At 34.3% G+C, this 144,179-nt stretch overlaps 6 protein-coding genes and 1 long non-coding RNA gene across 8 annotated transcripts in view; all 7 read left to right on the top strand.

The window, feature by feature from the left end:
* The window catches only part of LOC117322822 (sodium-coupled monocarboxylate transporter 2-like), an 11,672-nt gene extending 6,507 nt beyond the window's left edge, over positions 1-5,165 (top strand). The window contains exons 8-16 of the mRNA XM_033877766.1: positions 184-319; positions 796-884; positions 997-1,109; positions 1,357-1,427; positions 2,301-2,387; positions 2,858-3,087; positions 3,921-4,024; positions 4,418-4,518; positions 4,989-5,165. Of these exons, the coding sequence (XP_033733657.1) occupies positions 184-319; positions 796-884; positions 997-1,109; positions 1,357-1,427; positions 2,301-2,387; positions 2,858-3,087; positions 3,921-4,024; positions 4,418-4,518; positions 4,989-5,078 (1,021 nt within the window). The 3' untranslated portion in view covers positions 5,079-5,165. The remainder of the gene's footprint in view (positions 1-183; positions 320-795; positions 885-996; positions 1,110-1,356; positions 1,428-2,300; positions 2,388-2,857; positions 3,088-3,920; positions 4,025-4,417; positions 4,519-4,988) is intronic.
* A 21,521-nt stretch (positions 5,166-26,686) lies between these two features.
* Positions 26,687-29,847, top strand: LOC117324572 (sodium-coupled monocarboxylate transporter 1-like). Its single transcript, XM_033880492.1, has 6 exons — positions 26,687-26,732; positions 26,835-26,905; positions 27,305-27,391; positions 28,659-28,897; positions 29,302-29,402; positions 29,837-29,847. The coding sequence occupies exons 1-6, from the start codon at positions 26,687-26,689 to the stop codon at positions 29,845-29,847; spliced, it is 555 nt and encodes a 184-aa protein (XP_033736383.1).
* A 4,398-nt stretch (positions 29,848-34,245) lies between these two features.
* Positions 34,246-64,782, top strand: LOC117322981 (sodium-coupled monocarboxylate transporter 2-like). 2 transcript variants are annotated; one of them, XM_033877953.1, is made up of 16 exons: positions 34,246-34,788; positions 35,104-35,172; positions 35,445-35,496; positions 36,893-36,960; positions 37,562-37,642; positions 40,084-40,157; positions 40,530-40,667; positions 41,386-41,521; positions 59,147-59,235; positions 59,411-59,523; positions 60,816-60,886; positions 61,371-61,457; positions 61,924-62,159; positions 62,444-62,547; positions 62,924-63,033; positions 64,371-64,782. In XM_033877953.1, the coding sequence occupies exons 1-16, from the start codon at positions 34,435-34,437 to the stop codon at positions 64,449-64,451; spliced, it is 1,863 nt and encodes a 620-aa protein (XP_033733844.1). In that variant the 5' UTR covers positions 34,246-34,434; the 3' UTR covers positions 64,452-64,782. The 2 variants fall into 2 exon arrangements, with proteins under 2 accessions (XP_033733844.1, XP_033733845.1); XM_033877954.1 differs by lacking the exons at positions 59,147-59,235; positions 59,411-59,523; positions 60,816-60,886; ... (3 more) ...; positions 62,924-63,033; positions 64,371-64,782 and adding exons at positions 42,091-42,179; positions 42,774-42,886; positions 43,820-43,890; ... (3 more) ...; positions 47,163-47,272; positions 47,505-48,154 and having other exon boundaries at positions 34,256-34,788.
* LOC117322982 lies at positions 48,633-55,290 on the top strand. The gene is made up of 4 exons (XR_004531628.1): positions 48,633-50,692; positions 51,972-52,023; positions 53,844-53,911; positions 55,209-55,290. It is a non-coding gene; the product is annotated as an uncharacterized LOC117322982 (long non-coding RNA).
* A 1,741-nt stretch (positions 64,783-66,523) lies between the features above and the next one.
* On the top strand, positions 66,524-77,435 carry LOC117322980 (golgin IMH1-like). The gene is made up of 9 exons (XM_033877952.1): positions 66,524-66,606; positions 68,761-68,914; positions 69,424-69,544; positions 69,726-69,780; positions 71,153-71,201; positions 72,324-72,367; positions 72,820-72,890; positions 74,245-74,319; positions 75,940-77,435. Exons 2-9 carry the CDS (start codon positions 68,778-68,780, stop codon positions 76,000-76,002), a joined length of 615 nt encoding a protein of 204 aa, XP_033733843.1. The 5' UTR covers positions 66,524-66,606; positions 68,761-68,777; the 3' UTR covers positions 76,003-77,435.
* A 1,958-nt stretch (positions 77,436-79,393) lies between these two features.
* On the top strand, positions 79,394-94,837 carry LOC117322979 (protein kintoun-like). Its single transcript, XM_033877951.1, has 3 exons — positions 79,394-81,069; positions 89,059-89,217; positions 90,570-94,837. The coding sequence occupies exons 1-3, from the start codon at positions 79,420-79,422 to the stop codon at positions 91,767-91,769; spliced, it is 3,009 nt and encodes a 1,002-aa protein (XP_033733842.1). The 5' UTR covers positions 79,394-79,419; the 3' UTR covers positions 91,770-94,837.
* A 34,188-nt stretch (positions 94,838-129,025) lies between these two features.
* Positions 129,026-133,396, top strand: LOC117322821. Its single transcript, XM_033877765.1, is given in 4 exon segments — positions 129,026-129,115; positions 131,656-131,735; positions 131,737-131,816; positions 132,928-133,396. Coding segments are annotated over 4 exon segments (504 nt in total). The 5' UTR covers positions 129,026-129,081; the 3' UTR covers positions 133,238-133,396.
* The last annotated feature ends 10,783 nt before the right edge of the window (positions 133,397-144,179 follow it).

Here is a 144,179-nt window from a genome sequence, read left to right as displayed (position 1 = left end):
CAGAATTTTGTCAATATCAAATATATTTATAATAGGGATCGTATAAATAGTTTCGAAAAAAGGTTCATATTTCATAAAATAACATCATAATATATAAATTCGTATACATTTATACCAGGTCTGACCTCTTACGGCCATTTTGGTTTTTGTCACTGTGATGACACATACATGTTGTTTGCCCAGGACAATCTTGTTGGTGATCCCAATTGTTGCCATCAGCTACGGAATGGTAGGGTATCTTGGTATCCTTGTTTACTCGTACTACAACGCAGTGAAATGTGATCCTATCCAGGCTGGATTCATCTCAAACTTCAATCAGGTAGAGTATCCTAAGTATAGTTAATCGATTTATACTAAGGTGTTACAGTCAAACATAATGATAAAACTACTTTTGATGTTTGATAGCTGTTGACACAAGATAATCATTATAAAACACTCATACGGTCACTACAAAATATTTTTTTATAATTGTATAATTACACGTATTACAAAATAAGCTATATGTAATATTTCTGTTCACTCCAGTCAGATCTAAGCTATTGGTGTCATACTACTGTTGAAGTACCAAAAGAAAACCTGCTTGGTCATGCGGTTTAATCTCAACGCCCTACTCCATCCGATTGATCGCCAACCGACCATTGTCTAATTGCAAGCGTAGATGTCCTTACTTGGATGTTCACGACACTGTCTATATCATATGTATTTATTGTTTTTTTTATCTGATGTCAAGGTTTTTGTTCTGGTGAAACATTATAATGATATTATATTATATTATTTTCTTATTTTATTTTGTAGTTGACTCCATATTTTGTGATGGATGTGCTAAGATCATTACCCGGTTTTTCTGGTCTGTTCATCAGCTGTGTTTTTAGCGGAGCACTCAGGTAATGTGATACGATACGATAAAAAGATCTTCTATCATTGTGCAGCTAATTTTCGTTTTATTGTTTATTCGTTTATATACAGTGAATCATGAGCATCTGTGTAATATTTCAGCTCATTTTCATCCGGAATCAACGCTTTATCAGCCAACACCATGGAGGACATAATCGGCGATTTCGTTAAAAATTCAAAAATAATTTCACAATCACTGACTGCGAAATTGCTCGGTGAGTGATACAGCTGTCCGTTGAATCGTGTGTTAGGTATGGTGATCTGTTTTTTTTTTTTTTTTTTTAACGATTTTATTATCATAAATTTTTAATGTATAAACTTCCACATTTCTTATTGCCGAGTTAAACTGGTTTGTAAAAGTAACGTAGAATCTTACAGATGTGATTTATGTGTAAAACATTTTCTGACGTTTACATATTGCGTTTCAGTGTATAAATGCTACTATCGAATGTGCTGTTGTAGTTTTTCTGTACGGCATGGCGGCCACAGGTCTGGCGTACGGCATCAGTTTCATGCCAGGTTCCATAGTACAGGTAAAACCATTGATTGTTGCTTCATATATTTTATTGATACCCAATTCATATTAAAGTTGGTATCCACGTTTTTTTCTTTCATAGAATATCATTCGATAACAATATGAAAAAGTATCATTGAAGCAGAAACCTTGCAGCTTCATATTCTACATACATATATTATATATGGACAACGAATTATCTTCAAATAAAAAAAAAAAAAAAATTGGCCATGTCGATCCCAGGTTATAAACCCTGTTTTGTGAAATCAAAGACTATAACTACACTGTAATTAGCATCAGCCGTTTTGATTCGATCTTTTACTCACACAGAACCCAACAGGGGTAGCTTGAAGAATTAAACATCCCAACTGTTTTTCCATTTCCAGTAAGCAATATCTTTGCATCCCTTACCTAAGGTGATACATGTGCTTGTTGATCGGATATTGAAAAGGCTTGTTACCAATTTCATAATTTTCATGGCAAATGTCTTATGCTGGCGTGGAAATATTAACAACATAAGGTTTAGGGAGACTTAGGTTGATGAAGTCCATGATAAATGTCTATTCTCGACATCGTAATCTAATGTAGGTCAGACGTGTTTGATGTTTGTTGAAATGCCTAAAGGTTCAATTATCATTATAACTCTTATTTTAAATTGAGACTTAACCCGATTTGACCTAGATTCATATGGCAGATATCGTCAGTATCTGAAATATGCGATTTTTATAATCGTTACATCAAGAAAAATTCATTTATTATATTTTTGCAAGATATTTAATCATTAAAGAGCAAGGCTCTTCATGAAAAAGAGGGTATTGATCATTTATCAAACTGGATAGATTAATGAAAACATAATTGAATATAGGCCTACAGTTGTAATGTTTTTCTTTAGATCGTTGCTGTTGCGTTCGGGGCTTGCGGAGGACCATTGGTGGGACTTTTCTTTTTGGGCGGAATGATACCGAAGGCGAACTGGAAGGTTAGTAAGCGATAATGAAACTTTTTTCTGCAGGCATATGAACGTGTGTGTTTGAATTAACTTCAATTTATTACAATCAGTGCTGGATATATTGGTTACTGTGAATACAATCTGCTACCTTTATCAGAGTTTTATGAGTTGGTGAAAGTCTGTAAGTGTCTATAAGCTACTCTATTTATAAACCTGACATGTGCGAAAGTCTATAGACCCCCTCGTCCCGATTCATAACAGGCACTCTACGGCGTATCTAGATGGTATCCAAATGCTTCTCTCAGGGATTCCAGACATGATTTTTTTGTGCGAAATGATCTATGTAGGTAGTATATACAATTCATAATAATAATGTGTAAGAAAGCAAACAAACCTAAATGATCTGTTTAGTGTGTTATAACCCTTTAACATAAATCGCATGTATTATGTGTATTATAGAATATAAGCAAATACATAGCGTAATATCGTGTCTATTCTAGGGAGCCCTTGTGGGCAGTGTGATGGCTATGATGCTTAACATTTGGATAGCAGTAGGAGGCATATTTTACGGGAAGCGACCGGTAAAGTTAGCCCAGAATCCGACGAGTGGCTGTTTCCCTGGCAACCTCACAGTTACAATGAACGGATCATCGATGTACAGTTATGATACGACAACTTCCCTGTACGATATAACGGGAAACTTGACCATGTCACAAAGTGACCCAACAACGTAAGACGTGATGTAATTCTGCAGTCACTTTAGTCATTTAAACATAGCTTTAATTGATCTGGCCGTAGTGATAAACTGTCTCACCTTACCCAAGCCGTCTTTAACACGGTGTACTGCTACTCTTTGATTAAAAATATTCCTTGATTTAGTTAAAAGTTCTTACTGAGATATGCAAAAAAAAAATATTGGAAACTTATTCGGCACTCTGCGGAATACCAACAAAACCATCACTAAACGCTGTATACGATATACCCCTATCAATTGTCCTTACTGTACTAATTACTGAAGGGGGATATGTTTACAGGGCCTATTATTATTCGCTCAGATATAACCTAAAGCTCCGTCTCCCTGGCATTCCAAGGTGTCGTTAATTTTAGCTGAGCTCAGTAAGAAGGATTTAAGTCGAACTAAAAATTAATTGTTTCAGCTATGCGTCTATGTATGCATCCACCAGTATCTAAATATGAAAAAGGTGTTAAAGATATGTCATGATTTTCGAGATAGATTACGTTTATATTTCCAGTCGCAGTATTATCAGATCAGGTTCTATAACCGATTTTGCTATTGATATCGTCTGACATTGAAAGGTCAAAGGTCAAACTTTATCACTTTTTGCTATTTATATATTACTGATACTTTCAATACATGGTCGGGTACATAAGCATTGTAGGGGGTACAAGTATGATGTTTTCAGAAGGAAAAAATGTCCGAATAAATTTCAAAATGAACTCTTTAGTAGGAATGTTCCAAATATATTCAAATAGGACCATGCTATTTATACCCTATTTAAAATATGGCAAACATGCATGAATCAGTTTTTCCATAACCCCTAGGTCAAGTAAAGGGTTTTTCCTGTACGATATATCCTACACCTGGTACGGTTTAATCGGGTTCCTTCTGACAATGATTATCGGTACTGTCGTCAGTTTAAGTACAGGTATGTATGGCATTTCATTCACTGGAATACCGTCTAGTACAGTTAGGATATCTATAACATGAAAACGAATATAAGGTTTCTGAATATTTTGTTGAAAGCCAGTAATAAATGATAAAATTGCATTGAATTGATTTCAATTCCTTGTCAATCTCGTTCACAACAAGACAGAGTTACCGTAAAATATATATTCTTAGGTTTATCCAAAATAATATATACCATGGATAATGCACAGAACCTAATATGGAGTTATATATATATTTATTTTTCTATTTATTTATTCATTTTTCATTTGATGTCACAAACTAGTAGCACGATCGACAAAACATCAATTCTAGTCACGTGTGCTATAGAAAATGCTTTGCAAATCACTAAATATCTTTCTTTAAATTTCAGGTGGTGACCGCGACGAGTCTGTTAAAGTCCATCTTATATTCCCTGTCTGTAGGAAGTTGTTCGGTCTGAAATCTAATTCCACAAATGAGAGTGAGGATAAGGTATGCGTATGTACATATAAACAGGTGTTATCGAATTAGAGTTGCCGAATATAACTCCAACTCGATCGAGTCATTCAATCGTATTCCACATAAGTGAATACATTTACATATGTTAGAAATTAAAAACAATCTAAAAAAATGTACACCGTGTAGTTTATTCATTTAAATATTACTTCATAAATAGGAGATTAATAATATGTTAAGTTTTACTATATCTATCTTATGTATAGTAAATCCAAGGTATACATCTATGTTCAAGCGGTATACATGATTTAACTTACAGTAAGACATCATATGTCTACGACACCAGAACTATTAATTGCTATTTTGAAGCCAGGTTTAGTTTAAAATGTCGTTATATTATTACTAAAAAAAGTTAAAGAAGTTAAAGCCTTATCTTATGTTTTTTTCGCGTAATTTTGTTTATCAAAATAATAACATCCCAATAATACTTCATTATGATTTTTCAGACTCTATCACTGATGCCACCCAACGCTACCAACGGAGATTCACTCATTTCATATTCGGAAGGTGAAGAACCGAATGTACCTACATTATAGGATCATTTTGATTAATACATCGTAATATGGTAATCTAAACGGTCATGTGTACATTCCTTTTATGATATTATTTTATTCATTTACTGGTTTGGGAATAAAGTATTCAATTACTCAATTCACTTGTTGATCACGAAGCGTAATGTCAAATGAAAGAAGTGACATGCCCTTGGGAGCAAGAAATCGAACATCCTTAAAGGGATCATGATGTGAACAATACGATTAATTGCAATTCTTAATCAAAATACCGTGCTCAAAGTATATTCATGCACATGGAATGTCGACATCACTAGTCTAATTCGGAGCAAATCATAGCTGTCGATTATATAACGAGATGTACAGAAAGGCTTGAATGTTACTATAAAGAAATAGAAATTCACAACTGAATCATGATATCTACATATGTACCAAACAGGTTGGAAATAAAAGTAGTACCTATTGTCAAGTTGCCAGTTAAATAGTGATATAAAACTCATACGGCGTCTTTGTTTAATTGTAAATATCTTGTTGATATCTCATTAAACATAAGCAATTAAGTTTGAAAATTGGAATGTTAACTGACATATGCTTAAAATGATTGTTATCTGTAGGATACAAAAATGCATTCATAGAAAGCTTTGATTTAATTGGTTTTATCTAAGAAAGGAGAATCAATTTCAAAGTTCAAGATTCTTAGGAAAAAGTTTTTTCTTCAGTGATATAAACATGACTTCCTCAGCTATAGAAGATATTCGGAAAATCAAGCGAACAACTTTAATGGAATAAGCAACATGCAAAAAAGGAAAACAAGGTGAGAATTTAGTATTTCAATGAAGATTAAGGAATGTTAATAGTTTTCTGCGGGTAGCCAATCCGTTGCAAGAAACATCTAAACACACTAAAACACATAGTCCCTAAGTGGACCCTAATATAAAAATAACAACGCTTTTCTTTATTCAGTAATAACATCTTAATTTCCTCGCCATGTGTAATATGTCTGTTAATAGTTTAGTAAGTCTCACAAGAAATTGAAAAAAAAAAAAAAAAAAATCCTAGAAAAATGGCGTAGGCATTTTGAGAGAAAATGCTACATATGTTGCTCCTGTATGGTTATATGGTGCTGAATTCATTTCTGCCTTACACCATCCTGTAAGATGCATTGTTTACTAATAAATCATCAATCACAATGGCGGCCAAGTGAGTTTCAATATTTTATTATTCTTCAGCCTCGCAACGAATAAAAATAATACAAAACCGCATTTGTCCTACCGATACCCACTACATATTCCTGATGAAGTATTATCATGAGTGCAAAGCATAATCCACCGAAATATTTTGACAATAGCAGGTACTCTTAAAGATACCTCACCTTTTGAAACCTATACAATACTATAATACATAGTAAACTTCAAAATTCTAAGTAGTTAGTTCAAATTTGAACGACGAAATTCACATTCAGCGTTCAGTCACTGATTCATGCATCACTGGACATTGTATATTTTATTTCAAAGCATTGTTGGTAAAACATGTTCCTTAAATAAAAAGAATGTATAGACCGTGTACGATCACTTCAGCCAAGCCTTTATCTTGTGAATATAAATTTTATTTTAATCTGAGTCGGGTTCATTAGTTTGTATGATCTCAAGGAAGGTTTGAATAGGTTCATGAACGTCATGTTGGTTTTGTAAATTTTCGGGTGAATCCGTTGGGTACGGTAAGCTATTATCACTTAAGTTAGGTGTAGCTACTGGTATTCTCTCTCCAAAGTGTCATGTATCAATTATGATCGTCACCATTAATGTTGAATAAATATTGGAAACCGTATAAAAGTTATCTATTGCATCATTTTGCACGGATCTATTGGATCTAAACTAAAACGGGAAAATACACCCCCCCCCCCCCCCCCCCCCCCGAAAAAAAAAAAGATTTAATAATTGAATAAGATAGACTAAGAAAATAAAGATGCATGAACTAAGTTTTTGAAATATTCCGATGAAACTTAAATACCTTAACGTCACAAATGCAGGCGATTTTACTCACAAACTGATAGTTCATAATAAAATAAATCAAACAACCATTTAAATCAATTCATTCACCTGAAAATATGCACCTCTGAAACAACATAACAAGATAAAGTGTTGCATTAATCAACAGTAGAACAAAACACTTTATTTTCAGCTTGATCATACCCTGTCCTCAAGTTCAGCGACCTCGTAAGTGGCATCATTTCGCAAACCATATATCCTCCTAAATATGGGGAAGATCAGGCGGGCTTTTACAGGTTCACCACGATCACAGTAAAACAATAGACCATATGAATTTCTACTATAAACGAAAGACATTTAGTTTCATAGCTTTTATATTAGTCCGTCATAAGCATGACCTAATTTCATATTCTGGTCCTGTAGAAATTCCATAATATGTTGTGCTCCCTAACTATTGTTGGATTCAGGGTTACTCCCCTTTATACGAGGATTATTATGGGATAGGCATGAAAGCAGATGTTGTGATGTAGAGTGAGTGATGTTAGCGGAATAAAGACAGTCACCGATCACTGGTCTTACAGTTATTACAAGTCCTTTTTGTAATACAAATATTCTAAAGTGGGTCCAGTCTATTTTATTTTGATAATTGGTCAAACTAATTACTCTACTTTATAATCAAGTATGAAATTCTTCGTGTTCATTGTATATCAGTGTAGTTAGTTGGGGACAATATCGTTGGAATATACCTTTCCTTTATCGATTTATCAAATGATCTCCATTAAATATTCTCATTCATGACGTCTACATATGTATACGTACCGGTAGAATAGCTGACGACGGTGCCAATAATTAGAGTCAGGAAGAATCCGATAAAACCGTACCAGACATAGGACACATTGTACAGGAAGAACCCGTCATCCGGACTACAAGTTTGATTAAGGAAATATGTACTATACTTTTATCTAAATTGGCATCAATCCGGGGGAAAACAAAACAACAAACCTGGGTTATTCCTAATCGATATGGACATATGTGTAAGACGCATTAGAAAATGGTAAGAAGAGTTTATCAAAGGAACACAACTCTATGATAAATAGAAAAACTAAATAAAAGAATTATTCGATTAATATGTATTGGATGTTAGATGTTTGGGTGTGCCAACACATTAAAGATATCATATTTCATACAACAACAATAAAATACGAAAGTTATCAAATTGATTTTTAAAGTTTAATTTTGATGTTCATATCTGATACTAAAAGTATCTGCGTTGAGTTGTTTCGTGATTTGGTTTATTTAAGCAATGAACAGTGGTTTTAATGTTGTTATAGTCGATATGGCAGCAAGATGTATGGTGGACAAATGGCATGGGAACCCGTTAGGGACCAACACAAAAAAAAAAATCTCGCCTTTTTGAATGTCACATGACCCACTGGGTGTTATAGCCTGAGGGACTGGGTGTTATATGCATATGGTGGCAACTGTCTCTTAGCATTGTGTCAATGGGGGAAATTCGGAGCAAATGTAAATATTCATCGTTCACAAAACCATATATTGACAGACATCATGGCTACAATAGTGCAAACATAGGTTATAAATTGTCAAAGATTCTGTCGCGACTTGGAAGAGACTTACATGGCGGCTCCATTGCTTGGAGAAATACTGGAGTGTCCGGATGTATCGTATGGAGTGGTAGTGTTATACATATATATTGATGATTCATTTGTTGTATTCGATATGTTTTTGACAAAACATCCACTTGTTGGGTTCTGGGTTAGTCTTTCCGGCCTCTTCCCATATATTTGGGCCCCTAATGCTATCCAAATGTTGCAGACAAGAGCCGTCATACTCCCTACAATTGCTCCCTATAATATAAAAATTCTGATGATTCAGAAGGAATTTAACGGATACGTTGGGTACCACGAATGGCCTACGAATTCTTTAATGTTCAGCAGGTAGTTTTTTTCTGAGGTACATAATTACGATGGCCGATATTGGCCGACAAAACACTCCTATAAGTAAACAGTGAACTGTCATGACACTTTGCCAATTCATGCGGGCAGTTTACATTTTTACTTTCACAAAATAAACAGAGGAGAGGAGGTAGTTACAGTTAAGGTGGGCTGGGTGGGGGTATAGGATTATATTACGAGACTCGAGAGCTGAGAACAATGCCTTACGTGCGATAAGTGATAAAGGCAAACATAGCCGCCAAATAGAGAAGTTATGGAAAATTCCGTATGAAAGAATTATAGTTATTTGAAGACAATGATATTATCATTAAAACATAATTAAAAAGATTTTACTTTCTTTCACAAAATAATCACCTGGGACAGTTAGGGTGGGCGGGGCGCGGAGGAAGGGGTGGGGGTGGTGGTGGTGGTGGTGGGAGTTGTAAGATTATATTACGAGGAAAATACACCGCTAGGTGTGTTGTTCTCATGCACTCTGTTGACCTTTGCGTATCTTAGCTTTTTACGTTATTGACTCGTGGATAACTATATCTTAAACCTATTTAACTGTTTATAGACATCTTTACGGTATAAACTCGTGCACAGCTATATCTTAAACCAATATCACTGTTTATAAGAAGAACTCGCCGTTAATGAGTATGATATCTACAGTTATTGGCGATTTAAAGTATATATACCAAACTTGCAGAAATGCTTCTCAATAATTACGGATGACAATGATATGGTATGGCATACACCCCCAATTGCATGGAGTTATAGCATATAATATACTCTTAAGCTGATTTACGATTCGTTATATATAACCTATTCAACAGTTATTATGATAACTAAGGATACCATGTAAACAAATGGTGTAGGAAAAATCCGTCAACTGTTTATTCGGATACATTAAAATAGATCCAAATTGCAATAGGGTCTTAAATGAGTTTTTCCTTCTTGTGAAATTTTTTGAAACTGGTCTTAGACATTTTTTTTTAATTTTTTTTTTAGTTTGTGAGCAATGGAGAGCAAATACTTAGAGGCGGGTTTTAAAGTCAAAATGCGGAGGTCAATATCAAACAGACCACCTCTTTGTTTCGATTGTCAATTCATGGCGTCACAACATTGTCCATATTATGACGTCAAAATCGATTTATGAAATTTTTTTTTTGATTATGAAAAACTCCAATGTTTATCACACTAGTGACATATGTAAAAACATTACATGAGCGATTTCACCGGAAAATAGACCGATTACGTGATGAGTAATATAGATAAACTAATACGGAAATGTTACAGTTTATAATACGAGTATAACTGATATACAATACCTGTAATACACCAATAATAGATTCAGGGGCAAATCTTTTTAATCATGTTTTAATGATAATATCATTGTTTTCAAATAACTATAATTTTTTCATATGGAATTTTCCGTATCTTCTCTATTTGGCGGCTATGTCGAATGTTTATATTTGCCTTTATCACTTATCGCACGTAAGGCATTGTTCTCAGCTCTCGAGTCTCGTAATATAATCCTATACCCCCACCCAGCCCACCTTAACTGTAACTACCTCCTCTCCTCCCCAGATGTTTATTTTGTGAAAGTAAAAATGTAAACTGCCCGCATGAATTGACAAAGTGTCATGACAGTTCACTTTTTTTACAAAATGTGTAAACTGTCTCCTAGTGAATTGACAAAATATCAGACAGAACACTTTTTACTTATAGGAGTGTTTTGTCGGCCGCTATCGGCCATCGTACATAATGGACATGTCTTTTGTATATGTTTTGCTATTTATCCAATATTTATACATTGTTTTTTTATCATTATTTTAGAATTTCATGTTTCCCATAATGCAATGTACACTTTCTCCTTTCCAACAAGAATTTTTTTTCATGGTATACAAATGTAAGTTCGCAAAAAATCGATACACGATCCGTATATGGTTATCCTATCTCGCTGACTGACGATTTTGTTTTCCTCTATATTTGTTTACATTTATTGCATATTTCATATTCAGTTTGAAAGTATCTATATTGCCAAGGCAACATGTACAATTCATAACTCAAGCCCGAAGGTGTAATTGAAGTCAGCACGTCTATTAGAGCTACATACTGCAGATAATTGATTTGTGATATTAACTACTGACTATCCAGTTAGCTTTTGGTATCATCCCACCAAGGAAGAAAAGCCCTGCCAGAGGCCCTACTCCACACGCCCCAGACATTACCGCAAATATCTTAATTATAATATAAAACGTTTATTGATTTTTTTAAATTGATAATACCGGACTCTATTTAATTCATACTTTCACTTTATAATTCAATGTATGCTATTTCTATATATTCAAGTGTAAAGTTCTAAAGAGATATTTGGCACAAGTTTGAACATTCTGTTTGCTTCGTTCCCTAGCATAACTTATTCTGATGAAATTAAAAACTATTGTTCGTGTCAAAATATATTTCCTACGATTATTTTGGACAAGCGAAATAGGTGTAAACCCTGCCCAATGTTAATAGGTCGTCTCAATACGGCACATTGGAGAATCCTGAACTTAATTGTCAATGGAACAAGGATTTTCTGCTAGGTTTTTTGGTAAATACAAGCTTTTCACTAATATTTTCAAATTTATTGATTTGTTAGGTTTACTTCTTGACGAACTTAAAATATGCATAGACATTTCACCCAGCAAATCTGTTGTGAGGCTATCAGAGCCGCACGAACGTTCGTGAATCGACCTAGCCATATATAAAAAAAAAATATATCAAAATTAACATATGGTATGTTTATTTAAGGACAATCAAGACTCAATAATAACATAAATGGATATTTTTGTGCAATTTCAATGAAGAGAACGTCATAGCATATTATGAAATCATAACTCGTGCAGAAAATCCCTCGAAATCCGGAAATTACCCACAAGTTCATAATTTTGATTTCATTTAATCGGAACAGAAAATGGATAATGGTAATTTACCTGGATTAGTGATCCGGTCATGGAGTTTATACCATACGCCAAACCAATGACAATTAGCCCATACAACATCACTACAATAGATATATCGAAGGCACACAAATTCCAAAGGGCTTTTTAGAGTTATGATTTTGAAACCATTACGTCTTAAATTAGTCATGCTGCTGTTATCGTATCGAACTTTGTGTAGTATGCTTTAATCTTTGAGGTAATGTGAAAATGCACACACGTGAGAATTTTTAATCATAAAGTCAATGAGTGAGAATGTGTACGCTAGATAGCTATTAAAAACAACATATATTGTATGTTTACACGGATCTGATTGAAAATTGCCCGGTTTTCTACGGGAAATAAAATAATCATAACAAAATCAATAGCAACAACAACAACAAACAAACTCCGTTTTTTTTCTTCTAAAATTGTCTAATAGTGTTTCTCTCTCCTTTCAGAATATAATGTCCCCTTCAAACTAAATACAAGAGATTATGTTTATTGGAAAATACAAAATTACACGGGCTATTCAATGAAATCAGCCTGGCAATAACAGAAACAAGCTGCAAAGAGAGAAAGACAGAGTTTGTTCCTATGAGTACAGTAAACAGCCTTTCGGAGGATTTTGTTAAAATACTCAAAAAAGATATTCGATCTTTCTAATGACTTTATGTTATTCTAGGTAGAAAGTCTAATGATAAAACCACACAGTAGAAATTGTACTCTATCTGATAAAACCCGAATAACGTTGTTATGGTTACCATGTATATACACATTGCTATCCATATTGTGCGTATATACAAATTGACGATTTTTCACTTTAGTAATGCCACGATATCATTGTGACATCGGATCATTTTTTCTTTGAGAATTGTCTGCTTGGCGCAGTAGTATTACTGCGGGATATTTTGGCGATAAAGTGTAGAAGTCACAGCAAAGGTACGATATACAATGTTTTTCTTTGTTGTGTATCTTACAAGAAAACATCAGTATCAGTATCCACATCATCTAATAGACGATTTGCCACTACGATCATGTACGGGTAAAGCACCGACCATCTCTGTGGTATTGAAACAATCTTTTTCAAGAACATAGATTTGGCGTAGTGTTGAAATCTGAAGGTATACCTAGCTAGGCGATTAGGTGTCGTAGCTCGTGAGTTTCAGGCTCCGTCAATAGACTTCCGTAGTCATTTATGTCCATATGCCATGTAATTATAAAACATATTGTATCCTAAATATATTAAGTGTTGCTATTGGAAATGTCAAAGAAATGAATTCCATGCTATAATTTTACTCTCTACATAATTGTAATAATACTAATTATAATTTGCAGTTTTATAAAATCCGATATTTCACAAGAACATAGACGTTTCAAAGCGGTTCACCGATTATTAACCGTGGTTATTGGTTTAATTTATCATTAATAGCATAAGGTAGTTTATTATCATCAGAACATATGTTGGCTCTCAAGAATATGGATATAATTTCACTAAATCTTAACAAGATTGTTACTAGGTTATCAAGCGTCATTTGACACGGACCTATTGATATCAAGGACGTCCAATTCATTTCAGCAGACGCCTATATGTTTTGGCAATCAAAGACGAAACATCACCTTTGGTGCTCACTCTATCCAAAAACATTTTCTGGCTTCAAAATTGGATGTTGGTAGATGAAATGGGCTTTGAATGAAAGACAATATCAATTTCCCCTGCACAAACACGCAAAGTCTTCATTGTTATATACGTGTATGTCATTTTTTGTAAGAAATGATTTGAATTATACATAGAAATAATACACAAGCAAAGGATACCAGACTTTATATTTCGATATAACTAGTAGGCCACAAACAGCTTGACCCTTTGATTGATTGATTGATGGGGCTTAACGTCCTTGTTCCGGTTATAACCGAGCCTAGGACACTAACAGCTTGACCCGGTTTTGCGTTTAAATATTTATACACTTGCCCGAATTCCAGCGTCAATACACAACACAATATGGATAAACATGTTCTCTTAATTTAGGCATACGATTGAACACGTAACAATGCAAAAACTATGTATTCAGAAACCATAAGGTTTAAGGTTGCACGCCATCCATTTCCTTAGTGTATTATATAAATTTTATATTTTTGTACATTGTTGCAACTTGTACATTCCGATGACGTGTTATCATTGACATGGAGACACTACATGACACCATTGACACGACTGATCCTAATATGAGGCAATACTGACCGTAGTATTTATGAGTGACGTGCCGTTTGAATCGGTGAAGATCAGACCAATGATTGCTTACACTTTTAGGGGAAATGCCAGCCGATCATTTGTATGATTCATAAAGAGAGTCGCCTACCGTGGATATAAACTTAAATCAATCCCACGAAACATTTATTTCTATGATAACGCAATCACATAATCTGTGCGACCAAGTGACCCTCGATCAGAATTGTGGGGTAAACTTGTTTTCAGTTTGACAGAATTGGTTACTTTTGTCATTGATATTTTTATACAATGTATATAGTCTTCATTATTGAATTAACAATTAAGCACTTGTTATTTTGTATTTAGTGTCACTATAAATGCAGTATAAGTGACAGAATAATAGAATGGCTCTCGTTAGTAGGGCGCCATTTTATTTATCTGTCATCCTTTCTTCAATAACTTATTTTCACCCATTTCCTTATACAAATGTATCTTCATTTGAAAAAATGGCATCTTTAAATCAAATTCTAATCCGACACACAGTACCCTGACGATTTACGCTTTAATATGCGTCCTTGACCTTTTTGATCAAGCGATGAATCTAAGGTAATTTCAGTCTTTGTTTTATTACGACAAACTTTGCTTAATTTGGTCATAATCTGCCAATAACTGCTTGTTATGATTATAAAAGCTTATATAGAATTGTGTAAACTGGAACAATAGCTATTATCAGATAGAAGACACTCTGAACAAAGAACAAAGATAACAATTTCTTTACTACTTATGTATTTTAATTGTTCCTAAACTAACAAGTAAATGGCGAATGATGGCCAAAAACTTCAACCACGTGACAGCTAAAGAGTTGGAGGAAACTGGGAACAGGATATTCCTCCAGACTCAAAAGCTGATACTTTAATATGATGTAAAATGATATAGACTTTCCAAAAAAGCAGAGCAATCTGTTGTCTACCAGAAAAATACCGCCAGCACCTCTGCATGTCGTGGTCGAAGTCTTGACGAATTGGAGAACGTGCCTGCAATATAAAACAGAATAGCCCAAAGCAGAAAAGGTGTGAAAATGGGGAGGGAGTGTGGGGATTTGCCTTTCTCAGTAGCTTTTCTAAATATGCCTACCGGATATACTGTGCAAAGGGGGGATAACTCCAAGATTATGGGAGGTAACTTGGTACACTACACAAAGCAATGAAGAGAAATACTGCATGTAGTCGTATAATTCATGTGCATACTAGAAAAAGGAATTTTATAAATGCATATCAAATTAGCCATACAATTAATAAGGCGGTCTTCATATGATAAATTAAATTATATTTTAGAAATAATTTTTATTATGTCCATGACGTATAATGTGATTATATTGTAATCCAGTTCTGTTCAATTGATATTGATTTACCTCCCTTTCACTTTTGTGTTTATGATAACTAATTGTTTCAAAATCGATGTGTGAACTTAAAATCAAATTCACAACTATATCATCCATTAATTAGTCACATTTGTGAAGAACGAAGAAGAAAGAATATATAGAGCCTTTACATTTGACTCTGATTTTTGACCTCAGCAAGTAATTTTTTGAACTTAATTTGATATGATGTCCCTTGACCTCTTTGTCATTTTAACGAACTGGGTAATCCTTCATCCCAGCACACTGCTGACCAAGCATCCTGACCGGAGTATCTTAGTTATTGAGCAAAATTCGTTTCAAGTAGGTCAAGGTCACTTATGTGAACAAACTTGGTATTGCATCGTTCCAGCAATCAGCTGTTTAGTATTATGCTTCTTTGCTCGTTGGTTATTGAGAAGAAGTCGACAACGTCAATTATTTATGAACACACGCCTGACGAAACATGATGATGGACAAAATGTGATCCGATAGCCCACCTGAGACTCGGATGACCTTATAACAAATTCAAAATTACTTACCCCATATTTAATTGGTTGTAGCTTACTGTGTGTAAGGGTGGCACAAAGTCATGCTTGTACAAATTTAAAAAATGCAAAATCACGTTACAGTATGTCTGTATATCCATTGTCCTCGCCAGCATACCTTAAGCATTGTTACAATAACTGAGTCAGCAGACTATCATATAATACCTAGTATTTTTTTTCTACAATGAAGTTCCAGCCGATTCCCAGTCCTCATGTTGCAGACTATATTGTTCTTGGAGTGTTCTTGCTTGTCTGTATGGGCATTGGAATTTTCTATGGCTACCGGAGCGATAAGCAGAAAACACTTGAAAACTATTTGTTTGGTAACCGCAAGCTGTTTCTGGTACCTGTTTCAATGTCTCTATTCGTTACTTTTGCGTCAGCCATTTCTTTGATGGGAATCCCTGCCGAAATCTACGTCTATGGAACCATGTATATGTACACGACGTTTGGCTTCCTCTTTTCTGTATGGTTAGCAGGGGTTACTGTTGTTCCAATGCTGTACCCGTTGAAACTTACCAGCACTTATGAGGTACGATACTTACTGCATTTATTCACTGCACTTATGCAATGTATTTTGTGACGCAATTTTTCATATAGAGGTCACAAAACGAGTGATTGTTGGATATAGAATGTATTTCACACGAGTAAGTTAGTTAAATAACTTACGAGTGTGAAATAAATTCCATATCCAACAGTCACGAGTCGTGTGACCTGTTTCTACCACAATAATATCGGCTTGAATCAAAGGGAAACGTGGCCAAGTATAATTTAGCGTATGCAAGTAAAATATACCGGTGACGTCCGGGACCCGGTGATGTGACGTCATTTGCTTATTGATGACGTCAATAACAATTGCAACTTGAGTCAAAGTTCGAATTCTTGACCAATCAAAAGACCGGAAGGTCATATACCACTAGTGGTACATAACATATACTTATCCAACAGTCGGCATATTTATACAATGGCTTGAGAGTGGAATAACACAGGGTATTGTGGTAGAAATAGAGGTTACACAACGAGTGGTTGTTGGATATGGAATTTATTTCACACGAGTAAGTTATTTTTTAAAAGTTACAAAAGACACGAGCTTTAGCAAGTGTTTTTTGCAACTTTAAAAAAAATAACTTACGAGTGTGAAATAAATTCCATATCCAACAATTTCGAGTCGTGTGACCTGTTTCTACCACAATAATATCGGCTTGAATAAAAGGGAAACGTGGCCAAGTATCATTTCGCGTATGCAAATAAAGTGTACCGGTGACGTCCGGGACCCGGTGATGTGACGTCATTAGATTATTGATGACGTCAATAACAATTGCAGCTTGGGTCAACGTTCACCGTGTTAGCCAATCAAAATGCGTACAGAGTTTATACCACGTGTGATATAAACAGATTGTTAATCAACAGCTGTAATGATTAACTGATGGTCTGAGAGTGGAATAACACAGGGTATTGTGGTAGAAATAGAGGTTACACAACGAGTGGTTGTTGGATATGGAATTTATTTCACACGAGTAAGTTATTTTTTAAAAGTTACAAAAGACACGAGCTATAGCGAGTGTTTTTTGCAACTTTTAAAAAATAACTTACGAGTGTGAAATAAATTCCATATCCAACAATTTCGAGTCGTGTGACCTGTTTCTACCACAACATTATCGGTTTGAATCAAAGGGAAACGTGGCCAAGTATAATTTCGCGTATGCAAATAAAGTGTACCGGTGACGTCCGGGACCCGGTGATGTCGATATAGGATATTGTCAAGTGATGTCTACAAAATAAATACATAATTAAACTAATAAATAATTTTAACAAAATAGTTAGTATATTTATATTATATTATAGTATATTTTGGCCTAGTATATAAAACTACATCATAAGCTGGTCAGCTGTTTCGTCTTCCTAGGAGTTGGGATGAACAATTTAAAAGGGCCGAAATGTTTAAATAAAGAAGCAGATGTGAACCAAACGTGTAACTGAATCGATTGTTGAATTTTATGTTTGTAAGCATTAAGCAAATTAAGATACACTTATATAACTATGTCGATAAAGCTTATCGGTGGAAATAAATCAGGGACCTTGACATATTAAAATTGAAAATGTCTGATAGGCATATAATGGTACTACTGACCATGCAAACAATACCGAATACAAAAAAAACCGTTTTATTCATAAGTGAAGGATTTATTCCGAGCACGTTTTAAAATCAAAGTGAATGAATGGAGTTCATGTACATTTGACCTACTTTTATAACACTTATACTTGTTCACGAATATTTTAAATGTGATTGTTTTAGATTGTAGGTAAATCAGAGAGCCAGTATACTAAATGTTATTGTAATGTATTCAATGAAGGGAGCTTGAATGTCTGATCATATCTTAGAGTGCAAATGAATGAAATTGCCCGATGTGTACTTCACTATTTTAAAGGCTGGGGTTACATTTCATTACGTTAGTGGGAGCTACATTAGGCTATTAGGTCCTAGCTTCTTCCCCTAGGATACACAGTGTTAACTTTTCATGACTCAGACTTAGTATCAATTGATAATCATCTTTTTGTCCTATAGTTTGCGTGTGATAATGCTAGTCTTCAGCTAACACTGCATGTCAAAAGGACTTTCAATACCTATAAAGCAGGTGTTATCTGTGTTTTTCATAAACGATAGTGTTACGAAATATTTACATTGCTTTAATAAGAAATTAATTTTAGGTGCTCACATTCGACAAAAGTATAAAATAGAAATAAATCCAAAATCTGATTTCCTGTTTATACACTTGTATGTCTATATATATACAGTTTGTTCTTCAAAATTGAAATGCAAACACAGAGGCCGCGGTGGCTGAGTGGTTAAGGTGTCCCGTCACGTTATAACTAGCCCTCCACCTCTGGGTTACGAGTTCGAAACCTACGTGGGGCAGTTGCCAGGCACTGGCCGTAGGCCGGTGGTATTTCTCCGGGTACTCCGACTTTCCTCCACCTCCAAACCTGGCACGTCCTTAAATGACCCTGGCTGTTAATAGGACGTTAAGCAAAATAAATCAATCTAAACCATCAAAAAACATCAATATGGCAAAATAGGCTTATATGCCAAATAGTTTTCATATCACCTATATTCAAGTCCCGTTGCATTCATTTTTGAAATTATATATTTATATCATGATATTAAATTATTTCACAAAGAACGTATCTTAAATACTACACTACTACGCAACACAGATCTGTAGCCAAATGACATTAACGAAAAAATGAAATGGTCGTTGAAATTGTTAACTGAACAGTTATAATTCCATTTGCTAATACCCATTTTCTAAAACCCTGTTCTTATACCAATTCTCTAGTCCTCATTTTCTAATGCCAATTTTATGATACCCATATTGTAATACCCATTTTCTTATACACATGTTCTAAATACCATTTAGTATTATTCATTTTCTAATACCCATCCTATGATAACCATTATTATATATAATAATAATAAATATAATATATATACATATTAATATATAATTTGATTTTAGAATCACTAACCAATAGCATACGTTTAAGGTTCAAGGGTTTTATCCATTTTTCTGTCGTCGTTGTTAGGTTGTTGTGCATTTGTGCTTATTTCGTTGTGAACAAAGTATTTCACACTCATTGCTATATATATATTAAAACAATTTATTTGGGCCGATTTCCCATAGCATCACTGATGCTAGAAATTATATGAAGTATTTGTCCCTCCTTACTTTGGTGTAAAAGGATGGAAACATAGAATATTGATCAGTTCACGTTTAATGTCTTTAAAATAATGTTCACGATATGGTTCCGTTTAAAATCATTATTTCTCAAGATAAACCACCCAAAAAGAACGTTATATTATATTTCATCAAATAATAAGGTATAAACCCTTCCGGATGCCAGCGTTGCACATGAGAATTTTTTTGTTCAGACAAAGTCTAAATGAAAATTTTACGTATAAGTTCATGTGTGGTGAGAGAGTCGCGATATGCTTTTTTATTTTCATTAACTATGGTACATGTATATTAATAAGTATCGAAACATTCAGTATTTACAGCTTCGTTTCCGCTCAAGAGGTGTACGACTTCTCGGTACATTGATTGGAATGCTACAGACGGTAAGAAACGATCATGCTATAAATATCATTAAAAAAGCTGTGATATAAATAGAATACACGAATATATAACAATCATAATATGCAAATAACAAGAAAATACTGATACGTAAACGGGAAACATAACATTCTGCTTAAAAAAAACTACGAGTGCAATTTTTTAAAACAAAAACACAAATAGTCTTTGGTGCATTTGCTGCAACGTTCAAGGTGATATCTTAAATGTTTTGCTAAAACATTTTATTTTCGAGTAAAACAATTCTATCTCTTATTATTGAATCCAGTACCATTACTATTAGCTTAATTGAAATTGACGAATGGAAAGGGTACACAAAAAACTCAAACAGGCTTGAATTATTGTATTTCTTGATAAACTCTATGGGTTTTAATTTAGAGAAATGTGGTATGTCGCTCTAGTCTGAACTTATATGAAGTATTTTCAATAGATTTGGGAATATGCTTTAACTGATTATTATTTTCCAGATCGCCTACATGGGAGTGACTTTATACGCCCCCGCATTGGCTCTTCAGACAGGTAATCATATTTACATTAATACATAATAGAGTTTAACACTAACTATTATTTACATAAAATATTTAGTTGCTTTTATTGCATTATTCACCTAAATAGGTAATCATCAATATGTTATAATCTAACATCAAATCACAAAGCACAAGAAACGGTATTTGAGACGGGCGATAATAATCGTGATAATATTTGATGTTAATTTCATTTGCAGGAGAAATAGTATTGCGCAATAGACAATAGTTTTGTTACTTATCTTACACAATATATATTGATTGACCATCCAGTTGCCATGACTACAAATACCTTAACATATTGGTGCTAATCACAGTCCCTTATATAACACATTTGTCTAGGCAATTAATATTGTAGTATTGATGTCAAATTAAGTATGTGTAAATAAATCCACTTGTCGAATATGGTAATCTGAAATCAACTTTAGGTTGAACTTCAGCTTTGACAAAGATAATTCAGGCTGTCAGATATAATATTGTACTAGTGTGTTCCTGGCTTGTCAATCATAGCTTATTTTTTTAACGAAAGGGATTCCATATATATCCTTTCCTGGAAAAAGTCTATAAAGTTCTATAATATATGAACATATATTTCTTAGAGATAACTTTATTTTTAATATGCAAATGCGCAATGTATTGTAGATTTTTATTATACCTACCACTAAAATAACAACTAAAAAGAATTAGGTTTTCAAATATAATGTTATCCTACTTGTAATCGGCTATCATTTAACTTCATATAAACAAGCAGGGTATGGATAGGTGTCCACTAATCAAAATGACTGACAAGCATGTCAATATAAATTTCCATTTTCTTTTTATTTTAGTTGCCGGGATTCCCTTGTGGATGTCAATCATTGTTATAGGAGCAATAGGAACCTTTTATACATCAATTGTAAGCTATATATAGCTATTCCACATGCTTGAATTAGTTATATACTTCCTCATGACATAGTAATCCTACTTTTGATCAACAAATCACAAATAATGACTTCGGTGTTGGAAATAAAACAGGAGACGCTCACTATTCCGTAACATTTTGATTTATTTTCCTTTATTTTTTGTTTTTGTTTGTTTTTTGTTTTTTGTTTTTTTGCAAATCTATCTTTTGTTCATATTTTGCCCCTATTTGATTGAATTCTGAGTGATAATAATGATGAAAAATCGACGAGGTCGGGCAGGAGGCCCAAAATCTTTTCACGTCCGATCCAGAAATCAAACCCCGACCGCCTAGGCGAAATGCTAGTTTATTGCCATTGTGCCACCCGACCGTCTGAATATAGAACTAATTATTAAAAATATCAATATGTATCGGCCTCCCCCCCAAGGGCGAAATATCATCCAAAAGCCAAACCTGGGGCATTGTCAAGGGTGACATCTTGCAGAAAATAAAGCAATACAGTAAGCATTATAACATTAGTGTGCTTACATATAAAGGGACGTGATGAATATTCCCTTTTATTTTTTATGTGTTTTGAGAAAGAAGTAATTTAAACGTGGTGTTAAAGTGATTTGTGTCTGAATAAAGAGTCAGACAAATTTTCTTGTCCATAGGGTTGTTAATATTCGACTGATCGTATCGCTTATAACTACAGTTCATATATATTATCTTTAATCAAATTAAGATATCAATTGAAACTAATATTGTTTAAGTAATGAATATGCACTAACCAGTGTTATTTATTTTTGACAGGGCGGAATAAAAAGTGTCGTGTGGACTGACGTTTTCCAGTTTATAATGCTATTCACCGGTATAGTGTCTGTATTAGTCAAGGTATACAGTATATTGATATTTATTTTACCAGTTGTTATATACATCAATGTTTATATATAGGGATTTGATTTCACTTTTATGTTAACCATGCTTTTATGGAGCAATTCCTCTAAGAATATATCATATGGGGCGCGCCAGCGCCCCATATAATTTATATATCATAACATAATGCTTTATTATATTTTATGTATACATGTATTCATCAATATTGTGGTCTCTCTCGGCCAAATGCAAGAATAGTGTAATACTTCATCGCTAATATTGCAACGATATGATGATCTTTTATCAGTACTATCAACATGATTTGTTTATTTATTTTAAAAATAGTTATTTGATTTTCATAAGACTCTTCCACATGTGCGTATGTAGGAAAGGAGTATTCAACACGAGGGTCACAAATCATGGTAAAGCCCCAGACTTGCCGACACTCGGATTGAATATCCCTGGCCGTTCATGAATTCTCCCTCGGGCTGAGATTTCTTTGTCACATCCCCAAGACGGGGGAAGCTTCTTTTAATCTACGAAATACATATGTATATCATTTGAGTATAGTTAAGTCCAACTGTTTAAACCTGACACCAGCGATAACGGCTGAAAGATGTTAACATACGCAGACGACGTTGTACGAGTTGTCCCCCTTGAACACAGATTACTCCGCGCGCATGAAATTGTATGTTCATGAACAAACTCTATTCAACATCGCGAGATATGAGAGAACAAGATTTAATCAGAGAATTATGATATTTTGTAACGTCTATCACACATATGCTATAATTTATCAGGGCGTTATGTTGGTCGGAACAAAGGGTGAATTGAAAACCCAATTAGAGGCAGGAAACCGCCTGCAGTTTGATGAGTAAGTCAACAAAATAGTTTTTTTATCATCTAAATTCTCACAAGAAACTTTAACACTGATTACGAAAATGTGCAATAATATTACAGAGGACAATGTTTCCGGATGTTAGAGGTTTTTGTTTTTTTGCAATAGGCTCACAATCAAGCGGAACCATTTTTTTATTTGTATGTATATATTGTATGTGTTAAAGCAATGTAATTCTGTAATTGCCTCCTTTTTTAGATTTTAAATGTTGCATATAAGTCGATTAATAAATATGCAAGAAATAATCAAGATGTATATAAATTATTTGGTCAAATCATTTCATTTCATTTCATTTCATTTCATTTACACACATATATATAATAAATAATATTGTGTTCTTCCTATGAAATTTCCTTATTGTAATCTCATTATCAACAGTATCAATCCAGACCCCCGGATCCGACACACTGTGTGGGGATGTATGTTCGGGCTGATTTTTAGTTGGCTTCCCAGTTGGTGCAGCCAAGCAAGCATACAAAGGATATCCTCACTGAGATCTATAACCGCCGCTCAAAAGTAATCATTGTACAGTCCAACCCACTTAATACAAACTCTGATAATACAAAAACTCGCTTTATACGAATGAAAATCAAATCCCCTGCAAACCGTGCACAATGTGCTTATATTGTTTACCCACTTAATACGAATCGGTTACGACGAAAACCCGAGTAATACACAGACATGCCAGGGTCCCTTGACCACTGTTTGTGTTGTTTTAAACCCACATAATACGAAGTGTCAAAGTCAGAGTCAGCCAAGTGTGACACAGGTAAGTTTCCATGACCTTTGTCTCGGACCGATCCACGCGCTCTATAGAAAGTGTATACAACTGTAGGACCCGGATGACAACATCCTGTACTTGTCCTGCTTAAGTTATCGCGGCTGTATAAAACGACCTCAAGTGATCACATGATGGCATGGATGTAATAATTTATAGTATTTCTTTACAATAGCTACAGAAAATACCCTCATATAAATCGAGTTGTGTGTTTAACTCTAAATGTATAAAAGACAGGAGCACAATATTGACAAAGTATAGGCTTCCATGGAAAATTACAGGGCCATAAATTCCGGAAGGATACATGGAAATAGTAGCAAACAGCTATGTTAACGTTAACGTATTCATCTCATTTTATAACTGAAATATTGGGGGTAAAATAGATACTATTTTATTTTTTATATGACATGTGTTTTCTCTCAGGAAATACACATTCCTTATTTTTTGTAATATTTGATTTTGTTCACTTCCTTTTTCCTTTCTGTTGCAGTGCATTTTTTCTGCTGCTGCCAATAATCCTTGTTTATAACGTAGTGTTAACTTTTATGGGTACATTGATGTACACATACTACAGAATGTCGAACTGTGGACCATTTGAAGCTGGATTTGTCTCTTCTATGAATCAGGTAAGAGATATATATATATAACGACAGGCCTTACCAAGACAAAGATAATTGTTCTTGAATATCAGTACCTGAGAACGCCACAAGGCTTTCACATTCAATTCTGAGTGGAAGAGGTAATTATCTTCCCATAGCTTTATTTCTACTGATATGCAAACAGACAGAAATATAGGAATAGCGGTTTGGTATCACTTAGTGAAAGTCGATGTATATCTGTGATAATGTGAAGCAGAACGCAAATCTAAAATTTAAACATTTATTCATTTATTTATTTATTTATTTAAAACTAGCCATTCATGGTTGGAGAGGACAATATTAAAATTTGAAAATACTTAATTTGTATTGCTTTAGTTTCACCTATATCAATCTTATATTCTATAATAATCAGAAAAAAATGCGAACGTCTGCAAAAAGACATTTAAATAGGATTTAGATTTAGGTAATGCTTATAAATCAAAGATCGAAACTGGAATGAATCGGGTAAAAATGGCATATCCTCCAATTCAGTATGATGCCGTAGCAACTATGTACATGGATGTCAATGAAGTTATTATGTGTGGGAAAACAAAGATTATTATGACCTTTCTATAATTCTATAGAATATGCATTTTGTTTTTCTTTTTCAGATTTTTAGCAAACATATTTGATATGTCGTTGTTAATTACTTATCTAAAATCCAGCTGACGCCATTTTGTGTTTGTTATGCCGTTGTTAATTACTGATCTAATATTCAACTGACGCCAAAATATTTTGTGTTGAATATGCCAATGTTAATTTCTTGTCTAATATTCAGCTGTCGCTATATTTTGTATTTGATATGTCAGTGTTAATTTCTATCTAATATTCAGCTGACGCCATATTTTGTGTTTGATGTACTGAGAAATCTACCGGGTATGTCTGGTGTCTATGTGGCTTGCTTGTTCAGTGGTTCACTAAGGTAAACTTATTTCCTCACATTCTTAAACGCTCTACATCTGTAGTTTACTGTTCATTCATTTAAGCGTTGATGTCATTTTTTTTTAGTTTCATCGGGGTATGAAACAAATTTTGACGCTTATGATTAATTTTTAAAAATGATTTTCTGATTTAAAACATGTTTTATGTACAATTTTACTGGTTTTATATGGGATTCTTTTTCTCAAATCAATACGCAACGTCAATTGTCGTATTGTGACGTCACATTTTTCGCGCCATTCTTGGAATTTCTTTCATAGAAGAATGAAAAGAATTTTTCGACCAATCACATTTGAGTATTTACCATGAAAACAAAGAAAAAAATAATTATTACCGTTTATGGTTGGCGATAACAATAAAGGGTACCAAATTAATGATTTTGATTGGTGATATCTGAGTTTTGCAAAACATTTGGAGCGGCATGTTGAATAAGTTTTTTTTTTGTTCTTTAAAAATCCTGTCTTTTTTCGTTACAGAAGTATATTGAACTTGTCTTCCATTCACTAAATCAATTTGCAACTATACACTTCTAAAAGATGAATTTGTGGGAAAGATTATGCTTATCTCAATGTTTATTTTGATGAAGCACATTGTCATCGGGATTGAACGCACTAGCAGCAAACACAGTGGAGGATATCCTTCCGCGCTCATTCCGGCCATCGAGAATATCTATGACAATGGTAGCTAAACTGACAGGTATAAGTACCTTTAATTATTCTATTGTTTCTACGCACTTTGCCACATTTATATTATAGGCAAATGTATCTAATGAGGAAATTTTAACATTGATGACGTTTATAAATCAATCAAGTTCATTTTTTTGTTAACACTTCGTTTTTGTCTTTGATGGTTTTGATGAATATGCTTTTGTTATTTATCAGACACTGTTTCCATTATAACAAATGAATAAACAATGCATCACTACCAATATACAATACTCAATTCCTCTATTCTTTTCAGTAAAGTTATTGTATTATATATTATGATATATTCAGTATTTTGTATTCTTATATCAACAAGTGTGTACACTATTATAATTATTATATTTTCCCCTGTTTTAGTCGTTGTTTTTGGTGTTATTGCTGTTGGTATCGCCTATACATTACAATACATGCCCGGTCCTATCACTCAGGTAATTGACTTAATTATAATATAATACGCTAACATCACGAAAACAGAAAACTGTGTTATAGAAACAAAAAGGAAAATCTATACTGCCAAACAAACGCTTTTGCGGAACTAACCCCTTAATCGTAATCCGACCATCGACTACTGGAATCTTTGGTTGATATGCTGTAGAAGGAAGAGTGGCCATACGATAACTTGTGTAAAATTTACTAACGATGAATCACGAATATCTAAAAGAAAGAAAAAAAAAAGATAAAAAAAACAATAGCGAATTTTGACAAATTCAGATCAAGCTCATGTTTTTTTCTGGATATTATTGAAAACGATTATCTATAGCGTTTCATTAAATCACTGAAATTGTCTTTTAGCAACATAATTTCAAGAAAGCAGGTTTTGTTTTCAGATAACGCTTGCCATTTTTGGTGCCTGTGGAGGGCCAATGGCCGGTTTATTCTTCCTTGGAGGACTATTTCCCAATGCTAATTGGATTGTAAGTATTTAATCCTTGATAACGCATATGATATCAAATGAAATTGAAAAGACAAAAATCTACGAAGCTACCACACTCGATATCAATTAGAACCGAAATTCGAAAAAGAGTTCCACCACAAAACAGGCAAACATGGAAGACACCATCTTCGCTAGCCAAGGCTTCTGATTACGTTACACTCCACGAACCCTTGGCGGATATAGTCGTCAGTTCTGGCCCTCTAGCGGAGATTCGAAATTACCACCCTTTATTCATGAAATTTTCGACCAATCAAACTGAGCGTTACCAATGTACTTCATCGGTGATGTTTACAGACACACATGAAGGCTTGTGTCAATTTCGATGAGATATGTGTTCAATGACTTATATAAATTGATCAAACACTGTGAATGTTTCCCCAATGATTGTACGTCTCTGTATATAGGTAAAATTGCAATGACATAGTCGACAATGTAGCTCTGTACTGGGTGCCGCAGTTTTTGTTTAATGCGAAACCAAGCCTGAATGTAAAATGCGATTTGATTGGTTGCCCTGGGATTCCAGGGCGCGACGTTTTGAACACGACTATATCCGCCAAGGGTTCGTGGAGTGTAACGTAATCAGAAGCCTTGGCTAGCGAAGATGGGAAGACACCAACTTAAGAAATGTATCGCCCATCAGATAAGCGAGGCAAAGTCATGCCCATTCAAGGGGAAATTGGTGAAGGCTATCCATTTTTAATAAGACCAATCATCATATCTGGTAGAGTTGTGTGCAATGATAAGCAACATATGAAACATTAACATTTTATTGCATGATACGGCCAATGAAGAAGTTGATTATTTGCTATTGTTATTCTGATAGCGTATATATTAATATATGTATAACAACAATATCAACATTTGTAAACGTGTAGTTTAATCCTTTTTTATCGCTCATGTTTATGTTTCTGTAAATAATTCCATTCTTGTTCTTAACATCTTATTTATACTGAACAATAAATCGGTTTCGTTTCGAATAAGTTTGACAAATGTAAAGAGTACCCATCAAGAGAAAATCCAATCTGATCTCGGTTCTGAGCACAGATTATTGAATAAGCCAATGAAACTGCAACTTTTAATCACAAAAATGTCAAAATTTACGTTATGATAGTATCATACATACAAAACGTATTCATTCATAAAACCGAGGTTTCACTTGAATGGGCATTCTGACTGTATTATAAGTATGATAACCACTTTAGTTTGTAATCTAAAACCTGCAAATCCTTTGATATGATTTTCCACAGGGTGCTTTAGTAGGGAGCATCACGGCTATAACATTAAATATGTGGATAGCAGTTGGTGGTCGACTATTCGGAAGTGCTGCAATTCGACTAGAACCGATTACCACCAGAGGGTGTTTTCTAAACGACTCCTCAATTTATCCAATGTTGAACAGCACCAGTGTGTCGTCCACCATGTTGAACAGCACAATTGCAACCATGGACATTTCGAACTCGGTAACAGACATGGTTGAAACATCGCTGTAAGTCATTATGTTGTATATCTAAGTATATCTAATCATTTAATTTAATTAACTGTGTCAATGTTGAACAAAGATGTTTACCATGAAAAATACAATGACATTTATTTATTTTCGATTATTTTCTCTAACACTAATATTCACTTGGAAATTGCATTTTTTCTCCACGGTTAGCAACTTTCAGCTTAACGTTCATTCCATTGAAAGCCTAGAAAGAATATCTTTACATTTTGAAGGAAAAGTGATTATGCATGTATTTTTAAAATTACGTAACTCTGGCACCTTTAGTTTTGTAAAACAATATTCACGTGTTTTTTTGTTTTTGTTTTTGTTTTTGTTTTTTGTTTTGTTTTTACTTTTATAACAATAGAAATATTTGATTATAATATTTCATTATTTTATTTTAGCGACAATGTTTTTCCAATCTACAATATATCTTACATGTGGTATGGACTCATCGGCTTTATAGTGACTATTTTACTTGGTTTAGTGGTCAGCTGTGCTACAGGTAATAGCATTTTAACAGAAATAGTCAGTAGTAACATATATGCAAAAGTCATTTGCAATTTCCTTTCAACATCGTATTATAATGTATTGTCATGATCACAAATGCCATCTTTATAGCATACGTTTTACGTGTTTATTTTGATAAATTTTATACATTGTTGTCTTTTGCATCAAAATGATATTTGATATTTTTTCCTTATATGGCTATAACACATTGAGTTTCCATAGCGACAGAAATACACTTACCTGTGTTGAATGTGAATTTTACTTATGTCGCGGTTTGTGAATGTAAATATTACTTTTGTCGCGGTTTTATGAATATAAATTGTACTTATGTCGCGCTTTGTGAATGTAAATTGTACTTATGTCGCGGTGTGTGAATGTTACTTTTACGTATTCCGCAGTTTGTGAATGTGAATTGTACTTATGTCGCAGTTTGTTTATGAATTGCATTGATTTCACGCTGTATAAATGTGAATCCGTTGATCATCCTGTATGTACAGGTACACTGTACATAAATACTGTACATCTTTTTTTTCTCTCAGATTTTTTGTCAGGCACTAAACAGCTTATGTTTTAAGTTTTTGATAAACTTTTTGTAATGATAGGTTTAGACAGAGGACACGTTGTTGATAGCAGCTTAATATTTCCTTGTTGTCGAAGATTCTGGGGTTTGGAAGTCGACAGGCTTTCTATGATAGAAACTTATCAGGTTTCTTTGATTCCTAAAAAGGTTGGTTATCTCCTTTTTGTCATTAACACGTAAAAGATGATCCATAAAATTACACGTAACTAAAAAACAGTTGTGTCTCACAGGCTAGCAATGGCTACCAATATCAGGAACTGTAAAGGGCGATAACTCTAATTGTACATATGAAAAAAACTACCAAACCAAAGGAAGTAATCATACAGGATAAATCAAACTATGTTGCTACCTAACATCAACTTACTAATACAAAAACTAACAAGTAGTCTTCATTATGACAAATAATATTCCAGAAATAATTTTTATTATTTTATAAAATTATTACGATTGTTTAAACAGATCTTATCATCATTCAGTTATGTTACTAATATGAATGTTTTCTTTCTTTCCTTTTTAAAATTTAATATCTATTTTTAGAATTATCCTGTTATTCAAAGGGCGATAAACCAAATAACCATCCTTTTACCACTTTGATGAAGATTGAGTAACGAATTTGTCGATGTTGTTGATCATATATCTAAAATGGTATTATATACATTAGAATCTTGCTTTATGATGATGATTTCAATGTTTTGATTCATCTTTCAGTTTCTGCATTATTTTTTTTCCATTTTTTTTTTATTTCAGATATCGGAGAAGCAACACGTACCAAAAGAATCCATTGTCTCTGGGCCGCCTATATAACACCAATGACGAACCATAATGAGACATTTTATTTACTTATGATTTATATTAATAAATCAAAGACTCTCGGAGATTGTGAATTCCTATATTCCACTAGCAGTACCCTACCTGGATTATATTTATGTATATTTTAATCAAATACACTACAAAATACGAAAATATTTCATTTTCCCAGAAAAAAAGATAGGATGCGAGAGTTCACAAGTCCTGCGATTAGCCCCGATGATCAGGTGTCATCAGGCAGTAATGCATTCTTCTTTGCAATTAATACCATCCATACCAAATACTACTTCCATTCTATTATGAAGTATTTATAATGAAATAAAAATAATCTTTATTTACTATTTCCATCTTAAGGTTATTATTCTTACTTCAATTGCTATTTTGCATAAAGGATAAAAAGAAGAAGGAAAGAGAGATGAGAGAAAGAACACAACACAACATGTTGTTCATTTCTTGGATAAATTCCGATGGGCTCAGGATGTAACCAAAAATTATTCTTTCCAAAAAACTAACAACACACTATCTTCTTTAGTGATTTTTTTTTTTTTTTTTTTTTGTAATTCAGAGATATTATCTACGCATTTATATGTTTGAAGACGTAAGTTTAAGATAAATAAATCATACAAAAACGTTAAGTTATAGACAATGACCTGCTTTATCATGGAGCAATTACGCTTGCTGCCTGGTTTGTGCAAGGGGAGGTTACTCGTTCACACTCTATTGCGACATCGGAAAATTGAATACAGTTTTTTGTCTCAGATTTTCTAATTGGCAATCGATAGGCGAAATCTTCGATTGTTTCGATTGTTTCTACAGTGGATACTTAAAATGAAATTAAAATACTTCTGATAAGATCTGGCATCATTTCCAAGAAATAGATCTACAAAAAATCGGCGTACTGGTTGAGCTGGTTGAATTGAATATGAGCTGAATCCCAGCTTGATTCCGCAACAGAAAATTCCGATAACAATAAAGAGGTTGCATGGTTCAAATCAAACGATAGTGAAATGCTTGTACCATGTATATAACATGAACGTGCGACTTAATAAATCACGGATAAGATTTCCATCCATCGGTAACAAACAATAAATTTCCCAGACAAGTCTCTTCTAACGAATGTCTAATCAATTGATGGACGACCATATGTGTATTGACGTCGTGGTTAGCGATTTTCTGACTCTTGCGTAACTTAAAGCGACAGATATCAGGATCAGGTCTTCCTCTTATCCATTAATGTAACCTTACGTTGTAGCAGGACAAGGCGAGGCCCCATGTTGCTAGGGTTTGTCGTGACTTTTTGGCTTAAAACAACGTATCAGTTCTTGTTTGACCAACATAAAGTACAGATATGTCCACAGTCGAGCATTTGTAGGACGGACTAGGCAAAAAGTGTTAGGAAGCACCTGAACATATAACGTCGCTCAACTCATGCATATAATTGAGCATTATGAGTGGTTGTGTATTTGTGTGTAACAAGTGTGTTTATATTTCCACAGCAGTAATGTGGACAGGACAGAGGTGAAGCCGGATGGTCAGAACCACCTGAGTCGTGTTACAGGACCAGATGCTGCCATAGTGGACTTAAGTAAATGATAACACATGATGAAGACATGTCGCAGTTTGCCGAGTTTGTGGGGACCCAGATGGAGGGTTTTCTGACGACGGGATAGCATACGTCGGTGATTATTAAGATATATCCTTCATACGATGATGTCAACCGTCCATGCAGGGGGCTGTGCAGACAGACAAAAGGTATTTTGTCTGTGATTTCATGGTAGGATATTTCAACGTGTTACACTGAGTCTACATCAGACAGACAGACTGGTTTCCTATATCTATGACAAGAATATGCAGCTGATCTCCACCTTGTGTGTTGTCTTGGAGCATAAGGGACGTGTGCAGAGACTTTCTTAATTATGTGTAAGATGTGAGAGTGTGATATGAACATTTGTAGTTATCTTGCTGTATTTTATGTTGTGTTGTGTATATAAATTTGCCCTAATTGGTACCAAGGCCTTATTGAGTTTTCTTTTCCCCAACTTGAGAACAACCTCGCTTGTCCCACGTTACAATATTGAATGCGTTTTTTTATCTCTATTATATATCCAATTTGTATTCAATATGTTTGAATTTGTATTTTATTGTATATTTTAATTATCATTAATTATCCATTTGTATTATTAATATTGAACATGTATTCTTTAATTTTATATTCTATATTTCAGCAGTTATGTCATAATAATATCCGCATAGTATTCAATATTTTGTGTTTGTTCACATTTGTATTATAAACTTGATACTTTAATCCGCTGGACACACAACCGTCCATGGTCATGTAAGGGGATGAGGTGTGCAGTGGGCTATGGCAGCAAGTGATTTATTATACACATATTTCTTTAGGACGTAGAGCGTTCACATTCGTAGGTTTCTTTAACAAAGTGACAATGACAATATTACGGTCTCCGTTACCGATATAGGATCACAGGCCTCTTATATCTCTTCGTTCGCGAATTTAAATAGATTTCTAGATCAGCTGTGAAATTTCAACTACCTATTTGTTGTTTAATGTAATGCTGTTTTCCGATCTTGGCCAGTTCTCACCATTGTTGATTAAGTTGTATGCAGTCTTTGAATGACAAGATACAGGGACAATTATATCATGCACTAATACAGAAGGTGCTACTTCATCTCATGTAGCACACTACAGTAGGACAGGCTGGCATGGGCGATTTTTTTGTGAAGCAAATAACTCCTGTATTATGATATGCATAAAAAAATGAAAAAAATAAATGTACACTATAATTGGTATATTCAGTATGAAGTAGTACATACAGGCTTCACATTTGTTAAAACAAAAAAATAATAAATTGGTTTCGGATTTTAAATTTCCGGATTTTCCGAAAGTGTGTTTACACAGGAAATTTAGTTTTGCCTACAGCGAAAAATGGAAGCACACCGAAAAGGTAGATAGCAGGAAAATTTGATTTACAACATATGTCAAAACAAGATAAATTCTGTCTTTGGGATAGAGATGTTTAATTTCAAATAGGTTTCATAAAAAAATGTGTAGAGAATTGTGTCATTTTGGGTCAAATATCATAATATTTTGCAATTTTGTTAGCATTTTGTAAGCTGTTACCATGGTATTCACAGCTCTAAAAATCACAGAAAATATCAGTTTACTTATATATATACTTTATTAGAGGTAATATGTAGGGTTAACTGGATGTTTACATATCTAAAACATGTGCCCAGAATTGGGCATTTTTACTGTACACTGCTACCATTGCTCTAACATTTTGATAGTGTAATTATTTATATAACTCATCGCCCCTACAAAATGAAACAGTCGCAGACAGTAGTTTTCATTGTTAGTTTTTTTTTCTTTCTTTCTTTTTTTTCTTTCATTCATATTTCCCACATATATGAATTAGTCACAGATGAATATTATTAATATCAATACATGTTTGCTGGGCTGGTACTTAAACTAGATTATAAGGTAATCTTGGCGAGGGACGTATTAAGTGCTGATAACAGATCATAAGTTATTCGTGTGGCATAACCTACTCGTGTCAGTATCTGACTTCATTTATATCAACTGACGTGACGATACAGCTTGGTCATTTCATAGTCAGAAAATATGGATCTAGCTTTTTCTCCCGTTCCTGATCCGCACATCGCCGACTATATCGTTATAGCTATTTTCCTCTGTGTCTGTATGGGAATTGGAGTTTACTATGGTTACCAGACAAACAAAAAACCAACATTGGAGAATTATTTTCTTGGAAACCGCCGCCTTTTGCTTTTACCGGTTACACTGTCACTTTTTGTGACGTTTGCATCAGCGATTTCTCTAATGGGCGTTCCGGCCGAGGTGTACGTCTACGGAATTCGCGGAGTGTACATCGGTCTTGCTTACTTTATATCTGTGATTATAGCTAGTGTTACTGTAGTTCCCCTTTTATACCCTCTACATCTTACCAGTACATATGAGGTAAGTAAAAACACACTTTCCCCTAATTCATCTTGTAGTTATTACTAGTATTGTTATTCCCTATGAGGTTCAAACATTGTTGTTCCCGCGATAACTATTTCAGCTCGAATAGTGTTACTATTAATCTTCAGATCATAGTAAAACTTAACAGAACGATGCGTAAATTTCGGTAATTGGGTAAAAAAACAATAATTGCGAATAGCGCATGGTCAAACGAGACAAAAAATGAATAGACAGTTTAAAGCATTTATTCAGCACACATTATCGTATCAGAATCAAATGATTAGTAACATTATTTAAATTGTGTTTTAACAGTATCTTCAACTCCGATTTCGGTCGAAAGGCGTGCGAACTTTGGGAACTATGATTGGAATGCTGCAGACGGTACGTATTGCAATTTTTTAAAATTTTATTTGTGTTCCTATTTTGGTCCAGTTCTATACACTTCGATTTGTAAGTATGTCGGTACACACAGAGGATATCAACATTACAACGAAACCATAATGGCAATTTAAAACTAAAAAAGGAAAAAATCTAGGCCAGAGACAATTTGCAAATACAAAGAAAGCAATTTGTGAGATAGGTGGAAAGGATATGGGCATAAGGAAATCCGAAACCCACAAGTATTTATTTCTTATCATAATCTGTCTTTCCAGGTTGCCTATATGGGAGTAACATTGTATGCACCAGCCTTGGCGCTTCAAATTGGTACGTATTATTATCCTGACACATAGTAAACCGTACAAAATATGTCACTTTCACCATTTACTCTAAATTATACCATCATTTTAACAGTATCGTCTATTTACTAACCCTACCGCCCTTGTGACTGTGTCCATTGTGTTATCATTTGTTTATTTTTTTAATTTTATTTATTTAAGTATGTATTTATTTATTTATTTATCTATTACAATCATTTCTCCTATTTACACCTTTTATTTATTGTTTCTTCTTTTGCTCCTGTCTTGTCTTACCAAATCTTTCAGATTTCAGATCAAATAGTAAGCGGTAATCTTCGTTTCGGAAGCATATAATGTCGAAGAAGACCTTTCCACCTTAATCGGTTATGGGCATACATCTACCACATTATACGCTTATGCATGCACATGCAAGTTTTATATTAGCATCCAGAAAGTTAACAGACGAGGCTTATGTGCCTAGTTTCGTAAGAAAGGTCATACGTGGATGAATGTTCCTTTTCTTATGTGGGGACCATGATTGTGTTGTTAATATAATCGTGCCAAATAGGGAAAAAAGGCAAAAAGAAAAAAAAATGCTTTTCGAATAAAAAAGAATGACCTAACCTATATTGAATCATAATTTTATATCCGTTGATTATATTCATGTTAACTTACAAAATGTAACGAGATATTTTAAGTGTGAAATTGACTTAAATGACGTTTTCTCGCTCAAATTCAAAATTCAATATTTTATACGGGCTAATAGATATGTGGCTTAATCTATTTCTATCTGTGTTAAAGACTTGAGCAAGTCTAGATGTCAAACAGCATCTGCTTCTGTGATATTGACTTGGGCAAGTCTAACATCATATTTTACATTGACACGGTTGTGAGCGTTCAGCAAGCAGAGGCAGTGTTCTACTGATTTTCCCCTCCTATACCTAAATGTATCTCGGACCCAATGATATATTGTATTATGACCAATTCATATAGTTTATGCAGGTTATTATCATCCACTTCTTGACCAGTTTATAAAACGTATGCTTATTAATATAATTATCGTTCTCTCCGAGACAAATCTATATAGTTTATGCTACATATGATTATCCTCTCCTATACCAATTTATATATAGTTTATGCTGATTATTATCCTTATCATTCTCTCAAAGACCAATTCAAAAAGTTTGAGATATTTATCATCCTTATTATCCACCCCTAGACCAATTTATATAGTTTGTGCTAATTTATATTATCTTTTCCTAGACCAATGTATATAGTTTCTGCTGATTTTTGGTTATCTTTTCCTTGGCCAATTTATAAAGTTTGTGCTAATATCTATTAGTCTTATTCTGCACCAATTCATATAGTTTGTGCTGATTTTTATTTATCTTCTCATTTTCGAAAATGACTGTTTTCTGTTGTAGTTGCTGGGATACCTCTGTGGCTTTCTATAGTTGTGATTGGACTTGTTGGCACCATTTACACAGCTATCGTAAGCTTCATAACGGAATACGCACAATTATCAAATATGTAATATTAGTTATTGAGATTTTACACAACTGGTATTTTATATATTATATTTCCCAATCCGAGTACTTGGGTCTCGATTTCATATTACTCAATCCGGGGACTTGGGTCTGGCTTTCATATTTCACAATCCGGGGACCCGGGTCTCGTTTTCATATTTCTCGATCCGAGGACTTGGGTCTGGCTTTCATATTTCACAATCCGGGGACTAGGGTCTCGTTTTCATATTGCTCGATCCGGGGACTTGGGTCCGGTTTCCATATTTGCCGACCCGGGGACTCGGGTCTCGATTTTATATTTCATAATATAGCCTGCCTGAAACCAAATAATGAATATTTCATATTGCCAAAAAATATTTTGAATGAAAAAAGTGAAAATCACGGCCAAAATAATATTTCTTTCGACAAAACGTTTATTAAACTTACCTTTTCCAATCTGTTACCTATGTGGCAGTTCCTTTCGTCACACTTTTTTTTATTAAAAGCGTAATGTCTTTATGAAATATATCAGTCTTGTATATGTACATGGACATGTTACAGTTTGCAATGAAATATTTGCTGTTTCAGGGAGGAATAAAGAGCGTAGTATGGACGGACGCCTTCCAATTTGTCATGATTTTCATTGGATTAATAGCGGTTTCCATTAAGGTGAAATACATTTAACCCATCTTCCTATAACTTTAAGCATTGAAAAAAGATAATAACAGTTATCCATTATCGTTTTGTTACACAGGTTTTCATAATGTGCCTTCAATTTAGCAGAAAACATTTTCCTTTTCAGAACACCCGGCTTTCTGAAGTGATCACAGTGTATATATTTATTTGTGTTTTACTCTTGGCTTTACACATGATAGAATTTAATTAGTAAAAACGGAACTATTATTAAACACTTAGCCAATAAGAATTTTATACACGGGCAAAATGTCTTTAGGTTAATTTCATGTCAAATTCATGTCAATTTCCTGAGAAAATTTTCTGCTCAATTTGACCTAAAAAGAGCAGGATAGTCATTTCATGCCGAGAAATTGACCTGAAATCCACCTGAAAAAAAATTCATGTCAAATTCAGGTTAGTTTCAGGTCAGTATTTTTTCAGGTCAAATTTGCCTCAAGAAATTTTACCTGTGTATGCCTTAAAAGATTGTAATATTAAACTAAATAATTGTCTGTCTTCATGTTTCTTTGAACTGTGTCAGTTAAGCAACCATTTACTGTTTTTTTTATATCATTCTGAGCATACGCGAAATCATTGATATATTGATGCTTACTGAAGAAGTAATCTTAAACATCTTCCATATGGGAATATTGAAAGGACATTAGTAGCAATTTCCAATACAATTTGAGAGGTAGTTACAGTACAGCTAAATATGAATATCATCACACTGCTGTTTTGTCCTCCATGGATTCGCCAGTAATGCTTTTAATTATGGCCAAAAGTGTTGAGGCTTAAGAACTAGTACAAAAGGTCAAAGGAAATGTCAAAATCTAGGTTGGGAGATGCAATTTTCCAATAATTCAATAACTACATAGTTGTAAAGAGAACAAGCGTAGTATTCAAATGAATTGAAACGGGACATGCATTTTATACGGTAAAATATGTATTTGTACACTCTGGGACCGACACATGTTTATGTTACATGGGGTAATGCATTCTGCTCACGGACCTCAGCTCATTTGAATGCGGATTTCGACTTTCTATTACAATAAGAAGCTTGACCAAGTAATATCAAGAAGCTTGAGGAAGTTTTAATATACCTGCACTATGTAGCATGATGCATGTACATTCATATTTCGATAATTTATAACAACTTGCTTACAAGTTCTCACCCTCCCTAATTAAGAATTGGCAGTCACGTTTAAACACGTGCTATCAGCAAGCAAAGGAATTTTGATCATGTTATGAATAACGAAATATGTAGCTGCAATTAATTTACCCCGTTTAATTCTGATATACATATACGGATTACCATTGTCTGTCAAGGAAACGAACAATCTGTAGACTAACAATAAATGAAGCGCTATTTTGAAAACTCATTTTCATTAGAATTTGACCAAGCATTATCTTTGGAAATGCATAATATACATTTCCACGCTAAATCTGCGGAAGATATGTATGGTCTGTTTTACTGACAAGATATATAATTTATATATCATATACACAAGAAACATATTCAGTTTATATTCGTTTTGAAATCAATAGTTTGATTCGATATATAAGCAAAACCACCCATATGTGTTGATCTGTCGAGTCGGATCGCCCGAGTTTCTTGCGCGGAGGAAAATATCACGAGTTATTTTCATGGAAAAGGGAATTCCCCTTAAAAGTAGTTCCGGCTAGTATGGTGATACAACATCTTGTATCACACATGTGTGATACAAACCGACAGAAAACATCCATCGAAATTTGTTGTATCACTATTGTAAGATTACATAGGTATGTGATAAATTCATTTATATATATATTAATTATCTGCGAATTTGCCTACCAGTACATTGTTGAACACCGCGATTAGACAAATAGATTGCGAAAAGAGAAATAGAAGGTACATAGCAGAAATAAAAGCATATGTATCTAAACGAAACTCATCCCGAACTAGTGGTTTGTAATCAGAAATCTAAAAAGTAATTTGGAAATAGCAATCGACATGATTATCGACATTGAACACTACACAACAATTAAGAATGATGCGTTGTATTTTAACGTAACCGTCCCTAGATCCCTGAACTTGAAATCGAGACCTCTATGTGTTCTTACAACTGATATTTAGGAGAATATCTAATTGCTGCTGGTTATGGCAATGAACAGTCGATGTCGACACGTAATCGAAATAATTGTGCTAACAACATCAATGAAATAACGGCAAAATGTAGCAAACTATAGATTTACTTGTAGATGTAAGAGAAGCTTAGAAGACCAGGCGTTCAAGACGCTTCATCGACGACATCCGCCTGAAAATAGAACACTTTCAAACCAATGTCACGGGAGACTCCTTCAGAAAGCACATTTGTATCTCTGAATATGTAGTTATTAACAAGAAATCTACATAGATATATTACATTTTGATAATATTTCTTTTCTTTCTTTAACAGGGCAGCATTCTCATGGGGACACGTTACTCAGTTATAGGCATCGCGACGGAAGGAAGAAGGCTTGAATTTTTTAAGTAAGTTTTTATGTCTATTACTATTTCTCGACGGAAAATCTAAAGCGACCCACCCACTAAAATATTACTATCTCTTCGTTGCAGTTATCCTAAGATCGATTATAGAAGGTGATGACATAGACTTATACGTTTAGGCAGCCTTTTCGCAAAAAAAAATATCTCGTCTTAGTTTGATTTTAACTTTAAGAAACTCCTTAAGTTTTAATTACCAAAGGGAAAGCATCACTAAGGAGAACAAATCGTTTTCCTTTAATTCAATAATGCTTTCCTATGGAACATATCAAGTTAATCAGTTTAGTTTCCTTAAACAATAATTTTTTTGTGTTGTATTCAAATGTGATAGTTATTCACACGTTTTTGTCGTTTTTGCAGTTTTGACCCGGATCCTCGATCCCGACACACGGTCTGGGGAATGCTGATAGGTCTAACGTTCGCTTTTGTCCCAAACTGGTGTAACCAGTCTAGTGTACAGAGAGTCTCGTCTCTCAGAAGTCTGAAGGCTGCTAAAAGGTGAGTTGGATGACATGAGTTGGAAAAAGACAAAAAGATAAATACAGATAGAGTGATCGAGTTGATGTCGATTTAAAAAAAAATGAATCTACGGTGTAGCTGTTTGATGTCATTTATTTCATTTCATTGAATGTACAGTATATAACTCTCATTTTTATTGAAAGGTATTCTAATCTTATGTACCTTTTGTAAAATACTTCCCTTAATGTTTAACATATAAGGTTCTCACAAACAACTGTTAAAATGATAAAATGTATTCAATGATTGATAATTGAAATAAAAATATAGATATAACCCAAACAACAAAGATATGAATCATCCACAATTTCTATTGATAAAATATATGTCCGAACGATGATTATATGTTGAGTGTTTGTGCCTACAAGTACTAACATTAATGCCGAAATGCACAAGAAAAAGAAGTATCGTATACAAATACCTTGTGTCTTTGTGGTAATAAGTGATACTTCGGGTCGCATTAAGAATTTTCAGGACTTAATACTCGAAGAACTTTGGTTTATCTTGAGAGTGAAACTGCCGTATTAATGTTAAGATTATAATTTTTACTACTTGGAAAAAATACATATTTTCTAGTAAGTTTAATTTTGACGATCTAAATTATACTCAATCGAAGGAATGTCCCTTTAAGCAATGCCTCACAGATAAATATACTGACGAAAATGTATGCTGATTCCATGCATTTTGTTTCCTAACTTAGAGCGTTTTGGCTCCTTGGACCTATTGTGATAGCATATTTTGCATTTCTTGGATATTTGGGAATTCTTCTTTACTCGTATTACTACACGTTGGAATGTGATCCAGTCCAAGCCGGATTCCTTAGCAACTTCAATCAAGTAATGGTTACATTAACATTGTGAAATGCGTTAAATTATAACAGTCATTTAGTTTCGCATTCCCAAGAACTTTCGGACATAGACATGTCAGGATATATACAGTAGCAAGCAATGTATTTTATATACTAATAACGAATATAAAAAAATTGTGTTAATTTGAAAGCTAATGTTTGATATTCAGTGGTTTCTATATAGCTAAATTTAGGATACCAATGTGATGTTGTAATATTGTATGTGGTGCTCCGTTTTGTATTCTGATAGTGTCTTCAATTGCATTTTCAGTTGTTGCAGTTTTTGTGTTTGGTGTTGATGCCAGCTATTTCAAACAAGCCGATGTTGCATTTTATACTTACAGTTAATGTCGTGTTTTGAATTTGAAACTGGTTCTTTATCTAGTATTTAAAACATATGCCATGCTCTGTATTTGAAGTTGGTGTGATGTCGGGTTTTATATTTAAAACTGATGTCGTGTTTTGTATTTGGAGATGATGTGTTGTCGGGTTTATATTTAAATCTGATACCGTGTTTTGTATTTGGAGTTAATGCAGTGTCGTGTTTTATATTTGAAGTTGATGCCGTATTTCGTGCTCGATGTGTTGCGGTCACTCCCAGGTCTATCTGGTATTTACATCAGCTGTTTGTTTAGCGGCGCTCTCAGGTAACACTTTTGACAGCGATAGTGACAATACAGTTTACACAGGTTGTAATCATCTAAAAAACTGTGAAGGTGACAATTCATACATGTGACGTAGATCAACATAATGATTGCCAGACCTTTCAATATCACTTATATGATTCTTTTGTATACTTCTATAAAAAGTTATGATTTAATAATATCATACAATTAATGCCATTGCCTTGTGGAATTTTGGCAATAATCGAAATAAAAATAAGATGACACAGATTATCGACACTGTATATTAATCAAACTCAAAAATCGATAAAAGGATGAAAATTAAAAAAAAAAAAAAAAAAAATGGAGATAACTGAAAAAGTAAAAGAAGAATTAGATCATGTGTTCAGGTAGGGTAGCGCCTTCTGCCGCATCGAGAACTTCCGGTATAGATAACCAGGTCAAATCCGTGTTTGTCATTTTATCAAAATAAAAGGTTATGATATATTTTCATTATTTTTTGCAACGTGATTCGTCTGATGAAACATCAATTTCATATACTATATACATAATGGTTAAATGCACCAACCTTCTATCAGAAAAAGTTTGAAAAATGAAGTACAATTTCATTCTTTTCAGCACACTTTCTTCTGGAATCAACTCGTTAGCTGCTAACACCGTAGAAGATATTCTGGGAGACTGCGTAAAGAAATCGGAAGTTATTTCGCAGACAACTGCAGCAAAGTTATTCGGTGAGTCATATATAATCATTATGTGTCAGAGGTGTGGCAAGTTAAAAGTCAATGAGAAATGGAATTTTACTTTCAAATTTGTTTATAAAAAAAGCAAAAAAATGTTTTTGTGTAAGCATGTTACCATTTGAGGCATATTTATGCTTATTTCATGTATCATTTTCGAATTTGCATACCATCTATACCAGGAAATAATTCAAGATATCACTTCAAGTCTTTCATTATCTGCCGCATGACAAAAATAGTATCACCAACACATATGCTATGACAAGCGAACACATTCGTTGTATGACAACTCCAGATATCTACCACAAATAAAAGTATATGCATCATCTCACATACAACCATTTATTCTCTTTCGAAGATCAATTAAAATCCAGATTTCAATACGCAAGCGCCTTTTAGTAAGCAATGTTCCTACTAGAACATGTTCAAGCAACACGCAGTCGTAATATGAATTTCAAACATCAGCTTTTTACCACAAATAAGCATTTGCATTGATTGCGACTGAACGGTTCCTTTAGATCATCTGTATAGGGTTAGGTATAGGACCCACTGACACCATTTTATTTTTCGGTGTACTAATGGACTGCGCGATTTTATGTCTTCTCGGCTTCTTACATTGTTATTTCCGTTTCCTGTAAGGAGTGTTCATATGACAATGATATCATTTTCTGTTGTTCAAAACAGTGGCATGAACAATTAAAGATATACGTTGTTGGAATAACGTACGCCTACCACCACACTACAGAAAATCAGAACTAAAGCATTATTACATTGTTGTTGTGGGTTTGGTTTTTTTTCATTAATTCTGATTGACAGGTGAAATACCAAAATGACATACGATATATAATTGTAATTAGATACATAAAAAAATTATCGGGAAATATCCTTCGGAAATTCTTCGACTTTAATATCCCATTACTGTTGCAGTAATGCTGTACGGACTGGTAGTCGTTGGACTGGCGTACGCTATCAACTCCATGTCTGGGTCGATCACTCAGGTAAATATAGAGCATCCCCTGTAGAATATATGACAACAAAGTATAGGTTGTACTTGTAAGGGTCAAACAAGGTAGTATTTCCGTACTCTCAGACCAAATGTTCGTTGGTGTGCACAGTCGCTACACAATTGCCAAAATTGCAATCCGTATAATTTCCTTTCCTTGTATTTCACTTTTATAGTGTCTTTTAATTACCTTTGTATCATTTACGTTGTAAGTATTTTATTTTCGTAATAGAACCTATGACGTGTTGTGATGAAATTGTACACATACCACATATTCGGCTGTATCTCGTAATGGCATTTGAGGGTAGTCATTTATATTCCCTGTAGTGTTATTGCAACACAGGGCATAACGCTTACTTTCAGAAAGTTTTTATTTTTATTTTGTATATTTTTTTTATTGGTAATTGATACGTATCTGTAAAACTGTAATCCAGAGAAGGCAATGTTTCGTAAAAATTAGCATATCCTGTATATATCGACCCAAATAGAAAGAAATTTAGCAGTTACAATTTTCCGGCAGATGGCACTGTCAGTATTTGGAGCTTGTGGAGGACCGTTGGCTGGGCTCTTCTTTCTCGGTGGAATGATACCAAAAGCAAATTGGAAGGTGGGTATAATCGTATTACTTAAGTGGACATATTCCTGATTTAAGAAAACAAATCTTCACTAAATTATACTATTTATAACTTGTTTTGATGCAAAATACAGTGAATACTTATTAAAAAAGACTGATAGCATGCATGCAACCCTAATTGTAAACAAAAGCATAGTGTTTGATAGTTTTTTTTTTCTTTCAATGAATTCTAAATATATTTCTAAAAATAAAATCGTTTTTATCTTTTGAGCTGTAGTTTCTCTAATGAGACTTTAATGTGTAGGATATACGATGAAAATCATTTCGATTGCATCAACATACTTAAATTCAAAAGGGCGTTTACTAAATTGTATTGCTGCCTCTTTTCCATGTCAGTTTGTACTTCGATACTTGACTATAGTGAGATAAATGACCAATCTGGATTCAGTGTCGTCCAAGGCGTGTACCTGTACAAGTATTGTGTTCATTTTTGACTAATCATTTTTTGAGGTTCTGGTATATTGTACCATAACGTGACAGATTAACATATTTTAATCAAAATGATTTGCATATCATGTGCTTTGTACTTCATAGTATATTCAGACAGGAAACCAGATTATGCAGTTTTCCTCAAAAAAATATTGTCCTTAAATATTAATATGGATACACTTCACCTGTGGTAGTCTACAGAAAATGATATAATATTTGTGTAATATTTGCAACGCATCTTGTTTTCTTTCTAACAATATAATTACCATTCCAGGGAGCCATTAGTGGCAGTCTTATGACTCTTGCGTTCAACATATGGATGGCAGTTTCTTCTCAAATGTATGGCGCGAAGCCGGTAAAATTACTGCAGAATCCTACGAGTGGGTGTTTCCCTGGCAACCTCACAGTCACAATGAACGAGTCAACGATGCATACTTATAACACTACAATGAAACTCACAGTCTATAATGTAACGGGACACTCAAGCTTCATACAAACCAGTCCGGTCACGTAAGAAAAATAGTTGTATTGATAACATCAACATATCCGTTCAAAGAACATGATTTCCTCCCGTCGTAATTTGATTTATCATAGAGTTGTCTCTCTTTGATAAACTCTTCATGCCATTGTCTAATGCTTCTAATGCAGATGTCTATATCGATAGGAGATAACCAAGTTGTGTTCCTTTCCCCCCCCCCCCCCCCCCCCCCCCCCCCGGATTGATGCCAATTTAAATAAAAGTATAGTACATATTTCCTTGATCAAACTTGTAGTCCGGATGACGGATTCTTCCTGTACAATGTGTCCTATGTCTGGTACGGTTTTATCGGATTCTCCCTGACTCTGATCATTGGCACCGTCGTCAGCTTGTGTACGGGTACGTATAGTACACTATATTTTCTGAAATGAGAATGAATATCATTTTGCCGTCACTTCAATGTTATGGTTTCTGTTTATTTGGTCTACTATATATATACAGGGCTGATTAATAAATTGTGAGCCCCATAATGGTGGATTTGAATTTTGCCGGACAGATTGCATTATTTTTCAACACAATCCCCTTCTGTATCTATACACTTTTGCAAGCGGTGTTTAAGGGCCTCAATGCCACTTTTATAGAACTCTTTTCTTGACTGTTCAGAAAGTCATCCACTGCATGTTAGGGTTAGTGTAAGGATGCCTGAAAGAGCTGTTTTCAGTTCTATAATAGATGAAAGTCTGATCGAGCGAGATCAGGTGAATAAGGCTGATGCTCAATCACTCTAAAGCTACAATCGTGAATGTCAGCAATGGCAATGACACATTCCTTCTCCATAACCCTAACCGATTGCTTTGTCCATTTTGCAAAAGCAGCTCGTCTTGTTTACTTTAGAATGCTACCTCGTCGATATAAACTGACCAAATGAGACCAGTCCTTGGGTACACAGCCCTATATAGTCGGAGAATAGTAGGACTTAAAAAGAACATCCTTGAGTACCTCCTCCAATACGAGGCTCACAACTTATAAATCAGCCGTCGTAACTCTCATTCGTATTGGAATATGTTAATATATTTTCTCTTGTACACTTCTTACATCTGTAGATACAACACGAGCTGGTTTCATTAATTTTGAGTCAAACATATCTTTAATAACAAATATCCTTTGGCATTTCATGGAATATCATTTGAATCATATTTCAATCGTGTTTTAAAAGTTGTATTCACTTGCTTGTGTTCTACTTTCCGAAAGCATATTAGTGTCAATAAGACCAAATATAGTTGATTGATACACGTTATAACGCGGAAAAAACGTTAATACGCAAATTGGTTTTCGTAATACTTAATCCTTTGCTGTATTGCTTGTCTTTCTTTGGTGTTATCTGTTCAGATTATATGGTGTTTTACACCTTAAATATTTTGTCTGATATTGCTTATGTTGTAAATATGATTCAATCTTTGTATGTTTGTAAAAATAACAAAATTCAATGTATCAATATAAAAATAGAATTAATTATTTGAAAATATCTGGAAGTACATCAACTATCTACCAGAAAATGTCCCTGTGTATGTAAATTCAGGTAGGCATATTATGTACAACCCATATCAATTACTCTCGGCTGTATAAAAGAGCGAGTAGTATTTAGTGGATTTTTTCTTTTCAAAAAGTTCTCATTTATGAATTGTCAGTGTTTTTTAGGAACACGAATATTACCACTTACTTACAGGCGGTGATGGCGGTGAGCCTGTAGAAGATCGCCTCATCTTTCCTATCTTAAGAAAGATATGTGATGTGAAATCTAAATATCAATATGATGTAGCTGAGATGGAAGAGAAGGTAGGGTTTCATCCTTTTTTTAGGTTTTTCTATTTTCTTTTCTTTGTTTTATTTTGTTTTTCATTTTTTTATCAGTATCATACTGTCATATATAATAACATATCTTATATATTGCATGTAGATATACAAAATAATTAAAATGCACGATATTGTATGGAAATCAACAATGGATATATACATGGAATTGCAATCCTGATATTCAGTCTGACGATTTCTTTGTTGTGATTTGTAGACAAGGAATGGAAGTACGACTGAAAGCATGGGACAAATCATATATTTCCGCCGAGACGACGAGGACGATGCATGAAAGAGAATCACCGATTATTATGAACTGGATAATATATCTCATCAGAATTTCAGTTTACCGGCCTCGTTTATGCTTCTTCCTGTGTCATTTTTCAAGCACATCACTTCCAAAAACATGCGAAACAATCCTTTCCTCATCATCACTTGCACTGGAGAGAAAACACCGAGAGTTATTTTATTGTTACATTATCCAATTACATTGAATGAATTTCTCCATGTGTTTTTGTTTTCTACATGATGTTGGAGGACATCAATATTTCTCAGAACTAAATTATTAGTGCAATAGTCTGGTCTTTAATATGGACGATCCTTGCCTTCAATATGTATAACGCTTCCTTTTTCTATCTATGTTCTGTAAAAATAATGGTTATATTATATTCTTAGAAGGAAATGCAGACTTATTTGTATGATGGTTTAAGAAAAAAAGAAAAATGAGGAAACAAACGCGCTGCTTATCATTATATTTCAAAAGGAAAAACTATATGGCGATCGATAGCAATCGTGACTTTGAGCTGTAAGCTGTTATGGAGGCTTAAACTTGGGATTGCCTCTTTTAGAAGGAGAGAAATAAAGTATTTAATTTGAAATAAATGTTCTAGTTATCAAGAAGATTTTCAAAATTGCAATGATTTTGACTGATGATTCCTTTATATTAGACAAAGCTCATCGTTATATCAACCCTTAAAATGAAATTTTCACTTCATTGTTTATCTCTTGCATGACGATCATCAGTTCGATGACCAATCTCATTGGTATTTTGTTTTAGCATTACAAAGAACCCACCTCGACGGTGGTAGGGCATCCCTAATGCGAACCCCACAAATATCGTTTCGCAGACAAATTTGGACTCTACGTTGCCCAGTCCAACCAGTACACGAATTATTCAAGTAGAAAATTTGACCAAATACACATCACAGATGTATATTCCTGTATTGGTCCTGTGATTTCACGTTTGGAAGTCAAGATCGCCGCCAGTCGGACAACGGTCTAAGGTCACTCAGATGTCAGAAGAGAAATGATCGCCCTGAACCGGGTACTTCCGATTTATCGTTCTCTCTTGAGTCAGACCACTTGTACGATAGAACATATGATAAAGTTTTAATTGAACTGTTGTCATATTGCAACATTTTCGATCAACGCTTTCGTACTGCGCTTTGTTTTCCGGTTTGATATACACTAACATATCCGTCTTCACAAAGCACTGGTTCGTTATCATGAACAATATAATTCTAAAAAGTTAGATGTAATCTTTATTGTATCTATTTACATTACTGTTTCTTTATCATACACTGAATCTGCATACAATTATGTCCAATCTGGAGCTTTGCCTAAACTGCTCAAAGGATTAAGCCCCGAAACATTTCCTCTATCTCAATAGTAATTCAACTCCTGTCTAATGCAGACTCTGTATATTCTGTAATCCTGCCATGTTTTAAGGTCGTGTTCCTTCTTTACAGTAGTAAATAGAATCTATGTAATCTTCGTTCTGGTCCAGTGTGCAGCGGTGGCTTCATGGGGTCCTGACGAGTGCTGAAACAGTCTTCATAGGTATACAGGTAAATCATCAGTTGGCCATGCATTGTTACTGTCAGGGTGACACGGTCAATATTCCTGGATCGAATCGAATTTCGAATAAAAAACAAACAAACAAACAAACAAAAAAACAAAAACAAAAAACAAAACAAAACATGAGCGGTATTTAACTCTTTTGAACGAAAAAAGTTTGAAAGATGATATCATTATAAAGATTAAGGCGATTTCTATTTCAAAAGTAAATAGACCTTTTCAAGAAAATATCAAGTTAATAATTGTTGATTTTGTCCCAGTTTATAATGTAATGATGTGATAATAAATGTTATAGCAGTATTCAATTTAACGTCTTTGTTAACCTATTGTGCATTATAAAATGTACACTGTCTGAACAGTTACAGTTCTACATTATTACATATATAACTCATACATATGCTATCCATATTGTACATGTATTTACATAAAAGGAGTCATTCTACAATCCGGAAATCTCTACAAAATAGACTAAATGGAATCTAGTTTAGACAGTGAACTCTATGTGTTACGTTTTAGCGCTGGTAATATTCCTTTGTATTCACTAAATATGCCAGAAATGCCAAGTAATAGAAGGGTGTTAAATGGACCAGACCACTCACTACGCCGGTCCATTATCCATATGTGACATACTTTGTGTATGTAAATGTGACACATTTATAAAGGCGGGTATAAGACTGTGGAGATCTCCATTTAAATACAGTTGACTCCCCATTTAAACAAGATGGACCTTACATTCGTTCCCGTACCTCGTCCACACATCGCCGACTATATCGTTATAGCTATTTTCCTCTGTATCTGTATGGGAATTGGCGTTTACTATGCCTATCAGACAAACAAGAAACCAACTTTGGAGAATTATTTCCTTGGAAATCGACGTCTGTTTCTTTTACCGGTGTCAATGTCACTTTTTGTGACGTTCATGTCAGCCATTACTCTCATGGGTGTACCTGCCGAAGTGTACGTTTACGGAATTATTGGAACATATGTTTTCGTGGCGAACATTTTCTCTGTGATGATAGCTAGTATAACCATAGTCCCCCTACTGTACCCTCTCCGACTCACCAGCACATACGAGGTAAGTTGTTGGTTTTTATGAAGTGAGCAAAAGTATAGATGTAGGATTCTCATAGAATCATGTTTTTCACAATAGTTTATTTTAAACTATTATATTAATTTCTACAGAGAAACCCTCAGGTGAAGAGTGTATATCAATACAAACATCAAAATCAAGACATGTAACTAGCAAAACCGCATTTCTAATTCAAAATTGATGATATAAGGGAATGATGTCAACGACACTTATATCTGCTTTATCAGTGACACTCGTCATATGAATATATGTCACGTTCAAATAATGTCATGTTCTCTAAATTAATCAGGGATAGTGACAAATACACCACGATATATTATTGAATACTTACTACCAAAGACTACAAGTCAGCACGTTTAAGTACTATTCCAGTATTTCTATTTGTACAGTACCTCCAACTTCGATTTCGTTCGAAAGGTGTTCGCATTTTGGGAACTATGATTGGAATGCTACAAACGGTATGTATGAAAGGTTTTTATTACTCAACATAATTTTTGTGTGAAACATGTTAACTTATCTGTTTGAGTGCATCTATAAATTGCTTTCTGATGTATTATTTTATTGCATGATGGTTGGCATGTATAAACCAGGAAATAGATAACATTAACGTAAAGAAAAAGAAAGAGAAAAACAACATGTAGCACGCTCCGGCAGATATTCACTCAAGGTCATCCCTGATTTTGTAAACCCTATGGTCTATAAGCAAGAAATTACAGTATATGATTCTAAATAAGTTTGAAGAAAATGCATTTGAGTATTTAGCGTTTTAGTGTTAGTTTTTGTAGTCAGCATTGGATCTAAAATGAAAATAAAACTCTATATAGTCAATAACAAAATAAATTCCACATAAATCATGATAAGCTCTTTGATACCTCTTAAATACATAAGTTTTGAATACACATTGATTGAATGATTTGATGTAAAAAAACACACTGAAGTTTGTATAATAAATACAAAGGTTCAAAATACCGAGACATCAATCTCCCATTACAACGTCTTACCGGTGACAGTAATGTATTTACAAACCATAAACCACATACGCATAATGACATTACCAACTGATCCCGACGACCCACTCATACTGTAAACTTAGTATCATATGACGAGGTTATGAACATTTCAAAAGAAAATTGTTAATTCAAAGATTTTTTCAGCATTTTACAATATATATGAATGTTATAGAAGCCTTCATGAAAGCTGGACATTGATATATTTTCATTGAAAGCATCACCTTAGCTACATAAGATTTCGAACACGGGTACGCAGCTATTCAACCGTAAATAATATATAAAGTAGTCCAGTTTTTTTAGTGTCTCAGCACTATGGCTATGAGTTGGCAGATAAGTGACCGTGAAATGAATCTAATGTACCTGTGATTTTTTTTCGTTCATAAAACTAGGCAGAATGGTACCGTAAATTTAACGCTTGCTTGAAAAGATATAAAGGATAACTTCATGCAATAAATTACATTCCTTTGTGCTTTGTTTTGTGTTTTGTCCCCTACAGAGCACTGTAAAGTATCTGTAATCGATAAACTCAGTTAATTCATGTGAAAATCCAAACAACGGCCGGGTACTATGCAATTACCTAGCCTACATAGGAAGAACAGCGTACAAAATGCAAGAATATTCACGAAATCTGTCAAAATCGTTGTTGGGCCATACAATTCTCCCTATCTTTATCATAAAACCTGTTATGATGGTATTTCATTAAAGGAATTTATATTCTCACATACAGGTCGCCTATATGGGAGTAACATTATATGCACCGGGATTGGCCCTTCAAATTGGTATGTCGAATTATTCAATTTTATTAAACTTCATATAATGTATCAATTTTTCTATGCCGCTTTGGTATGTATGTATGTATGGTGTGTATGAGATTTGCATGCGGCAGGAAGCCGGATTACTCAAGGTCAATAAGGGGTCGGCCAGATGACGATACAATTATCGAATTTATGTCGCCTATGTGAAAAGCTAGTGCGATCAGTGAACAGGAACATGATGTTTCAATTGGTATAACAACTAAAACTATAATTTCTCCCTTTATTCACAAAGTTTAATATCTACAATTGTAACTGTTTCTGACTCGATAATCAAGGTATGAGCAGGTATGTTTATTTCTCAATAATGTTTAATGTAGAACTTGACCCTTTTCGCCGCGTATGAATATATGTAACTACTGGCGGACTTCTTTCGAATACCTCATTTTGATCTTTAACAACGTGCCCTATTTCCATATCAACATGAAATAATTTATTGTATTAGTTAATAAAACATCTGTAAAATCAATGAAAATAGTGAAATTTAATGTGAATAAGATAAAATATGTATTCAGTGATTTTTTTTTTCTGATGTCAACGGCTTTTGCAAAATGACGTTGTATATAGATAACTTGATGCCAAGTATATTTTAAAATCACAAAAGGATTATGTTTGTCTTTGAAGTTTTGAACGGTTAAACGAAAATAGTTTAATTATAAGCATTTCACTTTTGTTTTGTTGAGTTCAGCTTGAAGCTGTCACCTTCAGCTGTTCAGTGTTTTGCCTACGCCTTAAACACATTAATCATTGATATAGTAACGGTATCCCTCACGTGAGTTCCCTCAAGAAAATCGACAAGTAGACATTCACAGGACGTTATGTTTCCATTCGGTATGCACATATACATGTAAAGCAGGCGACTTACTTTACAACATATCGGGTAATATCTCCATATAAGAATGCATATATAATTAGGAGGATGATTATAAATCAAATAAATCATTTGTTAGATTTTATCGCCGTGATATCTTTTCATTTAAGTTCTGAAATGTCGCTGTTATCCAATCGTACATTTATCCTGTTACCATTGTGGACATGAAACTACATTTTATCCGCATATCTACACGTATCCCACTCCAGATAAAAATGCAACCCTTTTCTCAAAATATGCTTTAAATCTATATATATTACGACATGGTTATGCTACCAAAATATCGTTACAAATCATTGATACCAATTACATTGTAAATAGATAAAAAGTCAGGATCATTTGGTCATTTGGCATCTTATAGACACTTAATCTAAACACCACCATTCAAAAACATCTTATCTTATTACAACATATATCAATATGACGGGGTGTCTAACGGAATGTTTTTATCTTCATGAGCCATGTTGGTCGTGGTAGCTATTGGCGGTTCAGTACACTGATATTCAGCCATAATTACTTCGTGAAATCAATACTGACATTGAACATTCCTTCAGAGGAACGCAAGCACAGCCTTTCCAAAGTCAATATAATCTTGAAAAAGCTTTGATATGAAGAAGAATTGAAAATATCGTGTTCATCTTATCACCCCAGCATCCTGGGTTTTTTTTTGGAGGGGGGGGGGTAGGGAGGGGGGGTTAATTCTATAATTTTTTATTCTATTTTTTTTTTATTTTTTTTTATTTTCATCTTTTTGTTTTTTTGTTTTGTTTTTATTGACTTCGAGTTTCGATTACTTTCGGTGTGCTGAAACATTATTATAATATTGATTTGTTTTGTTAAATATCAAAGTGTTTAAATGTTTGGTTGCTTAGCCTAGGGGAACAGATATTTAATTTTAAAAAGTAATATGTTGCAGTGGCTGGAATACCTCTCTGGCTCTCACTCGTTGTTATCGGCCTAGTTGGCACTCTATACACAGCAATCGTAAGTATTAGTGTGTAATGACATCGAAGTAGTTTCACAAGCTTGACTTGGTCTGTCAATAACATTTATTTCCCTTCGATAAAAGGGGCTGCTATAGCTCAATCGGTTAGAGTGTAGGTCACGTAACTCAGGTGTAGATGCGTGATTCGTTGCTCCCTACCCGCGAGCTTTGGATTTCTTGAGAAGCTGAGAAACGGACCGCTCTGTGCTGTCCGTGGTTGTGTCCTTGAGCAAAACACTTGACCCTAATTGCTCTGGCTTGCGGCGGGACTTCTATATGTTGTTTAGTGAGGTAGTCATCAACTAATAAAAGATAAGCTCTGCCTCAAAATGACTCTGGCTGATTACGTGGCAATAAACCAAGCAAGCAAACATTCTTACATACTCACATACTTATTTCTAGCAGAGTCGACTAGAACAGACTTGATGGAGTAAAGTGTCTTGTTCAAGGACAAAGTGCCCATATTGGATTCGAACTAGCGACCGTTCGATCACCTAGCCACGCGTCCTACTACTAGGCAGCATTGCTCCTCCCCTATTCCTTCATTTGATACCAAGATTACAGAATATTCTGAAACGTTAGTTTTACAGGCAGCATTTATTTTGAAATATTTATTTTGAAAGTAATAACGGGTCGAGACTGACATGATGTAATAATGCTCTATAGAATTATTGTCTTTAAAACAACATTGAAATATGTATTCCATGTCTCATATATATGGTTGAACGACAGGTAAACATCTAAAATGGTAAAATATTTGGAATTACAAATCACATTTGTATCTATATTTCAAAATTCAAATAGAAATTATGGTTCACCACCGTCACGATTTTATTGATTTGAACAGGTTTTTCATTTATTTCTTCTTTCTTTAAAACATAACAACAGTTACCGCATTCCATTTTCATGATTTTAAAATGTTAATATATTGAATCTTGATAATACCAAAACTTAGAAGATATCACAAGTGTTATGTGTAGAAACGTATCAATATCAAATTTTGTATTTTTCCATACATGTTACATAAATTACATCTTTATACGGAGATGCAGACAACTAATTACAGTTGTATTATCATGCTACTATTAAACGTACACTAGTAATATAAAGCTTAGTTGTAATACCAGCGGTTCAGTTTGGTTTTCAAATTACATAATAAATGTACTTCTTGGAAATTGACCATTAAAATAACACATGTTTGACTGCCTTTGCTTTTATGAAAATATATGTATCAGTATTTTTTTTAATATTGTATTTCTAATAATTTCATATTTTGTAAAATTATGTTGATATCAGGGAGGAATCAAAAGCGTGGTGTGGACAGATGCGTTCCAGTTTATAATGATATTTATTGGATTGGCAGCTGTAATTATAAAGGTAAATTCCTTTATTTCCTTAAGTCAATAGATTTTACCTAATTCATCTTACTATTGCTTGAAATAAGTGTGCAATATGGTTAAAACACCATATAGAATATAGACATAATAACGAAAATATCATTATAACTCGGAATGAATAAAACAAGGGCAAAACATGAACAAAAAAATATACATAAATACTTTTGGAAGTGCAGGGAATGTAGGAACAAGTGTTCTGAACGATAAAAATCGCAAAATCAGTTTGAAAACATCACCAATAACAAGAACGAAACATAAACCTTTTGACACGTGCCTCGTTCTCACAATGTAGATAATCGAATCTGCTATCCACAAATACCCGTATTTGTTACCAGTGAGCAGTGTTAACATCCCTTAAACTCGATATTTAAATGTCGAAGTAACAGCCCGATATAGCATAACATGATCGAAGTGACACGTCATCAATTGGAAGATGTGGGCATCTGGATTACAAAGCATATATATCAATATATAGTTCAGTTTGATAGATAAAGTCTTTGTGTATAGTTTGAATACATGAACAAAAAAGACCGACAAGGCAAATAAATCTAATGATCGTTTTCAAACTTATGGTACAAATACAATCTAGAACCAGAGCTATAGCTTGTGTTTGGATATTTTGTTTTATCAAGGATAAAAAGGAAAGGTAACAAATTTAATGTACTTAAAATTTTTTTTAAGATAACCTGTTAAATATTCTTAGGTAAACTGTTAATATTTCTAAGATGACCTGTTATCACTTTTAAATGTTCTTAACATGACCAGTTAAATATTCCTAAGATGACCTGTTCATATTCTTACGACAACCTGTTAAATGTTCTTACGATGACGAGTTAAAGGTTCTTAAGATAACCTGTTAAATGTTCTTCTGAACAGGGCACTACAATTATGGAGTCACGCTACTCTGTAGTTGGGATGGCAGCGGAGGCCGGAAGACTTGACTTTATTAAGTATACACGTGTTCACATTTAATATTTACACAATCAATATCTCATTAAACATTTTATAATTTATTTCTAAATCCATAATGAGATAAAAACAAAATGTCGCTAATAGTACTAATTCCTGAAGAGGCAAATTACCTGCGTACTGTTACACCGATACGCAAAAAAGTAACCATCAAGTGGAAAACGAAACCGAATACACATTCTTGACAACCCAATGTTGGAGTATGTTTTTCATGACCTTTACTAAGATGTTACCATGCTTTTTGAAATTAGTCATCGTTAATTACATTAGCTGGTTTTAACTCACTAGTAAACCGTTATTTGACGACAATTTGCAAAAATGCTAAAATGGTCCATTTAATGATCTGACATATGATTCATGCTAGTTTAATTGCAGTTTTGATCCGGACCCTAGAACCCGCCACACGATCTGGGGTATGTTTATAGGTCTCACGTTTGCTATACTTCCTAACTGGTGTAATCAGTCCAGTGTGCAGAGGGTTTCGTCTCTCAGAAGTCTGAAGGCTGCTAAAAGGTACATGTAATTATTTTTATTTTCCATACAATACCATACAATAACTGGCCATTCCCATGGCAACTGCTTCAAGCTAAATCCATACTACATCTGTAATAATCAACGATAGAAATATATTTTCTTCAAGGGCTTTCATCATAATTTGCATACAGTATGTCTAGAGTTATCAAACCTTTATATGCAACTGTAAATATGACGACATATTGCTAGCGCATCTAGTTAGCATTTACCTATAGGAATAATATAAAACAACAAAGAATACCGACAGCAAAACGAAAGTATAATCCTTACAATACATACATGTAAACGACGACAAAATACGAACACAACAGATTTACATGGAAAAGTACCCTTTCCAAAAATTTAAAAACCTTTTTCTTAAATCATGTAAAAGCAGTTTGAAACTAAACACCTAAATATTGAATATAGTCTTTCTGATTTGCCTTCGAATCATTGAAAAAATATCAATTCAGATATTAAATCTATCGCCAAAAGAATTTAAGCCTGAGTACAAAATGTGTATTTGAGCAAGAGTATGGTTTCATGAATACGGGCCCACGTGTTCCAGTAAAGTAGGCGTCTTCTGTTTCATCGACCACACCCACCATAAAAATCCAATTAAAACCCAGGCTAAGTCACAGTTTCAAAATGAGAATCAGTGTGATGATAACGGATCCAATAGAAATATAAAAAAGTATCAAACATATTTGTACGTTTTATCGCACAAGTAAAAAGAAATGCGATGACAATGTTGATCAGAAACCTTTCTCGATGTCCTCACCAACATGCATCTCTCGACACCATGTCGTAGAATAGCAAATCAACTGGGACAAGTCAATACACTAGGAAGGAATGTTACTATCAAGAAAAGGAAAATTTACTATTGTTACGCTTATGATGTATATCTTAGCTGTAAGTTGTCTCTGTTAGTTACGTTGTAAGTAAAGTTCGACGCAAGTGGCTGGCATTATCAAGTGAGACATACATTAGTCAATATATTTGTTCTTATTCTGTATTTAGAGCGTTTTGGCTTCTATGTCCCTTTGTGACTGGCTACTTTTTGGCTCTTGGATACTTGGGAATTCTTCTTTACTCATATTACAACGCTTTGAAATGTGATCCAGTTCAGGCAGAATTCCTCAGCAACTTCAACCAGGTAACAGTCATGATATACAGACATACATCTCAATTCGATGAGTATTGCTTAAAGTGGCATTTCTGCGTTTAAAATAAGTTTAGGACGTCAAAATTTAAATTACTGGAAAATATGTATATTTTTCCTAGTTACAAAAGTTATAATATTTACATTAATACGGCAGTTTTACTCTCTAGACAAATCAATGTTCTTCTAGTATTAAGATCTGGAAATTCTTAATACGCCCCGAAGTATCACTAATTACATCAATGAGATACGGTATTTGTGTATTTCATTACTTGTAGGCACAAGCACTCATAAAATCATCGTTCGGACATAGATTTTATCAATAGAAATTGTGGATGTTTCTGATGTCCGAACAAAGGAATGCCCCTTTAAATAATGAAATGCTTGCCAATAATAAAGATACCATCAAAAGTGATTCGTTTGCATTTTACCGAGATATGTGTTTAAATTACAATTATCTCTCATTGTTTTATTCTATTCCATATAAAATTATTAATTTGAAGCTGCAATATAATATCTTGTAACTGACGTCACAACATTTTTATTTAGCTGCTGTTCTCTTTCGCATCTGAAGCTGACAGCTTTTATTTATCTATGTTTTTATTTATTTTATTTATCTGTTTTTATTTATTTTATTTATTTATTTTTTATTTATTTATTCATTTTTAAGTTGATGCAGTTTTCTACATTTAATGTAAAGTCGTATATTGTATTTTGTGTTCTAACTCTTATGTCTTATTTAACCTGATGTTTTGTTTTGTATTTGGATTTGATGTGATGTCGTGTTTTGTATTTGGAGTTAATATGATGCTATATTTTGTATTTAAACTGATGTTGTATTTGGAATCGATGGAATGTCGTGTTTTGTATTTAGACTTGATGTTGTGTTTTGTATTTAGACTTGATGTTGTGTTTTGTTTTTAGACTTGATGTTGTTTTTTGTATTTAGACTTGATGTTGTTTTTTGTATTTAGACTTGATGTTGTTTTTTGTATTTAGACTTGATGTTGTGTTTTGTATTTATACTTGATGTATTGCTGTGTTTTGTATTTAAATCTGATGTTTTGTTTTGTATTTGGAGTTGATGTGATGTCGTGTTTTATATTGAAAGTTGATGTGATGCCGTGTTTTGTATTTGAGGCTAATGTGTTTTGTATTTGGAGTTGATGCGATGTCGTGTTTTATATTTAAAGTTGATGCCGTATTTCGTACTCGATGTGTTGCGGTCACTCCCAGGTCTATCTGGTATTTACATCAGCTGTTTATTTAGCGGTGCACTCAGGTAATTTTATGGTATATTGTAAGTCCATCTCGGCATGTTGTCACCTTCAGACATTACCTGTATTTCATTTAGAAGCAGTGCACACCTGCCTTTCCAGAATATAAGGTTTTCTTCAATTTAATATTGACAAAACCTAGGAAATAATCAAAAATAAATAATAATAACTTTTTTTCAGCACACTTTCTTCTGGAATTAACTCCTTGGCTGCAAACACCGTCGAAGATATTCTCGGGGACTACGTAAAGAAATCAGAAGTTATTTCGCAAACAACTGCAGCAAAGTTATTCGGTAAGTTGTATGTAATCAAATCTCTAGAAAATCAGGCCTGGTAAGTTAATTTGATGTAGAAATGGAAATATCATTATCAAATGTAAAAAGAAATACATTTTTGCCTTATTAAGCAACTTCGCCATTCTAGCTACAGATTTGCATAAAATTTATCCCGGGGAATAATTTTAGAAGGCCACTTCTTTACTTACATTATCTGCAGCATGCAAACAGCAATGTAGCGAGCACGCATTTTGCACATATTGATGCTGATAAAAACCTAGTTCTCAGGAATTATGGGGTCTTCTAATAAGAACAGAAAATAACATGGGTTTCCTTTAAGAAAATTTCCATTTTACAGTGCAACAAACACAATCATTATATGATCCCAAAATATCGAATATTAGTTTTTATCACAAAAGAGAGTTCATAATACGTTACTAAAAAGTACCTCCAGATCATCTGATCTTGTTTCTGAAAGGTTCGAGAGGCACAACACGTGCTTTGCATGAGTCAATGCGGTAGTGCTATGTTGATATAAAAAAACTAGTCATTTAAATAATACAACATGGACATTAAAGTTATATCACTTAAAAGTTTTAAAGAGTGATATCACTTAAAAGTTTTAAAGAGTGATATCACTTAAAAGTAAGTCACATCACTTTGACATTTAGGTGACATCACTAAGAAGAAGTGACACCATTTAGTCAATAATTAAATAGATGATATTCCCTTGAGTAATAAGTGATAGCACATAGAAGTTTTAAATGGGAGATATCACATGTAAAAGCTAGTCATAACATATAGACGTTTAGATGACATCACTTATAAGTTTAAGTGATGTCACAACACCCCAAACAACACGATTTAAGGAATAACATCAATTATTTTTTTCTGTTATACAGTAATAACAGAAAAAAACTGGAGTGTACTCTAAATAAACCGCGAAGCGGTTTGTGAAGAGAGTACACTCCAGTTTTTTTATGTTATGACTGTATAACAGAAAAAATAATTAATGTTAATTCTTATAATTTAATTTCGTCTTATACACACCAAGATATTTCACTTTCTTTGGCGAACTCTTTTCTGTGATAAATTATTACGCAACGTCATCAGCCAATCAAAAATGACGTTACATTTCGCAACGTCAAAAATTGTGTTATGGAGGTATAACAAAATTATTTCAGCCAATGAAAATGCGTGTTTCATACAAAATTAAATTATATCGTATATATCACATGTATACAAAAAGTCATCAAAAGAGTATACCACTGGAAAATCAATTGACATTATATTGGTTTCCATTGACTTAGTGCTGTTGTATGGACTGGTAGTCGTTGGACTGGCGTTCGCTATCAACTCCATGTCTGGATCGATCACTCAGGTAACTCAGAGACTCACATTTAAGATTTCCATTAATATATTCCATGTTTAACATGTTTAAATGGCGAACAACGTGAAATTGCCATATTCCCAGAATTGGAGTTCGTTAGATTTGGTGTGCACCGCCGCCCCACAATTGTAACAATAACGACTCATATAGATTTCTTCCTGCACGTTTTTTTCCCCAATAATGTCTTGAATTCCAGCTGTGTCACGTGATGTTACTTATGATAATATAATGTTTTGTAAGACTAAAATGTCTGTACGGACGCAAATGTGGTAAAACAAAAAAAGTCTTTTACTAGCACTACGTGTTAATTAGTAATAAATGAAATAATATGTTAGTTCTATTTTCCCTCGTTGAAATGGGGTAATAAATCAAATCTGTAGAAATATATATACCAAATACAATCGTAATCGCCCAAAACAATACACTGGAAATCTTTATGTATAAATAATGGTGAAGTGTTACAATTTTCCGACAGATGGCCCTCTCAGTATTTGGAGCGTGTGGGGGACCATTGGCTGGGCTTTTCTTCCTCGGAGGAATGGTGCCAAAAGCAAACTGGAAGGTGAGTATGTTTGTATATAAGTATAAAGGCAGGTCACAAAAAAAAAGAAAAAAAAGTGTTCCATTGCATTGCGCATGTCAGTATCATCTGGAGCTATTGTATTGTTATCAAATATTTATCTGTTTTCGTGTGAATCTGTAAAGCAATATATTACCATAGGCAAAACACGCAAATAATCTTTATTGTTGTTGAAGAAAGTGCATGTTCATGTACAAGTATTCTTTTCATTTTTGACTAATTAGCTTTCTTGATGCTCTGGTATATTATGTCGTAGCCTGATAAATCTATTTACCTTTTTTTCTTTGAATGGTTTGAAAAAAGCTTTATATCAGCCCGAATTATTTCGCATACAAAATATTCTTCTTCTCAACTGGCTGCTCATGATACTCATCATCCATAGCATTAAATGAATCTATTTTATCTTAAATGTTTTTATTTGTTACTACAATTATCATTACCATTCCAGGGAGCCATCATTGGCAGTCTTATGACTCTTGCGTTCAACATTTGGATGGTAGTATCTTCCCAGATGTATGGCGCGAAGCCGGTGAAATTACTGCAGAATCCTACGAGTGGGTGTTTCCCTGGCAACCTCACAGCAACAATGAATGAGTCAACGATGCATAGTTATAACATTACAATGAATCCCACTTTCTACAATGTAACAACGGAATCAAACGTCATACCGAATGACCCCGTCAGGTAAGAACAACAATTATACTCCTGTTATCATATATCGTATCCGTTCATCATCAATGGATTTCATTTCTTCCTTTGTTTTCGTGGTACATGGTAACCATAATGTCATTGCTGTTGTTTTGTGTGAAATATGAGACACCTGCCGACCAATTAGAATTCACTTTTTATGTAAGCGTTAATACATATAACGAATTTGCGTCTTTTGACGTCTTTTGTTACATATTAACTTCTACATAGCTGTGTGCTTATTGAAACAAAGGTACATATTTTGTTTATTTAACTTCTAGTTCAAATGAAGGGTTTTTCCTGTACAACGTGTCCTATGTCTGGTACGGTTTCATCGGATTCTTCCTCACTTTGATCATTGGCACTGTCGTTAGTTTGTGTACAGGTACGTTGTATATATTGTGTTAGATGAAATGATAACTTGGATATATATCTTTATCCAAGGCTTGCATGTAAAGGAGATGAAAAAGTTTAGCATGCTGATATTCCAAACAAGTATTATTCACTTATTAAGTATCAACCATAGCAATATACTATTTCTAAAATTTCTTTTATCAAATTTATCAATTTAAATTGTGTGCATATCGACCTAAAAATCAAAATGAGATTTTTCTCCAGATGTTATTGAGGTTACCATGACTCGTGTAATCATTCAGAACTGATATCTACATTATTATCGAGCCAGTCTCTTCCTGGAGAGTCTTCCTAGTTCTGTTAGGTTACTTTTTTATAATTTCAACATGCATCTCTTTAAATTGCAGGTGGTGATGGCGGCGAGCCTGTGGAAGATCGTTTCATCTTTCCTATCCTAAGAAATGTATGTGGTGGTGGATCTAAATATAGATATGATGTAGCTGGGAATGACGAGAAGGTATATTTAGCTTCATCAGACGTCAAACAATGCCTAGTGGATAATATAGAACCTTTATAATTTCATACATTTTTGGCACATGTGCGATCATTTCAAAAAAAGAAACCTTAAATTTTGATTCATGTTGGGTCACATGTACTAAACACTTCTCAAAATGTATTTTAAAGATCTCTTAGCCGTGGTATAAGCAATTACTTTGAGAGCTTTGATGCCTTTTACTCCAAGAATTATCGCAGGATTACCATCAAGTCTGTCCTTTTGTGGAAATTGCCGCATACAAAGGACACAGCCAAAAACAACTTAAATGTCGGTATCCTCTGTTGTTTTAGGATTGTTCTTCTTCTCAAGCCAACGTTTGGTTTGGTTTTATTTGTTTCACGTCCTATCAACAGCTAAGGTCATTTAAGGACGGCCTCCCGTGCATGCGACATGCATGCGTGTGGTGAGTGCTTATGTGTGTTTTGGGAGGCTGCGGTATGTTCGTGTTAAGTCTCTTTGTGATAGGCCGGAACTTTTGCCAATTTATAATGCTACCTCACTGAAGCATACTGTCGAAGACACCCAGCAGGACACCCCACCCGATCACATTATACTGACAACGGGCGAACCAGTCGTCCCACTCCTAATATGCTGAGCGCTTAGCAGGAGTACCATTTTTATGGACTCTGTTATATCTCGGCCAGGGGACAGAACCCAAAGCCGTTTAACCAGTTGTTGCGATCATTTTTTGGTTTCTGTATTTCCTCAACTCGTTTGAATCCCTTCTATTGTTGTCTAATATTTTGTTATAGCTGTTTAGTCAGTGTGTTCGTTTTGATTGTGTCTTAGCTGTCCTTACTCTCTCTTGTTTTAAATTTCAGTCAGCTCTTGCTTTTCATTAGCTGTCATTTCCTAATTATAATATTTTGATGTTTGGTCAGATCCTGCTTTTGTCGTTGCTTTTTCTCTTTCGGTATCTCTACCTGTATCTCTTGATATTTGTAATTATATTACATTTTGATTGTGTATTCTCAATTCAAGCTTTTCAGCTTCAGTTGGGATGTGTATTATTTACTGTTATGGCTTTTCTATCGTTCATGGTCTTGGAGTTGTCCTCAAGCATTTGGATACTAGTTTATTGGAATGTTATATACATGTAATATAAATTCATTTCTACTGATCATTAAGTTTCGTTTAGAGCATTAGTCTATCAAATAGTTAAACATGGTATTAACTAGAATGCACGATATAATATACTGAAAAACTATAATGAATACGTAAATAAATTGTAAGATAATTTAATAATCCATTTTCCTAATGTACTTTAGTTTACCGATATATTTGCTTTAATGTTGTAGAACAGGGATGGGAGTACGCCTGAAAGCAAAGGACAGCCCATCTGCTCAAACCAGGATGAGGCCGGCGATACATTGCTATGATGAAGCAAATCAGCCATGTCAATTTCAGGTCAATTTGACCTAAATTTGCGTAAAGACATTTTGCATGTGTACATGTACATTGCCAGTTATTCTTTTTTTTAATCCGTCTTTGTTTTGTTTTGAGGACAAAATGTAATGATTTGTGATTATTTGAGACATAATGATAATTCAATGGAAGTGAACAGCTGTTCTGTGTAAGTGGGAACAGTGGGAATTCTGGGATTTGAACCAACGACACCAAATTCTTGGCACTTCGAAACATTTTTATTGATGGAAATAAAGTTTGGATTGATTATTATTTCTGGTTAATAAGAACTGCACATAAGAAACAAATAGTTTGGTTTGTTTGGTTTGTTTTTTGTTTAACGTCCTATTAACAGCCAGGGTCATTTAAGGACGTGCCAGGTTTAGGAGGTGGAGGAAAGCCGGAGTACCCGGAGAAAAACCACCGGCCTACGATCAGTACCTGGCAACTGCCCCACGTAGGTTTCGAACTCGCAACCCAGAGGTGGAGGGCTAGTGATAAAGTGTCGGTACACCTTAACCACTCGGCCACCAATATATTATTTCTGGTTAATAAGAACTGCACATAAGAAACAAATAGTCCCGTCTTCACATATCAAAACTACGAACCTGGATGGTTGGTCGGTTACCTCTCTAAGGACATGCAAATATCTGAAAAAGAATAGACATTCTAAGAAGCAAAAGGGGAGACTGGGTGGGGAGGGGAGGGGAGAGGAGTTGGAGGACTGGCAACCAATCGATGTATAAAAAAAAAAAGTGAATACATCGATAACCCGATTTTGTATAGGGTTTCAGAATGTATATAAATACTTAATTTATAGTGTTGTGGTTGTTTACTGATGTCATATGTTATTCAGAGACCCGAAACCGACTCCCTGTGCCTGTGACAATGTTCCAATTTTTGATTTCCTGTCTTTCTAAATGAGTGGAAGTTTGAGACTGAGTTATATCCATCCATCCATCCATCCATCCATCCATCCATTTGATTGTGTAAATATTCGTTCATTGTTGAAATCTTCAATACAATCACGGAAATTTATTCTCTGTTGTTGTTTTGTTGTTGTTCACTCGACTGATTAAACTCGTTAATTTAATACCCATATGTATGTCATTTTTTTAGACTACGTGTTAGGCTACGAGGTATTCTGTAACCCTGTGATTGTGAAGGTGTGTCCTTCGATTCGAGCTTGCATTTTAATTGCCATTATCAAACCAGCCCAGATCGGTGATTGATGCCAACGTCTCTTGAAAGACGACTTTATTGACGAATATCACTAACTGAGACAATAGATTTTGACAATATTTAGCAATTTTCCACAGATATCCATAATGTATTTTCTTGTTATGTTAATTTGAATTTCCGCTGTGTAATATGGAACACTTTTTATACAACCACATCATCACAGCACAACATTTATAATGAAGGTAGCTATATAGGCCGTCACCAAATTTAATTATGTTGCTCTTAATATAATAATATTACACCTGGAAAATAAAATTTACCATCGAGCCACAAACTTGCATAGAACTACAAGTCGCAAAAAGAAAAAAAATCTTCAATAATTTCGTACAAGTTTAAAAAGGATATTGATCTACAGTACCTTTGCAATATTTAGAATATAAATCAATTTTTTTTTTCAAAATATCCATAAAAATATTACAATGTTTGATATATAGACTACGCATCATAGTTGTTAATTTCAAAGTAGTAAGTGATATAGGTCACAACACAGGCGTCTGCACTGATAAGTATATGTATTTAAAGGGGGAGGGGGAAAGATATTAGCCCCTGCTGGTATAATATACGTAGGAGTAGGAAATAATAGTTTTTCAATAACTAGGGGCCTGTTCGAATATTGTTTTCAGACGAGCCTTGACAAAGACTTCCAAGTCCCGTATTAACATTTGCAGGTCCGTCAAGTTATAGGCCTATGTTTGAAATATTACATTTAAAAACAGACGAACCGGTTTGTCCGCATAAACGACAGGCCCCATATGCAGACGCCTGTTGTCACACTGACAGTTAGAGTTACCTCCCTTGATTAGCACTCTCTTAAAATCTCCTTTAACCCGCCCATTTTAAAACGACGAATTCGAAGTGCTGGAAGACAGTGATTTACAATAGAGAAGGGTAAACAGATTGTATTAACGATTCTCGGTATTTCAAATGGTGTTATCTAAATTATGATCCGTGGTACATTGAGTTTGGCTATGTTTTCTTGGGAAGTAATTATCTACTGCAATATAGGCTACAATTTTCAAAATCAAAACATGCTACATTGACCTGTTGACAGATAATGAGTGTCCAGGGAGATATTTTTCACGCCCAGGAATTCGTTGACTCCCTGGTCACTCATTAGGTACACCGGTTGACAGCTGAAGTTGAGCTGTTCAGACTACATAACTAAGTCTGAGTGTCATCTGATCCTCACACCTCCCACAGATTTAATTTCGGATAGATGTATAATCATTCTAGATCTGTCCAGATTAAAATGTCTGTTGGTCTAGATATAGTCAAGCGCACGGGCCATAGTAGAACGAATATTCATACCCTGCCTATACTGCTCTCCGACGACGACCATCTGTCAGAAATTGTCCGTCCGTCGTCCAGAGCTACGTTATCGCAGCTAGGGCCATAGTCATGATCATTTGATTATTAGCTCAGATTCGGGTGAATTTCCTTTTAGCAGTTTATTAGCCCAAGTTTTCTCTGGCCCTGTCACCATGTCTTGTGACAGGGTTTAGCCAAGGCAATTTTATGGTTTATAGATAGTGTTAGTTCATGCACCACCGGTACTGCTGCGATTGACTTCCAATACTGATTTGGTGGCATTGGCCACTCCAATCACGAAAATATCTAGCAGCTAGCTAGGCTATATATATAGCTATTAGTAAAGACTTAAGAAATAACCAGAATACATAGATAGGTATTTTTAGCTATTTTTGGCTTTATTATTTGATATGTCCCTGCATGCAGTGGTGTTGTGACCGGACTGTGAATTGAACACGGGACCTCCCATTTGTTAGGTGATCATTCGAACCATTGAGCCAAAGTCCGGACATTATGCTCGAGGGCCAATAGCTAACTCTGCCTAATTTTAACACATTCCGAGCTCCCCATCAAAATTTTGAGGTCCCTTTTATCTTCAATATCGATCATACCTGTTTTGACTTATGGTAGCTACCACTCGTCATATCTGACGATGATCCTTGCATAGAGCACGGACAGTCATCACCAGATTGGGCATAAAAATCTGTTTGCCGACAACATCATTCTTGTAAGCGGACCGGGAATCAAACATGGGACCTCCCGCACATTTTGATAGACAAGTGTTCTAGCCATTGGAGCCCAAATCTGGCCGTGATAGACTCCAAGGCCTAACATTAACGTTAATGTTAGGCCTTGGAGTCTATCACGGCCAGATTTGGGCTCCAATGGCTAGAACACTCGTCTATCAAGTTGTGCGGGAGGTCCCAGGTTTGATTCCCAGTAACGCTGCCTAATTTTACCGCACTGGGCTCCAACTTTAATTACCATCCAGATATAGCTGGTGTTTGATTGAAAAGGTCCCATCTAGTATGCATGTTGCAATAGGGGTGTAATTATAAGGTGTTATGTTATAGATAACTCATAGCCTTTTAACTCTAGCTCTTCAAGTTTTAATCAGCTTATATTATAATTAAGGTGCTTCAGTACACTTGTGCCGAGAACGATTTCAGAAATAACCAAACAGTACAGAACTAGTAGAAAGTTATTTCAATATAAAATTATTTGAATTGGATAAAATGACCTAGTTCATAATTGGTATATAATATATATAATCAGAAACTATGGAATTCAGAGAGCTTATCTAAACTATTCTTTTGTGAAACAGTTACAATAATATTGTACTAGTGTTCATCTATGTTTTGCCAGCTGGCTTGTTTTTGTTCAAATGATCAAAATAGTGTTGTATTGCATATGACCTGCCATGCTATAGAACATGCAATGGTGATCTGACAGTGAAAGTCTTCAGTTCAATTTTATACCTCATATGTAATTAATTATATATATAAGCTTCCATTGAATTTGTTATTTGACTTTATAATAATTATAATTAATAAAATACCTTGTTTATATCATCTAGATCTGTTCATGAACTATACGTACATGTATTACAATTACGGTTAAAATTGGTTTTAGAGTAAATTTTAATATTTGGTTGTAGAAGGGTTCAGGTGGGGTTTTTTTTAATCATATCTCGGGATTAGGTCAACATACTTATGAGTCTTTTTTTTTCTTCAGAAATTTGATGACTTAAGATGTCAAATTCCAACACTCAATCAGGAATTCCTCTACGGACATCAAAGAAAGCTCCAGAGGAGGCTGCAAAAACAACCTACACCAAGAGTAAACAGAAATCTACCAATGTGAAGAATTATAATCAGCTCAGAAAAGGGTACCTTATACAGTTTAATGTCTTCCAATTGCAAGTTTTGAAAAGGTCACCATTTACACTTTCAAAGGTCTTAATTCAATAGCCCCGGCCTAAACTAAAACTATAACTTGCTTTAACAAAATCTGTTTTATTTGCATCCATTTCTGCAGTGTTCTTTCTGCCAATGTTTAAGTAGCTAGGGTCAGCTAATAAATAGAAAATTAAAATTCTAAAGCAATATTAAAAAATTATTTGCATTTTCTTCCCAAAATGGATTTTTTCTTCTCCAAAGACAGTTGAAAATAAATGTTGTGGTTTACTTTTATTTTCAAAAATAAACAAAATGAATAAAATTTTGAAAATTCTAAATTGTCCAACTCACAATTGAATTATGATATTTGCAACAATGCAACTTACACAATTCCCAAAATTGTGAGTTTATGTTGACCAGTTGGGGAAATTAAAGGGGTCATGTTTTCATGATAAATATTTAATATGTGTGTCGTAAATGGTATATGCTTTACTCCCAGATTTACTGAAAGAAAAACGGAGAAAGAAAAGTTTCATGACGAAACATCTAGACTACAGAATGAATTATCTGAGTACAAGGAAAGTGTAGCTGTAGCACAACAACGGTTGGACCAGGAAAGGGTAGGTATATATACGTGTCAGTATCACATTCAGCAAGTGTTTTGTTGGTCGGATACAAAATAGTAATAGACTATCTTTCCTTTGGTAAAAAATATTTATATCTGTGAAGGCAAATAAGAATGAATGTGTTTTACATCTTTTGATTTGTACATGTCTTTTTTGTAATATTTTCATTGTGCAGGAACGATTGTCAGAGCTTCAGAAGCATGCTGAGGAGAAAGAAAATCGTTTGACAGGTAACTGCATATGTATAATATGAATCGAGATTATATTCCCAGCTATATTTCCGATACTGAGAGAAGTCTGTCGTTTCGTCCTGTTTTTCTCAGTGTAGAAATTAATTGAACTCAATGAAAGAAAATGGGAAACAGAGACGGGTGGCAGTCAGCGTTATGATCTCATCCTGTTCTGAATCCTTGGTATCCTGTACCGCTTTTAAATATCTGTTTGGTTATTTTTCAAAGTTCTAAAATAAGTACACTTTGTGTTGTTTTATATTTTGAATATCATGATCATTTCTATTCTTTCAATTGGCACATTCATCTGTTCCCGTTTGCCGTCCAAAAATGCCGACAACTATATATGCTTGTTGTTTGGTACGTTGAAAAGGCGAGAAATTTCGGCCCCATTACCAGACCTTTTTCATCATAGTTTGGATTTTTATAAAAACGATCTTTTATCGAATTCAATAATCATGATGTTATATTTACATTTACACTGCAGCCCCACTATATAACTTTACCAAGCTCACTTGAAAGTTATCAGTCCATAACTTCCAAATCATTATTATGACGTCATTGATATAGTGACGTCATAATTGTCACGTCGGCGATAACGAAAGATGGCTGTTGAAAAGGCTGTTCCGTCTTTGACGATAATAATTTGTTCATTCATCGTCGGAGCAAAATTCCTGGATATAGTCGTTAAAAATCGTTGTCAAATGTAAATATAAGCATTGAACTGCTTTCAGTTGGAAGTTATGGGCTGATGAATGCCAACTGAACAAAGGCAAATTCAACATGAAGCGCTAGCACGCTTCATTAAATTTGCCTTTGTCCAGTTGGCATTCATCAGCCCATAACTTCCAACTGAAAGCAGTTCAATGCTTAAATGTACCGCTTTGAAACATCTATTCGGTTATTTTTTGAAAGTTCTAAAATAAGTACACTTTGTGTTGTTTTATATTTTGAATATCATTTCTATACTTTCAATTGGCACATTCATCCGTTCCCGTTTGCCGTCCAAAAATGCCGACAACTATGCTTGTTGTCTTGTACCTTGAAAATGCAAGACATTTCAGCCCCATTACCTGACCTTTTTATCATAGTTTGGATTTTTATAAAAATGATCCTTTATCTAATTCGATCCTCATGATGCTATGTATATCATCTCTATGATATAAACTATATCATACAAATTATCTTTGTTTTATTCATCAATAAACCGACATAATATGACAACTTTAATTTATACTTTCAAAAATGTCACTGTATGGTGGACAGCCTCATATAAATCATCATAACTTACGGAAATGTACATAATGTCAGTGCTTTGATATTGGCATTCTTTATAGACCTCTAGACATTTCTTTCTTTTTTCTGTTAACAGGTGAAATAGAGGAGCTTCAAGCAAAGAATATAACCATGGAAGAAAAAACGTAAGGAAACATCATAGATGCTAAGAAGGATCTCTAATTGACCCTTAACTTTTCGGTATTTAAAAAGTTAAATAACCATGGAAGAAAAATCTTGAGGTTCAAATATATATACAGTCTAACTTTTCAACTTATAACTCAGAGGCCGTGCTTAATGCAAAGTAAAATTCAGTTCCGATAGTAAAAGTTCAATCAGTTACCTTGAATGCTTGATAACGAGGTTCAACAAGGTAAAAACTTTTTAAAATGCTAAACCACAAATATTTAAATGTAAAACCTCTTGTAATGTCTTTGGGTATTAAAAAGGTAACGTTATCATTTAGTGAACTCTCCTATAATCAACGCCTTTAAGTCAAGATTCAATAAATGTTGGGCAAGGAGATTACAGACCACTTAGGTTTAATAGGACCTTATAGTGTTACAACTGGTCTTTATACTCTTGAAAACATTAAGGCTGAAATAAAGATGATTACAGGAAACTTTATCATTTCTTGTTAAAAAACCAGACAAGGGCAGCAGGGCTCAAAGTGGATATGTTTCCCCCGTGGTCTATTTGGCTACCAAGTCATAAAATCTAGGTGCCAGTTGGAAAAGTTATATTTAGTCGCCAGCCAAGTTGTTTTAACTTTTAAAAAAAATATCTTAATTCTTTAGTACAGTATAACATCTCTATAACTTTTTTGATTGTGAACGTCATTTTAGCATTGAATTCAACCTTTGAAAGATTAGCATAATTGCAAATTTACACGATTTTTAGGGGCCATCCAGGCACCTTATAAGTCAATGACTGGTCGCCAAAGGTGAAATAAAGGTGCCATGGCCACTGAAATAGGTGCCACTTTTAGCCCTGGGAAGGTTTTTTGGCCTTATCTATGCAACTGGATGTGACCAAATAGGAGTAAGAAGATGCCTGCTACAATGTCAACCACTTTGAACTATGAACTAATATAACTTGCTTTTCATTTGGTAGCATATATAAGACTTCCATTATGTTGTTCTTTAAGGAGATTCCACTTCAAAATGTTCCTGTCTATGCTCAGGGTGATAAATCCAATAAACTATCATGCCTTTACAGAAGTAAACCTCAAAAGAAGAAATTCATATTTGGATTTGTTCTGTTTACAGGACCAGCTATGAAAAAAAGCTGCTGTTGTGTAACATCAATCCAGGTACAGTATATGTAAAACAGTAGATTTCAGATGCTATATATAGATTTGTACTGGAACCATGAAGATCCGAGATGCATGATCGATGTTCCCTGTATCAGTTTGTGTTTCTTGGGAAGCTGAGATAGTCATCAACTTCTACAAGGAGACCCACACCTCAAAATGACCCTTGCTGTTCATAGAGCGGTAAACCCAGCCAGCAAGGAAACAAATAAAATGAATGTACAAGAACCAATTCTGTATCATAAATTTCGGGAATAAAATCATAAACTTTGCTTCAAAATAGGCATTGGGCTTTGTATGGATGTACAAGGAAAGAGTGTTTGTTAGCAACTTTACTAGTCTAGAATAGAAATGGATGGACTTAGTACTAGACATAGACTTTTTTCATGATTCCAATATACATGTAAAGCAATATTTATTAAGTAAACAAATATTTTGTACATTTTGTCTAGTGACATTGGAACACATGAACGAGAGTGAATCACAGAGAGATTTACTGTCAAAGAGAAGAGAAACAGCAAAGGCAAGTAGAATCTACCAAAATTTTAGATAGAAATCAAAAGAAGCATACCCAACCCTGCCAGTAGGCCAACATTTTTGTACCTGTCACTTTCAATTAATAAATCATCCCCCTATAGTTTTTGCACTTCACTTTTTGAAAAGAAAAAAAAAAAAATTGCTGGAAAAAAAAATTTCACTGAAACCTGGTTGATTTTAAGATATCATTAACAACAGAAGAAATATTGTAAAAGAAAACCAATTTCTTAGCAAAAGTACATTAACATGTTTTATCCCAAATAAATATTTAATGTACCGTTTCACATGTATAGTGCACAGGTAAATTTTTGCAGTTCATTTTCAGAAGAAGAAAAATTATTAAAAAAAATTAAATTCCTTTTTTAATGTTTGACTTAAACTGCATAATAGCTGAATACTACAGCATAAGTCACAGGATCAAGATTAAAGGGTCAAATGTCATGTAGAGAAAATTTATATACATGTATAACCAATAATATATTTAACCTTAGGTCTATGTATTGGATAAAAAAAACACCATTCAATTTATTTATATTCATTGCAAAAAATTAAGATTGTACAAATCTCACATGTAACATGTCAGGGCAGATACATGTAAGAACTTAAATAAAGGTCACTAGAACATGTTGGCATATAAGACAACAAAACTTTAATAGTGTTTGTGTGTTGGTAGGAGTTTTATACTTGGGTTACCTCCCCTTGATTGTATGATGACAAACCCAAGTTGCAGTACTACAAACTACCAATCCTAACAACAAACACATAATTAGCAATATTTAGATATTACTGAGTGTACATGTTATATCCTGAATTGTATACCAATAATGTCATTTTAGAATAAAAGTTTGAGGTTTTGGCTACTTGTCCTTAAACATTGAGTACTTCTGTTAGAATGTTAAAAACCATTTAAAGGGGCATTCCTTCGTTTGAATAAAGTATAGGTCGTCAAAATTAAATCTACTGGAAAATATATTTTTTTTCCAAATAGTAAAAGTCATAATCTTTACATTAATAAGGCAGTTTTACTCTCAAGATAAATCTAGGCCTGAGTTCTTCGAGTATTAAGTCCTTAAAATTCTTAATTCACCTCGAAGTATCCCTAATCACTGCAAAGACATACAGTATTTGTATACAATATGCCTTTTTTTGCTGTACATTTCGGCGTTAATTTCATTACCTGTAGGCACAAACACTGGTATAATCATTGTTCGGACATGGATTTCATCAATAGAGATTGTGCATGCTTCTGATGTCCAAACGAAGGAATGTCCGTTTAAAACATAATATATGTTAAAGATAACTTGGTATAATAATTTATTTTCTGGATTGTTTTCTCTCAGGAAAGTGCAGGGTTATTGAAGAAAAGAGTTGAATCTTTGAATGAAGAATCTTCAAAATTATTTGAAAACATGAAGGTAAGTCCAGAGATATCAAATTTACCTTACTTTTTTTATTAAGTTTAGAAAAAAAATGGACGGCAACAACAGCTTACCTTATGTCCTGTCTAATCTGTCATTAGCATAACTGCGATAGTGGATGGTTGAATGTTCCATAATCAACCATATTTGTGGAGCGGGATGTATCAGTGTTTCAGAGGACCCAACACTAGTCTCCCCCATAAAATTATGGAACAACCTTTTCCTGTTTAGACATACTGGGTGGAAACATTGTTCTAGACAACTAAACATTGTATTACGAGAGACGAATTTAATATTTCATGAGGGAATCATTTGTCCTAGAGAAACTTAGGCCAAATAAAATAAAAAATTATACTTGATTAAGAGAATTTATTGCTTGAGCTGACAGGTTAGACATTTGATCAGGAGGTTTAAACAGCTGATAGGAAATAAATTATGATTTCAATTATAATTAACACTCCATCATCAGATTTCAATGTCTGGTCAGGAAACTCTCATAAGGTGACTATCCAAATTCTAAGGCAATATTCAAGGGCATATGCAGAAATTTTAATCCAATCTCTCTATAAATATACATGTAGATAATTATGAATTTTATTTACTTAGTAATGCATTCTAATTAATATTTCTCCTTCCTTGTGTGATTTTGTAGATAAAGCCTACCAGGACATATTCAACATCCCATTTCACACATCACTAACATGGCATTATATTATGTATAACATTTTAAAACTGTATATTGTTGCTATTGCAGACACAATGACAAGCTAAAACAAATTAAGTCAGAAATATCTACATCTGATAAAACTAAAAAGTTACTTTTAAAACGTGATTGAAATTTGTTCAGATATTCTGCAGTGTTCCCAAATTACTTGATCTTTTCATGCCTACCTGTTATTGCTCATACCATGACCCACTCTGCCTCCAATCGTGTACATGTAGCACCGCATTCAAAGGATGAAGCATAATCAGGGGGAATAACTCTACCAGTATCATTAATTTTACCAGATCTAGGGTAAAACGCAGCCCTGTTTCTTCTTAAATAATGTTGAACCACAGTTGAATGTAATGTATATGAAAAATTATAAGAAACCTCGTATTATAGATCCTATATTACCAGTATTTGATATATTTTAATTGGTCCTGATAAAGTTCTTTATCATTTAATAGTTTCAATGGGCCTTGACAAATGGGCCTTGACAAAGATCTTTATTATTTAATACTTTTTGATGTGCCTTGACAAAGATGTTTATTACCACAGGTATTTTATACAATTTTAATGGGCCTTGACAAAGATCTTCATTATTTAATACAGTTTTAATGGGACTTGAAAAAGATAGTCATTATTTAATACAATTTTGATGGACGTTGACAAAGATCTTTATCATATAATATAGTTTTAATAGGACAAGAAAAAGATCTTTATTTAATATGACATTATGTGTAACACATTTTGAATGGGCTTTGACAAAGATATTTATTATGTAATACATTTTAATAGTTTTTGTCAAAGACTTTCATGGCCTGTATGAATTTCTTAATCTGAAATGCTATTGGTTGGTGCATAACCAAGTCAAAAATAAATTTTCATTTTTTATTTTTTCGTCTGTTTTACAGAACTTAGGAGTTGACATCGACAAAATTGTGACGGATGTAACATCACCATCGGAAACAATGTGAAGAGGATCCTAACTACCAAATGTGTAAAAAGACATGAGGAAAGGCATGAAAATATTTTTCCAACAGAGGAGAAATACTTGCTGGTTCTTACAGAGATCTTGGAAAGCTGGGAAAATATATATATATAATGGTCAAAAACACAGTTAAACCTTACCTACATCAGTACAAGTGTATATATTGTATTGTACGGTCGATGTTGCAAATGTTTGTTATAAGTGACTCATCCTATTTCGCATAATGATATTATCTTGTATTGTAAAATATTAAATAGAAAAAAAATATTGGAGTTGTCTGATGATGTGTTACATGTTTAAAACCAATTTTGTAATTGAGGCAACGATGATGTTAGGGGAAATATTATAAAACATCATACGGTATAACATAAAATGTTTGTGTGTACATTCTTTCTTCCAAATTATTTCATGGGTACAAACTTTTGCTGTTAACCAATAGAACAATGATAAATGCAACATGATTTGTTGTATTTATATACATTTTGTATTCATGTTTCCATGGAAACCATAAAAACAATGAAATTTTATACACAACAAACTTTTCATGTTACGCAGTATATACCATCTCAAAAATTACGTGGATGCATTGAGGTATATGGTCACTGGTAAGGAGATAACTAATGAAGAACGAAGAAACTACATTTACTACAATAATACATGAACCATATCTATCCTGAAATAAACCCAAAGGCTCAACAAAACTTCCAACTCCAATTTGGGAGATGGGCTTAATATGTCTACAGGCCTTAATGTGTAATTATACTTGCTGGAGAAAACTTTGTAAGATATTCATCATTTACTGTATTTAATGTTCATTGCATGATCACAAGACCTTTCCATTGGTACAACATTTGCTGACCTACTAAAAAATTCAATTTTGGCCTCAATTTATTAATCATGTGAGACGAGCCTTGCATATATGACGTTCCTTGTCACAAGACCTTTCCATTGGTTTTACTTTTGAAGCCCTGCTGACCTCAACTGACATTTGACCTACTGTTCAAAAAATTTAACCCTGGCTACAGTACTATATATTAAAAGAAGAGTTTTCATATTTGATGTGCGTTTCTGGTCACAAGAACTTTCCATTGGTTCTTCTTTTGCGGTCCTGCTGAGGTTGACCATGACATTTGACCTACAGTCTACCCTCATTATATCGCCACATTTCATCCGTGTCAATTATGGCAGTATAACGAGGGTGGCGTAAGTATAGAATCATGAAAATTACAACAGCAAAAGATAATGTTGTACCAACGTTTTAATAAATACACAATGAGTTAACATATAAGACACCATGGTATTGACCGTACATTTCGTAGCTTACAAATTCCTCGATCGCAGAAAAAACGGACCAAGATGACGATAACGTCGAGGGTAATATATAGGGATTCGGGACGTTTGTATTGTTATGAACATGGCGGTATGCGAGTTAGGCGAACTTAACGAGGGAATTATATAGAAGGGAAATCCGTTCTAGGGGTGTAGGTGGCGGTATGCGAGGGTGGCGTTAGATTCGGGTGGTGATAGGTCGAGGGTACACTGTACTTTAAAAAACTAATTCTAATAAATCTTCTCAGAGAGGTAATAAAAACTATGTTGTGTTCTGACAACCCTTGTCTTTCTAAATTATCTTATTAAATGTAAAAATCAGAATACTACACCAAAGTAGTTATGACCCATGGTGAAAATAATTTGAACATTTTGTAATCTTTTCTTTTAAATATGTCTCGGTCTAAACTGGCTGGATAGCAAAATAAAAAAAAAATTATCTGTAAATGTATTGAATATTTTACAGTAGATATATGATTTATCACAACAGGTCCCATACTTACAATATTTATAATACACCATTTTACAATATACAGAAACTTGTATGTGTATCCATGTCATTGTGACACATCAGTATGTCATTTGAATTTTTTATACTTATCATAATCAATTTACATTTGTTCATTGTCCCATGAATGCAGTTTTATTATTGCACTTAACAAAGTTTTATTTTGACAATCTCACACAAAAAATGGACATTAATCACAATTAACAAAATCATTCACATATTGACTGTATATTAATTGTATTTAACTGAAATGGTAAAAATTGAAATCATAAACCAAAAGTAAATACCAACAAAATTAATTTTAATATGAAAAGTTTCCAGATTATACACTAAAATTTTCAGTCATTCACTTGTTCATGTAAAATTATAATTAAAATTTCAATTTTATTCAATAAATTTAAAAGCTATTTCCAAAATTAGTCACCTGTTAATAAGGGGCCGAGTGGTTAAGGTGTCCCGACACTTTATCACTAGCCCTCCACCTCTGGGTTGCGACCGTAGGCCGTTGGTTTTTCTCCGGGTACTCCGGCTTTCCTCTACCTCCAAACCCTGGCACGTCCTTAATTGACCCTGGCTGTTAATAGGACGTTAAACAAAAAAAACAAACAAACAACTAGTTAATAATCATATTAAATTGAACTCTAATTGATTATCACCTATAGGAACAGGTGAATAACAGACAATATCGAGGTAGCCACATGTTTATAAATTGTATTAAATTATCATTAATCATGATTTTTAATATTTATATAACCACAAAACACAAACGACAGTTTTGATCTATGTAATTGAAAAGTTGTCATCTGTTTATATTTTGTATTAAATTCAAATTATAATTATATAACGTTTTATTTTATCAAGTGGATATTTGCTGAAGTTTTTTTTAGCAAAAAAGTTGTTTTACAAAGTCATGCAAAAAAAACCACTCGCACACAAAAGAACAGAAAAAAAAGATTCCAGCAAGGAATTGTTTTTGTTTTGATACTATTGATTATATTCACTATTTAATGTAATGAATATTGTTTTATCTGCTGTATAGTGTTGCGCTTTAGTATTCAGTACAATGTTATTCTCAAATGAGAAAAAATCAAGCTAACAAATCTTGATTTGTTGTTCCCTGTGATGAGTTATATAACATTATTTTTCCTCCTATGATGACATTTTGAGACGCTGAATTGTGACATCACAACGCATTCCTCCTGGCAACGTGTTATTTTATTTCGTAATATTTCGTAAGAATCAGAATATAGAAAATAAATCCATATAACGTTATATTTTCAACCCAAATGAAAATTTCATTCACAGTTAATTAAATAACGTTTCCTACGACATTTCTGCTAGTTGTGTGGATTTGTTATTTGTTGTGTGAGTATTGAGTAAAGAACAATCAATATGAAGTCAATAAATCCTTTGTTTGTGTGTCCAGTAAATTCTGGAAAATTCTTTTCTCCGTGAAAGCTAACATAGCCTACGTGTCACAACTTGATGTTGTCAAGATAAATCGTCAGAGTTGTTTCCCTTGCGTGTGCGCATGCTCAATTAACAGCAAATACTTGTTTTGCAAACATGGCGTCTCGTTCCAAAAAATTCGAAGACCTAGACCTTTCAAAAGACGAAGTGAAGAAATTAGGAGAAGCTTTGAAAAATGAGGAATTTCGAAAGTTATTCGTTGAGTATGCAGAGGAGATTTCCGATCCTGAAAATAGGAAACGATACGAGGAAGAAATCCGACAACTCGAAAATGAAAAGGGTATGGACGTGCAATTTATCCACCCGACGCCCGGACACGTGCTAAAAACCAGCGTCGATGGCAACAAAAAGGTATTCATTAACATTTGTCAGTCTGATAAACTTCAAACGCCAGTGTCGCATCCCGAGGTCAATAATGATGGACGTCGTGGTATTCATTGGCAAATCCCACATTCACACGTTCCTCCGAGAGAGGATGTTGACAAGTCAAAAGAGAAATGCCAAGTGTTTGACGTTGTTTTCCATCCCGACACCTATCGCATGGCTGAGAATGACAGGTTCCGAAAGCTTGTCGAAGACACTGCAATCGATGGCATCGAGAATCAGTTTGGTTTGAAAGTTGACAGGGTCAATATGAAAAGAATGATCAACATGAAATACAAAGGTGTGCCAACAGCATCTATTATTCGGACAAGGACAAAGGATGGACCAAAAATAGGAAAGGATGATATTATAAATAGCATGCCTTACCCTTATAATGACCAAACAAGTCAGGAGAAGGCTGAAAAAATGGCAAATGAGGTGAAGGCAAAGAAGAAAAGTACCAAAACTGTTAAGTTTGATGATTCCCAAGAACCAAAATACACGATAATTCATCGCTCAGACATGGATTTGCAAGAATACAGAAATTCTCCAGACTCACGACCAAGTACTAGACCAAAAGAGCTGGAAATAAAAATATTTTTGCCGCTTTTGTCATCAGCTAGCCAAGTTGACCTGGATGTGTTTGAACAGAAGCTTGCTCTGAAATCGGAGGACCCAGCAAAATACAAGCTTGACTTGAAGTTGCCTTACCCAGTTGACGATGACCAGGGGAGTGCCAAATTTGACAAAACAAATAAATGCCTTGTAGTAACTTTGCCTGTCATCCCTGATAAAGTACCGGAGATGCCAAACTTTGACAGAAAGAATGATGAAGTAAATGGTGTTGCTAATGGAGTGGACGATTCTGAAGGTGTTGTCCCGCCTCTAATTCAGGAAATCTCAAATAGCAAAACCGTAACGACAGAAGTTTCAGCTGAAACAAATGATGAACCTCCTCCTTTAGAGGATTTTACTGAAGAAGATACAGAAACTACCAGTTTGATTGAAAATGAGGCCTCAAAACCCCCCATTCAACAACCTAAAGCAATGGACATCTCATATTCATTTCCTGATTTTAACTTCAATCAAGATCAAGGTGCCATTTCCTTCATCCTTTCGGTCAGAAATGTGAAAATCGAAAACATATCAAAATCATTTGATTCAAAGAACATGATGCAACTTACTTTGGTGTCGGTCGGGGATGGTGGTTTTCCTTTGCATTACAGTTTTTGTGTAAAGTTTGCAGAGGACCACACAATAGTTCCGGAACATTGCAGTGTTGATGTTAGCGACATGAATGTTGTAGTCCTGTTGTTGAAAGAGCGTTGCAGCAGAGGTGTCTGGGATTGCTTCTTTGCTGGTCCGTCTAAAGATGAATTACAGGTAATAATTATATAATTAAGCATTTAATAGAGTGAAGATCATAAAATTCATCAGTTGAGATCTGTACGTAAACAGCTAGCTATAGGTCATTGAGTACAGAAAAGATTGCAAAAAGTTGTGTTTTTATGCTGGAAAGTTCCCTGTAAATGGTACATCGGGTTGGATGATGCAATTATTAGTCCTGTACCGATCGCGATGAAATCAGGGCCGGGGGACAATAGGTTTCCTCCCTATCGGCCTGTCCACTCAGTTTTCTGCACTTTTCTCAGCAGTACTTCAAGGTATATTGGTGTTTTCTCAGCAGTACTTCAAGGTATATTGGTGAAAGTTGATATGACGTAACTTCAAATAAGTAGCTGAAGATCAAGTTCAAGTTTCAGGGATTTTAGGTCAAGGTCACTGCTACTGTATTGAGCAGGGGTCATCATCAGTGGGGGGCAGGTATTGCTTCATGAGCAATACCCAGCATCAGAGCATGCTCGTTTCACAAGTTCTCCACTGCTGTCTTCAGATATACTCCTAACAAAACACAATTTACAACTTCAACTGGTCTAGAATTGCTAATCGAGTGTGTTAGTGCTGTTGGATCCATCAACATTGCTTCATTTGCCCAGGAAAATATATTAATCGATTGATGATTTCTGTAGTTGATTTTGAAATGACTATAAAAGAAAATATTAAAAGCAGAAAATTATAAGATACAGTATCTTAATGTTGTTTTGAGATTTTGACAATGCATGTTACATGCCTCATCAGGAATTCTGTAAACATGTCGTATAGCTGAATATAGCACATAGCTTGTGATTGGCCACTAGCTATATATATATATAGTCACAGACTTGTGATTGGGCCACTAGCTATATATATAGTCACAGACTTGTGATTGGCCACTAGCTATATATATAGTCACAGACTTGTGATTGGCCACTAGCTATAGTCACAGACTTGGTCATGGAAAACGAGAGTAGATTTCGTACATATATAAATTCAACAGTGGCCTGGCTTAGGTCCATGAAAAAAAAAAATTAAAATAAGACAATTAACTCAGGTCAACACAATCTTGAAAGCTGTATCAGATTTGATTTTCCTGAAATCACTTATGAATTTAGCCCTGCTTAAATAGTTGAATCTAGACTAAGGTGCTGTTATTTTGACAATTATTGAAACAAGTCTTAAGTCCACAGATGCACTTATTTTGATATCTAATAATAAAGACAACTGATTCCCGACAATCAATTATGAGATGTCAGCATTGATTATTGTTTTTCGAAATCTGATGGAAGTGCGAGTTCTAATTTAGTTTTAATTTTCACTATGAAATAACAGAGTTCTATGTCATTTTACTCTAATGCTAAATTCTTATATATACCAATCATGCTATTTAAACATAATCATTGGCAAAAATAATTAAATATATACCCATCATACTGTTTAAACATAATTATTGGCAAAAATGTAACCTTACAAAACTTCCCTGAGTTAATTAGCGTGTGTAAAATAAAAATGGCGACATGCACTAGTACTGCTACTGAGGAAATAGACCTATTCAAATCTGAGGTAATAGAAAAGAAAAAGTATAATATATAACTGCATGATTGATAATCGAAAATTGATTTGTTCACATGTACACTTACTAATTATATCTGATCATCGATGTTGAAGTCTCAACCAATTCCCAACAGTAATATATATAAACACTATAATAAATTGACTTAAGTTATCAAATATCATCTGCCACTCGTACAACAAATTAATATCTGATGTCGAAAAACAGACCGATCATGTATTATATTATAACATATATATATGTGTCACTACTGTCCCTTTGGTTTGTCTCTCCCACTATGTGTGTTTGTGTTTAGAAATGAACTGCCTCATTTTCAAAACTCGTTTGATTTTATCCTCGCTAAGTTTGCAATTGACAGCCCATGTCGATCAAGTGGTCAAGCTGAACATTTGAAAGCGACTGTGAATAACAGGATAGCACAATCAATAAAAAAGATTACGTTTTTACCTTTTACAATGCTTAATAAAATCACCTGCAGGTAACATAATGCTGACATCTGTCACAATACACACAATATATGATTACATACTGAGTGCATTAACCAACGAGACAAGGTCCTGTGCTTGAAATTGAATGGAGACAACTAAACGGCGTCAAAAGTCTCACTTTAGTGAAATGCCATATGCATGCTGCAGACACATTTGCATGACAGTTTTGTCCATTTTAACTGACAGATTTCAAATGATCCTGTTTTAGTGGGCCTTGTTTATATATACGTACATGTGCATCCCTTTTGACATGCATAAGCATAGCAGCCATTTGGATAGATTTTGGTTTGTCTCGGCCATGGGACAGATTTAAAAAGTAATCTTTAAATTTTACTTTCATCAAAAAGGTTGAAAGCTCATCATGGACAAGCCAAAAGTGAAGAAAAGCTAAAGGTTCATATATATAGATACTGTCTTATAATCACGAATCATGTGATGGAACAACACTAGAAGGCATAATTTATCTTGTCATGTGTATATTTGTATACATTTACATGCTGCGGGATGTGACAATTCATTTAAAACTGGCATTGGTTATCCAGAATCTGAATGCTCATGACTCACAATCATATTACAAGCTTGTATAAAAAAAATTATAAATCCCCTTAATTACATGACTATATCGGGTCGCCTGAAATATTGATGGTGATAACGGTAGTTGGATATATTGCTGTCAACGTGACCGGCCATTCTGATTATGATGTGGTACAATATGAAATATCACACTTCATACAGAAAACCAATGAAATCACCCACGTTTAATCGTGTTCTCCAAGTTTTCTAGAGCATGGCTGAATATTTCAGCTTTACCAGTGCAGTATACGTATATACATCAGAAATAATAGTCACCTGCTACTAAAATCAATGTTTATAAAAGAACTAAATACCCAGCCCAGAAGCAAACCCTGAATAGGTACTTGATCGTGACCAATTTTTGACCAAACACTGATTACAACAACACCCTGACCTGGTATATAACATTGTCCAAAATTGATTTGTGAAAACTGGCTTACTCGGCTAATTAAGTGCCTGGTAAATTGGCAGGCTGACATACCAGGTATATATATATATATAATTATATTGATTTTTATAGAATTACTCTTATTAAGATAAGAAGATTACATTGGTAACAAATGAATTAGGTTAATGATAATAATATAGGCATTGTACTATAATATAAATACAGTAAGGTTGGCCATAAAAAAACAAATAAAAACGTGCTGATCAACACAGTATATATATATCTGTCACAGTTGCGTGATTGGTCCTGTATTATTTAGTAAATAGGCTTATTGCATTTTTGCCTGTGAAATGTAGAGATCTATCTATCTGATAAAACTTATATTTTCACAGATTTTCAGTAAAAAAAAATTTTTTTTTTCGTTTTTTGACCAATCAGAGAGTGAAACTTTATATTCACCTCATTGAAACTTACCGGTTTTTCCAGGTTTTTATATTAAAACTAGTTTATGACAAAATGCCCACTTCACGTTAGCTTTTCATGCACATTTTCTCCGACAACACCAGAAAACGTTTAAACTGTGTTAATCAGTCCTTTCAAAATGATGCCATCAAGTTGACATGGAGTAATGTCACAAGATGACGTCATGAATTAAGTTACTGATTCCTGCACTTTTTGTCACTATTTTTCGATGATTTTTTTGTTTGTTTTTAGCATAAAAATGCAATAAAAAGAAAATTGATTGGTTTCGCTAATATAACATATTTCACTCGTATGACAGAATATTTTGATATTTTTCACTCGTGCTTCACTTTCTATGAAAATATCTATTTTGATATTTTTCGCTCGTGCTTCACACTCTATGAAAATATCAATATTCTGTCATACTGTTGAATTATGTTATTTTCATCCAATATCCTCTATATAGTATCGTAGCATTTTTCTGAAATCTGACATTCTGAAATGGTGTAAAATAGTCAAAATTACTCAAAATACTATAATATGCATTTGCATGCAAAAATGTAGTCTTAGCTAATAAATAAAAATTAAAAAAAAGATTTAATATTCGTTAATAAATAAAAACGAAATTTCTTAGTTGAAGCCAATTAATACAAGGCCCCAAGTTATTTTTCATTACCTCTCACGAGATTTGCTACTGGACTGAACCGGACCACAGCCATTAATGGAACCAGCTATATAGATGTATATGGCTAGCTATATTTAATAAGTCAGCTCATTTAAATTACAAGTAGAAATTCTCCTGTAGCCAGGTCTAAAGGAACTTATATAGAGCTTAAAAAATTGAAATAGAAAAATAGTAAATGATTATTGTTTGGGATATGATATATGTAGTTTAATATATAGGCTGGCCTTTACATGTACACCTGTATTTGTGTGGGAGCATTGCTGTAGGAATCAGCTGGTTGAGGAGTTAAACAAAGTTGGTTATATGTGTTAGTGTGCCGTGTACAGTGTGTATTTTGTGCAGAGAGCCGTTACTAGTATATACCCAATATAAATATAGGCTCATTCAGGTGTAACTAACATTGTCAAGGTCGCAGGGGAAATGCTCAAAGCTTCTAGAACACATAACAGTGTGTAGAAACGCATTGGGCCCCACACAGGTGTAAACAAGCTGTGTGTGTTTTACCAGGAAAGCATGCAATGTGTGGAGACTTGAGTGGGCTGTGAACAGTAGAAGTATATATAGTTAGAAGTCTAGTGTGGTTCTGTGGTGTCCAGAGATTTATTTCATAGGAGTATGGTTTTAACATGGAGAACTCTGCAGTAGCACAAGCTAACCCGTCAGCTGGGTACTATGTACAGGGGTGGTTGCTCCTCGTTCCAAATCTATTCCTCAAGATTCTACACTTCGTGTGGACAGGAATGGTGATTATATGGGTAAGTTGTACATGTACTCAATATAGTCGAGCTCTGCATTGGCTGGCACTGCAGATTCTTTATATATATATGAATGTATACATTTTACAGAGCTTTGTGGAACCGATGTACATTTGTAAAGTTAATCAATAGGACTTATAACTTAATGCCATTTATCTTATTTCTTCAATAGAGGAATTATAAGCTATTTGTGTTTGATTTACGACTTTAACAATCAAAAATTAGAACTAGCATGGATACTTATTTCCAAAATTTAAGGGAATATTTTGAAAGTTTTTCCAATAAACTAGTTATTTTAACTTCCTGCTATAACTGTACTATAACATCGCATTAAAGTTTAATAGAACCAGTACTAGTGTTCCATTAATAATATTTGACCAAACTGAGATAAGAATTGATTTATCTCCTGAGTATATATATATATAAAAAATAATATTTAAACTTTTGATTTCTTATCTGATATTCTGGAACACAAACTAGAATTCAGCTGGACAGACTTTACTAAAAACCCTATAACTAAGTGCTGTGTATATATACATAGCTGGTCTACAGAGAAGTTAAGAAATGTTTTTGGAAATAAGTTACATACCTCAATGTTGTTTGTACCATGCATCCCCACTACCTTCAAGGTTTTTCTCTATAGCATTGAGACTGTATCTCCCTAGCTATTGCTACTACATACCCTTATATTAACAGTTCACTCCCCACTTTCACCCCATGGTCAATAGACTCACTAGCTATAGCTTGCTATAGTCTACCCTTCAAAAACATCACATGGAAAAATATGTGCTTGATGAAATAAATAAACTTTAATTGCAAAAACAAAAACAAAAAAATCTGCAGGTGATCCCTACACAGCAAAAACATATGAATGTTGTTACCACGTCCGTGCACCCATTAATTAATATTGATGTAATGTATAAAAATCCATGAGAGCTCCTATGTACTTGGATAAATAGTACAGAACAATGCTGGACAAGGCTGAAATCAATAATTAATCATTGGAAAAAAGATTGATGGAGGCTCATTGTAAGCTGGCTCTGGTTTGTGCTGTATATATATATACACAAGTTGTCTTCTCCTGTACATATATAAGGTCTGTACAGTTCACGGTGGTCCAATCCTATGGCCTGTGTGCACGTGACTGCCCACAGCACAGGGACTTGGCACAATCCATGAGAGCTCCTATCAATGTACTTGGATAAATAGTACAGAACAATGCTGGACAAGGCTGAAGTCAATAATTAATTATTGGAAAAAAGATTGATGGAGGCTCATTCAGTTCACGGTGGTCCAATCCTATGGCCTGTGTGACTGCCCACAGCACAGGGACTTGGCACAAATGCTTAACCCTACGCTAGTCCAGTGCATAAAATATATATTCATAATTTAGATGTATGGAGTTTGATTTCATTGTCACGGTAATAAATTGTGTCAAGTCCCTGTGTAACCACCGGTAATTTTATGTTTTTGATTAAATGCACCAGAGCAAATGAGTTTAACATAACACTATCTCTTTGACCCCATAATGATATTGGTATAATGTTAAGAAAATAAGAGTCTTTTTATGTTTGATTTAACTTGTAAATTTATATAACGCTGATGTCATCATTTGATATTTGTTTTGAAATATCTAGCCCCTATTTGTATGTACCATATATATATATATATGTATACACAGCAACCGCATAAGAACATCCCCTTAGGCCTTTGTGTATATTACATATATACGTACATAACATGTTTATAAGATCAAGTCTCTAGATCTGTGAGACTGTGAGCACGCATATATATAATATTATCTATCAATAAAACTAAAACTGACTCGTTTAATTTAGCTTACATATTTGTAAGTGGCAAAACCAATTACAGCAAACCAAATGATTTTCTGAGCAAAATATGATAGCTCAAGTATAACCTAGCTTGGGGGCATATCAAATTCAATGATTTTTTCAAAGAAAGGGAAAGTGGAAAATGCAATGATTTTATAAGCATATAAGTCATAGCGAAAGTAATTCTAATAATAAGCAATGTGGGGGAAATGAATGTTTTCGATTTGTTGCGTGGAAGTATTAATAGTTATGATTTAATTCAAATAAAACTGATGCAACATCTGAATCATTTTTATCATTTTGTGTGTGCTGATTCAGCTGGCGGATGTCACAGATGGGAAATCCCATTTGTTACATTCCCTAACACTGAGGTAGTTTATAGCCGCGGCCTTGACCCCAACCGAGATTATTTATCCAGCCTTGTTTACCTCCTTGTTACATGTGTGTAGACTGATAAGTGGTAAAGGTCGCATATACCGAGACTGGGGGAGGATCATGTCATATTTCTAGACAGAATTTGAAGATTTAAACATCGTTTTACTTCAGAATTGTAAGCGAAAACTATTTTTTGACGTTTCTAGTACATGTATCTGTCGATTGTATTCATTGGCTTGTTTTGTCAGACATGGTTTAAGATCTACAGTCACAATCAACTGGACTGTTATATTCATAAGTGTATAAGTTTTATGATATATAATTATTATGATTGTTTAAAGTGAATGTATTGCGTGCTATTTTTATCATTGTGTTAAGTTATGATGAAGTTTTTATAAATTTACAAAGAATTGCTTTCCTTGTAAACTATGAACTCATTGTGATAATATTTTCGACAATAACAATTTATTAATTCAACCTTTGAACTTCAGAAAATCTGTGCTCGGGAATTTGTTGATTTCATCGTTGTGAAAAGAAATACTTATGTAGAGGCCTTGATTATGATCTGTCAGTTCTTGATGTGATTAACTTGAGCTGTACAATGACATGTATTTGTCGTAATTAATTATTAATTGTACATATATATATAGAGAGTTGTTGCATTTGGCAACTAAAACATCAGCAGGTATGGCTTACAGAAAACTTTCAACTCAATATACCGTATGTGTATTGATATGAGTGAGCATGTATTTCAAGATCGTCATATGATGCCAGACCAGATTTGGCTGAAGTTCAGTAGAAATGATGTTTGATATTTATTAGATTGCTTTAACAAGTCAACTCTCTTGTATTATCTATTCACAGGAGTTTCTCTTCATGACCGAGCCCAATCTTCAGAGGGAGCTTGCAGAACTGGAGGCAGAAGCTGCCCTCCAGAAGCTCGACCAACATGCTGCAGCACAGGACACTCCAGTGATTCAAGTCACAGACATGACGCAGAAACGCCTGCAGATAGACATCAAGGTCAGTATACTAGGTGTTAAACAGTCTTCTGGTGATGTTTTTTTGTTAGGATAACAATCAAACCCTCTAAAAATAACTGCATTTGATGTTTGCATTGTAAACATCTTCGTGTTAGGCTGTTGAGTTAGATTACCATCACAGGAAAACAGTCAAAACTAGTTACTTACTAGTTGACATACTGAAGTTAATAGCATGCTTGTATATTTGTTTTCAATTTCCTTCTTCTTTTTTTTTTCGGGCTTGGGGGGTGGGGGGTAAAGGAGACTGCTTGACATGTACGTACAGACATATATATAAGTTTAGGTAGAGGAATTAGGACAAAATTCTTGTATTTGAGTGATTTCACTATAATTCTACTTAATCCGAACACTTCATTATTTAAGAAATAATTAACGATGATTCGTGTATTGTTGTAGGATATACAACGAGGACGAGGATATTTTGCAATTAAATTAATAACGAAGGCCGCAGGCCTGAGTTATTAATTAAAATTGCAAAATATCCGAATCCAAGTTGAATATCCTGCAACAATACACGAGTCAAAGTTGATTATTTCTATTCTACCATGTACTGTTTAGTTCTGAGATCTACCTCTTTCTAATAGAAAAACGGCAAAGAAACCCTGGGAAAACTTTGTAATTTATTTTTTGAGGATTGCATTATTTTGTTGATAAAACAACATTTCTTTACAGGCACTACAGTACTACAATCAAGAACATCTATCATATGACATTGATTTCTTTAAATTAAAAAAAAAGGGATGAAAAAAAAAAAGGGCTTCGTAGGATTCGAACTCGCGTCGGGATAAAAAATGAGCAAAGACTAACCCATTAGCACACTCGGCTACAGTAACCATATTACTTCTGGGTGAATATTAGATACATAACATTGTAACAGCCGTGACTCACGAGCGTGTATTATTGACACGAGCGTGGTTTTAAACCAATCAAAACTGGCGTTGCATAGCAAACATGGTAGAATAGCATTTATACTACATGTGACTAATAACTTCCCTATATTTTATTGGTGTTATATCCTGTTTAAAAAAAAATAATGTGATGAGCACAAATGAATATTGTGTATATATTAATCAAGCTAGAAAAACAGCCCTAGGGTTTACTGGGTAGTTCATATATATATTTACACCATAGTATAATCTGTTATATAACCTTGACCTTAATTGTATCAGATTAAGTAAAACATCCATCCAGAAGAAGAGATACATGGTAGCTATATATGGAATTCATTATATAAAAAAATTACCTGTACATCTAGATTTATTTATTTCATATGTTAGTAGGAAGTTTTTTTCATGATGATCATTATTAAAATGTTTAATTGATGGATTTCAGAAATCCGGGTCTACTGAGGAGGATGTGGATTATAGGGAAACTGAAGAGGCCCCCTCCTCAGCTGAAATCCAAGTTGTCCACGAGAAAGAACCGCCCAGCCTACACAGCATCCTCAAACATCGGTCCATGTCAGAGTCGAGTGAGTGTGATGGGTATGGCAGCAGCAACAGCAGTGGCAGCCCCACTAGTCCTCGCGATGAACACTTCGGCCTCAGGAGATCCGTTTCCTTCAACGATCGTGTGGATAAAACAACCTTCAAACCAGGCACCGCCGTCACCTCCATGACATCTACATTGAAGAATAAAAGGAAGCGTAATAGGAAACGTGAGGAGAAACGGCAGTCGAGGTTAAGAAATAATAGTGGCGGATCGGAGGGAAGTAGTGGGGACGATCTGGATCACCGTGGTAGCACTGGAGAGTCCCATAGCGAGAACGACGAGGAGGGCGATGAATCTATATCCCCGCCCATAAGTGAAAAGCCAGAGGAGGATTCGGAAGAAACTGCGACTACATCCAACACCAAAAATCAGGTAACGGAAAAATCCTTAGCTCCACCCATTAGTGCAAGGCTTGAGGAAAAACCCAACAGGGAAGCAAAATTGGTCCAAAACATCAAGGAAAAATTGTCTAAAGGGGAGGAGAAAGGTGTTGAGGAGGAGGACAGTGACGATGATGGAGAAAACAATGAACTTAAAGTCGATTCTAGGACTAAAACAGAACAACAAAAAGTGGTGGATGTGATACAAAGCGAGGGTATCAATGATAATCATGAGCGGACTAAAAGTGCAGACAACAAGGAAGTTCAGAGTGTATGTGTTCAGAAGGAGATGAGTGAGAGTGTGGTTAACAATCAACAACAGAAGGCAGCAAAAGAGGGGGGACCAACGCATCGGGCAGCTACTAGTCAAAAGGGCCGAGAGGACGTGTCCATCACCTCCGGGGACTTGATAAACAGGGATGGTGTCCAGGACCTCCTGGGGCCCAACGAAGCTGTGATAAAAGTTACCGGGGAGGAAAGGGGCAGTGGGGACGACTCCGGCGTGGAGAGCAACACAGAGGGAGGCAACGAGTCGAGTCCAGCCGAAGACAATCACGTGGAAACCATGCTTAGCTGGAAGGATCAACCATCCAGCGAATATGCCACAAAGTGCTCATTTGCATTCTCAAATGCAGTTATGTTTGATCTTGATGTCGACTAAAACACAGGGTCTGGTGTACTGTACGTGTATTACTCACAGTATCAATTTTTGTGCAGTGTTAATTTCCTGATAAGGAGATGCAAAATTCTAAGGGCTACACAGTCTGAGGTACATAGGGATCAATTATTTGTACAAGTTTTAAAAAGCTATGTAATTCCTATTTCCTGATCTTTGTATATATATACTTTGTGTGTTGGATGGTTGAGGTCAAATATGTATGTGGAAAAAATGACAAATGAAATTAATTCTGGTCTCTTCACATCATCGTTGGCTATACAATTAATTATCTTAAGATGTTTTCATGCAACTACAGCTAGTTTATGTGAGCCTTTTATCTCGAAAAATTGATATAATGTACGTTGTGTCACAATAACATTCTGTCAATATTATTTTTACCGAAATTCATTGCCTCTGTTCGGGGAAAAATTTGTTTATAACCTCAATTTTCTTTAGTTTCTAAACTTGGGCTAACAGTATGTTATACAGCAATAAAAAGTCGGAACATACCTAATGTATTTTTTGCAGGCGGCTCAAAATTAATTACATATGGATGGATTATATATATTTATAAAGTAATACAGTGGTTCTGTAAATGAAACTGTTTATCATTTAAATGGAGTTTTGTATGAGTAATAAAAATTATAGATAATTGTCTTAGGTTTCCACTTTAATAAAAAAACTACCGGTAAATAAATTTTTAACTCAAAAGTTATTTTTTTTATTAAATTTTGTACAATTTTTTCAAAAATATTTTTCTATTACTTTTTTATTAAACCATATAAAGGTAAGAAAAAAACAGTTAATAATTCTCTTTTGTTAAAAGCTTTAGAAATGTTTAAAATGATGAATTTGTAGTTTACAGTGATTGCAGGGACAAAAAAAAATGTGTCGTATAATTATAAGTGAAGGTCGACGTCACAGAAAGATTAATTACTGGGATATTTTTCTACATGAATTTTAATGGAAATACATCAATATCAAGGATGATTGCACATTTCCCTTGGGGTAAAATTGTAGAGGCTTTTGGTTATAATGTGGCCATGGGTGTATTCGGTGATCAAAGAATCAGATTCTATGAAATGTTAACCTACAACTTATACAAAACATACAATATCCAGATTTTTACTGCAAAGTCATGTGGTAGGAAAAGAGGTTTTAAGTTGTAAAATGTAATTCTAGTAAGTTTATAAGATAATTCAAAAAGAAATTGATCGTTTGAGAAGTTTTTCAATGTTATTTAGTCGTAATCTAAAAAATCCAACTAAGGTATATTAGATAATGGATGTGATGCCTATTGTTCTTGGATTTCTTTTCAAAAGATATACATTATATTTGTTCTTTAAGACAATGTCCTATGGTGTCTCCACTTATTGAGCCAGTTTAAAGAAACATTTGTTAAAATATAAATACCGTAGATGTGTCGGCATGCATTCAAAATGCATTCAAAATGCATTGTCTCATGTACATGTGGTGCGCATGCCTTGCTATCAAAATCACAAGCAACATCAATTAACCTATATACAAAATGTATGTTCCTTTTTCTGTAATTTCCTGTTACAATATAATATACATGTATTTTCAGTTTAAGAAACTGTTGAACTTTTAAATATTTACTCATTAAATAGCTTTCAAAATAAGGATGTTTTGTAATTAGGTGTCAAGTCGCCTAACAAAAATCTTCTTTAAATTATCTCAGATTAAATCTTGAAATATTATACGTAGCAAATTGTGATATTACTTGTACAGTGATGTACTGTTCCGTAAACCAGGAACCTTGTGAGTTTTGACTTGTAAGTCACAGTCAAGGGACTTATTTATTGGTGATTTCCCATTTTTAACATTACATGTATTTGAATAATTTGAACGATCTTCAATTCATTCACTGTTTATATATGAAAATGTATATGCAGAAAATTGTGACAAACTTTATTTTTTTTATTGCCATGGGTTTTTAGATGTAAAAAACTGTTGGACATTTCTCATAAAAATAATAATTTGTTCGGATCCTGTGTTTCATTATTAAGCAGCCTTAAAAGTATTCATTGTAAAATGATAAGTTTGTTATATTTCTAGGAAAATACACAACACTGGAATCAGAAAAAATGCTTGATATATGTATTGAAAAAAAAGGAAATGTTTTATTTATATTAAAATCAAGATCATTTCAGGTTCAAAACAATTTGTATCTCTTAAATACATAATGGGTAAACTACACTGGATGTTGAAATGATTTATGACATAATGATATTACAGTGTTAATGGTGTCACTATTGCAGTTGCATTATTGAAGTAACTGACAGAGATTTCATTATAGTCTTTCATGTACCGGCCTGGTATAATATACCTGGATAACAATGGGAAAAGAATTATATATTTCAGACAGATTTGTCATGCTGTCTCCATGTTTTATTATGTTGTCACAAAAAAATGTTTTGAAACAGGGAACATTTGACAGTTAGGTTTATGAAATATTTACCTCGACTCAAATGTATCTAGATGGAAAATATGTGCATTGTTGGTTTGTTAGTAGAAGAGTTGTTTGAACACACAATCAGTACAAACAGTTTGTTTTGCAGTAAAATGTTGATTTTTCATTTCCATGAACTATGGGAGTTACTCCCCTTTAACTATTCTCGCGTCACTTGACAAAAAAAGCTGAAATGTGATTCCAACAGCACATCTCAACTGGGACTTTATTTTGGATATAATACCTGTTACCCAATTTTGGTAATATTTTTCTAAAGTTATGTTTCTGTTTTAGCAATGTACATTGTAATTATGTCCATGTTTAAATTTGATTGTTGAGTTTATAACGGAACTTGTATATCTTTTTTCTTTTGAAAAAAAAAAAAAAAAAACACAGAATGAAGTTCTGTTGACACAGGTAGCACTGATAACTTACATGGCATTTTTATACAATTTGAATATTTATATTGACTTTTTTTTTAATTGTCAGTATCTGAAAATCAGATCAATGAAATTGTTATTATTTTCCTACAGTGACATGTTGAACTGTAAAAGCTATTTTTGAAACTGTTAGTGACTTGATGAGTAAAACTTGAACATTATCAAAGTTGTTGTGTCTTTGTCAAAATTCCGTTGCCTGATGATAAAAAGTGCTGTCAGCATGGTCCAGCATCTGTCGTCAAGAGGGTCAAATCTGTTAACTTAATATTGCCATATTATCATGGTGTAAGATCTAGTCTTGAAAAATGTTGAATGCATAGACAAAGGATGAAAACCTGGTCATATTGTGTTTTAAACTGCTTTCAAAGGGAGACTGTCTTCAATATCTTGACTAGATAAAAAAGACAATTCAGCGAATTGCACTTCACCAACAGATGTGAAATTATGGTCAAATCGAAGTCCCCCTTCAGATATGAAATTAAGGGTCAAGAATGTACAGTTGGTGAATTCATGGGTCAAAGATACACATATATGTCAGAGTGACCTACTTTTTAGCACAGGGACCAGAGCATTGTTACAGTCTACGATTATTTCGACCTTCCCTTGCTGTGTACAGCACATTTTCAAACATTTGTGGGTCTAGATTAAAATTGGCTAAAAATGAGACGTTTCAGTATTAATTATGTGCTATATACAACTAAGGAAGGTCCAAATACCTGTAGGGTAGCAGGCTGCATTAGGATTGCCTGGCCATGGGTGATTTTTTTTTTTTAAGCAAATAACGTGTTATTATACATGTATAACAAAATTAATATAAAAAAAGTTATACTATAATTGATATATATTCATTATAAAGTAGTATATACAGGCGTTACATTTGTTAAAAAAGAAAAGAGAAAAAAAAACAACAAAAAGAATGGCTTATGCCGTGGTGCGGCATCCGTCGGCCGTCCGGCGTCAACTTTTTCATTCAAACAACTTCTTCTCAATAACCAAGATACCCAGGAACTTGATATCGGGCCTGTAGCATGCTGGTGTGAAGGGCTACAAAGTTTGTTCAAATAAATTACCTTGACCTTCATTCAAGGTCACGGGTCAAATAGGCTATAATCTTCAAACGACTTCTTCTTAATAACCAAGAGGCCCAGGGACTTGATATTAGGCCTGTAGCATGCTTGGGTAAAGGGCTACAAAGTTTCTTCAAATAAATTACCTTGACCTTCATTCAAGGTCACTTGGGTCAAATAGGCTATAATCTTCAAACGACTTCTTCTCAATAACCAAGAGGCCCAGGGACTTGATATTGGGCCTGTAGCATGCTGGGGTGAAGGGCTACAAAGTTTGTTCAAATAAATGACCTTGACCTTCATTCAAGGTCACATGGGTCAAATAGGCTATAATCTTCAAACGACTTCTTCTTAATAACCAAGAGGCCCAGGGACTTGATATTTGGCCTGTAGCATGCTTGGGTAAAGGGCTACAAAGTTTGTTCAAATAAATTACCTTGACCTTCATTCAAGGTCACTTGGGTCAAATAGGCTATAATCTTCAAACGACTTCTTCTCAATAACCAAGAGGCCCAGGGACTTGATATTGGGCCTGTAGCATGCTGGGGTGAAGGGCTACAAAGTTTGTTCAAATAAATGACCTTGACCTTCATTCAAGTTCACATGGGTCAAATAGGCTATAATCTTCAAATGACTTCTTCTCAATAACCAAGAGGCCCAGGGACTTGATATTGGGCCTGTAGCAAGCTCGGTTGAAGGGCTACAAAGTTTGTTCAAATAATTGACCTTGACCTTCATTCAAGGTCACATGGGTCAAATAGGCTATAATCTTCAAACGACTTCTCAATAACCAAGAGGACCAGGGACTTGATATTGGGACTGTAGCATGCTGGGGTGAAGGGCTACAAAGTTTGTTCAAATAAATGACATTGACCTTCATTCAAGGTCACATGGGTCAAATAGGCTATAATCTTCAAACGACTTCTTCTCAATAACCAAGAGGCCCAGGGACTTGATATTTGGCCTGTAGCATGCTTGGGTAAAGGGCTACAAAGTTTGTTCAAATAAATTACCTTGACCTTCATTCAAGGTCACTTGGGTCAAATAGGCTATAATCTTCAAACGACTTCTTCTCAATAACCAAGAGGCCCAGGGACTTGATATTGGGCCTGTAGCATGCTGGGGTGAAGGGCTACAAAGTTTGTTCAAATAAATGACCTTGACCTTCATTCAAGGTCACATGGGTCAAATAGGCTATAATCTTCAAATGACTTCTTCTCAATAACCAAGAGGCCCAGGGACTTGATATTGGGCCTGTAGCATGCTGGGGTGAAGGGCTACAAAGTTTGTTCAAATAAATTACCTTGACCTTCATTCAAGGTCACATTGGTCAAATAGGCTATAATCTTCAAACAACTTGTCGATAACCAATAGGCCCAGGGACTTGATATTGGGCCTGTAGCATGCTGGGGTGAAGGGCTACAAAGTTTCTTCAAATAAATGACCTTGACCAACATTCAAGGTCAGGGGGTGAAATCGGCTAAAATCTGTAAACAATAATTTTGCGATAGCCAAGAGCCTGCAAGACCTGATATTAGGCGAATAGAATGCTGGAATGAAGGACTAGAAAATTTATTATTACGAATAAAACTAGCTTACTATGATATTTGAATAAAGAGGTAATCAACATAGTGCATGTAGAAATGGCCTCAATCAACTTCAAGGTTGCTGTAGAGCCAGGTGAGCGATACAGGCCCATTGGGCCTCTTGTTGTTTTTGGCATGGTAAGTCACGTAATTCATAATATTCAATATTGCATTTAAGCAGATATGTATATGAATTAAAAGGAAAAACGCAGAATGTATGCACCACCTGCGCGTCTGACACATGTACACGTGTAGCCCCGTACTGAACAGCTTCACATTAGGCCAACATAGCATTTGGAAAAAAAAAATCTTAAAAAAGGAAAATGTATCAATTAACAACATTCAAAATTTGTTTGATTTCGGTGTCAAGATAATAAATAGATAACACGTTTTTAATGGAATGATGTTTTCAAAATAAATTGAATTTCGAGAAGAACCGCATTTAAATTCACTGGACAAATTTTCCTTACGCTAGAAATGTATTTTTGTCTCTCTATTTACTGTACATGTAGTTGAACTACTAAAAAAGTATACAACATTGGAAGGACATGTTTTCACTAGACACTCTCATTATAAACAGGTATAGATCGATACTCTGTATATATATATTGCCCTGAACTTGCTACTACTAGTAATGCCATACATTTTGTCGGTCTACCGGGTGGAATCGCTGATGGGTTCGTGAACGATGTCATTTTTAAATCTAGCTTTCTTTGGGATTTTACTTTTAACGGGTAAGTTATTTTTTATGAAGAAGTATCGATATAGAATTTAATCACCATATCTTAGGTTACCAAATCGTCTACATATTGATCAAGTATCAAATATTTTGAAATTGTTTTATTCTAAAATCGAATTTGTGAAATGTACATTAAGGCTCTGTAACATTTAAACACTTACACGATTTTGTGTGACATGTATGTTACATCAATGTTAAAAGCATGAATAATGTACATTCATACTAGATACCAATTACAAAGAAACGACAAGCCTCGGGATATTGAAACAGATTGCAGGATTTATTTGTTTGTTTTGTTTGTTTGTTGTTGTTTTTTTAACGGAAGCCGTATACTGAGGAATTTCATAAATGACAGCGTCCTGCTACTGTTTGCTTTATTTAAACTACTAATGCCAGCAATACTGCTTACTGCTAACTATACATGTATTTTTATGTCACTTGTGTACTGCCTACTGCTTCATTACCGCGTACTGCCTCCTTTAACTGCGTACTGCTTGCTACTTACTGTGTACTGCTTAAAATCTTACTGCCTACATCATACTGCATACTGCTTTCTGCCTCATGCCTACTAGCTACATATGTACTTGATAACAGCCTACTGCTTACTGTCCACTGTTTACTGCCCGCTGAATGCTGCCTACTGCGAACTGCTTGCTGGTTACTGTCTAATGCTTAATGCCTTCTATTTACTACACTGTTTACAGCGCCTACTGTTCTCTGCTTACTGACTACTACTTTACTGCCTTCTGTCTATCGCTTGCTGTTTACTTCTTACTGCTTACTGTCTAACAATATAGGCTTCAATGCTATACGTTATCAAGGAGCCGCATAACATATAGCTAACGTAAAAATTCAGCTTTCATTTCACAAAATTTTGCAAACATACTGATACATGATAAACAGCTATTTCCCAGTACATGTGTGTAGTTATGGTTTCATTTTTTATAAGAAATCAGAGTTCCAGTCTGATGTACGGTATCAAAAATCATTTACAGAATATTTGGTACATAACTTTACTTGTCCATTCTAAAGTACATCATGGTTTTGGCTTTGTGAACTGACACAGCAAGTAAATACCAGAAAGATACTCCATTCCACATCTACACTAAACTACAGGACTTTCCATAAAAATCTAATCTAAACTGCAGGATTATCTATAAGAATCCACACTAAAATACAGGACTATCCGTAAACAAGAAATATCTTTAAAAAAGATAAACGGCATAGTTTTAATGCTGGTGGTTATAATGTAATACTGCTGGTGAAATAAATCAACGAACTAATGCGTTTCAGCACGGATAACAAAATTAGATCAGTTTGAATCATTTTTGGTAATAATAAGACTTCATTTGAATCAGGAATATGATTTTATTAATGTGTCATTTGAAAAATACATCCACTTAGTTAGCTTGCATTCAATCTTAACTTTGTTTCGTTTTTAACTGCATATCTGCATTTTGCATTGACCGCTACATTGACGAATCACGTACTTCATCTTGACCAGTTACGCCACCTGTCGCGTCATATCCGGGGCCAAAACAAAATTAGACGGCTATGCCGAAAAATCCACACTAATAAACTACAAGACTATCTTTGAAAAATCCACAATAACGTACACGACTATTCATGAAATCTCCACATTATCGTACTGACATGTCGAATAGGGCCCGTCATATTGTCTCCCTTAACCTGAGCTGAACCCAAGTGTTATTGAATTACTGCTCTATAGTGATTCAAGCAACATAACATGTTATTTATACTTTATGTTAAGATAAAAGGGCGAACTATCACTTGAGAGGCTAAATTGAATAAATCGTGTTCAAAGCTTTTTTCTTTATCTCAAAAAGAAGCAATTCTGATTGACTCTTTATCCCTTGTTTAATGTCCAAATAAATCTCACAACTCCACATTGGTTAATCATGGTGTTTTACCCCTTATTACAGAGGGCCGCTGTGGCCAAGTGGTTAAAGTGTCCTGACACTTTATCACTGGCCCTCAACTTCTGGTTTGCGAGTTCGAAACCTACGTGGGAAAGTTGCCAGGTACTGACCGTAGGCCAGTGTTTTTTTCTCCGGGTACTCCGGCTTTCCTCCACCTCCAAAACCTGGCACGTCCTTAAATGAACATGGCTGTTAATAGGACGTTTAACAAAAAACAAACAAACAAACAAACCCGTTATTACACACCGTAGTGTATCGTCAAGTGTAATTTCAGAAAGCCTGACCTTCTGCATAGTACTTTTTGCTGTACTTTTATAGAATGTTACCACTTTTAGTTTTAGAGACAGTGATCTTGACCTTTGAGTTTGGTTTGGTTTGTTTTTGTTTAACCTCCTATTAACATCCAGGGTCATTTTAGGACGTGCCAGGTTTTGGAGGTGGAGGAAAGCCGGAGTACCCGGAGAAAAACCACCGGCCTACGGTCAGTACCTGGCAACTGCCCCACGTAGGTTTCGAACTCGCTAGTGGAGGGCTAGTGATAAAGTGGCGGTACACCTTAACCGCTGGGCCACCGCGGCCCCTGACCTTTGAGTCTGAAAAATAATCTAAATAGGGACCAGTCGACTAATTCTTGAATGCAAATGGCCTCACAAAACTCTATCGTGCAGTTTGATTGTTCTTTTTATAATAGAAAGTAATTTTTAACTTTGACCTCTAGGTATGAAAAGCCATATCCCAAGCAAGCACTTTCATAGAGGAAGTACTTGATAACGTCAAGAGTGTAAAGAACTCTGATGGTATTTTAAAGAAACCAAATGACGGTTAGACATGGGATGGCCAACCTGATTTTTTTTCTGTACGTTAATTATTTTTAAAATTCATATACAGTGAGTCTTAAATCATTGAAACAATAATGTTAATTCCATGTTCTAAATCCTTAACGTTGCACAATTCAACTGTGAACAGAATTAATGGTCTCCTGGTATGTCTATTTGTTTTCTTAAACTGACTGACTTTTCGTTCTGGCAACTGTCTTTTTGCAAGAATTTTCAGAATCAAAGTAGTTTTTAGTATTATCTACCCACTTACTAATTGTTATTACAAAGTAAATTATGAAAACGAGATCACAGAGGGATCTTCGCGTCCACCATCAAATAACATTTATTGGATTTCTGTGAGATCTCCAATTTTCTCTTCTTCCTCTTAATCATTTGAAAACAAGAACATACACAATAAATCTGACAGAGATGTGTCAATAAGTATGAAGTTCAGGAGATATGCATGGAAAGCTCCAAATGGAACATACTAAACTAGGGGACCAATGGGAACTAATTTTTGATAATTTGAGAACGATCCATAAAAACTCTCCGAGAAATAGCTATAACAAACCTGTCAAATTCTAAAACAGCTGCCTGTTATTTTTTAAAGATCAGTCGCAGAATAGGATGTGGACAACTAGTGGTCAAGGGGGACTTACATATGAAATTCGAAAAAGATCTATGAAGAAATTTTGAGAAAGAACGAGAACAAAAATTGTTAAATACGGACGCGAGATGAAGAGCGATTTGAATAAATCTGTTACATAGTACCGTTTTGTATTAAAAACTAAAATATTAAGAAAGCCCTGTATGAAACCGAGATCCTAGAGGGATCTTCGCTCCAAAGATCGCTTCATGATAAGATCTTTCTGGGAAAAAGGGATAACAAACTTCAATTGACAAAACTCAAAATTGCTATCTGTGGCCATCTTGATTTCCAATAAGTCTCAAGATAAAACATGCAAAGCGAACGATTAAAAAGAAATTACGTATTAAATTTGAAAATGACTCATCAAATACTTTCTGAGAAATAACGATAGCATATTTTCAAGTATTAAAATTCAAAATGGCCGCCTGTCAGTCATCTTACTATCTAGTCACTCTCAAAATTGAACATGCAGAACACAATTTGGAACCAAGGGAAACCGACAGGTGTGTTGATAAGAAAGATCCATGAAGAACTACTATATCTGAGAAATGACGAAAACAAACATCAACTGTAAAAATTAGAATAACTGCATCTCGGTGATCTTGTTCTCTGATCAATCTCAAAATGAAATATGCATAACTAGGGACTAGGAATCAAAGGAAATAAGCATACAAAATGTATTATTTTGGGAAAGATTTGTGAAGGACTTTCTTAGAAATAGCAGTAACAACCTTCACCTAGCTAGGGTGAATAGAAACTATGGGCAAATGAAATAAAAAAAAAAAAAAAAAAACCATATAACAAAAAATGAGGGCATTTGGGGTCATAACACTTTATTAGTGTATTTTGTGCCCACATTCTTATCAAATGAAAACACATTTGATGAATGATACTTAACTCATAAATATTATTTTCTTAAATTTATTTTTGCTTATTCAGTTATTCATAGAAAAGCATAATAATTCATTAAGATCGGCTTGCTTTAACTAATACCATTTCGTTAAATCAAATAATACTTTTATATGGTTTCCTTAAGTTAAGAAATGGATTAAACCGGACCTTGATTACTATGATGTTACACGATAGAAGTATGCAGCTATCTAAGCTAATGGCATTTGATCATATCAACTGACAATACAAATGGCTATAAACAATGGGTAACTCGCTCACGTTGAAAATAGTTTATAGCTTGTATACAGACTTAATTTTTGTTGTACAGGAAAGTCGGCGCGTGCGCAGGAACCGACCCTCGTGTTTCGGATAGTGAACGAGAGTACAAGACCTGTTTACGAAACCTTCAGCAGCCCAGGTCGTTTTGGACATCCAGATGACTTCGGAGACCATTTCAAAAGCGAAATTATAGATAACTGGAACATGTTTGATATTACAGAGGTAGGTAACTGAAGTCAAAGTATTTCTTAATAATAATATGTATATCAATGTATTTGTCGATCATTTCTTCATGATATATTTATCTCTTTGTTTCTTTATTTGATATTTATATCTTTTTTTAATTTATGTACAATATATTTATCTCTTTGTTTCTTTATATGATATTTATATCTTTTTTAAATTTATGTACAATATATTGATCTCTTTGTAATTTCTTTATAATAGATTTATTTGTAACTAATTCAACCTATAGACTTATTAATCCATTATTATTGCTTAGCGTCTGTAAGAGTAAAACATACGGTATGATATTAATAGTAAAAGAGACATCATTCTGATTCAGAAAAGTTCTACCTACTTTATGTAAATTGCACCTGATAAAACTTGATAGAGTACTTCAGACAACATTAAATAAACAAAAGGAAATCCGACATCTAAACAAAACCGTCACATTTTATTAAACCTACAACATATATGTAAACAAAAGATTGTAAACAAACCATAGGGTGACAATTGAAATGGTATAATGATGATGAGATCAGAATAGGATCAGTCGTTACGGTGGGGTAAGCGTCTTTAGCGCCATGTCAGTAAGATCCAGGTTACATCAGACCTTTAAAATGAAAACTATACAGGTTAAAATAGAACCACCTGAAACATTAACGAGCATGAACATTTGTCTTTTTACATAGTCAATTATCAATAGCCTTTCTAGTACAATGTAGTATTCAGCTCGTTGTTTTGTGCATTTGTAGCATGACCCGGAAAATATCCTATCATATAACCAAGGCTATTTGCCGTGTTATATTGCCGTTCAGTATAAACGCGAAAATGGTCGCCTTATCTCTAACAAACGTTTCTATACATATAGATGAGACGCATTAATGAAAAGCATCTAACATGCATGTTCATGTTTTATTAAATATGTATTGAATTATTTCTAAATTCCATCATAGAAATCATGATGAAATAAATAACAAATGTGTTAAAATTCAATATTGAGTCTGGTAGTGTCAAATAAAAAAAGTCTTGATTAATTCTTTAAAGATACCAAATTAACTTAGATACTTATTTATTTGGATTCCGCAATCTTGCATCTGAAACTTCATTAAAGCGTTCCATTCGGCTAACTGAAAAGTGGTGTTTCGTTATAATAAAATATTCATTACCGTACACGACAAAAAAACCTGGTAAAATATAACTAAATATTCCATAGGTCGTTTAGCTGTAGTAGTCATAGTTAAACTAGTACTACAATACTTATGGCTTATAGTACCACCAACTAGCCAAGATTTTATTATTTGGAATAGAATAGAACTATCATATGAGGCAAAAGATTCAAACGCCTTTTTGCTATTTTCTTCGTCAACATCTTCATTCTATTAAACCAAATCATTGGGGGTATCTAATTAATTTCGAAAGAGGTTTATATTTTTGATCACTTATATATTTCTAATTTTGTAAGTTATATAAATTGTTATAGTTGTATATGTTTATATTTGATAGATTATTTTAATAAACCTTTATTTCACTAAGGTAAATGTATCAGTGAAGGTTGGTAATACAGAAAGAAGTTACTTTCATTTTGATGGAAAAAACACCACTAAAGAATCCTGGTTCTCTGCCACTAACCTCCTGAGAAGTTTCCCTGACGTTAATTTGAAGGATACTTACAGTAATTCTCGGCCTAACCATGGAAAACACTTTAAAATGACAGCGTAAGTGACGTCATTATTCATTTCCCCTATATACTTGTAGAATTATTTTATTTTATTTTCATTTAAGATTATTTTCTCATAAACAAATACATTGTATATTGAGAATTCAATAATGCTTTATCAGGTTAAAAGAGAAACGAATCTGTTCGCAGATGGATCTTTATCATTTTTTTTTTTTTTTTTTTTGTATTTGAAGAACTCATTTCAAATTTCTCCAGAGGTTTGTTAAAATGTTTAATGTTTTGTCATTTTGTCCTGTAAATGCTAATCACCACGTTGTTATTAGTACATCAGACATATAGCATATCAGACATACCTAAAACATGTTTTTAATTTATTTCTCCAAATCTTATATTACCTTCGCAACAAAAAAACTATTACATTTACTAGACAATAATTTTTCGAAACAAATTATTTCCGAATTATTCATTCATAAGCAAATAAACATTAAAAAAAAAAAAAAAAAAAAAAACAACCTTATTTCTATCAAAAAAAAGGTTCTTCAAAATCAATCAAATGAGAATGTGGTTAATTGATTCGGGTATTTCAGTTGACACTAGCTATCTTTTGTGGCTCTGCAGTTGAGTGTCGTGTACCCTAGCCGAAGTTTAAGTGTACCCTGAACGAAAAATTATATTTAAATATGTTATTGGTATTGGTTAATAAACAAGAATGCAGAAAACCGCATCAAAATCGGCCGACCCATTACCGAGTTATTGTGATTTTCTCGAAAACACACCTGAAGCCCAAAGCCGAATACCTCGTTTTGGTGACCTCTGACCTGTGACGTCACAGGTTGAACACGATCGGAGCCGCCATATAGGAAATATATAGAAACAAACGTGAACACGTGCCTGTAATTAATGCGAATAAGACAACAAAAAGGAAAGTGCTGAATAAACTCTCTGAGTTATATTTGTGAATTAGTTAATAACAAGTGCTACCGAAACCAGGGACATATAATTTTCTTTTTAAACGGTGCCATATATAACATGTAGCATCTCACTGTTTATTGATTTCACAAACGTTTTTCGTCTATATTAAAATGTCCCATGTTCTTAATGGCTGTAGGTCTGGCGTGATGTTTATGTTTACAAAACTATTTTTAGTAACACGTGTTCTATTATGCAGCATAACAGATAACTCTAGTTTTCTCTTGATACTTCAGCTCCTCCTCCTGTCCTGTAATGATGTCCATCCTAACCCAGGCCCCCCAGATTATAATAACTGTATATCTATGTTCCACTTGAATATTCGTAGTCTAAGAAATAAGTTATCACATTTAGAAAATTTGGCTTCTGATTATGATATTGTTTGTGTCACCGAGACTCACCTTGATCCTTCTATTTCTGACGCTGATATACTCCTGGGTGGTTACGAGTTATACCGCAAGGACCGGGGAACCCCGGGAGGGGGGATAGCAGTATTTACATCCAGTCTCTTGTGCACCCGTCGTAGAGCTGACTTAGAATTTCAGGTGGGTGAGGTTATTTGGACGGAGATAAATTTTCCATATAAAAAATATCTTCTGTGTACTCTGTATAGGCCTCCTAACATCGCACAATCCTTTTGGAATCATCTACAGAATTCTATAGACACTGCTATTCAGGAAACCCCAAATATAGTATTAGTTGGTGATATAAATGCTGATCTTTTAACTGTAGGAAACACGCACGTTGTGTATGATATTACCACACCTTTCACCTAACAAATGTAATCGACAAACCGACACGCATAGGACGCACGAGCTCTACCTTACTTGACCCCATTTTACTCTCCGACACGTGTACTTCTAACTTTTCTGACGTAATTGACATTGGCGATGAGGTATCTGACCATAAAGCGACGACTGTAGAACTGACTGTAGGCACAGTAATTACCAGGACGTTTAAACGAACCATAAGATGTTACAATGAAGCTAATTACGAACTTTTTAATAGTAAACTTGACGATACAGACTGGGTTGATTTATTCTCTACCTCGCACTCCCCAGATGACATGTGTGTTAAGTTTACAGAAAAATATTTGGACATAGCTGAGGAGTGCATTCCTACAAAAACTGTTACAATACGACCTAATGACAAGCCTTGGTTTAATTCTGACCTTCGACGTGAAATAAGGAAAAGAGACAGACTTTTATTTTTTTTTAAATCTAATCGCTCTATAAGAAACTTGACGAATTTTCGGAGACAACGTAATCACGTTAATAATCTAAAAAAGCACATAAAAGAACAGTTCTATGCGGACATAAATGGTATTTTAGACCGTTTTTCTGATTCGAATCCTAGAAATTTTTGGAAAGTTGTCCGCAGATTAATAAAATCTACTGAAACTGTTAATACTATACCACCCCTTGTAAATAATAACGGAGATCTTGTAATGACAGATGTAGATAAAGCTAATATACTAAATAATTACTTTGTTTCCATTTCTACTATTGACGATACAAACATCGACGAGCCAGGGGTCGAACTTAGGACGGACGCTACTATATCAGACATACAATTTGAACTCAATGACATAATCGACATACTTAAATCTTTATCTATATACAAAGCTGTAGGTCATGATGGGATTAGTCACAGTATGTTAAAAAATACTGCAGTATCTGTAGCTTATCCTTTATCATTAATTTTTAGATACTCGTTGGATACTGGTGTCTTTCCAGAACATTGGAAATTAGCAATAGTTATGCCATTATTTAAGAATGGGGATAAACATGTTTCTTCAAATTATAGACCTATATCATTACTCAGTACTATTGGTAAAGTTTTTGAACGCTTAGTTGTGAAATTTTTGAATAATTATTTACTTGAAAACTCACTTATATATAAATACCAGTCAGGTTTCCAACCTGGTCACTCTACCGTTCATCAAATGATAGAAATTTATCATACTGTTTGTGAAAATTTGGAAAAAAAGCAACCAACGTGTCTAGTTTTTTGTGATATCTCCAAAGCGTTCGATCGTGTGTGGCACAAGGGACTAAATGTAAAATTAGCTAATTATGGAATAAACGGAAAACTTTTAAAATGGTTAAATAATTATATCAGAAACCGGAAACAACAAGTTTTCGTAGGAATTCGTAAATCTTCCGTCAGAACTACTAATGCTGGCGTTCCGCAAGGGTCAGTATTGGGTCCTCTTCTTTTTATCCTATATATAAATGACATATCAGATAACCTTGAAAATCTTTCTAAATTATTTGCTGATGATACCTCCTTATTATGTTCTGGTCGATCGCTCTTGGAAATTGAAACGAAAATAAATAATGACTTAGTTAAAATTCAAAATTGGGCAGAAATATGGCTGGTGAAATTCAACCCTCTGAAAACGGAAGCTTTACTTATATCAAACAATGAACACGAACATGTTGTAGATATAAGCTTTAATAATGTGGATGTAGAATTTGTTGATAACCATAAACACCTAGGAGTTACTTTAGATGCAAATTGCAGATGGTCCACTCATATTGACAACATTTGTAAAAAGGTATCAAAACAGGTAAGTATCCTCCGAAAGCTCAAATATCTTTTAAGCAGACAAACTTTAATTAAAATTTACAAGTCTTATATTCTGCCATTATTTGAATACTGTTGTGAGGTTTGGGACGGTTGTTCTCTCGGTGATGCAGACAAATTGGAAAAACTTAACTTAGAAATAGCAAGAATAATTACTGGATTACCATCTTTTGCTAGCAGACTTTCGTTATATTCTGAAAGTGGTTTAGAACCACTTGCTACTCGTCGTACTAGGAGAAAACTGCAACTTTTCTATAAAGTCACAAATCACCTAACACCAAATTATTTATCCACTCTACTTCCTCCTTTAGTATCTGAAAACTCTCACTATAACCTCCGAGACGCCAATAACTACTCTTTACCAAATTTCCGACTTCATTTGACCAATATTTCGTTTTTCCCGGCTACTATTCGACTTTGGAACCAATTAGATTTAGAAACTAGGCAAAGTAACTCATACTTAGTTTTTAAAAAGTCTATCACTAATATATCAAAAGTCCCTTATTATTACTCTGTTGGAAATAGAAAATCTAATATATTGCATGCAAGATTAAGAAATAGTTGTAGTACTTTAAATAATGATCTTTTCCGATCTCATCTGATTGATTATAGTTACTGTCAATGTGGTCATCCTATTGAGGATACATATCATTTCTTCTTCGTCTGTAATAATTATGTTGAACAGAGAATCGAATTGTACCGAAATCTGAACAATTTCATACCGCTAGATCTGCAGCTATTACTGTATGGAAGCAGTGATTTATCCATAGAGGATAATGTTACAATATGTAAAAACACTCAGAAGTACATTCTTGATTCGTATAGATTTTAATTCCCCTTATCTTTCTAAATATATCTGTGTAAATTTATGTGTGCTTATCATATCTATTCCGATGCCGATGGCAAAAGAGAAATGAATTTCCAGGAGGCATAGGAAGCGAACGGAGAGAGCTAACCATGGCACAGGATGTGATGAACTTTAGAAACAGCAGAGTGTTTTGAAAAGTGAATAGTGTGAACTTCTGCTATCGGCATCGGAATAGTTTATTGGAATAGTTTACTTGAATTGTTTATTCATTTGATAATCTATAGTCATAATGATTTTTTTTTTATTATATCTTCATTATAACACTCTCTCTCTCTCTCTCTCTCTCTCTCTCTCTCTCTCTCTCTCTCATATGTAAATATATGTCATCTTGTAAAATAAATGTATTATATGTATGTAAAATTATATAGGGAAAGGGCTTAATATAAGTTTGATAACTTGTGCCCAATTCCCATGTATATATTAAGATACAATAAAATATGTTTAAATCAAAATCACTAATTTTCTCTCATAATGAGCCATATACAACATTTAACATCTTACTAATTTTCTATTATAACGGGCCAAATACAACGTGTATCATCTTATTTATTTTCTATTATAACAGGTCGTATATAACAGGTATATTGAAATATTTTATTTGTATTTTTTATTTTAACGGTTCGTTGTAACATGTATGACATTTGAATAACGGGCCGTTTATAACGACTTACATCATATAGCCTTTATTATGGGGGCATGACAGGTTTGTTACATACAAATGTACCAGTATTTATTTCGGTTATAATACTTCTAGTAATACAAGTTTAAAATGCAATTCATTGAAGATGTGAAAAAAATGCTAATCATTTTGATTTTTTTATTAGCCAAAACAGAAATTATACCGTTATTTGTGATTTTTGGGTAATTGTCCGCAATTGATAAAACGTGTCCATGAAAGATCAGTAACTCCCAGACAAGATTCATAGAGTACATTTTCAACATCATGGGTATATATATATGAATGAGGTCATTTAGGTTAATTATTCTATAGACAAACCTGAGATATGATTTTTTTCGTTTGTATGGAAAACGAAACTCACTGAATTCCAAAAATAATGTGTTTGATTTCAACAACTTGAAAATGTATTCCTATAGTATAAACGCAATTCTTAATAATATCAAGCTCAATTTATGTACAACCTGTAAAAGCATGTCTTCGGAACTCCTTTGAAGTGCACAGAAACCAAACGCGTGAACTCACAAACAATTATCGGCGTGTGCCGATTAGAACACCAGAAATCACGGACACCTGTGGTGCAGTGACAGGTATGACGAGCTTGTGGACCCTAATTTCACACCTGGTAATTGTTTAGCGGTATACTAACCAATTCAAACTTGAGAATTCGTAATTCTCCGAACATGTTTATACATCTTTAAAAGTCCTTTTTTAATTGGAGATATGACTTGCGACACGTATGGAAAGCAAAACCACAAGGATCTCGATCACTTCATAATAATAACACAATTACAAAAATAATAGCAAAAAAATACATAAAATTTGGAGAATAAAAAATCATACACGAAAATCATTACGAGTTTATAAGTTTTAGTATTAATTATGATTAGTCACGACGAAATAAATTGTTTGTGTTTTATCATAAAAAACAGAGCTAAAATGATGGTTTTAATAAGTACCTATGCTTTATACATGTACAGAAAGTATCAATTATATTATAATTGTTGCGAATCATTTTTATATAATTTCACTGACAACGTTCGTATGTAAATTATATCGTTCTCAAGCATTTAATCATCCTTAATCCCTGAGACCATGGCATGTAAAATAAGGGATAAAATCTGTATATGTAGAAGTTTGCTGTAGACTTTAACACTGGTATTCATACGGGAGAGAGATTTAGTATACTGTAGATCATGATGATTATAATATATTACTTTCTAAATTAAGTGTCCTTCATGACTAAAGCGGGTTTTGTATAGAATACAACGCATGAATTTACTGTACGTGTGTTCGTCTTTTCTCACAAACCAGAGCATCCAGAACTGTTGTATTGTTGGTATGTTTATTTGAATATTAATTTGCGAATGAAATGGCACATTATTTTAGTTAAAAATGTTGATGCTGTGTTCCTTTCTTTGGTAACGAGTAAGTAATGGTAAACACATAACTAATATACATTTATTGGTGATTGACCGATTATTGCACCAGTCTGTGTTAACCAAGCGGTCATTTTCAGAGTCAATTTCACTATGTTATTTTTTTTTTAAACTCAAACTTATATTGTTGGATTCCGACTTCTCGTCGGCAATATTCGCCAAATTCAACAACCTCAAATCTCATGTCCAGATCGTATTCAAACATATTTGTGCTGATACTGTTCACACTGTCCTCTATGCTACTGGCCACCATACCAGTCACTCTGTTCAACCTGTGACGTCATAGACTGAAGAGTTCCAAATCAGCGTGACTGACCGATACGCTGATTAGCAGTCGACCGACAGGTGCAAATCGCGTACTTCGATGTGCGATATCTCGGCACTCGGCCAACCGATTTTGATGCGGTTTGCGACATTCTTCTTTGGTGGTTACAAAGAATAACATATTTGATTATCGTTTTCGTTCAGGGTACACTTTAAGCACATCGAGCCAGGTCAGCCCTTGGATTGGTGACCGCTCCGTAGTTCACCTGACAATTAAAAGGGACTTCTTCCTGAAAACAAATCCTTTCTCAATAGAGCCTTGAAAAGTGCACGAACAATAAGACAAAGAGTTCAAGGACAGAAAGCGCATTCTGCTTTATACCCAAAAATAGAACGGAAATTATCTTAGATTCCTTTCCAGGGAAGCTGGTCGACTCTTCGTAATCAACCAGCGTTATGATCACTGTTCTGGCGATATCGGATGGCTGATTGTTTTAGATTCACAAAGGAAGGCACCATGTCAGTTTGAGTCACAGAACGCAAAAGATAAAGTGATTATCATTTATTCTGCTCTAAACGGACCAACAACATGGCAGTCACTTTATGGTATGTATTGATATGTTCACCATAGCTTAATTTCAAATTTTATTATTTAGATTTCGCTATCATTTTGTATTTTGCATTTGATTTTTATCCTTCAATGCATTATCTACCATATTCAAAAACAAGATATTCAACTTCGTTTACATTTCAGAATTTTTTATGAATTAGTCCAAAACTTCACAGTTTAACTATTTGTCTTGAACTCACCCTTTTTACTATGGGACCTTTTTATAAATTGACATGCTTCTCTTGATGTCATGAATTTGTACTGTGTCACAGTGAAAATATAATAAGTTTTGATACATATATTAAGTCAAACAAGACCAAAATATTGTTTTTAACCATAGTAATATTTGTGATATTTTGTATACATCTTAAATGAAGGCATGTTCGGTGTGACGTCAACTCGTTTATGACGTCATTGAGTTGTCCTTTGAAAATAAACCTTACCTGAAGAGTCTAGCAATGGGTGAACGCTGCTGATAATTGGTCGTCAATTTTTTTCATATATACGTATGTATGTATATTAAGTATATCATAATGCAAATTGGAATAAAGAAATAACTTCGAGTACTTGGCAATATTCTGTTCATAACAACCAAACATTAATCTATTACATTTGATTACACATATAAATTATTTTAACACAACCTGTCTTTGTAGTATCTAATGATGGCAGAGCCGACTTCCTGGAAATATACGTTGATGGTAAGTAGTAAAACAATTTACAAATATATATCTGATCACTATAATTGTCATCATGCTGTCTCAAAATATTGTGCAAACGAAACAAGATGGAAGCACCGCTCAATATCACTTGAGAGTGAGATACAGAAAACTAAATCAAACCTCATCAGACAGCTCTTCATCAGTGATGCTAAGGATTTTAGTGTTATCGTTCAATCGCATAATTATACTGAAATTTTGTCGTATTGTGTCCCAAACCTTGGCCATTCGATATAGATAGGTACTCATCTCTTCTCAAGTCCTGTCAATTGACCATTGGCCACTTTTTTTGAATGTAGCCTAGGCGACCACTTGTTATCTAGAGATGGTCTCTTGGTAGAGGGGATTTCTTGGTTGAGGTGGTCGCTAAGCACAGTATCGATTGCATAAGGAAATGTCAATGGAATTGAAATAACGATAACTGAATGGAATCGAGAAAATATTATCTTACTAGTAGATGTGATAGCACTATATCTCAATATCATAACATTTATCAACATGTTTGTGCTGTTGATGTGTAAAATCAAACATTCCCCACCACACGAAACTCATCACAATTTTTATCGGCAATAAAGTAGCTTCGATGAAGAAATGTTTCCCAAAATCAGACTCCTATTTATTTATTTTATTTCCAAAACAACTGAATGCGCTGTAGACCAGGCACTACGTGTATGGTAATTTATTCATGACTTACATTTTGAAACATCAATACTTTCTCTCATGACTTTGTATATTTTTTGGGTATTTCAGTCACATGCTCGGTCTATTGTACGAATATTAAATTCGGAATATGAATTATTACTCTCTTTTTTTCTTTGTTGTTTAGCCCCAAAGAACTAGGTTTAATACTGCGGAACTAATTATAGATAGTACACAAGCAGTTTCCAGATGATCAGATGTGCTTGTGATTTATTCAGTCTCTAGAATCTGCTTTACCTTGCTCAATAAACATTATCTAAATTATTCAGCGTCTAGTCTTCATTTTAACAGTTTCTTTTAGATTTTCAGGACCTCACTCAATACTTCCACACTTTGGCCATCATACCGTAAAAGATTCCTAACAGGACGGAACAGTTGTATTGATTTTATAGATACATAGCAAATTAATATTCAATTATTAATTCTAAGAGGACAGACACCGATCACTATTCCTGCTAATGTCTCCACCTGATTTTGTGTCATCATTGCAAGTCATCCGTTACTACATTTAAGGTCGTTCGAATATCGCAACGGAGTTACCATATTTCATTGCAATGTGAGAAATATCATACTCCGAAATTTCGAAAAATTCTCGAAGCCAAAATGTAATTGTTTTTTCTCAACCACACAGGTGACGCCACAACGTAGGTAAACTTACCTTAGGCTATTGTAAGTTTCACAAAACACAAACTGTGTGCGGTGTGACCAATGTCAATTACTCGACGAATATATTCTTTAATTAATCACAATGCGTTGTCATAACGTAAAAATGTTGATTGACTTTTTATATTGCTCTGTTCCACCGTTAGATTGTATATGCACATTACATATGAGCTCGGATAATTCATGTCATTGCATAGACAACCCAGTGGATAAGTCGGATATTTTACTTGGTCCCGACATCTCAAATTTACCTATGTTTTGATGGAATTCAATATGAACATGGCCATGTTGACACTCATTTAAAATCATCTGTATCCTCCGGAGCGTAAAATGTCAATGTTTCAAGAAAAGAATATTGTATTAAGGCACCTTGAACCGCTTCACTGTTTATAATCAAGAAGGGAACTTCTCTTTTGTATAAGTATTCTTCTTTGTTTACAGAAGATGTTGTAATATTTCAAATACTACTATTTCAGCTAAATTTACAAAAACAACCCTGAAAACAACAACTGAAAATCCAAATCAAAGTAAAACTCAAGATGAAACGACTACAACTCCAGATAAAACAACAACATTTCAGGATACCACAACAACTCCAGTTACAACGACTACAACTCCAGATAAAACAACAACATTTCAGGATACCACAACAACTCCAGTTACAACGACTGCGACATCAGATAAAACAACAACATTTCAGGATACCACAACAACTCCAGTTACAACGACTGCGACATCAGGTAAAACAACAACATTTCAGGATACCACAACAACTCCAGTTACAACGACTGCGACATCAGATAAAACAACAACATTTCAGGATACCACAACAACTCCAGTTACAACGACTACAACTCCAGATAAAACAACAACATTTCAGGATACCACAACAACTCCAGTTACAACGACTACAGCTCCAGATAAAACAACAACATTTCAGGATACCACAACAACTCCAGTTACAACGACTACAACTCCAGGTAAAACAACAACATTTCAGGATACCACAACAACTCCAGTTACAACGACTGCGACATCAGGTAAAACAACAACATTTCAGGATACCACAACAACGAATACAACTGTTGGAGCATATTAATAATATAATATTGTTTATTGTTATTGGTAATATTGATAAGACATCAATTTGGTAGGATGTATCAAAGAATATATTTTCCATGGTGTACCTTATAGGGAACAACCAACCAATTGAAAAAATAGATTTTTGAAACAGCCCTTGTGTATAGAAAGTTGAGCCAAGGATAAAATGTCTGGCAGCCACTGATTGGCCAGTATCTTATGAGGCGAGAAAATAGATATGTAGCCAGATAGGTAACTATCAATAAGAAATGTTGATATAAATTTCGTAAGTCCGATTGATTTTTTCCCCAAAAGTTCAGGTAATAATAATGAACAGGTAAACATTTAAGATTTTTGAGAATTTTTACTGCGAAATTCACCCATTTTCAAAATGGCTACCCTGGAGAAAAATTGAGCTGAAGGACCCAACTTTTTTTTTTGATCAGGTGTTATATCAGACCCTAAACTTTTGTTATAAACCATAATTGTCATATTGAATTCAAGAATTTGAATGAAATCCTCCAAAACGTTAACACTAAAGTCTATGGCAAAACAATTGGTTGGTTGGTCTCTTATATAGTAACATTTTGTACTTAAGTAGAGGACTTACATCAAGAGCAATATAGTTTCCTTTAAAATGTTAAGAATACAAGATTTAGTACAATTTCCGATCTTCTGCCAAGAATATTTACGAGTTATCCACATCTGTGTCAAAATTTCTTTTATTCTCCTTATTTTATTTAAATACAATACCTAGAAAGACTTTGGGTTTGGTTATAGAATGTGCATTCCGTTAATGTCAGAACAAATTTGGAAATGCGTCTCTACCCAAAATTACCTGTATTGATTGGTAAATCCTTGATAATTATGAATAAGAAGCTTGTTTGAAATCTGTACCAAAGGTCATTGTCAAATCGTTTATTCAGTACAAAACGTTGAAAACATTTCTTCCAACACCAATAAAAATCCCGGCATGCCTCCTGATGCTGTCCTTCCTTTAAAAAGTACGTGCTTATGTTCGTGGTATTGATGACTTTATTTGTTAGAAAACACCATAACAAGCCCCCCCCCCCCCCCCCCCCCCCCCCCCCACCCCACCCCACCCCACCCCTTTTCTTCTTCTTCTATTCATTTTTAATTATTAGAAATGAGAAATTTACGCAGTCAAATTTATTGGACTTTTGCCCCTCGTTGTTGTACAGTAAAGGAATATATATGAACCTTGTATTACAGCTCGCGATCCTTACTGTGTGGATTGCGCATGCTCGAGACAACCGGAAAACAAATCATTGGAGGAGCTAGCGGAAATCGTTAATCAGCTTAAGAAGGAGTTGAAAGTAGATAAAACCAAAACAAGCTGTAAGTATTCAACCCTCCTTCTTGTTGTGCTTTGTGGAACTGAAAATTTAAAAGAAAACCATATGTGGTTGGAAAGGGCAAGGGGGAGAACAAAGCCCGATCCATCTTAAATATTTTTTGGCTATTGCAAGAAAGTATTTATTCTATATTATATAACATACTAAAATAATTGTTTGTGTATCATTATTAAGTCCGCAGTAATGAAGCAATCAAACGTAAAACGTTCTTGTGCGAACTCCGTGCTATTCGATTTTTTTTCTGCGGCCAAAATAATGAAACAATCAAACGCATGGCGTACTGATGAGCTATTGCGTTTTGTTTTATAAATTACAGAACATTATGAATACACTTTATCGTTACAGCCAGTATTAGACGCAAAATCAGCGCTAGTGACCCCAGACCGTCGGCGAAAGCAGCAGGACTTGTTGGAGCTGCCATGTTGGCTATCCCCTTTGTTTTTATCATTCTGTGTGACTTGATCAGTCTATGTCGATATTTCCATAGTAAGGCAAGCACAACGCCTTAATCGCAATGATAACAGTTATTTACCTTGTGTGTGATTGACAGTGTCCTGTCGGGGATCTACATCACCACAATGTCTATATGGAGTTGTTGACAACTTTACGTCAAGGAAATTCCTATGGAAAAAATGTCGTTGTGTTGTGAACATCTTTATGCTTCAATGATCGTTTGGATACATCGTCAGTTCTTGTTTAAAGATATGATCACGTTTATTTTAATGCTAAATACATAGTACAATAACGGCAGATAAAAGTGTTATTCTCGATCTGATCAAAGAAATTGGATTGCATATCATCATCCGGTGTGATTTGTTATTGGTTTCATATTAACTGATTTGATAAGGAAATATAATTAAATGTATTGATCTTTCACGTTATCAGTACCTTTAAGATGTGATTTCCGCTTTGGAACATGAATACGGCTAAAATAACAGAAAACAACTAGGGCCCTAACCAGTACGAGGAATTTATTCAAGCTCATTGAAAATCAGATGGATTAGATTGCAATTTAAATCTGTCAAGAACTATTGACGTTCTATCGTTCATTGTTAAATAAAACACACCAGCAAAGTGTCATAAAACAAATCGGAAAAAAATGTGTAGATTATACATTTCCCTGTTCACGCGGTCATTAATGGGTAACTAATAATCAAGGTCAAAATACCTGGATTTGACACTTTAATATACAATGCCGTTTACTAAACAGAATAGACTTCACCTACCTTATTGGTATATTTATTTTGAAAGCAAAAAGAATCCAATTAAGCAAGTTTGACAAATTTTCCTTATAGTATATTTTGTTTCATATTGATGGTCGTTATTTTTTTTAGATTAATAATTTTCATATTGTGCATGTAGGCTAGCACACCTGTGAATTGACATTTGAAAGTGGTACTATGTACCCAGTAATATGTTTAAATCCTGAATTGTTATGCGGGCTACAAACCATAACACGACTGTTTATAGAACAATGTGTAAAATGCTATCCTGAAAAAATGTGTATTGGTAAAAATATTAATAAAGATAAAGTTTAAGCATGATTATTTTAGGATGCTAATGAATTAATTCCCAAACCCTTTTTGTTTCGGTTATTCAAACATAATAACATACTGTCCATTCAAACGTCACCATTATGGTCAAGACCTAACGCCCAAACAATGAGAAATATTTCGTCCTTCCCCTAGTTGCTGACCAGTCCATATTTGTATTTTGAAAATTTCAATTGACACTGACTTGCTACATGCTTTCAAGCTTGAACTTACCTGTGTAAATAATTGGTACGAACCCTTCGGTGACGTCATTTATATCGGGTATCACCCTTATCACTATGTTAACTCCATAATGACACTGGTGTTTGCACTGATGAGGATGAGGATTAGGATAAGGATTTGGTCAATGTTGTTTAGCAACAATTCCAATTTTATGCGAAATACCATGGATATAAGTACACAAAGTCAATTTTAACAAAACAGTCTGTTAAAATGCATCTTAATTGACACAAGGACATTCTCCTATGGAGTGGAAATGTTTGGCGTTTATCATATTTCAACATAGAATATAATGAGAGGTTTTGAAAAATTCTACGATATGAAACTTTTGGATGACCATCCAGATACGGTGCTATGCACGGACGGTAAAACAATGTATGTTGTTAACTTTTTATACATAGTAATTATCAATCCTAAAGTACATTTGTAACTCTAGTAAATTCAATTTGTGTCTTTCAAGGAAGATATGGTATATTTGATTATGTAGTCATTGTGTAAAGAAACAGTTCCTGAAGATTTTAAACTTTTCCTGGAAATATTTTTTTTAACAAATATCATTTCAAATTTTATTTTGTTATTATTATTTTCTCTGAATGTGTAATTGAAGTTATTTTTCTTTTTCAATTTTAAATCGGCTAATTGATTATCTCTCCTTTCTTACTGCATTTGTTACCGCAGTCCACTCCACACAAACACCCCTTTCGTGGTCAAATATAATCATGATTAGCTTTGAATTGGAATTATGTGTGCAGTGGAGTGTGGTTATAAGTGATGTATTGCCCACACTTTTCTATTGTGAAAGGTGGGGAAATATGCAGTAATAGAGAGTAAAACTGTCTCATTGTGACCCCATTATTTTGATTTCAATATTTTTATTGTTTTTTCTTATTTCAATAACTTATTGCGTCATTGAAGTTTTCATTTATCTGTCGTAAACCACTTTCCAACCCATCATTAGTCTCTGAGCTGATAGTAGGCGAACGATTCAGGTCACGGACAATTTTAAAGGGTTTCAGCGGAAACATTAATATGTTTACGTTTGCCTCTGTTCATAATGTTCCAGTTAGCCTTCGAATTATTTTACTTCATTTCACGTAACCGTAACCGAGATAAACACTTTTATTGAACGGCATGTATCAGATTTATTTAGGGACGGTGACCTTATTGAGCAAGTTTTGTCGAAATATCAGCTTGCATCAAATGAGAGCGATCTAGCTCAAAAGGTCTCCTCGCAGGAATCTACCACTGACGCTCTAAAGGTGAAAATTGAACAATTAGAGAAAGTAAAAGCTGAGCATGAAAATCTACTCGAGGAGCAGGAACAATATTCAAGACGGTCATGTCTTAAGTTCCGGAACGTACCGGTACCGCATGGACTTACCAATCAAACATTTGATGCTCTCGGCGCGGCCCTCGAGATTTGTGAACGTTCGCTTGACGTTAAAGTTCCTACCAACGCTATCTCGCGATGTCACATCCTAGGACAAATAAAAAACAACAAAGTAAACATCATAGTGCGCTTTGTAAGGTACTACGACAGACTACGAGTATTTGAAGCCAATAGCAGGCTAAGGGGAAACTCACACTGAACTCTGATAGTTGAAGCCTTGACGAGAAAACGACAGACCATAGTTAACGAACTAAATAAATTACGGCATGGCAAACATATCCAGTCATTCAGGACAAGGGACGGACGGATCTTTGTGAAAAATGACTCTGTCTCCCCAAAAAATCCAAATCCATAACTTATCTGAAATCGCAAGTGTAGTTCCCGGCTACGTCTACGCGCCTAGACAAATGGACAGTGTCAGTTAAGTCAACGAAAATGAAAACTCTCCATAGCGTCTACTTAGTAAATTATTATGTGTTCAAGTAATCTTTGTATTCCTGGTTCCCTCTTTATACAATGTAACAATAACAAAAAATCCTATATAATAATTATTATTATTGTATGAATCCGACTGTATCATTCTTACCGCAACGTTAATATGTCATTTAAAATTTGATAACGTGAGTTTAGTAAACCCGAACTGTTCGTAATTATTAGCAGCCCGGAATTTTTAAACAATTGTAGATGTTTCCTCCATCCCAGCCTTTCTCTCAAATCTCAATTATTTATAGTGGACCGTGACACTCCTGTCCAAATTTCGATTGTACTTGGACATCACAAGCCATTACTCATTCCGGTCAATCGTACGTCTTCTAGGCTTTCATACTGGTTTGTGACCCGTGACACCGCAGTGTTAACTCGCCCATATCAGCTTACGTGGTTTACAGCCTGCGTTTGTGTTTTAGCCCGTACGTGTTTCATAGTCTACCCCAGTGTTACATTGTATATTTACCCTATCTGATTGTCGCCCGTGATGCTCTAGTGTGATACAAAATATTTATATATATGTTTATATGTGAAAACAACATTTTTTCAATATCTATATGTATGTATACGTGTGTATATGTAAGTATATGTATTTATGTATATATATGTGTGTTGGTGTACATAGGTGTGATCAATTTTCACCTTGTTTCTGGCTGGGGAGTTAGTATACTATTACATGTATTCTATCATTATTAAAATGTTGTGAACCTTTGCGTATTAGTTTGAAACAACAAACAACCTTTCCATGGTCTGCATTCGGTATGTTTGTCCGTCAAATGGCCACCATGACCTATGAACTGTCCTAATTGTGGTGGCCAGGGGGCGGTCATGGGTGTGGAATGCGGTCACTGGCACGGGATGTTTTTTTTTTTTTTTTAAATTCACAATTATAAATCCCTTTCCTACTAAAATTGTTCTAACTCCTCCAGCAGAATATATATATATATTTTTTTTGTTGGTGAGAAATACCATTATAAATGTAAATAAACTGTGTGTATTACCATTATATTTATATGTTTGTTTTTTCTTTATTCATATTTGTTCTTCCAATAAGGTTTTTCCCTCATCAATTAGGATTAAACATTTCTATCTTTTTATTAGATATTAAATTTCATGTACATTTGTAGGGTACTTAGGATTTGTATACATTTGTCGTGCTATTATGTGTTATGAATACTTATAGTCAACAGGCAGCTATGTTTTTCTCCTTTTTCATCTGAGCATTATTATTGTTACATTCTTTACACTATTATAGTGTCGCCCCGACCCGGGTCGACGCGAACACATATCGGATCCTCATGTATCTTCTCTTATATTTCCTCCAAATATCTTTTTCCAGTCGACCTGGTTTTTCCTTTGTTCTTTTTCTGTTCCTAATACAAAGTGTACATCTTTGCTTTTCTCTTTTCTCAAATTTCTGTTATCTCTCTATCTCTTCCTTCCCAACAAAACTGATTAATCGGATGGCGCATTACTCTTATGAATATGTAGCTACCTCAGGCCACCTTCACACGTATTTCTCTAGTTATTATTTTTATCCTACTTAATGGGTTGTTGCACTGATACGTGGAGGTGTTCCATTGGTACCTTTTACTGTAAAACACATGGTATTGGTAAACGGTTATACTTTACCGGCAAGTGTGATTCTTTTTTTGATTTGTTTAAAACAGCTGTGTATTCAAGTGTACTTTTCGTTTATCTAACATGTATGCAAGTCTTTGTGAAGCATAACAGTATAGTTTTTCTTTTATTACTTAAATTTGCGCTGTCATGTGATGAATTTGACAGTCGTGGTCCGACTGTAAGTAATTCTACACCTCCTTATTCAAGTAGATATCAAAGTCAAATGGTTAACTTTGACCATTTAAAAAAGTGTATTAATTCACTAATTATGTTTGTGTCTTTATGCTTTCGAAATACCCAGTTCTCGTTAACTCTTTTGCTTCTTTTATTATTATGTATGGATATCGAATCTAATCCTGGCCCGGGTTTTGACGAGCTTTCAGTATTTCACTTAAACGTACGAAGTATCAGAAACAAGTTGAATTATATTGAAGATATTGCAGGTGAATACGATATTTTGTGTCTTACCGAAAGTCACTTGGATGACCAAGTTTGCACAGAAGATTTACTCATTTCAGGTTTTCACACTCCTTTTAGATTATATAGAAATTTTGCGGGTGGTGGTATTCTTGTCTATGTAAATGATCTATTAAAAGTAAACCGCTTAGTAGGATTAGAACATCCGGGTGATGAAGTAATATGGATACAGGTCAAACTAAAACATACTGATTTTATTATTTGTGCCGTATGCCGGCCTGAAAATTCTGTTTTACCATTCTGACTTGAGAGTATCTATATATGACGCCTTCGACATTTCACCAAATTTGATCATCACAGGTGACTTTAACGTTGACTTGTTAACTGTTGCACCGAATCATGTTTTCCTTGACATCATTAATTCGTTTAGTTTATCTAATGTTACACGGGAACCTACACGTATAGGTCAAAGTAGATCCTCTTTGCTTGATCCAATATTGTTGAGTAATTCTGTACTTTATATTGATGCGGTTGTGTAGTAAGTGTTAAATTGCCATGTGCCTTTAAATCAGTGTACAAACGTAAGATTTGGTTGTATAAAAGAGCTGATTTTATAAAGTTAAATAATCTTATATCTCAATATGATTGGGAAGGTTCCTTACATAATGCTGATTCAGTACATATCGCATGTGAGATTTTTACCAAACTTTTTATTGATTTTGCAACTCAGAGTATACCTACTAAAGAGGTTATAATCAGGCCAAATGACAGGCCATGGATGACGTCAGAGTTAAGAAAACATATCAGAATTCGAGATCGATTACACAAAGTATCAAGAACATCTAATCATCCTCGTGATATACAAAAATTCAAAAGTCAGCGCAATAAGGTCAATAATATGAAAAAGTATAGTCGTCAAAATTTTTATGACAATGTCCATGGCATCATCGATAATTATTTTTCCTCTGATCCCAAGGCTTATTGGAGATTGATCAAAAGGCTTATGAAATCCAGTGGTACTTCACAGACCATCCCTACCCTCATTGATCCTGCGAGTGAAAATTTAGTTAATAGTGATGAAGATAAATCCAATTTGTTGAATGATTATTTTTGTAGTATAACTCGTATTGATGATAGTAACACCCCTCTTCCCGAAGTACCACCCAAAACCAATACAACTCTTAATTTTGTCAGATTAGATTATAGTGAAGTTAAAGATGTGTTAAAAACTTTGAAACTCGGCAAGTCCTCGGGTCATGATGAAATAAGTCACCATATGTTAAAGAATGTTTGTAACACTATTTGTAAACCACTTGAAATATTATTTAACATGTCACTAACTACTGGTGTTTATCCCAGGGCATGGAAACTAGCAAAAGTTATGCCTTTATTTAAGAAAGATGATAGGCATTCTCCATCTAACTATCGTCCAATCTCTCTATTATCCACTGTTGGTAAAGGTTTTGAGCGTGTTATTTTTAAACATATCGATAAACGATATAGTAAATGATATTAAACGATATAGTAAATGATATTTTTTACAGTTTCACAAAATGTATCATAAAAAAAACTCCATCATATCTATCTGAATTTATCCCATGCCGAGTGTCAGAAAGCCACAGACATAATACCAGAAATTCAAATAATTTACTTTCAATTAATTGTAGAACTCAGTATTATAAAGACTCTTTTTTTTATCCTCGTCAGTACATTTATGGAATCTATAACCTTTAGATATTCGCGAAAATCCCTCGGCCAATATAATTAAAGTTTTTTTACAAAAAGACAAAGTAATCATTCCTAAATATTTTAACATTGGAAGTAGACATCTTCAAATTTTACATACACGTTTAAGACTAAAATGTAGTAATCTAAATCAACATTTGTACATCAGAAATCTGGAAGATAGTCCATTATGTACCTGTGGATCAGTTGAAAGTACTCATCATTATTTACTCGCATGTGAAAAATACACCACGATCAGACAAAATACTTTATTACAGTTAGATATTATTCTTACTGAGAAACACTTTTATGGGGTAATGATGTTTATACAAAGCAGAAAAACGAGGAAATATGTTTTGCAGTACAAAAATTTATTCATCTAAGTAAACGCTTTAGTTAATATTTATGTTTTGTATGGTATCGTATACATTTTTGTACTTCGTACTGTAGGGTAAATTTATATATCCATGGTCATACAATATAATGGTGTCATGAATCATCTATAATCAATTCTATTTAACACATGTACTTTTACAAAATAATGTAAAATGTTACATTTGTACTTCGTACTAAAAGGTAACTCATTTATCTATAGTATAACAATATAATGGCGTCATAAATCATGTCTGTCAATTCTATTCACCACATGTATATTTATATATGTAAATTTTTATTTTGTTCTTAGTTATCAAAATTAAGGTGTCTTCGTTCCGAAGATGTATTTGCTTTTCTGTGTGATTGGGAAAGGAATTAATATAAGCTTTAAGCTTGTTTTCCCATCCCATTTGCAATTTTCTGTATATGTAATGTTATTGTGTCTTGTTGAATAAAATAATGTTTAAACTAAACATATCTATAACTATTTTCTAGAGAACTCATTGGTTTATAAATACCAGTCTGGTTTTCTACCTGGCCATTCCACCGTATATCAATTGATAGAAATTTATCATAATATTTGTTTATCGCTTGAAGAGAAAAAACATACCTGTATTGTATTTTGTGATATTTCCAAAGCCTTTGATCGTGTCTGGCATGAAGGTCTATTAGTAAAATTAAAATCATATGGAATAGGAGGTGAACTGATCGTTTGGTTAAAGGATTAGTTACATCAAAGGCAGCAAATGGTATGTATTAATGAGTCTGTCTCAAAATTGAGCTCAATTGATGCCGGGGTTCCGCAAGGTTCGATCTTAGGGCCTCTATTATTTTTGATATACATTAACGATATAGCAGATATTTTTGATTCAGCTTCTCGTCTTTTCGCTGATGACACCTCTCTTCAATGTTCCCCCTCTTCTTGTATTCAAATTCAAACTATTCTTAATAGAGATCTTGAATCTCTTAATACTTGGGCCAAAACCTGGCTGGTCACTTTTAATCCTGATAAAACCGATGTACTTTTTATCACGAATAGAAATGAAATAGATGAAATATTAGAGCTTGAATTTGACGGAAACATTTTAGACTTTACAGATAGCCATAAGCATTTGGGTGTTACTTTAAACTCTAGTGTAAAATGGGGGGATCATGTAGAAGCTATATACACTTCTGTTATGAAGAAAATATATGCTCTGAGAAAATTGAAATTTATACTTAGACGAGACGCTCTATTGAGATTTTACCTAACTTTTATTTTACCAATCTTAGAGTATGCTTGTAAATTGTGAGATGGATGTACTAATTTAGAATCTGAAAAGTTAGAAAAAGCCCACCGCGAAGCGGCAAGAATTATCACGGGTCTTCCATCATATGCAAGTGTTAACGCCTTACAATTTGAAACTGGTTTAGAAACTTTGTCTGCTAGAAGAAAGAGGAGAAAACTTCAACTTTTATATAAGATGCATAACAATCAAACTCCAGAGTATATTTCTTCTTTACTTCCCTCTACTGTTCAAGATAATGTTATGTATCAATTGAGCAATGTAAATGATTATAGAATCCCATATTGTAGATTATCGTCAACTTCCTCTTCATTCGTACCGTCTACGCTTCGTTGTTGTAACTCCCTTGAAAATCCTGTCAGATCGTCGGCTTCTCTTAGCATTTTCAAAAATTCTTTGAAACCTAGAAATCAGATTTCTCCTCCTCCTCCTCCTCCCTTTTTAGGTATCGGTGACCGCAAAATTAGCATTAGTCACACGAAGCTTAGGCACCAGTGTAGTTCTTTAAATTATGATTTATTTCGAGTGAACCTTGCGGAAACTCCGAGCTGCTCGTGTGGACATTTGTGTGAGAATGCTTATCACTTCTTCTTTGAGTGTGGCCGTTACATTATTCAAAGAAACATGCTCTTTCAGAAGTTAAATGATTTAAATTTACATGTACCCTTAGATTTAGACTTTCTGTTATATGGTAATCAAGAAATGTCTTTTAATATTAATTCTGAAGTATTCTTATGTGTTCAACATTTCATAAAGGACAGTAACAGGTTTTAAGAAGTCAATCGATTTATATTTTAAAGTAAAACGTGTATCCATTGTGTCTTAAATGAGATTGTTTATCCTTACAACTTGTTTGTTATATGCGTTATACGTTATTGAATGTATACCATTGTTGCTTGTGTTATTTTGTACATTTTTTTATAGCACGTCCATTAATTATCTCTCTCCCTCTCCCCCTCTCCCCCCCCCCTCTCTCTCTCTCTCTCTCTCTCTCTCTCTCTCTCTCTCTCTCTCTCTCTCTCTCTCTCTAAAAATATATATCTATTATTCAATACTAAATATGTATTTTATAGCATTTTGTAATTATTTATATGTCATTGTGTTAGGAGAGGGCGTTTATAAGTTGTAATAACTTGTGCCCAATCCTGTTGTAAATTTGTTACAATAAAATACGTTTAAACTCAAACTCAAAAAACGTAGCCGTAATCTGGAGATTTGTTCCCCATTTTCAGCCAAATCTTTGTTTGAAATGACTTTGTACGATTTTCTTGTCTAGACCATGCACATTCGTGCATCTACTTAAGCATTAAACTGTCTATTTAAAATTTTCGACTTCCATCGGTAGGAATGAGTTCCTATTTTTTTCTAAAATGATCCTAAGATTGTCTTGAGAAGTGTTACAGTGTATTATATTTGGAGTTGGTCCGAAAACCAAGATGGAAAGTATATGCCCTAGGTGTAAACGAGATGAAAATACTATTTTACTGTACATGCCTTCACTATTCTTAAGGTACTTAACGCAAAACGGCTGGTGTCGTAATTGTTGTTGTAGTCATATTATGGGATGCGATTAAGATGATGTGATTAGCGCTGATATCAATAATTGTTGAAGGCATTTGTCTACGAATGACATAATCAGAAACCGTTAGTGCATTTAGCAGCAACAATCGGAGAACATGGGTGTATATCCATTTATGAAATATGGAAGTTATGCATGTATTTGGTTAATGAGATTAGCAAGGAAAATATAACACATGGTCAATATCTTAAAACATAATTTGTATTTTGTCTCGGACAGAAAAACGAAATGACGAGGTTATATGTCTATACGCATTAAGGAAAAAAGGAGTGCCACACGTACTAGTTACTCATCGCTTATATATCGTTGGAGGCGACTAATGTGGAACACTTACAGAAGAGACTAAAACAGATTTCAAATCTACTCTCGTCATTACAATAGTCGGCTTCTTTATCTCCGTGTCTCTGTCTATCTTTCTTCATGCAACTTTATTTTTTCTATTGGGCGACTCCCTATAAACCGACCAAACCTAACCGGAACATGAATATTTAAAGAAGTTTGATAGATGTTCGTCATTCTGCAATCTTATCTTATATGTGTCTAATAACTGCTGCTGCTGCAGCCAGAGGAAGCAATGCAAACTTGCTGGAGTTACGCCCCTTCCTACTTGGTTAATATACACGGTTCGATCGCAAGTCAAGTAAATAGACTATATATAATGAAAATCTGTGAAAGCGGTTGTATTTCCACGTGTCCACAACTATGTTTCCAAGCCCAGGGACTTTCTGAAGGTGTTATGGGGTATGTCCTTGGGTGTATCGTCGTGACGTATTTTTTATCCATGTCACATCGCCACATCAGGGTGAACCCCGAAAACCGAGTATGAAGTTCAAATGCATAAGCATATTCTCTATTCTCTTGACATCGAATGAGATACATCATTTGAAAAAAGCTTATATTCTATTGCTTTTTTATGCCTCCGCCACCAGGGAAGGGTGTGTGTGTGTGTATGTGTGTGTGTGTGTGTGTGTGTGTGGGGGGGGGGGGGGGGGGGGGTCTGGAAGGAGGGGCATATAGTGCCAAACTACAGTTTGATATATAATCTAAGGAACTGCTGATGCAATCCGTAGGGAGGTTGTCAAGTGGCAGCGGGGGCATTTATGTCTCGCAGTTTTCTTTTTAACCCAGGGCACGGAAATGTATATTCGTCAATAACAACATCATAGGCGAGAGAAGATACAGTTCATGACGAATAATATAACACATCTGCTGCAATTTACAAATATTTAATTTGATAAATTAGTAATGAATAGGCCTATACCATTTACTGTCTTCTGGGTTAAAGTGTCAATTCAAACGCTCTTTAAATAACAATTGGATATGAAATGCTAATCTATCATCAATGATTGAGGATATTTGTCTCGAAAATTGTTACCTCTCGAACATTGTATGAAGGCACTCTTCGCCATGTTCATTTTATATCAAATGCCTTGTAGCTGTCTTCAGGAAGATTTTGAGAAGAAGGGCGAACAACAACTTCGCTAGCCACGGGTTTTCAATACAATGCTGAGTATCGTATTTATAAACACCCTTGGCTAGCGAAGTAGGATGAACCGAATATGTAGTCCAGTACTGTATATGTTTACAAGGAATAATAACTCGATCGTCTTTTGCATTATCATTCAGAGATTTGTAAAGACCTCCATGTGCTACATAATATTTTAGCATCCCTAAACTAAAATATCCTATTCATTGATTAGCTATGTGCGCTTATGTAGGCTATTGAATTTACGACGCTTGCATCCCATGTTGTGATAGTAGGGAAACCCAATCGGGAACTGTCGGCACTTTCCGTAAACTAGAAATTTCTCGTTTACGGTATGTGCTGACGGTTCCCGATTGCCTTTAAACCTTAGCGAGGACATAACAGAGACACGAGCTAATTATAAGGTCGACCTTATCGAGAGAAGTGTGTTAAGGCCCACAGCATGTCAGACAAGATATTGGTACTACAAACAGGAGGTCTGTATTTATAAAAGTCTCTCCCTACGAAATCCACTCATTTCACATGACTAGGGTAATTGACAAACCGCCACGCTTTAGACGCCTGTGCTCTACATTTTTTTTATCTTACTTGACCCGATTTTGTTTTCTGACATATGTAACTCTATCTTTTCTATCGTCATCGCCATAAACGACGACATTTATGACCACAAAGCGACGAGTTGGAAACTTCTAGATTGGTTAAATAACTATGTCAGTATTCATCGGAAGTTTTTTTTTGTTGAAAATGGAAATTCTTTCATTAAATCTACTAATGCTGGCATATCCCAAGGCTCTGTATTAGGTCATGCATAATTATTATAATTATATATAGATGATATATATGATAACCTTGAAAGTCTTTCTAAATTGTTTGGCTATGACACTTCCTTTTATATTCTGAACCATCGCTTTTGAAAATTGAAATCAAAATCAATAATGTCTTAGTTAAATTAAAAAATTGGGCAGAAAAGTGGCTGGTAAAATCCAATCAAATTCAGCAATGTACGTGTAGAATTCGTAGACAACTATAAATACCTAGGAGTTATAATATAGATTAAGAGGCAAATTGTAAATGAAGTATAGCCACAAACAACATATGTTAAAAATGTATCAAAGCATATAAGTGTAGTTCGTAAGCTAAAACTTTGAATAGACAAGCTTTAATCAAAATATGTAAGTCATACATTCTTTCACTATATGGCCGAGTGGTTAAGGTGTCCCGACACTTTAACACTAGCCCTCCACCTCTGGGTTGCGAGTTCGAAACCTACGTGGGGCAGTTGTCAGGTACTGACCGTAGGCCGGTTGTTTTTCTCCGGGTACTTCGGCTTTCCTCCACCTGACAAACCCGGCTCGTCTATATGAATATTTTTATGAAGTTTGGGATGGGAGCTCTCTCGGTGACGGACTAATTTGGGGGGAAAACATCAACTAGAATCTGCTAGAATAATTACTGGTTTACCATCATATACTAGTAGAAATTCAATATATTCTGAAAGCGGGTTAGAACCACTTGGCCATCGTCATTCTCGGAGAAACCTACAGCTTTTCTATAAAAATCACTTTCAAACTAACACCCAGCTACCAGGTATATGTATTATTTGTAACCTCCCCTTGTCGACGGAAACTCGCACGTTAACCTCCGTGATGCAAATAACTACTCTGTACTGAATTCCTGATTTTAGTAAAGCAATTCACAAATTTTCCATCTACTATTCGACTTCGGAACCAGCTAGACTTAGAGATTAGACATAGTATTTCTTACAAACTACGAAAACATTGATAGAAGCACAAATAAGAGATAAAGATATTGTAATTGTAATTGGGACAGGACATGTACTGAGAATTTCAGTAGTCCCACATTAGTCGCCTCCCATGAGAGGCACGTATGATATTCTTTACCTCTCCAGTGCATATAAACATATATACTAGGCTCGTAATTTCATCATTTCTATCCTAGATAAAATATAACATATGTTTTAAGGCATTAACCACGTGTGATATGTTCCCTGCAAATTATATTATATATCATATTATCCTAACTTGCAAAATATTTCGTGAATCAATTTACACCCTGTTCTCCTATTGTTGTGGGTATCGCTGTCAAATGAACGAGATGTTTTGTTATTACGTCATTCGTAGACAAGTGCGTTCAACAATTATTGATATCATCGCTAATCACTTTGTCTTTCAGATAGATAATTTGAGGACAGCAGCAATTACGACAGCAGAAGTTTTCCGTAAAATACCGCGAGAATAGGGAACTCCACGTGTACAGTACAAGAGTGTTTTCATCTCGGTTACATCGAGGGTATATAAGCCATATATGCTATCCATCCAACTGTCAGAACGAAAGTGTGTCCGGTAGCTTCACTATGCACCATTGTGAAAAAAATTGTTTGTTTGCTTGATTGATTTATCGACCTGTGGACATCCAGAGTCATTATGAGGGAGATTATCCTTGTAGTAGTTAGTGACTACCTCACTGAACAACATACGGGAGACCCGTCTCATGCCACCCACATCAATTAGGGCGAAGTGTCTTGCCCAAGGTCACAACCACGACAGCACAGACCGGTCCGTTTCTCAACTTCCCGAGAAACACAAACCAACACTTATAGGGTGTGTCGAACCACGCACCTCAGATCTTCACCTAAGATTACGTGACCGGCGCTCTAACCGACTGAGCTCCATTGTTTAAAAGGCGATATATTCTATTGTTATATACAACAATTATAGAACCCATCAATAGATTATGTTATGCAGCTCGTATAAAGAAAGTTCCTTGGCTCGCTTCAAGTATCGAATTGGAAATCGACACCCCTTTAAGATCATAGACACAACGAAATGTATTGATGTGAAGAATCACAGACAACTGTCGAGTTCTAGAACAACGTTACCATAATCTTCCGTCAAAAAATAACGGACATATATATCTGTGCATATTGCGACGACTGCGATATATTGTAACATAATTACGAAGTAAATGTATTGAATTGTCTCCTGTTCTTTTCTAGGTACTATAGATAAATGCTACCCCAAAACCATCCTGGGATACTCGTTCGAGATCGGCGAGCCTGCTGTCTCGCGCGTCCTGTCCACGCGCACAGTCATCAATGGCCATGGAGGTAAAAAGCGTCTGTAGGCTGGATAGCCAGGATGTCACAAATGATGATAGGTGCGTAACGGTAAAGATGGTAATTTGATTTCTCTAGATTGTAATCCTTATTTTTGAATATACCAATATTGTTTAAAGAACTGTACAATGATATACAAGATGTTGGCATCATGGAGTCATAACAAGTTGCGCTAAAATAAATAATACTGCAACGCATAACCGCCTTGTCCTTCTAGGAACCGCAAGAGATATAAGGGCCTTACATTCTTAATGGACCGAAAAAATGGGAAACAATCTGGCTGCTGTAACCTACCACTTGTTATCTCACGGGAGTGTACAAGACATCCAATCAAAATATGGTTTGTTTTGTCTGTGGGGGTTAGTGGTGGGGTACCCGTATTGATTGATTTCGATGAACACAGATTACCTTTTTGGCTGATATATCTTCCTTCTACATTTAAATATCTATTTAGACTTTTTTTTTTATTTCCCTGACTTCCCTACTGGATTTCCAGTTTCGGCTCCTAGCATCACTGAGGAGTCCTAGAAGAACGAACAAGCTGTATGATGTCTCTAGCATCACTAATCAGTCCTAGAAGAACGAACAAGCTGTATGATGTCTCTAGCATCACTAATCAGTCCTAGAAGAACGAACAAGCTGTATGATGTCACTAGTATCAATGACAAGTCCTAGAAGGACGAAACAGCTGTATGATGTCCATGATATCAGTGACGAGTCTTAGAAGGACGAAACAGCTGTATGGTGTCACTAGTATCACTGACAAGTCCTAGAAGGACGAAACAGCTGTATGATGTCCATAATATCACTGACGAGTCCTAGAAGGACGAAACAGCTGTATGGAGTCACTAGCATCACTTAAAAGTCCTAGAAGCACCAAACAGCTGTATGACGTTCCTAGCACCATTTAGAAGGGATTGAAGGAGGAAACAGATGTATGGTGTCCATATAATCACTGACGAGTCCTTGAAGGACGGAACGGCGGTCCTCGGGTTCAATGTGATATCAAAATTGTCATCTAATAACTTGTTATCATATCGGGGAGAGAAGCAGAAACATAGTATGAATTGATTTGTTAAAAATGCTTCAAAACAGATGACAGCCCTATTATCAATCATATCAAAATGATTTTTGTTTTGTTTTGTTTTGTAGGATAAAGCTTGCACGTGCTTGTCGTGAAAGTGGCGTGAAAAAGATTCTAGTAACTCACGGTACGGACACAATGTTGGACACTGCTAGAATGTTGTCGGAGGAGCAATTAGACAAAATCATTGTTATTACGGGTTCCTTCCTTCCGGAAACATTTAAGGATTCCGACGCCGACTTTAACATTGGTTTCGCCCTTGGTTGTCTACAGACGCTGACGTCAAATGGTGTTTATGTGTCCATGAACGGATATACCTTACCTTGGTCGAAATGTCTGAGGGATCCACAAACAAACATGTTTGTACCAGTACCGTGACCCATTCATTCATATATACAATGTAATATTAAATTCATTCTGAGACGAATATGGAGTTAGTACCAAAACGTGACCTCAACAGTAACCCTTGACAATGGCGTGAGAACAGAGGCCCACTTACGGATCTCATATTGACGGTTTAAGTCGGGAAATTATAAATACCTCTAAAACACAACCTTATGATCATTTCGATGAAATAAAAATAAATATGTTTTTTTTATCAGTTTGATGAATTTTAATGAACAAATAGCGTAAAGTTATCATCAGCAAAACGTGTAATGTCATGCTATGGCAAACACGGTGATATTTAACCAGGTAAAGTAATCGGCATCATTGAAGTCCTACACTTAACACGTGTGCCGTTCCTTTATGTAAAACTATGCAATGTTAGCTTGTTTTTCTGTATTAGGTACTTGTGTTTGTATCCGTATACATGGTATATACTGTCTTTGTAGATGACCCACTTTTGCTAAACGTTTCGACTCTTCCAATAAATCAATCAATCTTTTAATAAAACTACGAGAAATCTTCATGTTCGTGCGTAACTGATCTTGGCCGATTCTTTTTCTATCGATGTAAATTGCTTTTAAAGAGACTAAAACATGACTAAAAGTAAAATAACAAAACAAAAACAAACAAACAAAAAAGTCAGCCGTGTTCTTAAACATGTCTCTTCATCTTTTTTCTGTCTAGAAATTTCTTGAGAGTGAGAAAGTCTATCAGAAATAAACATACAAAAGGAATAGAGAAGAAAAGTGCTCCAGATACCCCAACAGCAATAGCGGAAGGACGGCTGTCTCTTACGCTAATCTTCTTCAGAATATTTTCTGCAAGTAAAAAAAAAAAAAAATATCTCTTAAATCTATTTGAAGCATTATTTCAACAAAGTTTACCCTTTGGACTGCTGTTGTTGGTTACACTATTTTTGTAAAAAAAAAATAAATAAATAAAATATATCAATAAAAACAATCGTGTAGATAAATTAATCAGTGTCTCAATAATCATTCCAGCTCCTTTATTGTCAATGTAATTTCACAACCAACAATCATGCAAGCCTATGAATTATTTCTGCTTCAGCTCGGGTAATATATATATATATATATATATATATATAAGAAATGACGAATTACTCTTTTCCAAATGCTAATACATGTACATCGGTAAGTAATTTGCATGTACTTCATAAGAGCATATGGAATAATTTAAGGATTTTCTTTATCAATCTTCCATACGATGGCATTCAAACACAGTTTAGAACTAATGGAATCATTCATTAGATCCTTGACGAGCGATTCCACTGTCCTATACCAAACGTACTACAATAAGACCTTTGTCCGAAACTAAATAATCCATCTCTTGAGTTGTATGTACTTATTTATTTCAGAATTATTGAAGGTACAGTAAGAACACAAACAAAAGAATTAATGATGAAAGGATATGCAAATTATTTTGTATATAAACAGACAATCTATATAATACATACACATATTTCAGATATTAGCTTATTCGAAGTGCCACAGTACATGGATCACAAAACTAACACATCACAAAATAACCAAACAAACCTCATAAAATAAAGCGGAAATCAATTCACCACAAATCATTACCAACTGACGCAAATACAAGAGTATCTATTAAAGACTCTATGTCTTCATAATCATACAATTATGACAAGATTATGAAAATATATTAAATGGTAGAATATATACCTTAAAGATGATATAATGTGAGAATCAATGTTGTAGTTTATCAAAATTTCAATTAAAGCAGGAAACTACGAGAAATCTGTAATCGGGTGCTCCACTCTTTATATGTAAATGAGCCGCCGAAAATATGTCACTTGTATGTTTTGAAGAACGACGTACTAGTGAGCAAAGCCCGCATAATCTAGAGTTGGCAGTAAATCTTCTCGGAATTTGATAAAAAAAAAACAATACTTTTCTGTTTGTCATCATGGGATGTAACTCGGCACGCGCAGGATCAATTCACGTTCTATTTTTAGATGTTTATTATATTCATTACTTATTATTTGATGACATAACTGACAAAAATCAATGGCCGATTTTGAAGTTTAGGTTGATAAAGTGGTATATATATGAAAAAAACAGAGAGGCTTTTATCATAGAACACGACGAATTAGGTACAACTTTCAACATTGTTAATTCAACTGTACATACAATTGTATATGTACATGTATCTAATACATTTATTATCAAACATCCTAACTACTAGTAGATGTAGACTTACTCTTTAGTGTCGATTTGTCTATTGTCATCTCTTTCTTCATACTGTCTAGGATATTCTTTAACTCTTCATCTGTCAGCTTGGTTTTGTTGTACACGTAGCAATAGCATTCACACGCATCATCTGTATCGGGACATTACAATATTTGAAAGGATCCAAAGAAAAAAAGCAATTTACTGCTAACTCATTATAACCAAGTTCATTTCTTTGTCTTCTCTCAAAATAGAAATGTCTCTACAAAAGACAGCGAAATCGCAAGCATGTTTTTTTTTTGTTTTTTTTTCTTCAAAATTTTACATTTCTCTTTTTTTTTTTTTATTGCAAAATTTTACATAACACTTTCAGAGACTTTCTCGAAAGCAAAGTAAAATTAATCTTCTCTTCTCTGTTAACATGACTTATTGGATATTTTTGTCTTCGTTCCTGTTAAAAAATACTTCAAATTGTAATGTTTGAACTGTAAGTAATGTACAATATGGTGAAATGTGTTCAATAAAATCAAATGCAGCAATTGACCGTTTTTTCCAATGTATTCTTGACAATTGAATTTAGGAAACTTGAACTTTTTTAAAAGAACATTTCTTATGCATTGCTTTTTATACATTTGCACGATGTATGAAAGTAAACACTTCACAAAAAAGTATAAAATTAACGTACCAGGAGGTAGAGGAAGTTCTGCAGTGTCTGTAATATAGAAATAGAGATCGAATTCATAGTATCCTGTAAGTATGATATTATCCATCTGTGAGAGCATTTGACAATTACACGAATCACACTGGTTCACGTAATACTGCCTGGATCAATTCAAAAGGTTTACATGTATTGTACTATGGAATATTGTTCGCATATTTTTCCAAATATAGAATTTCGAAGATAGCAGTATGTTGGAATGGCAAGATATTATGTGATAAGTCAGAATAAGCACGGAAGAGCATTGACTGAAATGTTACAACCTACATGTAGAGACAACAATAAAACTTCTTTAGTTCGTTATACAGAGGTTAAACAACGAGTAGTTGCTGCATATGTGGTATTTCTTTCACTCTACGTTTTGTAACTTTGGAAAAATGACTAACGAGAGTGATATAAATACCATATACATACAACAACCACATGTTTGTAAGGTCTGATTTTACCACAATAGAAAAGTTGGTCTGAGAATGGATTGACCTACTTTGAATCAACGTGTGTATATTTTGAGGCGTAAGGATATTACCTAAAGTGAAATGCCGCTAATAAATATGCTAATCAATTTCGGAAATTTGCATAATTTATTTACAAATCATAAAAAATAATAAGCAATTCTACTTTTTTATAGCGGTAAATTGATAGAAATCTATGCAAGAATTAATTATCACAATAACAATTGCAAACGCATTGAATCACGTGATTTAAAAAAATATTCCGGTCAAAGGTCACAGTATAAACCAATCAAAATGCATTTAGATTGTATACAAGGTGTGGTAGAAACTGAATGTTATTCAACAGTTGTAATGATTATTTTATGTCTTGGGAGTTGAATAACCTATTCTTTTAGAAATTATGTTCTCTGTATACCAGATTCCTAGGAGTAGTGTTTGAATAATCACTCAGAATTTGTGAAGTCTTCCAAAACACTTTATGTCCTTTGTAGGTAAGGAAGTTACTCACAATTGTATTCTGTCCAGTACTCAGCTGTAGATTTCTGCGAGTACAACACGAGCGCTGACATCTCGGGGAAGTTGTTTGAATCGGGAGGGAGCTCCCAGTCACAGTGTCGTTTTCGCTGAGCATCAATGACCACGACCCATCCAAAGTCTCCATGGCATCCTTTATAAGATTTATTTATAAAGAATTGTCGATTGCCATTTCTGCAAAATATCGATATCAAAGAGTTTGTGAAACCCCTGTGATAAACAAAAGATAAATTGATGCAACTGCAAAAATATATTATTACTACATTGTATTTAAATTATATAGGAAATAATACTTTAAAAGTAAAAATAAAGAGAGGCTGTATTGCTAAACCGGTGTGTATGTTGCTCGAAATATGATATTTGGACACATTTATTGAATTATTGAAGTTACTGAAATGTATACTATTAAAGCACTTCAAACATAAGTATGCTATCATTGTACTCCAAACACACATATCCCGTCGTCTGTAAGCTATGTGGTAAAACGGTAACTGATATAGTGGTCCATTTCCTCATTGAATGCCATATTCTTTTCGCTGAAAGAGACTTGATTCTAAAGTCAATTGTCAATTTCCTCCCTGTCACCGACGACGTGAAATTCACGGAGATCATTGAAATAGAACAAACAAAATGTATTCTTGGCAAATGGTCAGATGAAGAGACTCTATCAAAAAAAGATTGGATGGAAATGATAAAATGCATTGCAAAATTGATACCTAAAATGTTTTTGAAAATTGACGCTATGTTATAAGTGATAATTAAAACATGAACTAGATCAACAACGAACTGTTAATATCGATATCAATAATATATCACCTATGTAATTCATTTCATTATTTGTAATCTCATTGAAATGGGGAAATAAAGATTATCTATCGATCTATCTGAGGATACACAAGGAACACATTTGATACAGACCTCATAACAAGTTTCTGGAGATACCACTTTTTAAATGCATGTATGTAAGCTAGAAAAACGATATTGGCAGTTTATACTCTGAGTGCCATTCTTTAAAAATAATCAAACAGTAATGAAAATAATCTTTTGTGCGATAGATATTATCTATTATACAACAATCAATATGTTTATACAATAATGCAAATGAAAACCCAGCTAAAATACACTTGCCCTTCCATACTGAAATAGTTTGTGAACGTCTGTGAAGTAAGATCGGTGTAAGAAGCGTCGACAAGTCGGTCTATACTAAACCACGAAACGGAATCAGCGGAGGTTGCATTGAACAGGAAAAATGCCTTTTGTTGATTTTGTGAAACGATCACAACTTTCGCCTGAAATGAAAAACGAAAAAATAAACAAGAAAGTTTACGGTCAGATGTTCACTGTCGCAATTACAAAGAAAGAAACATGCTTCTTGTTTTTATTGACTTTTGCGGGAAAGAACAAAGTATCGTAAACAATGAAGAGAATCAATATAGATCTATACAAAATATCCTGTGGGTGTTATTTGTTTTCTTCCGTTCTTTGGAGTTCTTGTAAAGAATTTCATTTTATTAAGTGATAGCGAGATGCATACAACTGCTAATGGAAGGGTGAATGCTTATTGGAAATGTATACATCAAGCAAACAGTGCGGAAAATGATTTATTGTTTTTTTTATTTAGTTTCTATTTTTATTTATTCATCTACATGTATTTATTTATTTTAATGTTTTTTTTTCGGTTTTTTGGGTGTTTTTTTTTGTTTGTTTGTTTGGTTTTTTTTTTTTCGTGTTTTCTTTTTCTTTTTTCCCTACCAGCTACCTTTGTGATATTGTGTTGGCTCCAATTAGGTATGATCTCTCCCATGTAATGATCGGTCGTGTTTTCCGCATTTCCGTAGGGCGTATCCTGTCCGTACAAATCATAAACCATTGTCATACTCCCAGACACTGCTCTAAAAGCCAGAGTCCATTCACTACTTCCATCTGCAGATGCCTCAGCTGTGAAAAGAGACGACATATTCCTGACGAGTCGGCAAGGGATAACCGAAATGCGAACTAAGTCGTTGTAATAATTCCTACAATGTGTAAAATAGAACTAGATTGGCATCCTCAATGTCGTTTTAGTAGACGATAGAGAAGAACGACAGCCCCAACCCCCAAATCTGGACTCTACATCAGACCCTCACATTAGATGCCTCTCACGATATTAGGTACCGTGATGCATCAGAGGACTTAAACTTGGGTTCTCAAATTCCCCATTAACAGACAAGATAGGAGAAACCAGTACCAATTTTGGGGGACAACATATCACCTTTAGCGATATATAGAGCACACTACAGAAAGATTGCCTGGCCATGGGTGATGTTTTTGTTAAGCAAATAGCTCAAGTATTATGATATGGATAAAAAATGAAAAAAAAATTAAATGTTCACTATATTTGGTATATTCATTATGAAGTAGTGCATACAGGCCTCGCATTTGTTAAAACTAAAATAATACATTGGTTCCCGATTTTCCGATAGTGTGTGTACAACGGAAATTCAGTTTTGCCTACTGCGAAAAATGGCGTCTCCCGATCAAGGTAAGATTGCGAGAAAACTTAACGTACAACATATGTAAAAACAGTTTTGGTCAAATATAATGATATTTTGTAATTTTTTAGGTTTTTTTGAAGTCGTTACCATGATATTCACAGGTCTGAATATCATAGAAAAAATAAGTTTCCTTATTCTTCAGGTGTATTAAAATTGCCAATGTTGTATAGATTACAAATTTATATACTTCATTATAGCTAATACAGTATGTAGGGTTAACTGGCTATGTTTACATATCTAAAACTTGTGCCTTATTTGTCAGAATTGGGCATTTTTACATACACTGCTACCATAGGGTACTATTGCAGTTTGATTATGTCTCCTCCACTACGGTTTAGATTACCATATCTCATCATTCTTAACAAATACCAAGGCCTTTTACATAAGGAATATTCCTGATGCATGTTGTTGTAAAATGGTATACATATATGCCCATATCTTGAGAAGAAGTAAAACGTGTTCGATGCTTGTTGATATACCTCATGATTCCACTACTAAATGGATTTTACTGAAATTGATCATGCGTTAATTGCATTAAATCTCAATTCAACATATGACCTTTGAACCCTGATAATTTTTTTCACGAATTTTCCTCCGTCTCGATTTTTGATACGTTTTAGAGCGCTAACGCATGACATCATCTATGCATAAATTGTTTTGCTGCAAAAAAATTGAAGTTACGATACTTTGAGAGTAGATTAACTACAATATACCCCAGTTATCTGTTTGATAACGTGGCATTACATTGACAGGTGTCGCCGATGAAGCAGTAGACGCTGAATCTGACATCTGGTCTTATTCTCGATTGGCGTTTAGTTTGTATTTTGTTGCTTGTTTCTGTGCCTAGTTTTTTTAAGTGACCTAGACTCGGTTATAACCGGAACAAGGACGTTAAGCCCCATCAATCAATCAATCATGTGGAATCCACGAGGAATTCCGAAAGCCGTGAAATGCATTTTCGGAACCGCTGGTCTGATATGGTGATATGCATTTTCCGACCCGACCGGCGATATGATATGGGTCACGTGAATTTTGTCGTATTACATATGGCGGAAATGCAGTATCTAGTACTAATTATCTGATGAATAAACATATCTCGTTAGGACACATGAAATACTTTACATTTTGTCGTATTTCTGTCACTTTTCTAATTGATGGAGACAGCCTTGCTTTAGGATCTATACACAGCATTGTTTATGGTTTTTAGTATATGTCTGGACAATTATGGTAAGGCAAAACAGCCACATAACAAAATCAATATATCTATTGTTTTCCGAAAGCTGAAATCAAATATGTCCTTCGAATGTATTCAAACACGCCTATACAACTAGTTGGCCAAAAAGTTGTTTTGAAAAATCGAGTACAATGTGTAATTTAAATAAAAGCATGACCATTAGACTTCAACAATGTTTAACTTTTGTTACAAATGATGGCATCAATATTAGGACAAAAGCCTATTGTTCTCAGATATCGCCTCGTCAATGGATAGCATAAAAAATCATGGTTGTTGGTTGTTGGATAGGGACCGACGTCCTTACAACATCCAGGGTATTTTAAGAGAGTACTGATGGAGCACCAAATGGGGGGAAAAGAGTACACAGGAATGAAAATAAAAACGAGTCCCAAAAGTGACTGTAGATCAATATTGGTCACTCCCATGTTTAAGTCGGAGACTTGAAACGTATCCCTGAACCACAGGTCAATGATTTTAAAATTTAAAATAGGTACCGAAATATTTTTTATCTCCAGTTAGACTAAACTAATAAAACCACGCGTAAAAGCTAATTCCAACATTAATTATGTGTATATTACATACGAATATTTTCTAACAATTCATTAGCCATCCCTAGATGTTGTTAATTAGGAATGCCTACAGGTAGAACACATTTATTAGCCAGACCTAGAATTTATTCATTAGCCAATACTAGAAGTTGTTTATTTGCCTACTTAAAAGTTATTCATTAGCCATACCTAAATATAATCCATTAGGCATACCGAAATATTGTTCATTAGCCAATCCTAAAAATTATCAAAAAGTAATTTCTCTAAGTAGCATAAACTGTTGTATATGGGGCATTCGCTTATTCTTTATTCAACACAACTGAGAAGCCCAATGAAAGGGTACATTTTCAAGAATTTTTTTTTCAGACCGCAAAAAATGTAACGTGTTAGGTCCGCCAAAATATCCTACTTGTTTGTGTGACTACATACTTCATATAATGTATAACACGAAACTTTCGTTGTTGTCATTGTTGCATAACTGTTGCATTGGCTAACCACGAAAATTTCTACCCACGAAAAAAACTGAAAACCACCAAACCGTTAAAGAAGGTTCACACGAATATTTCATGTTATACAATATACTTAACATGTGTTTCGTTGAATAGAACATTTTAAATCCCAGTTTAAAAAAATCAAAATTACTTAAGTTGAAATAGTACAATTTACAATGTAATCAATCACCCAACCTGTCGTGTAGATTTCCATCCACTGTCCAAACACTGGTCCAGCAAAACCAACTAGAAAGATAGATACCACATACAAATTGATATCCATTATTCAGCAGTTCTTGGTCCTACGTTGCTTATAGGTATAGCATAGGTTACCGTTTACAAATTACTTATCCAAACTGCCCTTGTATATATATATATATATAGATCACGTGATCAGAATCTGGGTGTTATTAATACTCTTTATATATATATATCAATGTGTGTGTGTGTATAAGGACATAAATAGTCTGTGGTACACTCATTGTTAATATGCAAATGATCTAGGAACCCACCAAGGTCCAAAATAGGAAAAATCAATTCTCATTGGTTGATGTTACCCCAAAAGCAAATTCAAATTTTTGATATAAGCGTATCAGAACATTCATCTTATGGGATTACATGTCTGTATTCCATGGCCGTTAGCTTATTGGTGTAACATAGCATTATATATTGTACAGCTTCCAAACCACATGTGTAAAAAAGTCACTGCAACATATAGTGTACTTATATACATGTAATGTAATGGAATGCAAGGTGGTAGACGTTCTAACTCGGGTTTCCTCCCTTCGATTGTATACAAATAATTTCTGGTTGACTATTATAGTAGCCTGTATCTAGAGTTTAACAAAATATAACCATTGACAAAGAAGGCAGGAAAGATCTATTTTAATACAAATTGCAAATTAGATACGGTAGATTCAAAAAGAAATTATATTGCACCATACAGATGTTTCGTCCTTTTTAGATTCGTCAACAGTGCTTTGTTTGTTTGTTTGTTTTTGTTTAACGTCCTATTAACAACAAGGGTCATTTACGGACGTGCCAGGTTTAGGAGGTTGAGGAAAGCTGGAGTACCCGGGGAAAAACTACCGACGTACGGTCAGTACTAGGCAACTGCCCCACGTGGGTTTCGAACTCGCAACCCAGAGGTGCAAATGGCATGACAGGCTGACACCTAGGAGGCGTTTTAATTGTTTGTTTAATTTTTAAGTTTATCGTTCCGTGAATAGCTAGGATCATTTTGAGGTGGGTCTGTGCCCAAAGACAAATACTTCAGCAATTTTTTTCCCATTGACACTCTTCGAGTCTATATCCAGTGTCAACTTGTGTCTTTCAATAAAATAGAATCTTACATGTAGAATAGCTGATTCGGCAACTCTTTGTTTAACACTAGGTACTCTTTGTTTCTATTTCATTCTTACCATTTCGTCACACTATTGTCGAACTTGGTGTCAAGGGATCATGATAGACCAAACATCCTAACAGCCGATCGAGTCTATCGACACTACATATGAGAGTGCTTGAACGCTTCACATTGGTCATTAGTTTGTTGAAGGTGACAGTGTAGTCATCGAAACGTCACTCTCTTCAATATATTACTGCCTGTGTTATATAACTATCATATGTATGCTGTATCCGTCTATACGATTCACGTGAATTTGTTCCACACATGGCGAGACTATTTTAAACTTGACTCTGAACTTTAACCTGAATATGTTACGTTAACGTAAACAAACACAAGTAAATGATATGACGTAATTACCAAAGGTGAATTTGCTTTGTTGTTTTTTTTCGGGAAAATTTGTCCTTGTGCTATATTTCCGTTTTAGAAGTACGACACATTCAGGGATCCAACAAGTAATAAAGCAACAGTTACCTATAAACATATCGTAGTTAAGGTGTCATATATATATTGTCGAGCAATAGAACAGAAATAAATGTATAGTACGAAGGCTGATTGATAAGTTGTGAACCTCATTTTGAAGAACTTGAATTTTGACGAACATATTGTATTATTGTATTATTTTTAACATAATCCCCTTCAGTATCTATATACTTTTGCAAGCGGTGTTTGAGGACTTTAACGCACTTGTATATAACTCCTTTTCTCTGTTCAGGAAGTCATTCACTGCATGTATGACGTCATCAACTGAAAATGAGTGCCTGAAATAGTAGTTTTCAGTTTTCGCAATAGAGGAAAGTCTGATGGAGCGAG

The sequence above is a fragment of the Pecten maximus genome, chromosome 3, assembly GCF_902652985.1.
Source record: "Pecten maximus chromosome 3, xPecMax1.1, whole genome shotgun sequence".
Classification (NCBI taxonomy): Eukaryota; Metazoa; Mollusca; class Bivalvia; order Pectinida; family Pectinidae; genus Pecten; species Pecten maximus.
The sequence above is the reverse complement of the archived record's forward strand: the minus strand, read 5'-3'. Positions and strand labels throughout refer to the sequence as shown.

Bases quoted from the DNA above. Each gene is read 5' to 3' on its own strand.
- LOC117322981 (XM_033877953.1), top strand. From the start codon at position 34,435: ATGGATCTAGCTTTTTCTCCCGTTCCTGATCCGCACATCGCCGACTAT. The intron at 40,158-40,529 runs GTAAGTTTTTAT...TCGTTTTTGCAG, and splicing joins AGAAGGCTTGAATTTTTTAA to TTTTGACCCGGATCCTCGAT. The intron at 40,668-41,385 runs GTGAGTTGGATG...TTCCTAACTTAG, and splicing joins AGTCTGAAGGCTGCTAAAAG to AGCGTTTTGGCTCCTTGGAC.
- LOC117322979 (XM_033877951.1), top strand. From the start codon at position 79,420: ATGGCGTCTCGTTCCAAAAAATTCGAAGACCTAGACCTTTCAAAAGAC. The intron at 81,070-89,058 runs GTAATAATTATA...ATCTATTCACAG, and splicing joins CGTCTAAAGATGAATTACAG to GAGTTTCTCTTCATGACCGA. The intron at 89,218-90,569 runs GTCAGTATACTA...GATGGATTTCAG, and splicing joins GCCTGCAGATAGACATCAAG to AAATCCGGGTCTACTGAGGA.
- LOC117324572 (XM_033880492.1), top strand. From the start codon at position 26,687: ATGCATCACTACCAATATACAATACTCAATTCCTCTATTCTTTTCA. The intron at 26,733-26,834 runs GTAAAGTTATTG...CCCCTGTTTTAG, and splicing joins CAATTCCTCTATTCTTTTCA to TCGTTGTTTTTGGTGTTATT. The intron at 27,392-28,658 runs GTAAGTATTTAA...GATTTTCCACAG, and splicing joins TTCCCAATGCTAATTGGATT to GGTGCTTTAGTAGGGAGCAT.
- LOC117322980 (XM_033877952.1), top strand. From the start codon at position 68,778: ATGTCAAATTCCAACACTCAATCAGGAATTCCTCTACGGACATCAAAG. The intron at 68,915-69,423 runs GTACCTTATACA...CTTTACTCCCAG, and splicing joins TATAATCAGCTCAGAAAAGG to ATTTACTGAAAGAAAAACGG. The intron at 69,781-71,152 runs GTAACTGCATAT...TTCTGTTAACAG, and splicing joins GAAAGAAAATCGTTTGACAG to GTGAAATAGAGGAGCTTCAA.